Raw genomic sequence first — 105,875 nt, 5'->3', positions numbered from 1 at the left:
GTCCATACAATGCAAGTGAATAGGGTCGAAATCTTTGAAGCTCTAAAAAGCACACAAAGGCAGCATACAAGTTACCCATATGATTCCAGTGGTTAAATCCATGTCTTCTAAAGCAATCTAATGAATCGTGTGAGAGAACAGACCAAAATATAACTACTTTTTCATCTTGACATTGCAATCTCTAGGCACGATCATGATTTCAAAGTCAGTTAAACTTCCTAGCGCTTGACACATACGCAGATGGCGCTAGGAAGTGTAATCGGGCTTGAATTAATGATTGCCAACAAGACTGCAGATGTCAAGATTCATAGTAAAAATGTTGTTACATTTTGGCCTGTTTACACCCAAAAAATATTAGATCACTTTAGAAGACATGGATTAAACCACTGGAGTCATATGGATAACTTTTATGCTGCCTTTATGTGCTTTTTGGAGCTTCAAAGTTTTTGACCCCTTTCAGTTGCATTGTATGGACTTACAAAGCTGAGATATTCTTCTAAAACTCTTCACTTGTGTTCTGCAGAAGAAAGTAAGCCATTGATATCTGGGATGGCATGAGGGTGAGTAAATGATGAGAATTTATTTTTTGGTGAACTATCCCTTTAATGGAAAAGCTCATTCCTGACACTGATGCATAGCATCCTGTCATGGCACTTGAATAACCCCAAACCTCATTCTTTGTCTCCCCACATGTAGCATTGGGTGCTGCATATGGGACAGCCAAGAGTGGCACAGGCATTGCCGCCATGTCGGTGATGCGGCCAGAGCTGATCATGAAGTCTATCATTCCTGTGGTCATGGCGGGTATCATCGCCATCTACGGCCTGGTGGTGGCTGTTCTCATTGCCAACAACATCTCTGAAAAAGTCTCACTCTACAAGTGAGTCATGCACATCAACTCTGTCTGTTTTTGTCTATTTTTTTGCATTTAAAATTTAGGCCCTTGTTGCATTTTCCTAGTTGTAAGTCACTCTAAGCTTCGTTAGAAACAAAAATAGCACATATTTTAGTCATCCTTCATTTAAAAATTAACATTTTATTGATGCCCTAGTTGTGTTATTATGATTAAATGGTTAGTTCTGACAATGAGATCACATCATATGAGCCATTCAGATTTAACAATGTGTTCCAATGTCTCTTTCTCTCTCTCTCTCTCTTTAGGAGTTTCTTGCACCTTGGTGCCGGGCTGAGTGTTGGTCTGAGTGGTCTAGCAGCTGGCTTTGCCATCGGTATTGTGGGTGATGCAGGAGTCCGGGGAACAGCCCAGCAGCCTCGCTTATTTGTGGGGATGATCCTCATCCTGATTTTTGCTGAGGTTCTGGGGCTCTACGGGCTTATTGTCGCTCTGATCCTCTCCACCAAAGGTTAATTGTTGCTGGTATCCTCTCTACATATGAACAACCATCAACCACACACACACAAGCACCAACACAAACATCTTACTAATGAAATGATGAGAAACTATAAGAGAGGAATATATGCGAGCATGCGTGTACTGTTGTGAGTGTGCTGTTTGCAAATGAATGTGTGATTGAATTCTCCTCTCTATGTATAGTAGCCTGATATGCGTTCCCCCTGTAAATGCGCTGTTTAGCTATTGCTCTTGTCCTGTGTGCGTGTTCAGATAGATGCCCTCCTAAGCCACACCTGTTTGTCATCTTTTATTTCGTCATAATTTTATTCTTGTTTGGAGAAAAAAATAAAATGTTTGATTTTTTTTTTTTTTTTTTTTTTTTTCTCACTTGTGGGACCATTAAAATTCAGACACTGATGTTGAGGACCTAAATGTAAAAAAAGATGGATTATTGCTGTTTGTATGTTTTTTTTTTTTCTTTTTTTTTTTTTGCTGATTATTTATGAAGATTTTGAAATGTTCATTAAACAGTTAAAATGGATCAAAGTCTTTATTGAAATCCTGATTATATAAATACAATATGTGAGTGTGTGTATAAGAATATATATATATATATATATATGTATATGTATGTGTGTGTATATATATATATATATATATATATATATATATATATATATATATATATATATACATACATCTGTATAGGTAGTTGAATTGCACTGTGGGAAATTTGTGGAGACTGTTGTCTTAATCAAGGTATTGATGTGCAAGTTTACTAAGTGTGGGTGTGAAAAGAATGTATACACACGTATGTTTGTGTGTGTGTGTGTATTTTAGCTCTTAACGTAACATTCTTCAGACGTGTAGCGTTTTAACTAGTTACTACTGTTTCTGGTTCCATTATTGGGTAAACACCAGCGCAGCTTATACAGTTTCCAAATAAATCTTCCTCAACCTAGTTTCAGTTTCTCTTTCCTTCAAACATAGGCACACAGGATGAGCAAGATGATGCTAATACACCGCAGGTTTTTATAGCAAAGCAGTACGTGTACATAGAAATTTCAAGATTTTAATTCATCAAAATATTATATGATATTATAGCTTAAGTACTCACTACACTTTGTTCCTTGGTTTGTCACTTATTCTGTCATATAACTTAGATTGCACAAATTGCAACCTATTATGAATTCCAGGTATGACCATTAATTTGGCACTAGTGTGCAAATCACATTTCACAAATCACGTATTTCATGTATAGTAATGAAAAATACATAGTTTAGAATGCTTTCACATCATGCAGAGTCAGGGCAACAAGACACTATGATATATTGCTGCAAGAGGGATTATTTCACAGGTTACCATCTGGTTGTCATAATTACTGCATTGCAGCCTCATTCACTCTCACTACCTCCTCCATGCTGCAATCACTCAAATAGTAGCGAGGGGGCGCTATAAGAGTTACAATACAATACCACTTCATCTCTGAGAGACAATTTAGTTTTGGGCACACAGAATGGATTAGTTTAAAACAGAATCAAACAGGTCAATAAGTATAATGTATCGGCCACCATATTTTTTTTTTTTTTTTTTATGTGCATATTACAAAAACAAAGAATACTAAGCACTGCATTGAAGAAATACAGAGTGAGAGAGAGGGGAAAAATATAGATATCATACGTTTAAAATAAATAAGTTGTATAAGAATTCAAATGAAAATAAATGATAAAAACTCAGTCAGAAAGAAACACAATTATTATGCCTTTTTTTTTTTTTTTTTTTTTTAAACCAAGAAGACAAACTACAAACATCCAATAAAAGTTTAGGCATACAACTATAAATCTCCACCATTGACCAGCCCCAACTAGTAGGTGGCGATATGCACGAATAATGAGAATCGCCAAAAAACAAAAGAAGAAGCATTTGAAAGTGAAAGTGTATATTTACAGTAAAAAGGACTTAAATGTTGATCTGTTTTTTTTTTTACCCACACCTATCATATCGCTTCTGACGTGTGGAGTCGTGTGGATTACTTTTATGCAGCCTTTATGTACTTTTTGGACCTTCAGAGTTCTGGCCACCATTCACTTGCATTGTATGGACCTACAGAGCTGAAATATTCTTCTAAAAATCTTCGTTTGTGTTCTGCAGAAGAAAGAAAGCCATACATATCTGGAATGGCATGAGGGTGAGTAAATGAAGAGATCATTTTCATTTTTGGGTGAACTATCCCTTTAAATCAGTGCACATAACTTTTTGACAGTGCTTTCACAGAATCGGACTTTATGTACTACATAGGTTAATTAATGACAATGGAACACCTGCCTTTATAGTTTATCTACTAGTACTGTCGCTACACTTGCTAGAATAAGAAAGCGTGAACGTCAGAAAGGGGTTTAGCGTTCAATCTTGGCACGAACTTGACATGTAAGTGACATCTGTTTAGTCCTGTATTTATGCACGCTTGAAAATAAACCGCGCCCACTTGATTGAACTGGAGAGGCGGGGCTTGATAAAGCATTGTTTACGTCTGTCGTGAAAGAAGTAGGTCACAGTAAAATGTGACAGTTAGCTCTAGATCCGATTGCTTTCACAAATACATAGTTCACTGTGTCATACTAGCATCTTCAGGTATAAGAGACACCCACGATCTATAGGGCACCTCTGAAAGACTGGTAAGTGTGCTTTTGCCTCTAAAAAAATAACTGTCGTAGTGAATGCAGCAGGAAGGATGTAGCTCCTGCTAAATCCACGAGCCTCCGTTAGCGCCAAGATTAGATTGTGGCAGAGCCTGTTGCACTTTTATAATTATTTTCATATTGGCGTGGTATACTATTTAAATCCAAATAGTAATATGTAGTATTAAGGTAATTGCAAGTGATTTATGCTCGCATAAATTAATAAGCGTTCATCTCTACAGGCATTCAAGATGCCTGGCCAAAGTCTTTCGCCTGGCTCGTTGGCCACTCTCTGCGAGGCCTAACAAGAGAACATGTTGTGTTTAGGAGCTGTATCGATATGTCAGCTAGTTCTCAAATGACTGGTTGTGGGAACTGAAATAACTGACGCGCGAATGCAAACGTCGTATTTACAGTTAATCAAGGTTGTGGCTCAACTAAGCGTGTTGCCATTCAATGTTTACTCATCTCGCGCGTGAAATTCTGACGTGAATGTTCAGCTTCACTCCTCGCGACAACAAAACACATAAAACAATCCACGTTTGTGATATAGCTTAAGACAAAGTCGCGAAAATCATGAAATAATTATGCAGTTGTTGATGAGTTCTGATAAATGAATGTACTGGTACACTATATACGCACAATCTCATCCTTAAACGTTGTTTTATGCTGATTATTGGGAGAACTGTGAATGATTACAAACCAGTGCATAACAAAGTCATCATTTGTTAGTTATCTTTAAAATAGACATTTAAAAATGAGCGTGCCTTTTACCATATGTGTATTTGACCGATTTGAAATAAGCTCTACTAGGGCTGTTTGTTCTCTCTGTTTGGCATACAACACAAACAATCAATTGTTCTCTCTCTGTGATTGACAGGTGAGGAGGCCCCTGGTTGGCATGTCGAGGCGGAGCAGAAACAGTAGAGCATGGAGGTACGTGTGGAGTGGAATCCGACGGGATGCAGATGCAAGAGCTTTAGTGCTTGCTTCCGAAAGTGAGGACTGGAGTTATGATCGGCAGCAGGTGGGTGTGAAGGAGATGCAGAGCACAGAGCTTATCTGATGTGAAAAGACCTTTAGATATTGCAGATGTTATTCTAAATTAGATGTCATCAGTATGAGAGTGATAAAATGACATCATAATAGCATCCCATTTTTTTCCATTCCATACATCATTTCTTGTAAGTGATGGCAAGCATAATTCCATAAAGTCAGGTCAAGATCAGAAACTATGCATTGATCCTGATGTAAATGACTATAGATCCTGCTTTACATATCTTAGACCTATATTTATTCTGTGTGTGTGTACATGTATGCAGGGGTGCCATCACGTGTCGAAGTAGTATTACCAAATTTTCACGGCAAGGCAGATAGCACTAAAATAAGTGGTCTACCTGCTATAAACCTGCAATAAAAGCATGTGTTTTTTTTCTTTTCAATTTTGTGTGAATTTATGTAAGCATATTATCACTGAATACTTGTATACATGTATATTTTTATGAATGTACTGTCTGTTACTTAAATGTCTTACTTTACATATGCATGTTATCAGGGCCACCTGCAGGATTTCATCTGTGGGTACGCAGAGAAACCTGACCAAGTACAGAAGTGTACCTTTATTTTCTAGGGTGGTCCGGGGGAATGCACCCCAGTGATAATTTTTTTGCAAAAACAACACTAAAGCGTTCAATTCTGGTGACTTTGAGAGAAGCATTGATATCTTCTTCATGTGTATGTGTATTGACATTCATGTAACTATTTGCTACAAAGCATTTCTAAAATACTCGTTCACGTGATACAACACTAGTTGAAGTTTCTCAAAGTTACCTCTCAAAAATTAACCTTTTGTTTCAAATGATTGTAGATAAATATCCACTTCATCCAGCACTTTGTTTGTTCACTGTGTTCCTCATTTTCTCAAAATTGTTTTGCTGCGTGAGAAACAATCTCACCTAAATCTCACAGGGTGATACTTTTCTCAATTCTTGCCTCCGATGGCACTTTTCTTAAGTCACTTGTTTCTCAGCAAGACATAATGCCATCATGTGCTGACTTACATTTATATTATTGTGCTTGGCAGATACCTTAACAAAAAATTAAACAGATAGTTAAAAAGATAGTTCACCCAAAAATGTAATTTCTGTCATTATAACTCAACCCCATTTTGTTCCCAAGATGAATTTGTCTCGTCTGTGGAACTTAAAGATGTTAGACAGAATGTCAGTCTAAGTCACCATTCAGTTTTACTGCATCCTTTTTTCCATACAATGAAAGTGAACACTGAGAATAACATTCCGCCTAACATCTCCTTTTGAGTGCCACAGAATTAAAAAAGTAATGGGTTTGCGAAAATGTGAAGTGATGACAGAATCTTCATTTTGGGTGAACTATCCCTTCAACAGTCAGTGCTCACAAGTTTAAAGTAGATCAATGATGTTGACTGAAAGATAATAATATATATATTAAAGATGTATAATACAATTATATTTAGAATATTATGCATATACTGTATTTTACAAGTATTAACATTATAGTATTTATGTTATTATTATGTATACTATTACCAGTACATATGGCCTACTTATATTATTAAACTTGACTTATTCACAAAGGCAGAGAAAATACCTGTATAGCCTATGTCAGATGATGGAGATGAGGGACGTAACAGGTGCATCCTGTAGGGTGATGAATTCTGTTTTAAGCGTTTCTCTTCACTCTTGAGTAGTTCTTGTAGTATTGCATACAAAGCATTTTTTGCTGTTTCTGCCTTTCTTATCAAAGGTGCTGTTTTATGAGCGAGCAGCACGATGTGATGAGACAAAACTAGATCGTCCAATGTTGCGCGATTGCACTGTATAAACAGGAGCGATTATTTTATCACGTCGCTTGCTTGCAGAGATGTGGTATAACACCATTTCATGTAAAATTAGTAGGCTTATATAGGTTTAATGCCTAAGTTCAGCAAATGTGCACTCACTCTAAACTTGACAAGCTTCCAATGAGCTGCGGAATGCTGCACGAGAGAGAGAGGGACTCGGAAAGGCGCCGCTTTACCAGAGCTTAAAATGCAGGTTAATGAAGCTGTACGAAGAGAGAAAAGTAGTATTCCTGGCAATAATTAAAATAAAAGTAGTATTGCCATGGTAATACTGTCGACGGCGGCTATGCATGTATGTACAGTGGCAAGAAAAATTATGTGAAACCTTTGGAATTAGCTGGTTTTCTGCATTAATTGGCAGCAACAACCTCAACCAAGCATTTCCGGTAGCTGTGAATTAGATCTGCACAACGTTCAGAAGGAATTTTGGACCATTCTTCCATACAGAACTGCTTCAGCTCAGTACTAAATCATCTCCATTTATAGACAATTTGTCTAAGCTCTTCGAGATAACTTTTACCAGCTTTATGCAAAGCAACAATTCTTGAACGTAGGTCTTCTGAGATCTCTTTTTGTTGCGAGGCATGGTCCACGTCAGTAGATGCTTCTTGTGAATATCAAGCTCAAAATGTGTGAGTGCTTTTTATAAGTCAAAGTATCTCTCTAACCCACACCTCCAATCTCCTTTCATTTATTGGATGCCAGATTTGCCAACTCCTGAGTCTAATTAGCTTTTGTTAACGTTATTAGCCTTGGGATTCTCATACTTTTTCCAACCTACACTGTGAATGTTTGAATGATGTACTCAAAATGTACAAGAACAATACAATAATTTGTGTGTTATTAGTTCAAACAGCTTGTGTTTGTTCATTATTGTAACTTAGATGAAGGACAAACCAGATTTTAAGACACATTTATACATAAATGCAGGTAATTCCAAAGGGTTCACATACTTTTTCTTGACACTGTATGTGTCCTGCAGTACAGTGACTCTGATTCCGAAGCGGAGTACCCAGCCCTTGTGCCGGCAGTTCCGAGTGCCGTGCCCGTTATAGGAGAGTCATACTGCAGCTGTGACTCACAGATGGAGCTCAGCTGTAACCCACGGCTCCGAGGTTATACACACTTACGAGACTGCCACTGTGGAGAAGATGACCAAGGTAGTACCACAGGATATATTAAGTTATATAAGATTTTTTTTTTTAAGCTTGAGTTTGATTATTGTGATAAAATGTGACCACGTTATTGGTTGTTTACATGTTTGTCAGATTTTGACTGGGTGTGGGACGAGGGCAGCCGGTCTTCTGCAACACTGTTAAGCTGTGAGAACAGAAAAGTGAGCTTCCATTCGGAATATAGCTGTGGAACAGCAGCCATTCGTGGCTCTAAAGAACTCACGGAGGGACAACATTTCTGGGAGATTAAAATGACTTCCCCAGTCTACGGCACAGACATGGTGAGACATGTTATATGTGTGGGTCCGTGTGCATGTTTTGCCTTGGTCAGCCTGATCTCAATAAAATTAGGTGACTGTGGCATAATTTTTGAGAAAGGATATCACATGGTTCATTGCACATATTGCGACAGTTCAGAGCTGAAATATCCACAGTGGCGCTAAAAGCAAGTAAAATTTTCTTCCAAAGAGAAGAGGTTTTGAAGGTTAATGCTTGATTGAGTTTTAATTCAAGAAAACCTAAACCTAACCGATAGTGTCATAAAAGCAAATGTGAGATAAAAAATGCAATTGCTGAAGCAACCAAGTCATTGTGTGGTGCTTCTATGATTCTTTTGCCTTATGTGTCGACTAACATGCTCTTTGGGATTTGTACCCCAGTCCTTTGCATTGCAACTGCAACACTCTATCAGTTGAGCTACTGTGCAATTTGATCATGCCCGCACAAGCTTGTAAATGCAGTTGGTTATATAATGCAAACGTTCAAATGTATTGCTTTACAAGTCATGCATTATAGTAAGTGTTTTAATGTCATGAGATAGCAATGTTTTATGGAACAGGGTGTTTACTGATAATCTGCCGTTTTACACGTGATTTGTGTGAAAGTGAATAAATGTCATTGTTGTTGTTTAGCACCTCTAGTGTTTATTTAACTAGGAAACCGCTGAAATATGTAAAGTGAGCCAAGTAAAAATCATTTTGCAGAAATGTTGGTATGATAATGTGATTATGAGACCAGGTTGGCCTTGGTAGAGATATTCAGAATGTTGTTGTTGTTGTTGTTGGTGTTGTTGGTGTGTGTGTGTGAATTGGAAACAGTCTTCTAGTTTTGTGCATCTAAGCAGCATAAATGATTCAGCATACCAGTGCATAACTGTCAGCATATAGCTAAATATAACTTGCTGAATCGAGTGAATTCTCCAAGATTTGAGGTAGACTATGTCGGGTAGTTTGACTCTTTGAAAATGTGTATGTGATATTGTTTTTTTGTTTGTTTTTTTAAAGTTGACTGGTGAAATTCTTTGTGTGTGTGTGTGTGCGTGTATTTATGTAGATGGTAGGTATTGGCACATCAGATGTAAATCTGGACAAATATAGACACACGTTCTGCAGCCTGCTGGGTAAAGATGAAGACAGCTGGGGTCTGTCATATACAGGTAAAACAAGTTCAGTTCATAGACACATACTTAAGTTCACAAACACCCATACCTTGCAAAGTGCCCAAGGATTCTTTTGTAAGTTATGGTTATGTTTTGTCAGGTCTGTTGCATCATAATGGTGATAAAGTGAGCTTTTCATCACGTTTCGGCCAGGGTTCCATTATTGGTGTTCACTTGGACACTTGGCATGGAACGCTCACCTTCTATAAGAATCGCAAGTGCATTGGTAAGAGTTACACTGACATGTGTCAAACTCCTTTCAACTGCAAGCTTTTCATGCTTGTGTTTGTAAAAAGAATGTTTTTAAGACCTCTGACAACACAAAATGTAAGCGCTGTTTTATTAACCAAAAAATGTTTTTTTTCAGGTCAAACACTACTGAATATAAGTTGGATAGTAGTTGTTTTCAAACCATATCATACACTTTTCATCGTACATTTTTTTCCCCCATGGTCTACTTGTAATGCTAGTCATAATTTATTATCATGATAATTTCCACCCTCTCTAATTTGGGCTGTTTTTTTTCTTGCTGCCTTTAAAGGAATGTTCCAGGTTCAATACAAGTGAAGCTCAGTCGACAGCATTTGTGGCATAATGTTGATTACCACAAAAATATTTTGACTTGTCCCTCCTTTTCTTTAAAAAAAGCAAAAATCTGGGTTCCAGTGAGGCACTTACAATGGAAGTGAATGGGGCCAATCTGTAAACATTCAAATACTCGCTGTTCAAAAGTTTAGTCACAAGACGCAAACAATATGTGTGTTAACATGATTTTAGTGTGATAAAATCACTTACTAACCTTTTCTGTGTAAAGTTATAGCCAATTTGACAACTTTTTTGCCATGACGAAGTCAACAAACCCTAAAACAACTATAAAAATGACGATATAAACCATTTTTTTTTAAAAAAATTATTTTTTAAGAAAGGAGGGACAAGTCAAAAAACATTTTTGTGCAGTCACCATTATGCCATACATTTTGTCGATTGAGCTTAACTTGTATTGAACCTGGAATATTCCTTTAACGCTTCTACATAAACTGCCTTTTTTTATTTATTTTTTTATTTGGAATGCCCAATTCCCAATGCGCTCTAAGTCCTCGTGGTGGCGTAGTGACTCGCCTCAATCCGGGTGGCGGAGGACGAATCTCAGTTGCCTCCGCGTCTGAGACCGTTAATCCACGTATCTTATCACTTACCTTATACTCGCTGAGCTACCCAGGTCCCCAATTATTGACCAAATTAAAACCATCGGCATATCGGTCATAAGCATAAAAACACTGATATGAACAACTGATGTTTTATTCATAATTAATTATATGAATTTAGTGCGTTTTATCATGTTTTTTTTTCAATCATTTTTCTGTATGTTATATAAAGAAATACCTACCAAAATAAATAAAATCTGAAAAAGCATGTCGAAAATACATAATATAAATTTTATGTTCTATCAAAATATGTAAAATTTGAGTTCTATTGTTTAGAACGGCAAAAATAGAAATGTTTTAGAATTTTTCACCACATAAATCATATTTTTTGTATCTTGTATTTATCTTTCATTGTAGCTCTCCTTAATCTCTTGTTCAACAGATCCAATCCATGTTCAGTGCCAATTATTTATTGTTAGAACAATAAAACAACTTTTGGACTTTTTTTGTTAAAATCGATATCAGCAAACAAATTAAGGTAACACTTTACAATGAGGTTCCATTTGTTAACATTAGTTAACAACATTAGTTAACATGAACTAACAATGAACAATACTTTTACAGCATTTATTAATCTTGGTAAGTGTTAATTTAATAACATTCAAAACATTTTTAAAATCAAATGTTGTGTTTATCATTTATTAGTTTCACTATGAACTAATGTGAACTAACCATAAACAGTTGTATGTTTATTAAATAACATTAACAAAGATTAATAAATGCTGTAAAAAAATATATAGTGTTCATTGTTAGTTCATGATACCTAATGCATTAACTAATGTTAACAAATGGAACCTTATTGTAAAAGTATTAGTGCAACCCTACTCATGTTAATTCTCTTGTTAGTTCATCTGGTGTTTAGAAATAATAGTATCTATCCCACTTCCTTTTATTACTTCTTTGTGACTGGGTGTGCCAAGTTTCTGAACACCAAATAGGTGCCATTGTTGTGAAGTGTAGATGGTTATCTGTTAATGTATTTGCGTTATCAGAAACGCATGGATTTCAGAATGAGCTGAATTTACAGCTTTAATGAATGGTCTGTTTGGTGGAATAAGTTTTCATTTATGAAAGTTACAGTAGGTTTAATAGTAAAATTAACTTTGTTTTATTTCCAATGATCAAGGAAAATAAAATTTATTATGATATGACCCCTTAAAACACACGTTTGATAACATGTAATATTTGTGGATGTGTGTTTTGTAGGTGTTGCAGCTGCAGAGATGAAGAATAAGCGTGTTTTTCCAATGGCATGTTCCACTGCTGCCAAGAGCAGTATGAAGGTGATTCGCTCCGTCTCTGCCCCCACCTCTCTACAGTACCTTTGTTGCTCTCGCCTCCGTAAGCTGCTCCCCTCTGGAGTTGATGCACTTCGAGTTCTGCCCCTCCCACCTGGCCTCAGACACCTTCTGCACACTAAACTGGGATGGGTGCTGAGCCTAAATCACACGCATCCACATGCACACTCGAACGCGCACACCTCACCAGGGCCCTCCTCGGGTAGTGACTCCGAGGGCTGCTCATCAGACCCAGAAGCCTGCCAGCGGAAACGTTGCCGCTGGACCTGAGGCTATGTCTGTGCCTCATCCATCACCCTATTGTTATGAAACCATTAAAATGTCTCCACAAACAAAAAGAATCCATTCATTAACACTGGACATGTGCCGTCTCGTACAAAGGTGGACGATAGTGTTTGATGACTAACTTTGAAATGCATTGAAGGTTATTCGAGTCAGTTTAACTAGTTGTATTGCTGGTAAGTATTCATTCTTCACTGTTCAAAAGATAGTTTGTCCTTTCAGGTTCAGATTGAGATGTACTGTATAGCAGTATTCAAAGTCAGTTTTTATTCTGTTGTGATGCTCCCAATACACTATGGAATGAAGTTCATCAGCTCTTAAAAAAAAAAAAATGCATCTTGTGAACTTGTTTTCATGTGGGAAACAAAAACATGTTACCATTTAAAATGCAGGCAAACCGATACTGTGTACTTGCAACAAAAAAAAAAAAGACTCATTCACACACAAACAATCACATAATTTTTAGTGAACTGTAAAATGCTCGTTGTGTTCTCCCATCACCTGGGGCAGAAAAAGTTACTTGATCATAGGAAGTGACACAGTGTAACTCATGTCATTCTCTAGTACAGGCCAGTTAAACATCTCGGCACGTGCCATGGTCTGTTCTCTCTTTATGTTTGAGTCTATGTGTCAATCATTTTGTTCTTATTCTATCAAACAACTTGAAGTTACCAACAGACAGTAAGTAAATTGATAACCGTGACATCATAATGAATATTGTCTATAAAAATGTTTTTTATACCATGAAATCTTTAGGAATTTTTTTTTCTCTCTAGGAAATACTTTGGGGCCCTAGTCATTGCTAAAATATGTGTGTTCGTGTAGTATGTATATTTGAAAAGTATTTCCAGATAAATTTCCGTGAAAAAACTATGATGCAGTTATCAAACTGACTGATCTGAACTGAAGTGGAGGTTAAATCAGTTTTCAATCTGTGCAACATCTCTACATGAGGTTCAAATTGAATTCATATGGGGTTTTTATTGCAGGTTTTGTAATTCATTGTAAAGAACACAAATCATGTTTTTGTTATGCATAAAAGCACTTTCTGGCTTATTGTATGTATAGAAATGTATACAGGTCCCGTATACTGTGCTCAACGCAAATTGTATGTCATAAGCGCTTGCATTCGCTCTTTCTCTCTTGAATCATAAAAAATGAGGAAAATTATATATGCATTGAAAAAGAGGTTGGTTGTGCTTTTGCCTTTTCTTTCTGAGATCTTAATAAAGGTTTCCACGAGTCAGTTGAAATGTTGCTCTTACTACAAATAATTTGAAGTACAAGGTCCAATTAAAGGAATATTCTGGGTTCAATACGAGTTAAGTTCAGTCGACAGCATTTGTGGCATAATATTGATTACCACAAAAATGAATATTGACTCGTCCCTCCTTTTCTTTAAAAAAAAAAACAAAACAAAAGGGGTGGGTTTAAAATCTGGGTTCCGGTTAGGCACGTACAATGGAAGTGAATGGGGTCAAAACGCAAACATTAAAATACTGTTCAAAAGTTTAGATGCAAACAATATTTGTGTTAACATGATTTTAGTGTTAAATACAATTGCTTGCTAACCTTTTCTGTGTAAATTTATAGCCAATTTTACTTCATTGCCATGATGATGTAATGTCAACAAACCCTCAAATTATGATTTAAACAACTTTACAGCTCAAATAATACATCAGTTTTAACATAAGAAATGATGTAAGTGCTTTTATAAAATTATAAGCTTCACACCGTCTTTAAACCCTCCAAAAATTGGCCCCATTCACTTCCATTGTAAGTGTCTCAATTTAACCTCCATTTTTGCTTTTTTTTTTTTTTTTAAGAAAAGGAGGGACGAGACGAAATTATTTTTTTTGTGGTAATCAAAATTATGCCACAAATGCTGTCGATTGAGCTTGACTTGTATTGAACCCAGAATATTCCTTTAAACCACGTCTTTCGGATGATGCATTTTTGACAAAATGTGGCATAATGAACAAATCAACAGTAAAGTTGGAAGCTGTGGTCAGATACTGAAGATCACTTCAGTGAACGACATCTGAGATATTCCTTAAAAGTGAAGGTATTAATAATCGATACGAAACAAGAGTACCAAATCCTCATATCCGTAAGGTTATACCGCACAGGTACAATAGTTTGTCCTTCTAAGCGGAAGTGATGACACTCATCTGTGTTAATGCGCACGAGATCCGATTTACCTGACGGACTGTCGCAGGCGTGACGTACTTGTGGAGGTAAAGTCAAACAGATTGGTAAGAAATTACAGTTATTGACAGAAAACGGGTTGAGATGTGGTTACATCATTTATTTTAGTAATGCATTACTGTTCATTTGGCTTTAGCTGTGGTGTAAAAACAAAAATTACACGTCATAATATATCGTTTTGTAACACGTGAGACATATATGCACAAATCTACGCAGCTGATCATTTGTATTTAGTGATTGTTCAACAAACTTGTCCTGACGACGCCTTTGTCATCAGAGGTCAATGTAGTCAACAACAACTGTACTGAATATCTGTTGTCTACTAACAATGAACAGGCTTTGCAAGAACTTAAAGCAAATTAGCATTATTAACTAGTTCCATTAATGATTCTCAGTTTTGGCTGGAAAAGTTAATTTGTGTTGATAAAACTAACTGGGCTGTTTCATCTCTGGGACAGTTAGGTTCTGTTGCGAAGTAGACATTTATCAAAAAGGGGATTGGTATTAAATGTATAAAGACTTAAAGGGGTCATGACAAGCCTTTTTTATTATTATTTTTAAATGTTACTTAAAGGTGCACTCAGTAATTTTTTCCACATTAAAAAAGTTTAACTCATGCATTGTAATTGTGAAACTTGTGTATAAAATCATTAGCACTCTCAAAATGTGACGAAGACTCCAGTTATATCAGTAACCTTATAAAAGCTGTTTTATTCTACATGGAGAGGGTCCACACATGGGGGCCGCCATGAGAGAATCACATGACCAGCTGAATACTACTCGCTTAATCTCAGTAACCGTCCTGTTATTTGACACTTTCACTCATTGATTAAAGTAATCATGGCTGACTGTGAATACTAAATTTCTACAATGGCATCTGAAACTGAAAACTATTGATTTTTTTAATGATGCTGCATCCAAGCTACTACGTGTCAGTGTACCTTTAAGGTTCACTTATAATATTAGTAAAGTTTTTTGCACAAAAAAACACTCATATATTTGTAAAACATGATCTTTTTCCACCCTCATTCTGACCCTCTGTCAGAAACGCTCGGTTTTGGTGCTGTTTCTCCTTTAAGACTTGACAGTAAACGGCCACCGTTATGATTGGTTCTCTGCTCTCGATTGACCTGGGGCACATTCAATCTCAATATGGTGTGCACCGTTTTGCTACGGTTTCCGGGCTGAAAGACATGTTTCCTCGAAATGGTGTGAAACTGGCTTTGAGGTACGTTTTCTCTCATTTGGTGGGTGTGTCAGAGGTGTTACCCAATCAGCAGTGACGTGTATATAAACCCCGCCGTATTAAAAAGGCAGTGCGCACAATGGATACAACTAAAGTCCTTTACAAATGTGTCCATGGCAGCTTGGTGTATGCAGCAATTGAAGACATTAGAAGAAATGTTTGCCTTGTCATCCTGAAATGCGAGGCAAATGTTGGATCACCATAATTAGGAACCACAGTTTCCACATATCCCTTCACTCGATTGGGATGTCCTCTGCTATTCTGGACGGCAAGGGAAGTGAATGTAACATTGAGCGTATTTTGTAGTATAAAACACGTATTTAAACTGATTTCATCAGGCTCCGAAAATTCTTCGAAAATAACGCAAAGAATGGGTAACATCAGCTGCCATAGTTCGACGCTTGCTTAACACAACAGGGTGTTCAACGCACCACCGTTTCAGTTTAAATAAACGTTTTGCTACGTTTTGTCGGGGCTAAACGTGCCCCTGCTCTCTTCTTGCCATCTCACTGCTCACTGCTCACTGCTACTGGGCAGGCTAGGAAGGTGATTAAAGTTAAAGTAGGCATTGATGTGTTGTTGTAGTGGTGGTCAGATCCAAATGTCTACCACAGTGTGAGAACGAGTAAAGAGTGAGTCGTTTTGGCAGCTTGGTTTCAACAAATGCTCTTTTTGTAGTGAGGAGGAAGTTTTGAGTTCTGAAACTTACAGTATGTTTTAACAGTACAATGACCTTTTATATGTCAAAAGATCAAGGAAAATGTGATTCCTCATGTCATGACCCCTTTAATTGCAAATAGATGCAAACACTGTTGTTTGGCGATATTAATTATTACTGTTATATACACATTTATATAATAACACATGGTTCTTTGTTTATGGTACTTTCAACATGCATCCTTTATTTGTTGTTTTCAGTGCAGGATAAGAATTATTATTATTTTTTTTTTCAGTTTACCCAGGGGTCAACCGTAAGTTTACTGGCCCCACAAAAAAATGATAAATTAAATGTATTTTTACATGTGCCAATAAAAACAAAATCGTTACGTAAAAATATTATAATTTGCAGTTATAGGTGGAAATTATACAGCTAAAAAGGTAATTCCACGACTACCTTGATAGCACAGACCCAGACGTCTATTTGATGTGTGTGTGTTTACATCTGGAAGATGCATTTTTTAGATTGTTTGCTCATCTGCAATACGTCTATGTGCAGGTGGGGGTGTGGCTGACGTTCATCCGGAGAGAGGGAGAGAGCGGTAAGTTCACACCTGAGCGCACTCTTGATGATTAACAGCTGTGTCTCATTGCAGAAATGCTGGGGAGAGCTATAAAGTGGGAGAGAACACCAGAGGAGGAGAGTCGGACCTGAGTGTGTGTGTGTTGTGCTGAAAAGCTAAACTTGTGTGTTTAGACTGAAAAGTCACATTAATAAAAGATTTACATAGATTGTTCACCCGGTTCCAGCTTCCTCCTTTCCACCCAACAACGAACCTTGTTACACTGGAGCCAAAACCGGGATTTTTGGAGGAAGTGCACGCCGATATGGAGTCCTCGCCGTTGGCCAGAGTCATCCAGTCCCTTCCACGAGATTCTCCAGGCTCAAGCAAAGGGCCGGCAGGCAATCTGGAGCTTACTACGCCAGGTGAAGACCCCGGACACAGCCACCACCGTGCCTCCGGTCGCCCTCATGAAAATGGGGGCAGAAGATGAACCGGAGGCCTTTCTGGACTTGTTTGAAAAAACTGCAGAGATCTGGAAGTGGCCGCATGCACAGTGTGCAGCAAGGCTCCTTCCAATGTTGTCCGGGGAAGCTCAACTTGCGGCCTAACATCTGCTGGCGGCTAATCTCCTGGTGTATGATGACCTCAAGAAGACCATTTTGCAGCGGGTTGGCCGCAGCCCAGAACAACACCGGCAACAGTTTCGCTCACTGAAGCTTGACGAGCATTGCCGCCCGTTTGCATTCGCTCAACAACTTCGTGATGCCTGTCGGAAATGGCTGTTGGCTGAGGACCGCGACGCAGAGGAAGTCGTCGTTCTAGTGGTGCTGGAGCAATTCATCCATCATCTACAGAAAGGAACGGTGGAGTGGGTCCAGTGCCACTGCCCCGCGTCACTGGTAGAGGCCATCCAACTGGCTAAGGACCATATATCGGTGTACTGAAGGGAAGAAGATCCTGCACACTCTCTCTCTCACTCCCCGTCTCACTCTGTCCCTTTTTCCCTTCCTACCCCTTCCTTTCACCCTATTCCCGCACCCCAAAACAATAACTCTCTCCTCCGAAGCCCACAGTGATTGGTCCAGCATGGTCGCTTTAGTCCCTAAGAGGGATGGGTCAGTACGGTTCTGTGTGGATTAAAGGAAAGTCAATGCGGTGTCTAAATTTGACGCGTACCCAATGCCTCGTATTGATGAGATGCTCGATCAGTTGGGCACAGCTCGCTTTTACTCGACACTGGATTTGACAAAGGGTTATTGGCAGGTCCCCTTAACGCCGATGTCCCGTAAAAAAAACGGCCTTCTCCACACCATTTGGCTTACACCAGTTCGTGACACTACCGTTTAGTTTGTTTGGGGCCCCGGCTATGTTTCAGCGCCTTATGGACCGAGTCCTCAGACCACACTGCTTACGCTGCTGCATCTGGATAACATCATTATATACAGTAACGATTGGCAGTGGCACATGCAGCATCTGAGGGCTGTTCTGAGGTCGCTGCGACAAGCGGGACTCACGGCAAGCCCCAAGAAGTGCGCAATTGGACGGGTGGAGGTACGGTATCTGGGGTTCCACTTGGGTCATGAGCAGGTGCCATCCCCAAATTGATAAGACAGCGAACTGCCCAAGACCAAAAAGGAGGTGAGACTGTTCCTGAGGCTGGCTGGCTGGCTACTATAGAAGGGTTGTGTCTAATTATTCAGATGTCACCAGCCCGCCGACTGATCTCACTAGAATGGGAGCTCCAGACCCGGTCCAGTGGACAGAGCAGGATCAACAGGCGTTTACACAGGTGAAAGCTGCACTGTGCGGCGGGCCGCTTTTACATGAACCTAATTTCTCTCTCCCATTTGTTTTACAGACGGATGCTTCGGACAGGGGACTGGGGGCAGTGCTCTCGCAGGTGGTGGAGGAGGAGGAGCGGCCGGTGCTGTACATTCTTCGCAAGCTATCGCTGAGAGAGACTAAGTACAGCACCATTGAAAAGGAATGTCTGGCCATCAAATGGGCCGTTCTCACCCTCCGGGTAAGTGGGGGACAGGCCGGATGGCTCCCTGGCCTGAGTCAGGCGGTGGGGGTATGTGGAGGCGTGGTTGAGCTTTGTCTGGAGAGAGAGAGAGTGGTAAGGGTTCACACCTGAGTACACTCTTGATGATTAACAGCTGTGTCTCATTGCAGAAATGCTGGGGAGAGCTATAAAGACGGAGAGTCCGACCTGAGTGTGTGTGTTGTGCTGAAAAGCCAAACTTGTGTTTAGACTGAAAAGTCACATTAATAAAAGATTGACGTAGGTTGTTCACCAGGTCCCAGCTTCTCTCCGTTCAACAAAGAACCTTGTTACAGTCTATAAGATTCTGATTTCAAAAGGACATTCAGCAGATGTCTTTGAGACGTTTATAATTTAGAATGTATATAAATTTGCTCTTTTTAAGATGTTTATCAGATGTTAATTGGAATGTGATGCTTTCCAGATGAAACGCTCTTAAAAAGACATCTCAGACATGTACGTTTTCTTTCTAGGTATACAGTATATTTCATGCATGAAAACAATGTTATATGATGCAAAACATTAATGATTGGTTTGTAATTTTCTACCCATCCTTACTGATGCTTCTAAGACTATCACAAGTTCTAGCAATTTTGACTAAACTTTACTTTGCTGACAAGTTTAAATCTGCAAAATTAGCATCAACTGTTTTCAACACCCTGGCCCATTCTCAGTGTTGAGCCATGATTTGCATAGTTGCATAATTTTCTTCTTTTGTTAAAACCTCTTCTTGTTTTCGTCATCTGTCATTCAGGCAACATGGTAAAAAAAAAAGCGTCTGAGGCTCATAGCCGAGATGGCACGGAAGATCCGGGCCTACCGGGAGCTGAAGAATCGGCCACAGGATTCTCAATGCTGTGTGTTGGATTATGACAAAATGACACGGCTCTTCAGTGGTAAAATGCTGCCAGTGTTGGTTTGGCAAGATGTTTAGAGAGAGACACGGCTCTTTACATGCAAGTCATGGCTGGATGAGCATACAGAGCCATGCTATTGGAAAATATCAAAAGTAAAGGTGGATTATACAGCAGAAGTAAGTTCTATGTGTGTGTATGTTTTTGTCTTTTGCATCATGATGATTGTCATTTACTCTATAACAAAATAATAATTTGTGCAAATGTTTATATATGAGTCTATGTGCAAGCTCAGACTCTGATATTTTCTCCTTTAGAACATGGACCATGGGAAAGCATAGGGCGTTCTTACATTTAGAGGTAAGGCTAATTTTTTAAATTGTACTACGGATACTGATCTCTAGTGGAGGAACTGTGACAGTGCTATTATTAATCATGCATACATTCATGGAAAATTTAGTTCAGATTTGAATGACTAAAAAAACTTGTACGAATGTTCAGGACCTAGTATTTTACAATGGTTCAGATCTGTTATTTGCAGTCACATCTGAGTGACAACATTCTGCCGTTTCTGTTTTAAATAAATTCTACTTGTAAATTTTCTAAATAAACATGTATAGATGTGTCTTTAGGTAAAGAGGAGACCACAGAATGTGAGGTGGATAAGGTGATGTACCATGACTGGCGTCTGGTGCCCAAACATGAGGAAGAGGTCTTTAAACGCTGTGAACACGTCCCTGAGCCCTCTGTCCGTTATACAAGATACCCGCCCCTCCTGCGCGCTGTGATCCTGTCCCAGCAAGAAAGCAGTAGGTTTTGGACGTGAGCACTATTCCAGAGCCCTCTCTTCCATTGAAACGGGATGTGCTGCTCAGTAATGAGTACTTCAGGAGTTAGGAAGAGAAGAAGAAAAAGGAGGGTATACCTGTCTGATCTCCTGTTCCTTGTTTATTAGGCACTACTCGCAGTAAGCACTGGTTTGTATTTAATGGCATTTTTGTGAGAACAAAATATTGTCTAGTTTGCATCCATTTTCCTGGAATTTTGTGGCTAATGAGGGGGAGATGATCTCATTTGAGGTTCCTGTATTGCATATGGACAGGTGACCAAACCCAAAAGGATAACTCTCTGTGGAAAGACTGTATTCATATTTTTATGTTTTCCTTTTGTCAAGAGACAAAATATCTGTGTAATATTATTTACATTGTATGAGTTAAATGTAAAATGATGTTATTTGCATTATGTGCAACAGTTGAATATCTAAGAATTAAAAATAATGGGTGAACTGAATTTGGTCTAATATTGTTATTTAACAGAAGTCCACAATCAGTTGTAGAGTTTTTATTAAAAATGGATCTTAAACTTCTTAAATAGGTTTTTAGTTTTTTTTTTAATAAGTACTCCCCCCCCCCCTTTTTTTTATTATAAATTATTGAAATGGGGAAATCTCACAAAATCTGCCCAAGAACATAACAATGCCTTATATCACCCCAAAATCAAAAGAAAAAAATATTTTGTGTAAAGTAAATGAGAGGACTATTTTAGGACTATTAATTTAATTGAATTTTATATAATGTATTTAGTTATTTTTGCAGTGAGACATTATTTTCACGACAATTAACCCCCCAATTCCCATTTGAAAAAATATTTTTGATTTAAATAACTCAATACTATCAAGTATTTATACATCATTATTGTTGTAGTGCCTTTAATTTATGCAGTAAGTTTATATATATAAAAAAATATGGTTCTAAAAATTAGCGCAATATTTCATGCAAAATACTTTTTTTTATATATATTTGGGGGAGGGGTGGGGGGAGAAGAAATGTTTCCTTAAGATTCATACAAAAAATAATTTTTAGTAGTGCGCACATGCATTTTCCTAAGTGTGTACCACACGCACGCGCATGTCACCAAGCGACACTCATCGCGAGCACGCTTCCAGAACCCTTTTATAGGGAGCCTACAACGCGAGGCTGTTCTTTTTGAATGGATGTCTATGGAGGAGATGCTTCCCGACGCTGAATAAACTGCTTTTGTGAGGGAACAGCTCATCACCTAATGAATTGACCGCCTGTCCACTAATCTTCTACTTTTGGAGTGAACTATGTATGAGAAGCTACGGACAATTTTGTGACAGGTATATGTCAGTATACGGCTCTCCACACTGGTTTGTATGGTATCCGCAAATTGTGACTTACTGTCGTAACACGCTAGTTTACTGTTACGCTCTCTCTTATGTTAAAAACGCGGAAGTTGTTATAAAGGTATAGACGACCTCTGGCGCTTCTCCTACCTGTCTCTCCCGAAAACTCTTGAGACAGTTCGGGCGTCTTGCTGTTCGAAGATGATAATATTTTTCTTAACGATATTTGCTAACGTTTTCAAGACCGGTAAGTAGCGCCGTAAACGTATTTGTAGTCGTTTTTGCTAATTCACATTAAAGAGATTGAATGTCTCAAACATTCCAGCGGCTGTTTGCCAGGCTGAATATCCAGACCTTGTATGAGTCACTGCGCTAGGCATGGACGCAGGTAATGCCCTTGTTTTTTCGATGATACTGCATTAGGGCTAAAGAATACGAAGTAAAAACAACTTGTATCAATTTAAGCATTTCGGTTACCACCTAGAAATGTGCCTTTTTGGGTCCTAGTCGACTAATGACTATGTTTACGAAACGGCATTTGTGGTTATTCCCAACCCCAGAGATTTATCATTTAAAATGAGTGAACACATTGCATTTTTTGCAACATTGTAGTCTTGATCCTATTAATAGTGCAGTTTGCGGTCCTGCGATTGGCTCTTGAACGTTTGCCTGCGCCATGCTTAACTGTGATTGGCCAGTTGGTGTACTGTACTGCGCGAGACGGCTACACTCAAAATGGGTTCTAAACGATCACTGTCCGACCAAATAGAACACACGGATTTGGCGGCAAAACAAGCGCGGATTATTGGATCTGGTATGCAGAAGAACATCAGCTCTTTCGAGCAAACCTCAGCTCATTTACATGGACACTATGGCGAAGGGACCTCGAGCAGACAGAGATTAAAGCAATATTATATAGAATTACATGATTTATGGGGAAATTATAATTAGAATACAAAATAATATATTTTAAATGCTAGGCATTCGTTCTCATTCGGCGTCGGTTATTTTTGTAACCTAAACAGATGATCTGTGGCGTATGGTTAGAGCTTAGGTGTTAATAGGATATGAAAAGGGCATTTCCTTTATCTTTTATTAGGATTTATTAGTTTATGATTCTGCAATTTGTAAAAGGTTATACATAAATTATACTATATATTTGTAGTGATATTACTGTATAATTTCATATAACATTTTAGTACATACACACGCTAACTTGTAACAGTTAGATCCGTGTATTTTGCTTATTAATTAATGTGTGCCAGACTACTGCTATAAACAAACACGTAACGCGCATGTTCGGGATAGTTCACCCAAAATAGAAAATTCTCTCATAATTTACTCACCCTAATGCCATCCCAGATGTGTATGACTTTCTTTCTTCTGAACGCAAACGAAGATTTTTAGAAGAATATTTCAGCTCTGTAGGTCCATACAATGCAAGTAAATGGGTACCAAAATTGTGAATGTACAAAAAAGTATATAAATGCAGCATAAAAGTATTCCATAAGACTCCAGTGGTTATATCTATATCTTCAGAAGTGACTTGATAGGTGTGGGTGTGAACAGATCAATATTTAAGTCCTTTTTTACTATAAATTCTCCTCCCTGCCTAGTAGGTGGCATTATGAACGAAGAATGTGAATCGGCAAAAATAAAAGATTGTGAAAGTGGATCGTAAAAAAGGACTTAAATATTGATCTGTTTCTCACCCACACCTATTATATATCGCTTCTGAATATATGGATTTAACCACTGGAGTCTTATGGATTACTTTTATGCTGCCTTTATGTGCTTTTTGGACATTCAAAGTTCTGGCCACCATTCACTTGCATTGTATGGACCTACAGAGCTGAAATATTCTTCTAAAAATCTTTGTGTTCTGCAGAAGAAAGTAATACACATCTGGGATGTCTAGAGGGTGAGTAAACGATGAAATAATTGTATTTCTTTGGTGAACTATCCCTTTAAGAGAAAAGGGTGGTGGTTCTGTATGTTTATGCCAGGATGGACCGGTGTGAACGAGCGCACGTTCATTGTAGTGAAGCCAGACGGTGTTCAGCGCAGACTGGTGGGCGAGATCATCCGCCGCTTTGAACGCAAGGGCTTCAAACTGGTCGCCATGAAGTTTCTGCAGGTGAGAGCATTGAAAACAGCTATGTGTATTCCCACTGAATAAGCCTTTCACTGAGGGAATGACAAATATTTACACAGAATATGTCAGATGGCTAGAAAGATACCTCTCCTTAAGTCCCAAGTAGAGAAAGTACACAATTCGATAAAAACATTGGGAATAATATTATTATTATTATTATTATTATCTTATTTTTTTTGGTGATTTTATGCATGTTTGTTTACACAGTTTTATTTATTTGTGTGTAGGCATCTGAGGAGCAGCTCAGACAGCACTACTGGGATCTGAGGGAGAAACCTTTCTACAATGGCTTGGTCAAATACATGAGCTCCGGACCCATTGTCGCTATGGTATGGGACACTCGTTGACAGCGTTTTCTCCATTTTGGCCCACAGATTGCCAGATTTCTGCATTTATGCTGATGTGATGTTAACAGCTTAAGGCTTGTAGCTGTATGCCATGCAGTCCAATACTTGTGTGTGTGCCTTTGCACGTTTTACTAGGTATGGCAGGGGCTGGATGTGGTGAAGACCTCCAGAAAGATGCTTGGAGAGACAAACCCAGCAGACTCTCTCCCAGGGACTATCAGAGGAGACTACTGCATGGAAGTGGGCAGGTTGGTGTGTGTAGCAGATATTGTAAAAACTACATTTAAAGTGATGTTTGATAAAATACAGGTAAGGGGTGATATACAGTCAGCCTGTCACTATTGCAAAATAAACCCTGACAGGGCGATCGGGACACTAATGCAAAGCTGAGCTAACAAATTAATCAATAAATTGACATGAAATACTGATTGGAGTTCAAATGAGTTGATTATGTTAGAAGAGACAGCGAAGTGTTGTGAGAGACATGAAACTAGCACAGTGTTGTAAATTGGCTGTAAGGGACAATGGTCAAAATTACAGTTTAGTGGTCATTATACCAACGAATTTAATGGCAATTGACCAAACAAAATTAAGCATTCCAAAAAGTTGTGTAATATATAAACTCAGTGAAAAAAGAAACGTCCTCTCACTTTCAACTGCTTTTATTTTCAGCAAATTTTACATGTGTAAATATTTGTATGAACATAAAAAGATTCAACAACTAAGACATAAACTGAACAAGTTTCACAGACGTGTGACTAACAGAAATTGAATAATGTGTCCCTGAACAAAGGGGGTGGGGGGGGTTAAAATCAAAAGTAACAGTCAGTATCTGGTGTGACTACCAGCTGCATTAAGTACTGCAGTGCATCTCCTCCTCATGGAGTGCACCAGATTTGCCAGTTCTTGCTGTGAGATGTTACCCCACTTTTCCACCAAGGCACTTGCAGATTCCCAGACATTTCTGGGGGGAATGGCCCTAGCCCTCACCCTCTGATACAACAGATCCCAGACGTGCTCAATGGGATTGAGATCCGGGCTCTTCGCTGGCCATGGCAGAACACTGACATTCCTGTCTTGCAGGAAATCATACACAGAACGAGCAGTATGGCTGGTGGCATTGTCACGCTGGAGTGTCATGTCAGGATGAGCCTGCAGGAAGGGTACATGAGGGAGGAGGATGTCTTCCCTGTAACGCACAGCATTGAGATTGCCTGCAATGACAACAAGCTCAGTCCGATGATGCTGTGACACACCGCCCCAGACCATGACGGACCTCCACCTCCAAAACGATCCCGCTCCAGACAGAGTTCAGGCCTTGGTGTAACGCTCATTCCTTCGACGATAAACGCGAGTCCGACCATCACCTTTGGTGAGACAAAACCACGACTCGTCAGTGAAGAGCACTTTTTGCCAGTCCTGTCTGGTCCAGCGAAGGTGGGTTTGTGCCCATAGGCGACGTTGTTGCTGGTGATGTCTGGTAAGGACCTGCCTTACAAAAGGCCTACAAGCCCTCAGTTCAGCCTCTCTCAGCCTATTGCGGATAGTCTGAGCACTGATGGAGGGATTGTGTATTCCTGGTGTAACTCGGGCAGTTGTTGTTGCCATCCTGTACCTGTCCCGCAGGTGTGATATTCGGATGTACCGATCCCGTGCAGGTGTTGTTACACGTAGTCTGCCACTGCGAGGACGATCAGCTGTCCTTCCTGTCTCCCTGTAGCGCTGTCTTACAGCACGTACATTGCAATGTATTGTCCTGGCCACATCTGCGGTCCTAATGCCTCCATGCAGCATGCCTAAGGCACGTTCACGCAGATGAGCAGGGACCCTGGGCATCTTTCTTTTGGTGTTTTTCAGAGTCAGTAGAAAGGTCTGTTTAGTGTCCTAAGTTTTTATAACTGTGACCTTAATTGCCTACCGTCTGTAAGCTGTTAGTGTCTTAATGACCGTTCCACAGGTGCATGTTCATGAATTGTTTATGGTTCATTGAACAAGCATGAAAAACATTGTTTAAACCCTTTACAATAAAGATCTGTAAAGTTATTTGGATTTTTACAAAATTCTCTTTAAAATACAGTGTCCTGAAAAAGGGACGTTTCTTTTTTTTGCTGAGTTTATAACAAGAAACATCAGTTGTGTATGTTCCACTGAAGAAATGGTTCACATTGGTTATTGCACATTGCTTATGTAGGGATGTGAGCTTGAAACTTGTTGTGTTGGGATACATTTTATCCATTAAAGTGACAGTTTAATGTTGATTGTTTTTTGTTGGTATTAACATGAACACATGTAGAAGTAAACCGATATATCAGTTTTGCGATTAATCAGTGCTGATAGTTGCACTTTAAGAACTATCAGTTATCTGTCAAAATCTATGCCGATATTCGCAATAGTTTTTAATTCCTTTGTGTTCTTCTGGGGCCGCGCTGGAGGATTCTACAGTTAGAACGACTTGGTTCTACAGTATAAGAGTGGCCTCTAGAGGTGAAATAAAAACAATCACGTAGCGATAAATATATTTTGTTGGTTTGATTAGATAAATAAAGTGTTCTAAATTAAAGCGAGAGCATGCAAACAAAAATGCAACCATGGAAACATACATTGATTGTCTCCAACTTCATATCTTGTGAATAATAATAAACATTATTCCTCATTAAACCTCATCTGTTGAAATACACTACTGGTCAAAAGTTTTGAAACACTTATTCTTTCTTATTTTTTTTTTCTTCACATTTTAGAATAATAGTAAAGTCATCAAAACTATGGAATAACATAAATGGAACTATGAGAATTATGTTGTGACTAAACAAAATCCAAAATAAACTGTGTTATATTTTAGCATCTTCAAAGTAGTCACCCTTTGCCTAGAATTTGCATACATATACTCTTGACATTTTCTCAACCAACTTCTTGAGGTATCACTCTGGAATGCTATTTGAACAGTACTGAAGGAGTTCCCATCTATGTTGGGCACTTATTGGCTGCTTTTCTTTATTATTTGGTCCAAGTCATCAATTTAAAAAAAAAAAAAAAAATTTTAATTACATTTTAGTTTTATAATGAAATAAATTAATATGGTGGCACAATTATATTTTTGTCTACAAAACTAATTTCAAACATTTAATCATACACCTTCAGATCAAAAGATTTTTAAGATCATGGGAAACATTTCGGTCAAGTTTTTCAAAAGTTTTGACCGGTAGTGTGTGTGTTTGAGTAAAATAAAATTTTTTGTTTTATTCTATAAAGTACTGACAACATTTCTCCCAAATTCCAAATAAAAATATTGTCATTTAGAGCATTTATTTGCAGAAAATGACCACTGGTCAAAATAAAAAAGATGCCGTGTTTTCAGACCTTGAATAATGCAAAGAAAACAAGTTCATATTAATTTTTAAACAACACAATACTAATGTTTTATCATAGGAAGAGTTCAGAAATCAATATTTGGTGGAATAACCCTGATTTTCAATCACAGCTTTCATGTGTCTTTGCACGCTTTCCATAAGTCTTTCACATTGCTGTTGGGTGACTTTATGCCTCTCCTGGTGCAAAGATTCAAGCAGGAATTCAACAAACACTGGAATAGAATGGCTACCATACATGTAGAGATGCTGATTTAAGAAACATTTGTGGTCGCTTATTTATTTCCAGAGCTGTGTGTGTGTGTGTGTGTGTGTGTGTGTGTGTGTGTGTGTGTGTGTATATATATATATATATATGTATATGTGCATGTGCATGTATGTGATTTTCCAAAGTTTGAGTCTACTTGTGAAAATGTTTTGCATTTTTCTAATTTTAATCGTTTATTTTTAATTACAAATGATATTATCAGCATAACAGTTTAAGTGAAATTTTTTTTGCAAAAACCCAGTGATTATGATATAATCATGATCCTGCATGTGAATTTTCAAAAAGAAAGAAAATCTGTCCTTTTGTACAAAACGAGTTAAAGTTAATGTCACAGATTTGCTTATTTGATTAGCCTACTGATCACGAAATTGTGTGGAATCTTAAATATTTCTTATATGATGTCATACATTTTACTAAATCACACAGAGCTGGGTAATCACTAGCACGCAAGCAACAGCGAGAGAGGAGCTGGCTATTTCATTTAAGTTTTTCACACCTGCATTCAAATCTACATCTTGATGTAATCCTTCCTCACGATCAGACAGTGTGTTTTCATCAGTTGAATGGGAGACTAAACACTATTAAAGTGTGACGAGACTCGCGCTGCGCGTGGAAGCCATTCGCGCATAACAAGCTGATCAACTATTTAGCCCTTTTCGGTGAATCGCACCTGCAAAATCCTAAAACTTTATTTCGGTTATAGGTTTAATTTATATTTTGAATAGATCCAGGTTTTTGAACCACACGATGTGGGTTCATGTTTTCTCTTTTAATCGTTTAATGTATTTTTTACTGTGACTATGGTTTAAGGAGGGTGAACCTGTATGCTGGGTTGGAAATCTCAAGGATTAATAGTGGTGTTTTCCTTAATACATCACGTGTTGTTCTGAAAGCAAAATGAAACACGGAATGTAGGCGGTCATCCGCTCAGAATCAACGCGGGCGCGTTTTACCCAAAGTGAAGCGCGAATGGCTTGCATGCACTGCACGAGTCAGTTGAGTATATTTTTGTTTAGCCTCCCATTCAGCTGATGAAAACACGCTGCGTGATTTTGAGGATTACATCAAGATGCAAACTGAAATGCAGGTGCGGAATTTATATAATTAAAAATCTACTCTCATCTGTCCTCACTGGCCGTTGCTGGCGTGCCAGTGAATACCCCTCCATAAGTTGTCAACCCCTGCTCTAAACACTTGTTCAACTGTTGTTTTTCTTGCTGTGCAGGAATGTTATCCATGGCAGTGATTCATTTGAAAGTGCGCAGAGAGAGATCTTGCTGTGGTTCCAGCAAAATGAATTGTTCTGCTGGGATGAGTGCAGTCAGCACTGGATCTACACTTGAAAGCCATTTTATGCACACATTTTTAAACTCATTGTAACATGCAGGTTTTGTGGCTGAACATAACTCTGGCAGTATGATACATGCTCCTGTAAACTCTGCTCTGCTACAAGAGACCAAAAATAATTCACAGCTTCGTCAGTATAAGCTAGCCATTCTTGACTTATGTTGACAAGGAAATGGATTCCCTAAAATCTAGTTATTGGTCAAGCTATCTTGAGGGGGGTGAAAATATATTTAATCTCTACAGATATTCATGTACTCTAGTTTGGATAGGTAAATCATGCCCTTATGGGATCTTAAATGCACTACTTTAAATTTCTTAATATTTTACTTGTTTACATACACTTGAAATACATTGTTTAAATTTTTTACATCAAACCTTTGAATAGGGCATGTTTCTGGTCATCATGATGCACTATGGAACAGATACATTTCTTTATCATCACTCAAAAGAAAAGCAATAATAAATGAAAAATGGCCAGTGTGCTATGAAAAACTGACTTGAATATCATATGTTTTGTCTTACTCTGGTTGGAACTCGAACAAATGGCACCTTACATTACAAATAAATATTTTCTAAAACTTTTCCATGTTTTCAAGGATTATGTAATTTTAAGTGTTTACTTACTAACTATGGAGTGTAAGACAGAGAATTCTTCAGCACATAAGCATGTTTATTACTTAATCTTTAACCACACAGAGAACACAGAGTGATGATTTACAAACAAGGTGACTGGGCGGGATGTCCGTCTGTCAAACCTGCAGCCAATAAAAGGCCTCAACCTCATGCATTATCCCAAGGGGAGGTTGCCTGGTCCAATCAGCACACATCTCACTGAGATTGAAAAATGACAAGCTGCAATTGGTTAAAGTGATTTTGTTCTTGAATCCATTTATCTTAATGTTTTTTTCCTTTATGTATTTACTTAAAGTATGAGTTAAAATGGCATTGAAACACTCCTTTGGGTAGTGCTAGATTATCAAAACAAATTCTGACCATTTTATTTATCATCTCACTTATTCACTTTTTTTTCCTTTGCTTTCTTCAGTGCATACTGTACTCTAGTATTTACATAATTCTTACGTTCTGTGTCTACATGTCTAGTCAGGACAAACAAGTCGTTTTTGTCAAAATTGTAAAGTTCAACCAGCTGCTTCTCTCTGAAACCCTACACAATGAGTTCCTGTCACCATTCAGTGAGCTGTGTGCTGAGGAACATAAAGGTAAGGGTCTTCAGGTATTTGGAAAAAAAACTGGGTAGTTCTTTCAGGATCGTAGTTGGTTACTGGTTTTAGTTGTTTACATGTATTTCATCTGAAATTGCCATTCAATCATAAGATGCAGGTGGTTTGTGTCTTTTTGTAGGAAGGGGAAAGTTACAAGGTGAAATGAAGGATCGTATAGGTTGTTATTTAGGATTGGAAAATACAGGTTAAGGGGTCAATATAGGACTTTTAAAGGGGTAATTACAAGGCCGTAGTAGTTACATAGCTTAGGTACAGATTTTGGGGCATAGTTACAGAAAGAGATAAGGTTTCATACTCTGTCTTTTGGGGCGGAGTTATAGGGCGGTAAAGGGCAAGCGGGAGGTGTTTGTATGTCACTCCAGTTCATAAGACACCTGCCACACAATGATATGACTCTTCTCTGCTTTAGACAATGCTGGCTTCATCTGAGGGGCTTCAACATCTACTTCTGTCTCATCATCCTCGCCATCACCTGAGAAAGAGAGAAAATGAGTAAATGAATGGAAGACCAGTTAAGATGTATAAGAGAGAAATGTGAGTGCTTCTCACCAATTCGGAAGTCGATATAACCCTCTCCTCCACTCAGCACCAGCACATTCTGAAGACTCTGTGCCTCTGTGTCTGCTGGGACGGCAGAGGACCCCTGCGACTCTGATGGGCTGTCCAGCACACTACCATTCAGGGTGGCCAACACATTTCCTGAAAGAAGATGAGATATTTGGAGTTAACAGAACTGGATGTGAAATCTTTTTAATTATTATTCTTTTATTTTTTTTCCAATGTTCACTTGTAATGTTAGTAAATTTCTTGGCACCAAAACAAAGTTTGCTTTTAAAAGGTATAGTTCACCCAAAAATGAAAATTATTTATAATTTACTCACCCTCATGCCATCCCAGATGTGTATGACTGACATTCTTCTGCAGAACACAAAGACTTTTAGAAGAATATTTCAGCTCTGTAGGTCCATAAAATGCAAGTGAATGGTGACCAGAATGGTGACCAAAACTCACATAAAGGAAGAATAAAAGTAATCCATACAACTCCAGTGATTAAATCCATATCTTCAGAAGCAATATGATAGGTGTGGGTGAGAAACAGATCAATATCAAAATGTGAAAGTGGAGATTTACAGTAAAAAAACTTTAAATATTGATCTGTTTCTCACCGACACCTATCATATTGCTTCTGAAGATATATATTTAACCACTTGAGTTATATGGATTATGTTTATATTGCCTTTATATGAGTTTTGGAGCTTCAAAGGTCTGGTCACCATTCACTTGCAATTTATGGACCTACAGATCTGAGATATTCTTCTAAAAATCTTCGTTTGTGTTCTGCAGAAGAAAGTCATACAGGTTTAAATAACATGATGGTGAGTAGTTTGATTTTCTTCCCTTTTCTCCCCAATTTGGTGTGCCCAATTACCAATGCCCTCTAAGTCCTTGTGGTGGCATCATGACTCACCTCAATCCAGGTGGCGGAGGACGAATCTCAGTTGCCTCCATGTCTGAGACCGTCAATCTGCGCATCTCATCACATGGCTTGTTGAGTGCGTTACCACAGAGACGAAGCGCGTGCATGCACAACTCACCACGTGCCCCACTGAGAGCGAACCACATTATAGCGACCATGAGGAGGTTACCCCATGTGACTCTACCCTCCCTAGCAACCGGACCAATTTGGTTGCTTAAGAGACCTGGCTGGAGTTACTCAGCACACCCTGGATTCGAACTCGTGACTCCAGGGTTGGTAGTCAGTGTCAATACACGCTGAGCTACCCAGGCCCCCCAATTATTATTATTATTATTATTATTATTATTACTACTACTATTACAGTGAATATTACATTTTACTATACAGTTGTAATATATTTCTGTCACAATTTCAGGAATCTAGCTTTTATTATGAATCGTGCTTTTATTATGACATGTGTTTTTTGCCAGAAGCTTCACTTGTCCGGATAAACGCGACATGGCCCAGTGTGATCACTGAAGACTTTTAAGTCACGTTTGAAATCTCATCTCTTTACACTGGTCTTAGTGTCTGACAAATGAAATGTAGGACACAGTTTTGGAGTGTTTGTACTACTGGTGTTTGTGTATGTGGTCATTTTGAAATGTTATGTTTTAAATTGTATTACTTTGAAGCACTTTGGTCAACTCTGTTGTTTCAAATGTGATATAAATAAAGTTTAGTTGTAATTAAAGCGCAAATGCTGTGATTTAATTATATAAATAAATAGTCAACATGTAATACGCACTTTACAGTGGGCTGGGGCTCTGCTTTGTCATCTGATACAACCGGAATGATTCTCAATGTCAGTGGAGTTTCCATGTTTCCACATATAAAACCTCATAATTAACCATAGATATTATTATATGGTTACTATTACTAAAACCAAGTTACCATATGGATACTACAGTAATGCTGTAGTAAAACCATGGTTAATTGTATAAAAACCTTTGTTACTGCCAAAAAGGGGGAAAAAAAACATGGTTACTACAGTCGTGGTTACTAGTCATGGTTAATACAATATTATTACCGTAAATCCATGGAAAGTTTTCATAAGGATATAATTTATTGATGAGGATTAAAGATCATTATCAATGTTTTAACAACTCTGAATTTAAATAAGCCTGTATAAATGGTCACACAAGCCCATTATAATACATGTCACGTCTAGGTTTGTCATTACTTAGTGTGAATAACTCCAGATGCTGTTTTTCTGTCATTACCTCAGGAAAGCACTGCTCCCTCTTTGAACGAGCACTGTGACGGAAAGGGTGAGCACTGTCTGTGACTGCTAGTGTATTTTAGCATTTCTGCGCGTCAAGATGAGTGGAAGAAAAAATAGTTCCGGTGCCATGCAACAATTCACTCATATAATTCTTTGATCCGCCCATCCCTAACCTTTAACACTTGCGGACTGTCATCATGTCAACAACCGCGTCTCCCGCTGAAAGAGTTTAAATGCGCTCCTCCCGCTGGGCCCCATGGGAGTTGTAGGCCCCTGGGCTTCAGCCCTAATAAGCCTGTGCTTTAATGCGCCCCTGACTACTGGTACTGCAGAAACACTGGCATCGTTACATCTTTTTAAAATTTTAGTATTGACCTGGTACCAAAGTACCGGTATTTTTTGACAACAATAATGGTGAGTAATATTATGTAGAAATTTCATTTTTGGGTGAACTATCCTTTTAAGCCTTCTATGTAAAGTGTAAACACTCCTCGAACGTGAAATGCACTTGCTTGCCAGCTGCAGGTTTGCTGTCGGGTCTAATATGGGCTATAATATACTTTTGAAAGTTATTGTACTATCACAGTACAATGAACTCTTTTATCTCAAAAGAACAAGGACAGTTTAACTTCTCATGATATTACCCCTTTAAAAACTAAAAATTTGAGAACTCAAAATGAACACTAACCTGGCACTGACACAAAGAACTTGACTGCATCTCGATGTCCATGGAAACAGAGCTGAGCCTGAGCCATGGAGCAGTATGGTATGAAGCTACTCTTTTCGGAGTTACTGTCATCCGCATACACATGGATCACGCCCCCTGACGACGTGGGTGACACCTTATTGGCTGCAAACATATGGAAAACACCAATCAGACAATTCAGTGACCAATCACAGAAACTTACAGGGACTGCCCGTGCTTAATGAAGGTACACATGTGCCAGGTGCTGCAAAAGAAAAACAAATATGATTTTCACAGCATGCAAGACATATTACAACCCCACCACAGCTATTCATACAGATACAACACAAAAACATAATGGCATTTATGACCAAAACACTTAAAATAAACAATGAAGACAGTAATGCTGAACTAGGTTAATAACGTCTGTAGACAAACTTTGATGTTGGCTTTACAAAGCCTGGCCTAAAAGTTCAAAATTTTTAAAAGCTTGGGGTTTGAAGGTTTAGCAGACCTTACAGTAAGATCTTTGTCAAGCCAACAAGAAGAGATAATTCAAGTTCAACCATGACAAAACTATGCTAAAACCACTGAAAAAAAAAAATGTTTAGTGAATGATGGCATAAATTAACAGAAATGAAACAAGAAAATGTATTACATGTATACCCAAAATAAACGTGACGTGACATAAAAGTTACAGTTGTAACGCTCTAAACTTACCCCTCAGTCCGAGGAGCTGACCTCGATGAAGCACTACGGCTACAGGAAGGAGGAACATGGTAGGACAAGAGAGCATGAGACAAAGCGAAAGAGGGTAACATTACAACAAACAATAAGAAATAGAGAAGTAAAGCAAGAGATGAGAAAAGGGGGGCACACAGGTTGTTGGGAAGTTAAAAGAGTTATGGAAGGTTGCAGTTGCCGAAAGGTTTATGATCTGGAGGGATCGCAGGGGCAGTTCTAGGGTCAGTCTCGATCCATCTTTTGATGTAATACTGGAATGTGATACAATTTAAAATAGATTTTGATATTTTACATCTGTCAGGAGTCACTGTATTAAGTAAATCTTTCCATGTTACTGGAGCTAATACTAAAAAGGTTCCATCAGCTTCAATTATCTGCCTCAGACACACCCAACATTTATGACATTGTGCCTTGAAAAAAAGAGTTTTGCAAGAACCGAAAATGGCTTGGTACATGTCTTAAAGGGATAGTTAATTAAAAAATTTAAATTCTGTCATTGTTTACTCACCATCTTGTTGTTCTAAACTCCTATGACTCTTCCACATTACAAAAAAAAGGAGATGTTAGATGGTATGTTAGTCACAGTCACCGTTCAATTTCATTGCATCTTTTTTCCATATAATGAAAATGAATGGTGACTGAGACTGTCAATCTGCTTAACATGTAAGAAAGTCATTCAGGATTTGAACAACAAGAGATTTAGTAAATGACAGAATTTTTGTTTTTGGGTGAACTATCCCATTAAAGTTTGCCAACAAATCTGTACATTCTTGTTTCCTTTTTTTTATTCTTGTCAGAGTTATGTCTCTGAAATACTTTGAAATAGTTCTCTGGAAAGAGGGAAATTCCACAGTGAAGTTCCTTCTAATTTCTTTGGTGTCGTCAGCTGAATGGAAAGCACCATAATTTAACCGAGCTTCCACTTTAATAGAAAATATTAATGAATATTTTAGAGTAAAATGTTAATGTTTTGGTTGACCAATGGAAAGGGAAATGGTTTGGATGGTTAAACACTTTACATTGTTTACTTCTAGGTGTGTGTGCAGGGTGTGTTAGGTGTGTGTGCATACAACACTCCCCTAAAGACTTACTTTCAGTCAGAGGAATAGAGATGATGACACCATTTCCAGTTCCCACCCACAACCGGTTTCCTCCAATCAGTAGGGCTGTTATCCTGACAAAAGAGAACCCCAGCTTTCCTGTACCTGTCAATCACAAACAAGACAACAGATAGGTAAAACTTTTACATTTTTACAAAATAGGCAATATGCAGCCAATAATCAACGAATAAAGTAATTAACAACTTATTTACATCTTTCAAACAAAAAAATAATAATTTTATTTTAGTGTATTGATTTGGTTTATTTTGATTTGCTTTTTAGGATCTAATGTTTGCAGTACCGGTGTTTTTAGCAGTCATTTTCTTACCAAAGCAACTTAAAATAAAATGCATTAATCTCATTAAGAATAACATTGAAAATGGAAAAAGAATAATGGTTGAAAACACACAACAATTGCCAAGCTAGTCTTAGTCACTTGGCCAAGAAAGCTAGTCACTACTAAACTAACACCTAACTAGGCCACTAGTCTACACTTGGATGAGTCCCTAGTGTTATTGTTACTGTCATACCTAGCATCTTGCTGACGTACGGCTCAATGTCCACATCTTGTAGATGTTGGTGTGTGAGCGCGTGGTACAAGCGGAGCGTGGAATCCAAACGAATTGAAACCCAGACGCCATCACCAATCCACGCCAGCTGCCTCACCTGGCTCTCCTTGCGTGGGTGAGCATCAAATGATTTCTATATGACGCAGAGGGAGAAACACAGAGACAAAATGAAGTCTCAAGAGCAAAAGAAAGACTTACATAATGAGATTTGCTGAGGGAAGACAGAAAAGAGAGAAATCAGGCCAAAGAATGGTAGAATGAAATAAACAACTGTCATCTTAATATAATGGTTATAATGAGGAAATAAACAAATATTAGTCTGACCTGGGATAACACTTGTTATAATGGTCAGTGTGAGTCTCACCTCAATCTGCATGCTCTTAGGCTGGATGACATGGATCTTGTTCTTGTTACCACACCACACTTTATCATGCACCACAGCCATACATCGAATGGAGTGGTGGGGTCGACCCAGATCCATTAGATGATAGTTTGATAGGTCCCATTGTCCATCTGTGAGTAGATTTCACACACAAACACAGAGAGCAACAAATAAATAAAAAGTGTGATTCCATTAGTGTCATCCTATCCTAATAATATTTACACACAAGACCTCAATAAATTACAGTTCGTTTGTAATGAGTTAAAAATTATTGAGATGAGGCAAACCTTCAGCTCTATGAAAGATTGCAAGAGTGCCATCAGCTAATGCAACCAAAACCCTCCCTTTCACGTGCCTGAAAGAGACAGAGATGAACATGAGGGTTTGTAAAGCTGCTCTGACACACTGTGCATTGTGAAAAGCACAATGCAAATTTTATGAATTGAAGATATATTATTACAGTCCTTTCCATACTGTATAACACCTGCTATTTTTAATTAGTCATAACATTTTACATATCATTCTGATTCTACTTACACCAAACTCAGTACAGAGTCTTTGAGTTTGATGGAATGGAGGCATTTCTTCCAGTTTGACACTGCAGAATGGACATAAAGCCTGTGGAGAAAGTATACAGGCACATTTTTTGCATGTGTGTGAGAGCTCGGTGTCACTGTAATGGTGTCAGGGAAATATGACTTTACAATGGGATGTGATAATGGAATGTTTTCTGTACTGATAAGTGAAATGGGGGGGGGGGGGGTAGCTATGATGCCTACCAGCCATTCTGGGCTCCCAGCCACATGGTGGGAGCAGCACTTGTTCCTGAACTGTTGTTTCCTGCCTCCTCTGAGTCTGTTGGCGCTGATATCACTTGCTCCTTGGGTACACCTGCCTCACTGATGTTTCACAATTGCACACATCAAAACAGAATAAACCATTTAAAGGTGAATTGTGTCATTTTTTTTTTATGTTAAAATACTTTCTTCTATCCCAGTTTAAAGTGGATAGATGGAAATTATTGGGCAGCATTATTTGGGGAACACAAGGGAATTTATTAGACTTACACCTAATAGGAAAACTGGTGTTTTCTATTTGTTCAAACACAGACTAAGTGAATTAAACAAACTGTTGTAGCCATTTTATGAAAGTAGAAATTACGTGGGTTGTGTTGAACTTTCTTGTAATGTTTTTTTTTTTTAAATTCAATTATTATTATTAGGTTTACATTTATAATTGTCTTTATGATCATAATTTTTATTGGTAAATTTCCACCTGTAATTGACAGATATTTACTTCACAGCAAATTGGGCTGCAGTAAATGTTTCGATTTGGGGAGGTCATTATGTACATTTTATTTCCCCACTTTGTTATTTAAATTGGTTTTTTTGAAGTGTAATTTGAATTTAGCAATATATTTGCATTACGTTTTCTGTGTTTCAACAAATTAATTTCCACAAACTGACCTGAAAGGCAGACACACAAACAATAGTTGAATAAAACTGCTAGTCAAGGAAGTCTTTTCATTTTATAAAGTACAGTCAAAAATGGAACCTTTTTTGGCGACATCATCTAATACAGGTTTCTTGAAAGGAAAACAAGCATAATCACCTTCTCCGAGGTTAAAGTTTTGTGGAATGAAAAAAACTAACTGACCAGCTAAAAACACGTTCCGACTGCGAGACATGAGGGGAAAGCGAAGAATGCGAAGCCAGTTCTGCTTGGTGCAGGTTTTAATAATATTTTGAATGGGGTTTTTGTGTAATATTTTTAATCCTATTTATTTTTATTACTTATTGTGTCAGGAAGGTCATATGTTTACATAATGGGCTCGGCAGTGGGGGTAGGGGGGGTTGACGATGTAATTGCATATCGCAATTTTTTTTAAAATAAAAATATTGTGAAAATATTTCTTGCATATCACACAGCCCTAGTTCTGAGTTTTTTTTGTGTGTTGCTATGCTATCGCTAGGGTGTTCTGGGTGATTGCTAGAGCATTGCATACTGGCTCAAGCCAAAAGACTCCACACCTAGGTCTCTAAGATACACTATATGGCCAAAAGTTTGTGGACACCCCCTTCTAATTAATGAATTTGGTTACTCCATTAAATCCAGTAAAGAAAAATCTTAATGTTTCTTTATGTAATGGCTTGGGCTTTGTGTGCTTCCAAATTTGTGGCAACTGTTTGGGGATAGCCCTTTTCTGTTCCAGCATGACAATGTCCCTGTGAACAAAGTGAGGTCCATAAAGAAATGGTTTACTGTGTCTGGTGTGGAAGAAATTGACTGGCCTGCACAAAGCCCAGACCTGAACCCCACTGATCACTTTTGGGGTGAACTGGAACAGAAACTGTAAGTCAGGCCCCATCGACCAACATCAGTTCCTGACCTCACTGATAGCCTTGTGTCTGAATGAGAGCAAATCCCTGCAGCCATGTTACTACATACAGTATAGTGGAAAGCCTTCCCAAAAGAGTGGAAGCTGTTATTACTGATGCCTAAGGTTTTGAAATCAAATGTTCATCAAGCACATATAGTGTCCACAAACTTTTGGCCATATAGTGTATTTTGGTTCCTAGCTATTACTTGAGTTCTTACTTCACAATGGGATGTGTAAGTAAGTCCATTAGTATTTTTTTGCCCATTTTATCATCCAGCATTTGAAAAAAATATTTTGTAGATCTGTACACTTACAGAAGTAAGGTTTGTTTTGGAATGCTGAGTAATTCTAATATGTACATCATGCATGATTTACTGAGGGCCAATTAAATAGCCATCAGGGGTCGGAAACTTTTTAGACATGGAGTGTCAAAAAGTAAATGGCTGTGCTGTGTTTTCATCAGTTGAATGGGAGACTAAAAACTATTAAAGTATGACGAGACTCGTGCGGTGCGTGCAAGCCATTCGCACATCACAAGCTGATCAACTATTTAGCCCTTTTCGGTGAATCGCACCTGCAAAATCCTAAAACTTTATTTCCAGGTTTAATTTATATTTTGAATAGACTCAGGTTTTTGAACCACACGATGTGGGTTTATGCTTTCTCTTTTAATCATTTAATGTCATTTTTAGTGTGACTATGGTTTAAGGAGGGTGAACCTGTATGCTAGGTTGGAAACCTCAAGGATTAATAGTGGTGTTTTCCTTATTACATCACGTGTTGTTCTGAAAGCAGAAGGAAACAAATAAAACACGGAATGTAGGCTGCCATCAGTGCAGCCTGACCGAAGCAGAGCAGGCGCGTTTACTCGCACGATTAACTGAAAGTGAAGCGCTGCTGGCTCGTGATGCGCGAATGATTTGCACGCGTATACTGCAGTCTCATCACGTTTTAACTTTTTGTTTAGCCTCCCATTCAGCTCATGAAAACATGCTGCGTTATCATGAGGAAGGTTTACATTAAGATGTAAATTGGAATGCAGGTGCAGAATAAAACAGTCTACTCTCTCGCCGTTGCTGGCGTGACAGTGATTACCCCTCTCAGCATTGGCACGTGTGCCATAGGTTGCCAACCCCTGGTCTACATAATTGGAAAATTTAGGTCAAAACATTTCTAAAACAACACATTCACAAACTCAAGAGAAATTTAAACACGAATGCAACTACAACCACTAACCCCTCGCATGATGACTTGAAGGCAGGTGAGTGGCCTCATTTTTCAACCAATGAAAAACAGTTGTTAATAAACCAGTATCAAACAAATTATTTAAGTAATACAGGAACTCAACAATGTATTTACACCGATTTTCTGTGGTTTTATATGAAGGTGTATGCGTGAGGTACCTATGTGTGTTGTCTGTAAAGACATGTTCAGTAAAAGATCTGAGGGCACTGTCTGCGTTTTCACTTTGCTCCACATCCTCTGACACCTCAGTGGCTTCTGTCGCTTCTTCAGCAGACTGCGAAACTGCCAAGCTTCTACAAACTGGAGCTGTAGGAGCTATACACAGACAGACACATAAAACCATGACCAATCCAATCAGTTTCAAATATAGTAGCATTATTTATCATGCAATGAAAGATTACTAGAACAAAGAGTGCAGTGAATGTGTATCCTCAATGATTCCTACTCATCTTCACAGTTGATTCTGGGATTTTCAAAAACACACACACTTCTGCACAGATCGGTTTGCTAACCATGACTTCGGTCCTGCACAGGTGTATCAGTGCGGGAGGAACAGTTGCTGCGTACTACACTGCAGTTGGTGGCGCAACCCACAATTGTGATCCCTGCCAACATGCCCTCCACTCCACCCTTCTCCTCTGAAGCTCCATCACCACTCTGCTGCTCCAGAAAGATCTCACCTGCTGGGTAATCACTCTCACTGGCCGCTACATAAACACAGACAAACATGCACTGTTAATGCAATTGATAATTATGCAACATTTATATGTCTGCAACAGTGGAATTTTCTGTATAGGCTTGTGTTTATATGGAATGAACAAGGTACCAGTTACAGGAATCCTCCATCAGAAAATTATATTTAAAACCCACTGCATCTGTGGCAACGTTCATCACTGTTAATTGTTGCTGATTAATTCATAATTATATTATATATATTTACTGTTTACTGTATATTCAGGTCCAGTGGAAACTCCTTTTTACCAAAGCCACTTCATATACTGTTATACTGACCCAGGCCTGGTTCTATTAGAGCACCCTCAATTGCAGACCAGGGCAAATTTATCCTGAACATTTTTTTTATTAGATGTGACCCCCCCAATCAGAGATGTATACTTGCACAAATTGGAAATATTCTGCCAACCGTTACATTTAATTTGTACAATCTGGCAACCATGCATGCGAGTGCGTGCATATAATTTATTTTACTATTAAAACCGACACCTGATGTGGAGTGTTAAATTGAATAATAAATAACCAATGCATTGATATATAGCAAATAGATGGTGAAATAAACAGTTATTAATTATACCCCGCCTTTATTCAGTTTTTCTAACACCTGATAGAAAAGTATTATTTGTAGAGAAAAACTTCAGGCAATTGCAGAATAGTCCCATAAGTCACATACTGTATACACTGTATACATAAATTGTGCATTATGCATTAGAATGAGTGAACTACTATTTCTGGGCTTAAAAGATGCAAGAACTGTGCAGAACTTTTTATCTTCTATCTCCCATGTTCTACTTAAAGGCTGATGTGTCCCCTGTGCTAAAATAAATGCACACCCCTGCTCAGTTGAATAGGCTATGTAAGCCTGTATATTGGCAAAGCAGATTTCCTTGAATCCCAGCGAACACACAAAATCCCTGTATCCAAACGTAATAAACATATGTACTAATTTGCTGGCGAAGCATTTTGCTGTAATTTTCAACGACATATCATGCACATAAAAAACGAAGCAATACATGTTTGTACATTTAAAAATCTTTTCTTTACATTGATTTAGTAGCATTTTAACTATTTCATCTATAAAAGAAATGTGTAATACGATACGTCTCCACTTTATACAGAGCACCCCCACAATTTTCAGAAGCACCCTCAGTGATTTTGATCTGGAACCGGGCCTGTACTGACCTGGAACGCTGGAGATGCAGAGCACATGGGCATTGCATACGTTAAACTGGTCGACCAGTGAGCAGGGCTGGTTTGCATCAATGATGACCACTTTACTGGCTGAATGAGTGCTGGTCAAAATCCAAACGCGGCTGCTCATGGAGTCGGTCTCATGCAGCTCCTTAGGCTGGAAGAGGGGGACATATTAATGTTGGGATGCAATTTAAACATACTGTATAATCATTAGGGATGTAAAAACAAAAATCAATATATCGATTATTGATCAGCATGTTATTTTATTGATATATTTTTGAGGCATCGACATATAAAAATTACGTTTGCAGTGTGTGCGTAGCTTCATAGAAAATAATTGTTTCGAATTTTAGAACGCGCCATATGTCTGCCAGATGCATCCGGTGCACGACCCCTTTTATTTACCCTGCTGCTCCCACTTTACCAAAGTGTTGAGAAAATGTGTTTGAAAAGACAAAAACTATTGTGCAACGAGCAGCCCTATTTATATCTGAAAAGAATCCCGATATATATCAATAATCATCTGGACATTTTTCAATTCAAATTTTCACTCAAATTGTTATGCTGATAATATAATGTGTAATTAAGAAAAACTGTATTAATTTAGAAAACATTTAAAATACAAGCTTTTCAAGTACAAATTACAAATACAGTGGTGTAAGACATCATTACCCTTTAAAGTTATCTGAGGGTTGCACTGTTCAGTAAGTACAAGGCTTAACAGTGGCAAAAGCTGTTGTCTCTGGGAAAGCATCTGTGGCTCTAAGACGAGTAATGTCTCTACAAGGACTCATTGTTGTGAATTTGGAGGAAATAGCAACATATGCAAATCTTCAATACTAGAGATGAATACATTCATCAAACTGCTTGAAATGGCTTCACAGTCTAGTTGTGTGCATATAATGTACATCTTTCTGTTTACTGTTTATGTATGAACAATTTGAACATTTAAACATTTCCTCAAAAAAATGTTGGTATTTGTTTTACTCTGTATTTGTGTTGTTATTATTATAGCTGATTACCTTCTTTTTCTCTGGAGAACTCTGCTCACTCTTGTTGTCTCTGCCTTCATTCTCCACAGTCAACGGATCAGAGCCATTGGACGGCTTTATACCTGCAGTCTCCTGATTGGCTGTGTTCCAGCCAGTCAGATCCACACCAGCTGCACACCACAGCTATGCAAAAAGCAAAATTCATAACCTTAAAAAAATCTAAACCAGTAAGTCATGTGTTACTCAAGTTGTGTTCATCTGTTACCTTCCTGTTGGGGTCATTCTCCACCAGAGGGCGGCAGTATACTGGTACAGGGACATTTTTCATGCGATTATCCTCTTTCTCATTGGCCTGTGAGGACACAGTATAGCAGTCATTTTCAGAAAGCCATTGTAAATAAGATCATTGCCATCCACAACAAGCAGAAAGAAGCCAAACTTGGAGGCCCCATCATGCCCTTTCCTTGATCCAGCAGACAGATAGACAGAGAAAGGGGGAAAACAAGAACAGCAAACCAGAGCAGCAGATCAAAGTCTGTTAGAGGGTTAAAAGGCAGATGCATGCGCAATGAAGGGAGTTAATCTGATGGAGGGAGTGATGGATCCTAATTCAAGTGTTTCTATGCTGAAGGCAGGTTTGATATGGACCAGGCATGTAATGTTTCCCTACTGAAAAGACCAGCTTACACCAGCATGAATTTCCATGCTGGTTAGTGCTGGTCTGGGATTGGTCTATCTGGTGGACCAACAAAATTAAGCCGATAAAGCTGGTCAACCAGCATGGTCTTTCTGGTGAAGTTGGTTGAACAAGATATTCTTCTTGCTGGCTAAAGGGTAGTAAACCCAAAAATTACAATTCTCTCATCATTTACTCACCCTCATACCATCTCATACGTGTATGACTTTCTTTCTTCTGCAGAACACAAACAAAGATTTTAGAAGAATATGTCAGCTCTGTAGGTCCATTCAATGCAAGTGAATGGTAGCCAGAAATCTGAAGGACCAAAAAGCAGGCAGCATAAAAGTAATCCACATGTCTCCAGTGGTCCATATCTTCAGAAGTGATATGATAGGTGTGGGTAAAAAAAAAACATTTCACTATAAATCTCCAGCTTTACTTTCACTTCCACATTCTTCTTCTTTTGTTCTTTGGCAATTCGCATTCTTTTTGCATATCAACACCTACTGGTTGGGGCTGGTCAAAGGTGGAGATTTACAGTAAAAAAAAGGACTTTAATATTGATTGGTTTCTTACTGACACCTATCATATTGCTTCTGAAGATATGGATTTAACCACTGGAGTCTTATGGATTACTTTTATGTGCTTTTGGAGCTTTAAAGTTCTCACCATCATTCACTTGCATTGTAAGGACCTACAGAGCTGAAATATTTTGTGTTCTGCAGAAGAAAGAAAGTCATACACATCTGTGATGACATGAGAACGAGTAAATAATGAGAGAATTTAAAAAAGAAGCCTGGTAGGGAGATCAGCATCCAAAAGACAACATTTGCAAATATTAATCAAGATTATAATGCAGCTGATAACAGCATTATTTTTCTGATCATTTGAATTTATTTATTCTATCTAAGACTGTGGTGCCTGCAAATAATTAAATGTTGCCATGTGAATCTATAAAAATCTTAACATGCCAATTCACAAAATGAATTTCAGACATTTGGATTTGTGATTTTTTCACAAAGTCTGGAATACTATAATTTATTTATAACCATTGAACTGTAAATTGAAGTGTTTACATGTCAGGTTGTTTAGAAAAAATACAGGCATCTAAATTATGATGTCTGGCAAAGGTATCACACTGTACATTCTAACTAAAGCCCGGTGCACACTGTATGATTTTGGCCGCGATTCTGCCGTCTCAGACAAATTTCAGGAATCCTAAAGGATTTCTGTTGTCATAGGGCAAAATCGGCAGTCTTACATCATTCAGTGTGACATGTTCACCGATGGCCGATTAATAGACTTTGCGATGATCTTTAGCCTCCGAAAAGTTCTGGCAGTGTCAGAAATGTAGCATCACAGCCGTGTAGTGTGACTGCTATTACGATGGCCAGATGAGATAGTCCTTTCCTCTCTCGCACCCCAATTCACTTGGAAAGAAACATGCTCTGCGTCTGCACCATAGCAACATTTGTGCCCAGTTATCACTACTCAAGCTCTATCAAAGTTTTTTCTTCTTTTCTTTTTTATATCAAAAGTTTTAATAAATAAATAAGCAGACAATACTTGGAGAAAAGTGTAACACTTCAGCAGTATGAAAGAATTATTCCTTGAATTCAATAAATACAGAGTTTACAAAACGAAAATAAATAAATGATTGCAATTTCTTAACACGTTTTTTCCTTTACATTTATCATGCATTTTCTTTACAACTTTATTTTAATTACTATTTTACTTTTAATAAATGTACTTTAAACATCTGTAAACTTCTTTAGTTAAAGGTACTGTATGTAAGATTGACAACAAGCATTTGAAATGGGTACTGCAGTCCAAATTCAAAATATTGGAGAGTTGTCTGCCCCGCCCCAGACTCGAAGCTCATGCGGGTTGCCAGAATAAGGACACGCAACAGGAATGAGCGAAACTGAAACTGTTAAGCGACGAGTTTTACACTGTAAGTTGATCAGCTAATGTATATGTTTGCAATGTTTTTATTGTTTGCAAATTATAAACCAGCTCGTGTGGATTTTTTCGTGATCCAGTTCGTTTGCTGGCTTCCATGGCTGCAGCAAGCAGTGTTGTTTGCCTGCAAACTTGTTCAAATCTGGCAACCCGGTGGTGTCGAAATACTATTGGTGAGTGGACAGTGGGAGGGATCACACAGGCCAAAACATAAACAGAAATTCCGTCCGGAATGGAAACTTCAAAGTAGAATATACTTGCTGTAGCATTGTTATCGGAGAAGCCAGTATTTTAACTTAGCATGTTTCCTAATTCTCTAATGACATATTATGGTCATTTTATGATTTAGTACAGTAAAAATATTACATATAGCACCTTTTAGATTCACATCACTCCAATTTTATAAAAATAAAAAGTTTAAGTAATTTATATTGGTATTTATGGGACATTTTAATCCAAATCAGCAGATACAATTGGATATAATTATAGAAATCTATGTCATGTTTGTGCATTATCCATAGGGAATTTGCAAGCGTGATATATTATTAGCCTATATGACTTCTCGAAATTTTGCATGGCCGATAGGTTACTAATCTACCCACCTTTTTTGTTTTCCCATATGTGAACGGAGAAGTTTGTGTCACGTTCACTGATCGGGACTATTGGAACCACAGTCGGCTACGATGTGTATCGTACAGTCTGACATAAAGTAATGTCGCACAGTGTGCCATGGCGATATCAATGTGTTCATATTGTACAGCCTGATAAGCAACAATCTTAAATTACTAAAAATCCTACAGCGTATAGCGGGCTTAACAGTGAATGTGTAAAATACACTAAATACTAAATTCCTCTTTTTGTGTCAACTTGGTGGTGCTAGCAACACATACAGTGGCAAGAAAAAGTATGTCAACCCTTTGGAATTAGCTGGTTTTCTTTATTAATTGGTCATAAAATGTGATGTCTGGTGTGAACGGCTCTCTAGAGGTCATTCCACAGCATATCTATTGGGTTAAGGTCTGGGGTCTGACTGGGCCTCTCCAAAAGGTGAATTTTCTTTTTTTAAGCCATTCTGTAGTAGATTTACTTCGATGTTTAGGGTCATTGTCCTGCTGCATCACCCAACTTCTACTGAGCTTCAGCTGGTGCACAGCCACCCTGACATTATCCTGTAGGATATCTTGATAAACTTGGGAATTCATTTTTCCTTGATGATGGCAAGCAGTCCAGGCCCTGAAGCAGCAAAGCAGCCCCAAATCATGATGTTTCCTCCACCATACTTAAACATTAGGATGATGTTTTCGTGTTGGTATGCGGTGCCTTTTTTACACCATACATAGTGTTATGTGTTCTTCCCAAACAATTCATCCTTAGTTTCATCAGTCCACAAAACATTTTTCCAGTAGCGTTGTGGAGTGTCAAGGTGTTCTTTGGCAAACTTTAGGCGCGCAGCAATGTTTTTGTTGGAGAGCAGCGGCTTCATTCGTGATTTCATGGACACCATGCCTGTTTAATGTTTTCCGTATAAAAGACTCATGAACAGATATGTTAACCAGTTCCAATGATTCCTTCAAATCTTTAGCTGTCACTCTAGGGTTCTTTTTTACCTCACTGAGCATTCTGCGGTGTGCCCTTTAAAGTACTAAATCATCTCCATTTATAGACAATTTGTCTAACTGTGGACGGATGAATATCTAAGCTCTTCAACATAACTTTGTAACCCTTTCAAGCTTTATGAAAGCATCAATAATTGATCGTAGGTCTTCTGAAATCTTTTTTGCAAAGCATGGTCCACGTCAGCAGATGCCTCTTGTGAATAGCAAACTCAAAATGTATGAGTGCTTTTTACATGTTAAAGTAGCTCTAACCCACACCTCCCATCTCGTTTCATTAACTGGATGCCAGGTTTGCCAACTCCTGAATCTAATTAGCTTTTGTCAAAGTTTTTAGCCAAGGGGGTTCACTTACTTTTTCACAGTACTGTGAATGTTTAATGGGATGTGTTCAATAAAGACAGGAACGATTATAATTGTTTGCGTGTTGTTAGCTTAAGCACATTGTTTGTCTATACTTGTGACTATAATGAATATGAGATCACATTTTATGACCAATTAATGCACATACTTTCACATACTTTTTCTTGCCAGTGTAGTTAGCATGAATGCTACTGTAACATTCTGCTTTGTGCTTGTTAATTCAGAAGCATGATCACAGCTTCAATTGTTATCATTTCTGAACATACTTTCAACTTAGCAAAGACATTTTCTTCTATATCAGTTTTCTGCTGCATCTATGCAATGATTTGCTGACTGAGCCTGAGTCGGGTTAGGGCCAGGATTTAAAGGGACAGGGTGGGAGGGGTGCATGCTGGTCCTCTGCTGCTCAGACTTGCCTGTGTCCTCTTTGCTGTGGCATCTTGAGTGCTGTCCGCCTGGGAGCCATTCTGTGGGAGATCACAGTTAGAGCCACGCCGACACTGTCACCACGGCATCCCTTATTAACACACTGTCACCATGGCTACACTAACACACACTGTCTTCCCCCAGAAACCAGCAAAACATGGACCACTTAACTATTCCCATGTAAAAAAAAATCTGAAAAAACAATTCCAGAATAACCAGTGTGCCACTGCCAAACAATGGCAGCTACAATCAAACAGTTTAGGCAAGGATTTTACTTTTGTAATAGGCACATTTACCAAGATTCAAATGTTTGCTATTGCACTGGGATTATGATAGCATATGACAGTCTTAAACATCTCAGCAAAAACATATCCTCAACAAACCATTTTATTTCATCATCCAACATGAATCAAAGGACCATATCCTTTTTTCAGAGGATCTAAACTAAGACACACCCTTTCTTATATGTATGTATGGAGAACATCTTGCATATTCGTTTTGCCATTTCTTCCTTTCTTCCTTTAGGAGGCTTTTTTACTTCTCTTGCGGTAGGCATCCCATCCAGTCTGTTCGTTGGGATGGGCCGATCGATCCTTAAATATTGATACTTCCAATTTCAAAACTGAATTTCTTTATCATGTAAATATATTGATAATATATGATTGTTTTTTAAAAAAAACTTTTTTATCATGAAAATTCATGCATATTTATAAACTTTGAGTGAAAATAGTAAATTGTGTTAGCAAACTTATCCAGGATATTAACTTTGTGTGACATTTATTGTGAGTTTGCTACGAACAGATGTCTAATCATTTGCAGTTTAGTTACTGTTAATATGGACAGCTTTAAAATATAATATTAAGAGGCCATAAGTACCCATTTTAACCTCAGATATTACACAGAATCTTTCCTTTAATATAAGTATCACTATAAGTACTTGTGATATTGGCTTTGGAAGTAATTGCTATTGTAACAAAAAGAAAATAAGAACCCCATATACTGTATGTATTTTAGTCTGGAGATGTATTGCTGGCAGAGGTCAGGGGTTTGGGGTCAACATAAGGGCAGATACCTGTTTGAATCGGGGTGGGACACTCCAGCCGCAGGTCTGCATTGGGCCATCCTTCCTGCGCATGTGCTCACGCACCTGCCGGTATTGTTCTCGACGCTGCTCTCTGCGAGTACAGAGTGCTGAATCACTGAGGAGAGATGCAACACCGTTACTGGGCAGTCTACAGGACAGAGAAAGAGAGAGGGAACAGTCAGCGAAAGAGCGCGACAACCAGCCAGCCAGCCGAGGCCAAAAAGAAATGCCACAGACATAAAAGACAGACAGACTGAATGATGTTAAATGTGAAGTGTTATATTTCACATATTTTTTGAAGCAAGAAAAGCCCATATTATCTGTAATATCTGTGTTTTCGTGAACTAGTGTTTTTAAGATGTTCTGATTATTAAAATGTAATGAAATCATAAAATATCTGTATTTACTCATTTGGCAGACACACATTCAAGGTACACATTAATCAGTTCCAAAATACTATACAAAACTGTCCCCAAAAGTGAGCTAAATCTCCCTTTGGCGACATATGGGACAATAAAGCAAATACTGCAAAAAGTTATTTTTTATGGGTAGTAATAATTAGTAGAGCTGTCAATCCACTAAAATTTGTAATCAAATTAATTACATTAATTATATAAAAATAATTATAATAAGGGATTTTATAAGGACGCGTCTATATACACATGCATCAGTCAGATGCTTTTGGAGTGTCTCACTTTGGTAGTGTTGTGTAATAAACATTCCGGGTTTTTTTAGTACGTCAAGTTCAATTTAGTTTTAAATTTAGAAAAACATCTTCAACATTCTTAGAAAAACATTTTCAAATCTTGAGAACCCTGCATTCTAAATTGCGCTCTGTCCAGGTGTGATATATCTGCTGCACGTTTCCTGTTCAGGTAGAGTTACGCTTATTGCCCCCTGCTGACAGAAATTCGTAAAAACATTAAGGTGAACGTTCCATATTATGGTCCAGGGGCATAATTATTTGAGTTAATTTTTTGAACACGTTAGTTTTAATATAATTAAACGCACTGAATTAACGCGTTAAATGGACAGCCTAATAATTAGCTTTATATACAAACAATAGACGTCTGTGGTATTTCACCATTTAAAAAAAACTAAATAAAAACTAAATAAATCTGTGATTGTGTGTATGTGTCTTTGTGTGAGTGTACAACAGCTAACAGTCAAATGCAGCATTAGCACACAGCATTTAGAGGGAGTCGCTTGCCCAAGCCGAGAAAAGAGAGAGAATACATGTGGGAAAATAGAGAGGAACAAACATGGATGTGAGGACATATGGGACATAGAGACAGAAAAGTATGAGTGTGCTTCTTCTCACTCATCAGGCAGGAACTCCAGTATGCAGTTGGAGGTGGAAATCTGGCACATGGTTTGAGAGCGTCTCTGGTTGTAGCCAGCAGGAGATGGAGACTTATAGTGGATGTTAACACTGGTGTAAGGCCGTTTCACTGGAGGAGGGCTTGCAGATGAACTGAAAAGACGTGCAAAGCTGGAGAAAGAAAAAGGGGTTTGAAAAATATTAGTAGATAAAGAAACAAGGGGGGAAGTAAGCAATAAAGATAATATAAACTGATAATGTAGTTATCCATTGTACTTAGCCAATTTTCTAATATCAGTACCAACGTAATTAAGACATATCAACAGTGTGTCAATATCTTTTCTTTCATACTGATTTAATATTTTAAACAATGCTGTATGGTCAAAATGTCAAAACCTCCTGCTGTAATACTCACAACTGCCAGATAATAGATTTCTTCTTCTCTGGTAGTGGTGGGCTCTCCCGAGAAGCTCTGTGGAATTGAAATGGACAAAGAGAAGATGAAAGTCTGTGATGACAAATTACTGCCAAATAACATCAGCCAAATAACAAAAGACAATGCATCTGTTTGCAATTCCGCAATTAATTAAGAAGGTAAATTCTAAGACTATAGTCATTTATCTTACAGTTAATACAAAATCTTTTTGTTTAAACATTAAATAACTAATATTGGCATTATATTCATGCTGTTTAGCGAGAGGGGAACTGGCCCCCACACAGTGAGCCTGGATTCCCCCAAGGTTTTTCCTCCATTAACCAACATCTTATGAGTTTTGTGTTCCTTGCCACAGTCGCCTTAGCTTGCTCACTGGGGGTCTAAATATAAATATAATTATTTTCTATTATTTATTTTAAGGCGCAATTTACAATCATGTTTTTTTTTAAACCTCAATATTATGACTCTAAGACATTACTATATTACTGCTTTTTCTGTGAAAGCGTAATTTTCTGTAAAGCTGCTTTGAAATAATATGTTGTGAAAAGCGCTATACCAATAAAAATGACTTGACTTGAATATGGTGAAATTTTGGACTATGTTGACAATAAGGGGTGTTTGTCATTTGCTGTGACAATTATTTGATTAGATTATGATTCTTTACATAAATCTGAATCTGAACCAAATCAGACAGTTATAGATGTACACAGGACAGACTCAATGATGGCTGAGTGGAACTGAGTCAGCAGCGCCTGTGGCAGGTTGAACTTCCTCAGCTGGTGAAGAAAGTACAACCTCTGCTGAGCCTTCTTCACAATGGAGTCTATGTGGGTGTCCCACTTCAGGTCCTGAGAGATGGTAGAGCCCAGGGGCTGGATTCATAAAACGTTCTTAAGAAGAAATTTCTTCTTAACTACCATTTTCTTCTTAATTTGTAACTTAAGAAAAAAGTTACGGATATTTTGTATTCCAAATAAACTTCTTAAGAAAGCTGTTATCTTTTTTCTTAAGATTGTTCTTAAGAACACCCATCCACATCCCTATCGGAGTTGGGCACAGCAGAGACAGCCTCCACCACCTTTTCCCATTTACCCGCCTCATATTTTCCACATGATATTATTATCAAGCTTCCTAAGGAGAATTTTTTCCTTGCAGTAATTTCCTCAACAAGAACATCCAGCTCTTGTCTACTGAAGTTTTTGTTTCTTTTCTTTTCCTCCATGTCAAATTAAAAGTTATCAAATGGTTAGCAGCAAGTCAATTCTCCAATGACGGTTAATGTTGTTAAACTAACACATCTCACGCACTTTAAATAAAATTAAAAAAATGATTGTGAGGTGCTTGCTACTTTACAGCAAGTAAAGACGCTGACTACCACCGCTGGAGTCAGGAGTTCGAATCTAGGACGTGCTGAGTGATTCCAGCCAGGTCTCCTAAGCAACTAAATTGGCCCGGTTGCTAGGGAGAGTAGTCACATGGGGTAACCTCCTTGTGGTTGCTATAATGTGGTTTGCGCTCGGTGGGGCATGTGGTGAGTTGTGAATGGATGCCGCAGAGAATAGCGTGAAGCCTCCACACGTGTCTCCGAGGTAACGTGCTCAACCAGCCACGTGATAAGATGCAGGGATTGACGGTCTCAGAAACGGAGGCAACTGAGATTCGTCCTCCGCCACCCGGATTGAGTCACTACGCCACCACGAGGACTTAGAGCGCATTGGGAATTGGGCATTCCAAATTGGGGAGAAAATCCAAAAAGAAAAGAAAAAAAGAAAAGAATTGCACTTAGCAACATTTTTACGAACTTGTTATCATTTATCCTAAGAACTTTCTTAATTTTTTTCTTAAGAACATTTTCGTGAATCTGGCCCCAGGAACCTGAATGACCCCACTGTTGCCACAGTGCTGTTCAGGATGGGGGGGGGGGGTTCTCCTGAGGTCCACTATCATCTCCACTGTTTTAAGCATGTTCAGCTCAAGGTTGTTGTGACCGCACTAGACAGCCAGCTGTTCAACCTCCCATCTGTATGCAGACTTGTCACAGCCACAGATGAACAGATGAGGCCAATGACCATGATGTCATCTGCAAACTTCAGGAGCTTGACAGAGGGGTCCTTTGCAATGCAGTCATTCGTGTAAAGGGAAAGGAGCAGTGGAGAGAGAATGCATCCATGAGGAGCACAAGTGCTAATAGTAAAGGTCCCGGATGCGATTTTTCCCAGTCTCACTAGCTGCTGCCTATCTGTCAGAAAGCTTTTGATCCACTGACAGATTGTGGTTGGCACGGAGAGCTGGGTCAGTTTGGTTGAGAGAAGATCTGGCATGATGGTATTGAAGGCTGAACTGAAGTCCACAAATAGGATCCTTGCAAAAGTCCCAGGTCTGTCGAGGTGTTGCAGGATATAATGCAGTCCTATGTTGACAGCATCATCCACAGACCTGTTTGCTCGGTAAGCAAACTGAAGGGGGTCTAGCAGGGGTCCAGTGATATCCTTCAGGTAGGCCAAAACCAGTCTCTCAAATAACTTCATGACCACAGATGTGAGCTCAACAGGTCTGTAATCATTAAGTCCTGTGATTTTGGCTTTTTTGGGGACTGGAATGATGGTGGAGTATTTGAAGCAGCAGGGAACTTCACACTGCTCCAATGATCTACTGAAGATCTGTGTGAAGATGGGGGCCAGTTGGTCAGCACAGACTTTCAGACAGGCAGGTGAGACACCGTCTGGGCCTGAAGCTTTCCTAGTCTTTTGTTTCTGGAAGACCAGGCACACATCCTCCTCAAAGACCATAAGTGCAGGTTGAGTAGCAAGAGGGGGGTTCCAGGAGGTGTTGGTGTGTGTGTGAAGATCAGAGCGGGGGAGGGGTGTGAGACTGGGCTTTTCAAACCTGCAGTAAAACACATTCAGTTCATCAGCCATTTGTTGATTCTCTACAGAGCGAGGGGGAGGTAATGCTTTTCAGGTCTTTCCACACAGATGCAGGATCGTTGGCTGAAAACAGTTTTTTTTTTCAGCTATTCAGAGTAGCTCCTTTTAGCCACTCTGATTTCTTTAGTCAGTGTGTTTCTGGCATGGTTGTACAAGATTTTATCCCCACTTCTGTAAGCATCCTCTTTGACATGACGAAGCTGTCTGAGTTTTCCTGTAAACCATGGTTTATCGTTATTGAATGATAAAAATGTCCAAGTAGGGATGCACATATCCTCATAGATGATGTCACAGTATCTGTGAGCTCGTCCAGGTCTGTGGCTGCAGCTTCAAAAACACTCCAATCTGTGCAGTCAAAGCTGTGGTCAAGATTAATTTAATTCCATTATTTAGGTACGATTCATAATCAGAGTTCCCACATCCTTTGACAAATCGATTTCTATTACTTGTCCATGACAGTCGTTCGTTATTACGGGATAAGGATTTTTTTATCAAGAGATTGCACTCACAAAGAACAATTTCTTGCAGTTTAAATATTTTAAAGTTAAGCGTAACTAGAAAACATTTACATTCATTACTTTTCCAGGCCTAGAAGTAAAAAAAATAAAAAAACACAAGTGTAACTGGGGGAAAAATTTAAAGCATCCACTCTAAGGGGATCTGGATTTGATGGATTTTTACAACTGAAAATAGGTCAAAATAGTTTTTTGGATGCATTGAATTTCAATGTTTGAATGAATGTTTAATACCCCTATTGACCAGATATGTAGTCATTTAGATGTGTGGCTGTTTATGAATGCTTGTATGCAACCATGTGTATGTGTGAAAAAGAGATCATAAGTATGTGGATATGATTAGGTTTGGACGTGATTATGTTTTCATGTTAGTAGCAGCATCTACCTCACCTGATCATCTCAGTCCAACGCACAGCTTCCTGAAGCTCCATCAGTCTCTCCTTGTACTGGTTCCGCTCCATCAGTACACGTGCCATCTCTACACGTGTGAACCGTCGCCTCTGCGTCATGGCAACATCATCCTGCAGTGGAGATGAGTACTGCACCATAGAGCCACACAGAACAGACCAGCACCACAAAACACAGCAGCGGTGGAGCAGACGTTAGTGCATTACACAGCATGAAATAAGAGGCTATTGAAGCATTGTGATAAGAAGATTTAAGCTTTATTGTCCATAACATTTTAAATTGAAAATTGTTAGAGCACAACACAGCAAGAATTGCAGATGTTATTGGCAATTGTATTTTTCCATGTCAAACCACTGACTGCAAATTTGCACATTGAATATTATATCATACCACTATCGGACTTTTAAAAGTTATAAATGATATTAATGTTATTAATGATATCTAAAAAAGCAGCAAGTGGATGTAGTGGGGTTATTTGAGACATTAAATGTTAAATTCACTTAACAGTTACACTACTTTAATGCATTGTATTTCAGTGCAAATGGCACAAACATGCCTCCTTTCTATGTAAATTAGGCTTTCACAGAATGCGCCTTATTCACAAAAGTCAGCATTATTTGCCTTGTTTGATTAATGTCACACAATTACTGCCCCTGAAAAGAGTTTTAAAGAGATGTTTGAGTAAATTTTTTAGTGATCATGTTTGCAGTCATTCTTTAAATGTTTATTAAATGATGGAGAAGAGTATAATAATTGGGCATATTTGCAGTTGTGGCATAAAGTGGAGCACATTTTTGTCATTTTAAAGAGCTGACTCAGGTGTGTGGATCACAGTGTTAGAGTGATGTTGTACAGTCCCAGTAAAGTATTTCAGATTGCTGTAATCTACTGCATCCTTCACAAACTAGCATTCAAAACCAGCTGGCAAGATGACGGATTAGACTGTGCAAATTGCGTTCAGCAAAATTTTTTTGGACGTGTTTGTGCTGTTATCTGGTTTGATTATTTACTTTAGTGAATCGGGTGCTAAAAGAATTGCAAACAGTGTGTACAAATAAACAACGCTATCAGCGGGTGCAATTACATTTTTGTGAATTTTCCCCTAAGTGTAGAGCTGGGAGATATGGCCAAAAATATGATATTTTTTGTCATATTGTTCGATATCGATATTTATTGCTATATACATTTCATACCATTAATGGGGAAGGAAATTCATTCCACATGTTTGGTAGACCTCAAGAATGAGTGTAAACATAACTTGTTTGTTTACAAGTAAAGTCCACAGAGTAAACTACCATTTAATTTGAAGTTCAGTTTAAGATTTAATCCTACATAAGGTGTGTGACCTCTTTTCGACACAACTTTATCGTCATCAGCAGACATTTGACTCTCCTCATGGTCATTCATTTTAAAGTTTCCGACAACGTGTTTCTTCCTGGTTTTGGCCCAGTACGTGTCAGCTGTGTAACCAGCACATTATGTAATTTTTGTAGCCTAAAATTCTTCACGTCCACTGAAAGACTTTTTTTTGCCTATGTCAAAAAATTAGTAGATGTGATCATAAAAAAAAAATGTTTAACTAAATAGTACATAAATAAACAGCAATGGTGTTTATGTCAGAGTTGCAGTTGTGTTCAGTCGATAGCTGTATTGCATTGTCAGTGCTGTCTTGTTTGGTACACAATGAATTTGTATTATCCGGATAGCTTGCTAGCTAGTCAGCAGCTACCTTGCCAAACTGGTTTAAATTAAATCAGGGCTAGGTAGCCGCAAGCCAGGGTTGGGAGGGTTACATTTAAAATGTATTCCACTACATGATGTAAAATGTAATTTGTAATGCATTCCATTAGATTACTCAAGGTCAGTAACGTATTCTAAATACTTTGAATTACTTCTTCAGCACTGGCAGATTTTCTTCACTAGTTTTGACAATAAACAAGTTAATAACAAGTGAAAAAAACATCTGCCAGTACAGTAAAACAAAATACACTTACATTAAAAATAAATTTTCTGATATTCTGATCAAATATATATATGGTTGAACATGGATTTTCATGATAAAAAAAATGTGATCGTGTCTGGTAACATGTGCATGTAAAAGGGGTAGAAATTGCATTTTAGCTTAGCATAAAGCGAAATGTTCACATGACAATTTACACAACTATTTCTGCTGCTCCAAACTTACTTCAAAACCCTACAGAGTGTACATATATTTTTCCTCAAGCTTTTAAACGGTGTAAAAGCACCCTCTGTCTGTTCGCATGAATATAACACATAAGAAAGTGTTTCACCGCTGTTCAAACGTTCCTCAGAACGCATCATTTATATGGATACATTTTTTCCAACTGAAAAGACAAAATATTAAATGAAACAACTGACAATAAAATGCAAAGTAATCTCTTCAGTTATTAAAATAAATTTTGATTGTAACTGTATTCTGATTACCAACGATTTAAATTGTAACTGTAGTGAAACACGGTTACTAATATTTTGTATTTTAAATACGTAATCCCGTTACACGTATTCCGTTACTCCCCAACTCTGCTGCTAGCCAGCTAATACTTCCTAACCGCCTGATTTCATGACTGTGATTCAGTTAGATATTTGTGTGTATAATTTTGCTGAACTACTTATATTTTTAGCAAAACACACTTGATTGTCTAGATGTAGAACATAGCCTAAATATTGAAAATTACTCGAAAGTTTATCATCGATATCAAAGTTTTTTTTAAATAAATATCGTGATAGTTTTATCATGTAGCCCTACCATAGTGTTTGAAATGTGAATAAAATATTGTACTTACGTCCTCTCCACCCTCATCTTTAGAGTCCTGAGATGCTCCTAATGCTTCAGCTCTCAACCTTTAATTAAAGAGAAATACAGACTCAAAGTGGAGTACTGTCACAGAAATTACTTATTGACATACGTATTATAGACATATTGCAGATGAGCAAACAAACGTCTTCCAGATGTAAACACACACATCAATTAGATGTCTGGGGGATATAAGTGTTCTATCAGGGGTTAGTGAATCATTGGTGATTACAAATATTCTTGTAGCTAAGCACCCATTTTACATGTGTCTCTAAATTCATAGGAAACAAATACAAGCACATAATTGCTAGTGTTTAAAGTTACAGACACAGGTTGTACCTCTTTAGTTCTTCCTCTAGTTCTTTAACTCTCTGGTCCACTTTGATCTTGGACTGTTTCACTGTCTCCAGCTCTTCCCGAAGAACTTCCTGTTCGCTCGATAGCTCATCCACCTTTGCAATTAAGTCATTCTTTACAATGTTCAGGGCATTCCTATACATGGCAGATCACTCCATCAATACATGCAGAGGCATACTGTATATACTGTACAGGTGCAAATACACAGAGATGCATACTTGTACACACATTTAAACAAGCACTCTCTATGTCTTACTTGGTCTCCAGTAGCTGTTTGTTCTCTGTTAGTAGATTTTCCACCTCTTTCCCCATTCCTGTGGGATACACACTATTAGATCACAGACTAACATGAACTGTTTTCAAGTCTCATGTGATCATACAAAGGGGAAGTTCCATTGATTGTTCAAAATTACACAACAATCACAAAGAAATGTTACACATTTTTACTTCAGTAATCGATTTTTCAGTGGAATCATCCCAGTCCATGATAGCAACATTATGTAATTACTTATTGAGGGTTTGTGTAAGGGAACTCTAAGGAGCACAGTCTAACTTTGTCAGTGGATTTGTAAACATTTACATTGACTCAAGACTTTAATGAAGAAAAGAAATAATATATAATTATGAGCATTAAAGCATCTGAAGCACAGCACTGAGCAGCCTTAGTTAATAGGGTTAGAACAGCAGAAGCACAGGAGAACATCTCCCCAAAGCTTAACTACACATAAGGAAATTACATCACAGTAAATTGTCACAATTTTCTGTTGAAAGCTACATGAGGGAAAAACAAGGCCATGAACCTTACCAAAGAAATCATCCCGGACTGAAATAGAGAGTCGAGGAGGAAACAGAGGGATGGAGAGATGCAAGATAGTGGAGATGTATGAAAAACAGGAGAGGAGGAATAAGGTTTAAATGTTAAGACAGAAGGGAATATTAAAAGAGAGAGATAATGGTGGAGTCAATAGAGATTGAGAGAAGAAGAGAGAAAAACAGATGGACAGGCACATGTTAGATACAGGAGATAAAGAAACTTTAATCACACACACATACACACTCATTTGCTAAAACACTAACTCTCTTATAAAGTAAAACTATCAAAAACATATCCTCAACTCTCACTATTACGTTATATATAGTAATTAATTCTAGTAATTATAATTTTTTTAATTAGACCTATATCAGCATTTAAATGGTACATTTAAAACAAATGTGGCCACTAATAAATAAAATAGCTACTAGCATTTTGTAAATGTTTCCATTAATAACTTCTTTTTGTTTTTATTTTACTTTGTATGTGTTTTAGTGTTATTTCCAAGTGTTCCCTGTTTCGTTCTGATGCAGCAGATCATTAATGCTATGTATTATTATAATTTAATACAGTGGTCTTTAAAATAACGTGACTAATTCTGTTTTCTAAACTGTGCTACATTCATCTGTCAGTTTTAAATTTTAAAGGTCATGAAGAGTATGGAGCAAAAAAAGAATGAGAAATAAAAAAAAATACCAACCAATCAGTGATCAGATACACACCTGAGAATTCCCCTAGGGGCGTGGCCGAGAGAAGCACACACAGGAAGGAAGCACAGAGAAGGGTCAAGGTTCAGTGAGTGAGATGGCCAATCAAAAGAAAGATCCACCTTCACACTGAGATAAACAAATCAACAGAAGCTCTACCTTGATAATGAAACAAAAAAATTAGAAAAACTAGAAATATTAAAATTAAACAACTCAAATAAATAGGACAACAAATAAATAAAACAATTTCACTTGATTAGACCAAAATGTGTGGAGATACAGCAATGAAGCATGCAAAAGTCCTTGCTTTGGGAATATATCCTGCAGTGTGGGTACCCTGGCAAAGAGCATGCTTGCTCAAAGTGCAAAGATCAAAAGCCATACAGCCCCTAAGCCACCATACACTTAGGTATGATGCTTAAATGTAAAAAAAAGTCAATGAAAAATCATGAGTAGGTTACATATGAAACATGGTAACCCCTGCATTTCTAAGAAACTGTCCATAAAAGGCTGCATCATTTACTCACCCAAACTTGTATGAACCAAAACTGTGGAAAATAAATGAAGATTTTAGGCAGATATTAGGGACTAACAAACTCAGTCACTTCTAGGCCCTTTCCCACTGCAGGGACTAAAGCCTGTTTTAGGTACTTTTCCCCAGGACTAGAACTTTTCGTCATTTTCGCACCTGAGGAACTATAGTTCCTCATAGCCATTTTAAGTGACATTTTTATCTCCTACTCTGGGGTAGGTACTTTAGGGGGCGCAGAGGGACTGTGGGAGGTGCTGAAGCCTATGATTGGTCAAAAACCTATGATGCACGCAGCAATGAGAGATGCGAGGAGTCAGCAGCCCCCATTTGTAAACAAACTTGTAGCTGCTAGCCTGCTACTCGAGAATTGCACTAATTTTACATTACCCTTAATGGAAATGACATAAAACCAACAAAGTATCCAAAGAGTATCGCCTGTTTCACATACGTGTCTGTGTGAGTGTTTGTGTATGTTTGAGCAAAGCTGCTGCATGATTTCATCGGGAGGCACGATTTGAGTTTTCATCGCATCTGTACTGTTTGTGTACTGTTTGTTTGTATTCTAAGACTATCCAGAAAATAAAGTGATTACTACATCAAATTTTTCCTGGGATGATGAATATAAATAATCCTGTTTATCGAGAATGGGTAATTGAACTCTATTCTACACTAAACCGTCATGAACTCTAGTTTACATGAAGGAAGTATTGCATGCCTGTTACTGTGTGGTTAACTTGCTTCAAGATGTCTTTTTTAAGTCAATGAGTGAGTATTTCAGTACAGTAATTGATGTTGAGTCATAAAAGCTTTTTTTGTAAAAGATTGTGTTGATAAATAGGTTTATAGAGCATTTTCAACATATTTAAACTGTAACCTGAAGACAAAGGCTGCGTCTGAACTGGAAAATGCTGCCTTCGGAGGATGAATAATGAGGTAGGATGAAATAAGGTGCTTTTTAAACTGTTCAGAGACCAGTTTCCTTAAGAGTTCAATTCATCCAATAACACTGTCGTTTAAACCATTTACTGTTTAAGCAGCTGCCTACATTTTTATCAATACAGCCAAAGTTTGGCTGTGTACGTCCTCCATCGGTGTTGTTGATTTTGTTGTTGTTGTTGCAATGGAATCGCACAGGCAAAAACATCAGAAGAAAAATGTTGGATACTAGATGACATCACTATAGGGGTTACTTTTGTGAGTACGAATGCAAGGGTGGAAAAGTCCCATTCGTCTTAAGAGTTCTCATCTAGAATTAGTTAGTAAGGGTAAATTACCAGAACTGTAGGTGGGAATGGGGCTATTCACTTTCATTGCATCTTTTTTCCATACAATGAAAGTAAATGTTGACCAAGGCTTTCAGTCCAACAAATTCTGCCTAACATCACATTTGTGTTCCATGGAGGAAAGAAAGAGTTTGAAAAAACATGAGGGTGAGTAACTGATGGCAACATTTTCATTTTGGGGGGAACTATTCCTTTAATGTCAGAGATAAAATGTTCAATAAAAAGTTATGATTCGAACTGTGCCTAAGGCTTACCGAGAAGTTCTGCTCCTGCGTCCACATCTCCAATTATGTCAGATTTGGCGTCTTTGATCTCGTGGTACAGAGAGTCTGTGTTGATGCCGAACGCCTCATTCACAATGCCCTGAGAAGGACTTCAAAGAGCAACGATTTTTCTGTTATTATTTGTGTCCCTTATTTCACTTATTGCTTGAATGATGCTGAATCCACTTTATACTGCACTACTCAAAACAGTTTTTTCTAGAAAGTATTTTTTAATATCTTAGGGTGAATTCAAATAAATTCGGTCACTTTTCCACACTGAGACAACACTGAGGCAATTTACCTAAATTCACTCTATTTAATGTAAGACAACATTAATTTGAATTTGATGGCCCTTTTGTAATGATTGTGCAATATAAAATTAGAATAAAGAAAGTTTTTATATAGTTTATTGTTTGTGTTCTGTGTGTATTGAGTGTTTGAGAGGATCGTATGATGTGTATCTGTCTACCTGTTTCCTCCCCCGTAAATTCGAGGGTCCAAGCACATGTCCAGCTCTGGTGTTGAGTCTATAATTTCCTGAAACTCTGACCACTCATCACTACTTCCCATACCTACACACACACATACACACACACACACACACGTGCACACACACAAACCCATACATTGTTTTGTCCAAATTTATATGACGAATATGACATTTTTTAAATGTCATCTGAAAATATGTTGGATTTTACTGACGTTGGAATTTACATGTTTTTCAAAACATGAAATGTTAGCACATACTTGTTTCTTTATATGGAATGCGATTGTCTGCTTTTTCCTGACAGGGTTTCCAGAGTATTTTTTTATTCCTTTTATTCAATTGAATGACAGTTTCTATTTACTCTCTTTCTCTCACCAATGCTGACATTCCTGGTTTCCTGAGAGACCTGGACCTCCATGTTTCTGCTAAGACGTTTTGCATTCTTGCGGCCCCGCCCCCGGGACATGTCAAACTCTCCCACAGACACCAGCCCATCGTTTAGAGGGGTAACTGTTGCCGAGGGAACAGACGAAGTGGGAGTGTTCGATTTGCTGCCTGTGCTGCTGGGCGTGGCTGCAACAGAGTCTGAATCTGAACCATCCTCCTTAAAACAGAGAGATTAAAATATCACACACAAACATATCTTAATAAATGTGTTTTTGCATTCATACACATTTCCACAATCAGTAATACATCATCTTCAAAACCAGTACAGTTGGTAATGTTCTACAACTCTGTGGAAGCGGGGGCGTGGCCGAGTGCTGGTTTGTGAATGGAGAGCGAGGCCGGGAGAAATGAATGGTAAGGACTCGCACCTGTGTATAATTTCCCTAACAGCTGTTCTGTGTTTCAGTGAGCGGCGTTGGGGAGATAAAAGGGGAGACGAGAAGTCCGGAGGGGAGAGAGAGCCGAGTTTGATCCTTTTTCTGCGTGCGTCCGTTTGTTCGCTGAAATGCGAAAATCTTTGTTAATAAAACTGAGTTATTTGGACTGAGAATGCCGTCTCCCGCTTCCTTATTCCCTGAAGAGTTAAAGAACTTGTTACAATCCCCATTTCCAAAAAAGTTGGGACAGTATGGAAAATGCTAATAAAAACAAAAAGGAGTGATTTGTAAATGATATTCACCCTTTGCTATATTGAAAGCACTACAACTACACATTATGATGTTTTTCCTTGAGAATTTCATTGTTCTTTTGTTTGTTTTTTTAATGTACAGTAATTTCAAATCAGATGATTGCAACACACTCCAAACAAAAGTTGAGACGGGCAATTTAAGACTAATAACAACTTGACGAGTTGAAATAAGGCAATGTGAAACAGATGTTAAACAGATGAGGCAATCGTGTCATAGTATATAAGGAGCCTCCAAAAACAGCCTAGTCCTTCAAGAGCATGGATCCTTCGAGACTTGTCAATTTGCCAACAGATGCTTCAGCAAATAATCCAGCACTTTGAGAACAATATTCCCCAAAGACAAATTGGAAGGATGTTGGGCATTTCACCCTCTACATTGCACAATATAGTTAAAAGATTCAAGGAATATGGTAAAATCTTGGTGCGTAAAGGGCAAGACGAAAACCACTTCTGAATGCGCATGGTCTCTGATCACCAGACATCACTGTCTTAAAAAAACGGCATTCATCTGTAATGGATATCATGAACATGGGCTTAGGATAACTTCAGTAAACCTTTGTTAGTCTATACCACTCGCCACTGCATCAACAGATGCAAGTTAAGACTTTACTATGCAAAGCAGAAGCCCTACATCAACACTGTCCAGAAGCACTGCCGACTTCTCTGGGCTCAGTCTCATCTTAGATGGAAAGTAGAACAGTGGAACTGTTTTTTGATCTGAAGAGTCCACATTTCAAAAAGTTTTTGAAAAACAAAGCCATCATGTTATCTGGGCCAAAGAGGAAAAGGGCCAACCAAGCTGTTATCAGCGTCAGGTCCAAAAGCCAGTGTCTGTATGGGTCAGGGGTGTGTCAGTGCCCATGGCATGGGTAACTCACACAACTGTGAGAACACCATGAATGCAGACAGATATGTACAAATTTTGGAGCAACATATTCAACCATCCAGATGCTGTCTGTACAGGGATGTCCCTGCATTTTCCAGCAGGACAACTTCAAACCAAATACTGCCCATATTTCAAGTGCATGGCTGTGTAAGCAGAGAATGCGGGTGCTAGACTGGCCTGCCTGCAGTCCTGACCTGTCTCCAATTGAGAATGTGTGGCGCATTATGAAGCACACCATATGGCAACAAAGACCCCGTACAATTGTGCAGGTTAAGACCTACATAATGGATGAATGGGGGAAAATTCCACTTTCTAAACATAACAAACTTGTGTCTTCAGTGCCCAAATGCTTAATAAGTGTTATTAGAAGAAATGGTGATGTTTCACAGTGGTAAACACTGTGACAAACTTACAATAACTGCTGTCACTCACTGCAGGTTTACACTGTTTGAGACCTGCATTTCAACACAAGCTCAATGACGCTCCGCACAAAGTTCTGCACTCTCGCTAATGCTTTCATTAAAAACAAAGCTAAAAACAAAGTCTAATCAGCATAATAATCAATTATTTACACCGCGTCTATGCCTTGATTAGAACGAGATCATTTTAGTTTTGTTGTGTTGCTCATTTGCAGTGTATTTAACATCTACGTTCAAAGCAAGCAGTGCAATATGCAATGAATCCAAAATAATTCCAAAGTGCTTTTCGCTCTTGTTCTACAGCTTCTTTTCAAGTGTCGTGATGTTTCTTCAGTATTAATTTTGGTGTGCCACCGCAAACAGAGCTAGAACATAAAGCAAACATCTGGGCATTCAGATGGTTTAAAACTTGCGCATTAGGATCAGTTGTCTTTACTGATAGGACGGAGGACTAATTTAAGCGGCTCTGATTGGCCATTGACATTTCATTGCTCATCGGACATTAGCGATTGGTTAGAATACTCAACCGCTGCAAAAAAAAAAAAAAAAAAAAAACACGCTGTAAATAGAAACCATTGACGCAACAGGAGCAGACTTAAATTGAACACTGCAATCATCAGTTTTCACTATTACATAATCGTGGCAGCCCTAGCAAAGGGTGAATATAATTTACAAATCACTCCTTTTTATTTTTATTAGCATTTTTCATACTGTCCCAACTTTTTTGGAATTGGGGTTGTAATTCTTTTCAACAAAACAAATACCTACATTTATACAAGTATGTATAAATATATAACATATTAAACAATATTAATTATATATATATATATATATATATATATATATATATATATATATATATATATATATATTTATAAAATATTTTATATTAAAAATATATATTTATAAATATTTAATGTAAAATTACACTTACAATACATATTATTAATTATTTACACTTTTTCGCAAGTCATGTTCAGAACAAAAAGATCTTCTCAGAAAAATTCTAACACATAAATGTCTACATTTACAAAGGGTAAAGTGCAGTTTCACTCTATCCTTCCATTATGAATATTTTAAATTTGAGACAAAAAACTCCAAGAAACTGAAATGACAACATAAAAGCTCCATAGACAAAAACCTTTGTCAAACAGAATGCAACTCAAACTGCCTTTGACATACTCCTGTGTCTTGAGGCACTTGGAAAAACAGAAGTGAAGAATAACATTTCTTCTCTTCCTCTAAAGAACAGATGTTTGTTGTTACATGTATACAGCTGACAGATGCTTCATGTAGGTTTGATGTCATTAAATGTATTAAATAAGCTTGTTTAGAACATATCTGTTCTTCTCAGATGGCTAAAATAAGACAACAAAATGTTTGATCGTTGAATCCATTAAAGAATGTTTCAGAACAAAGCCAAGAATGAACGCCCAAACCAAAATCATGGAGCCTTGTAGCCCTGCTTGGTGTCCATCAAACATCCACCCATTGCACAGACTTTGACACATGCAGGCATAAGGGGGAGTGGCTGAAAGAATGGTAATTATCATGACTCGTCCCCTGGTACTTATGGGGACGGAGTCATATCTGTCACACCTGGTAGCCAGAGCCATAGACAGGTCTGTTGAGATCGCTAGAATGCCAGACGTCTGACAAAACTATTCTAGCCCCCCCAGGACCCCCACGTACCATGCCATCTCCACCAGGAAACAAGCTTAGTGATGGGGGTCGGTCTGTTTTACTGCAAGGAGGGTGAGAGAGTGGAAGAGAGAGAGAGAAGGTTAATATTTCCCACATTAAACTAACCCAACACTGGCACACCAAAATGGACACTCAATCTTGTGGACAGGGTGAATATACACAAAGACACAAACCAACAGAGGAGAAAGAGGTATAGGTTTCTCAATCTCTGACTCTAAGACTGCTAAATTGGGCAGGGTTTTTGCGTGGAGGGGCAGATAAAATTCAGAATATTTTGTAATAGAATTAAAATGAGAAAAATGGGTTGGGGGACTGCCAGAGATTCTGGGGAATTTTTACCTTTTCCTCCAGGTGTGTCGTTGACTTCAGAAACACACACAGCGGCACAAGCACAGATAGAAAGAGACAAAAAGAAAGTGAACACACACATCCACACGTACACATAACAGTCACACTATACCTACAGAGAACATACAGTATTCATTTGTGTTCAAAAGATTGCATACCCTGGCAGAAATTGTGAAATTTTGGCATTGATTTGTATGTGACTGATCATGCAATAAAAACTGTCATTTATTTAAGGATAGTGATCATATGAAGCCATTTATTATCACATAGATATTTGGCTCCTTTTTAAATCATAATGATAACAGAAATCACCCAAATGGCCCTGATCAAAAGTTTACATACCCTTGAATGTTTGGCCTTGTTACAGACACACAGGTTAAAATGGCAATTAAAGTTTAGTTTCCCACACCTGTGGCTTTTTAAATTGCAATTAGTGTCTGTGTATAAATAGTCAATGAGTTTGTTAGCTCTCATGTTGATGAACTGAGCAGAATAGATACTGAGCCATGGGGAGCAGAAAAGAACTGTTAAAAGACCTGTGTAACAAGGTAATGGAACTTTATAAAGATGGAAAAGGATATAAAAAGATATCCAAAGCCTTGAAAATGCCAGTCAGTACTGTTCAATCACTTATTAAGAAGTGGATCTCTTGATCTCTTGATACCAAGCCAAGGTCAGGTAGACCAAGAAAGATTTCAGCCACAACTGCCAGAAGAATTGTTCGGGATTCAAAGAAAAACCCACAGGTGACCTCAGGAGAAATACAGGTTGCTCTGGAAAAAGATGGTGTGGTTGTTTCAAGGAGCACAATACGACGATACTTGAACAAAAATGAGTTACAATATGCCCGACAACACCTTGACACACCTCACAGCTTCTGGCACACTGTAATTTGGAGTGACGAGACCAAAATAGAGCTTTATGGTCACAACTATAAGCGCTATGTTTGGAGAGGGGTCAACAAGGCCTATAGTGAAAAGAATACCATCCCCACTGTGAAACATGGTGGTGGCTCACTGATGTTTTGGGGGTGTGTGTGCTCTAAAGGCAGGGGGAATCTTGTGAAAATTGATGGCAAGGTGAATGCAGCATGTTTTCAGAAAATACTGCATATAATTGCATTCTTCTGCACAAAAGCTGCACATGGTACGCTCTTGGACTTTCCAGCACGACAATGACCCTAAGCACAAGGCCAAGTTGACTCTCCAGTGGTTACAGCAGAAAAAGGTGAAGGTTCTGGAGTGGCCATCACAGTCTCCTGACCTTAATATCATCAAGCCACTCTGGAGAGATCTCAAATGTGTGGTTCATGCAAAACGACCAAAGACTTTGCATGACCTGGAGGCATTTTGCCAAGACAAATGGGCAGCTATACCACCTGCAAGAATTTGGGGCCTCATAGACAACTATTACAAAAGACTGCACACTGTCATTGATGCTAAAGGGGACAATACACACTATTAAGAACTAAGGGTATGCAGACTATTGAACAGGGGTAATTTCATTTTTTAATTTGTTGCCATGTTTTGTTTTATGATTGTGCCATTCTGTTATAACCTACATTTGAATATGAATCCCATAAGAAAATAAAGAAATGTGTTTTGCCTTCTCACTCATGTTTTCTTTAAAAATGGTACATATATTACCAATTCTCCAAGGGTATGCAAACTTTTGAGCACAACTGTATCTATAAACTGTGTTAAAAATGACTGACAAACAGATGGAATTCTTGTCATTAGCTCATGCTGGTAGTGAAAACATGATAAAATTGCAAAGAACGAATTGATCAAGCACAATAATAATGATGAGGGAATGTGTTTCAAAGGTTATAACTTTAACTAGATTTTAAATTTGTATAAATCATATTGGTAACACTTCACAATAAGGTTGCATTTGTTAACATTAGTTAACTTCATTAGTTAACATGAACTAACAATGCACTTTTACAGCATTTGTTAATCTTGGTTAATGTTAGTTTTAATATATACTAATACAATGAACAACTGCATTTGCACTCATTAACATTAAGAATAATAAATGTTGTAAAAATATTGTTGATTTTTAGTTCATAATACCTACTACATTTACTAAAGTTAACAAACAGAACCTTATTGTAAAGTGTTACCATCATATTTAACAGTGAAATATTATTTCACAAACCAATTTCTAACATTCTGTGGGTAAATAAAAACTCAGTTGCACTGCTATCTCATTCAGCTCAGATAGTGAATTACAAGTTTAAACTCCTATTAGCTCCAATTCAATCCATAAGATGTATTTAAGAGCTATTCAAAAGCTATTTAAACTGCACTGCCTGTCCTTATTTGATAAATGAATAATGTAATGTTTACATCATATTTTGAAGGCTTTTTTTCATTTGAGAGTCAATTAAAAAAAATTCTATGGTGACTGACAGCATCTGAAGCATACTTAACTAGTTTAACTAGCACTGAACCTCGAATATTCCTTTAAGTATATTTATGAAATGTGTATACACATTAAAATCTACTGACTTTCTATTGAAATGAAAATGGAATGGAATATGTGCAGTTATGTGTAAAACTGGGTGTGAGTCTAAGCCAGACACAACGCTAGCTCTGACTAAGTAAGAAATGACAAACTGTCACTGAGCATCATCACCCAGTGCCTAGCAACTGCATCTCCAAGACAACTGTTCCAATAATGAGCCATTTTGTATCATCTACAGCCCAATACAAGTATCAGAACAGTAAATAAGAGAATACTAGTCAGGGATGCACCGATATGAACTTTTTTGGCTGATACAGATTTTAACAAAAACCTATTAGCCGATACCGATATTTTGCCAATTACTTTATTTTGTCATCAGATCACTGTTTTGCTCAGAAATTATGTTTTAAAAGAGGTACAAAAGCTTTTTATTGTTCTAAAAATAAATAATTTCCATTGAACATGGATTGGATCTGTTGAACACATGACAGGCCAAAATTTTTAAGATAGCAACAAAGGAAGATAAAAAAAAATATTGAAAAATAATTAAATATCAAAGCATGATGATTGATGTTTTGTACTTCAACTCTGTTTTTGCGGTTCAAAACAACAAAATGCACATTTTACATGTTTGTACTGTATATAGTACAAATTGAAAGTGAATTGCAGGCAGGAAAAATGCAGGAAAGAGGAAAATCATAATACAATTCATTTAAAATGTGATAAAACATCTCACTATTGTACATGTCTCATCTAATAATTATGGTCTTCCACTGTAGAATTTATCCATTTAGCATCACAGCATGAAAAGAGTTGAAAACATTGTCACTAAGACAGTTCAGGAAAATCACTGCTCCTTTTTATACTCAGTAATAATGCCACTCAAAACATGTGAAGCATACACAAAGGCCAATGCTGATTGAATGAACTTTCAACACATGTACACACACCTGTTAGCACAATAATGCTATGAAACTCATTGCGCATCGTTTCTTGTTGTCTATCGTAGCCGGACCGTAACGGTGGATAATATAAGTAATCGCCGCTCTTGACTTCTTGCCAATAAAATGAAAAGAGCAAACAAACAAATTATTCAAACAGATGTTCATAAGTCAATCCTTCTGTTGGCAGCCGATGGAAGCATCTAGGACTGGAGTGCTTTGCGAGTGGTTTCTGATCATAACATTGCTGTTTTCGATAAAACTTCAGTTTTGCTTGATTATTAGGTTAACCATTAACTGCACACATTGTCCGGGGAATTTTAAAGACATCTTACAACATTTAAAAAGCAAGAATCTAACCGCATGACATGAAAGCATGCAGAGAACGGCTACACACAAAACGGCAACCAATCGCACTTCCTTTAGCCAACCGGAAATTTTGCCCACCTAGTGAAAGACAGTCGCTGAGAATATTGTGGATAGACCTTTTCACAGTTGTGTCTAGAAGGGATCCCTCTTTCGTCAATCTCGTGAGATTCGACAATTCTACAGATTATACATGGTGTTTGAAGTCACACAGCAATGATGAGCGCTAGTAAAAGATTATTTTAAATTGTCTGTTTTGATAAATAGTCATTCTTGATGATCAATTCAAGCTCTAAAATAAATATTTCACATAATAAATTGTCAGTAATGAGATACTTTAAGTCAGTGGAGAAGTACATCAATATCAGCGCCAGTAGTAGGAATCTGACTGAGTGGTCTAATGATAATTTGTTTTAATACTGAGTGTAAGTTTATAACATTATGCTTTGTGTTATATTATCCTAGAATTAGTTTAAAAAAATGAATTACCACAACTGAAAGGGGGTTTCAATTACAGCTGCTGAGAGAATGACAGTAAATTTGGCATCTTCTCCCATCTGACTGCCTTAACCCACCGCTCTCTATTATTTGCATCTTCTGGAAAGTCAGTCAAACGTAATAGTGGACTTTTTCTTTTGCTCTTGGAGCAAATGCGTAAGTGAAAATAATAATTGCTGTGGTCTCCCATTCACCGCTGTTGAAGTTTACCCTGCAATCCTTTACTTCCACGTTCCAAAACCCGGAGTGTGAAAAAGGTCTATTTTTAAACTTTCAGGGTTTAGTAATCGTGCAAGACCATATTGTGATTTCAATCTTAACTCAATCAATCTTTTTCAATCCATTAGCCTCAATGGATACCATACCAGTGTCTAAGAAGTCAATGTTTGCTGGTTTCAAAGCATTTTGGATGATTTTAACTTATCATGTATAAGTAAGTGCTGCTTTCACAACTGTCATGTATGTAACGACGGTTTTTAAATAAACTGTCGTTTTTTCATATCAGCATTTTCATGCTTAAAACCAATTTGCAGATGGTTTTAATTTGGTCAATAATTGGCCAATAAATATCGGCGGCCGATACATCAGTGCATCCCTAGTTCTTATAAAGTTAATATTAGCACTTAAAATGTTTCAGTGAATCTGGGTTATTTAATTCACAACTGAAATTTTTCAAGATTCACTGAATTTTAGGGGGAATTTTTCAACTTGTTACCCATAAAACAATATTTCACAACATGAAAGTAACATGCAAAATTTTAGGAAAACATAAATCCCACATGCACATTCCATCATTCACATGTACACAAGGGCTTGGAATGGCCATATTGTGGTAATTATAAACACACACATCTGACAAGTTACTCACGTTCGTCCGCAGCCTTTGGATTCTGACTGGTTGCTGCCTGCCTGTTGCATCTTGGAGCGTTCAATGTGTTCCACATAAGTCTGTATCATCTAGAGAAAATGACAATATAATGTAATCCCAGACTGACTCGATGTTTAGTGGGGGACTCTGTGGGGGGCATGCCATCTGTTGCAGGGCTCCCTGTTCTTCTATTCTATTCACAAAAGGAGTCTAAAATTTATATTTCCTATTGACACACTAAAGTTGAAGATATAAGTAACCATCTTAAGACAAAATGTTTTTGTGAAACACACACACACACACACACACACATATATATATATATATATATATATATGCAGTATATAATAGAGGTAATATATATATATTTACATATTTACAGTATATATTTAGTTTTTTACTCCTTTTTCTCCTTGGTAAACAACTACACTAACTTTTGAAAACATCTGATTAGGGAAAAGACTGTTGATTGTAATAGGAACGATACCAGAACTGTGTAAAAATTAATATAAATCTTTTTCACACAAATATTGAAATGGTTTAAGTTTATTTAATTATTTCTTTAGATTACCATAGTTTTAAAACTGTATATATTATATATATTCAAATGTACAATATTTGTTTGCTGGATTTTCATATTTTAAGATTGAAAGTCTGGCTCTGGGACAAGGGTAAAACTGTCAAATCTACACATTTAAGGCATTTGAAAATCAGCTAAAATAAATCATGAAGGCATGGAATAACATTTCCAAGACAGTTTTGATCTTTACATAAAAAGTAAAAGTTGAAATTTGTTAGTTTTTTAGTTAAGAACCAACCCCTGGGACATAAAAGTGCCTTAAATTATAGATACACCCATATATGTTGACATGTCTAAGACTTCGTTAATATGCGTTTTGAATGTGTTTTGGGAGTTTCACTAACCTCTGTATGGCGCTGGTGAAGGGCATTATATTCTTTCTTCATGTCTGATTCTCGCTCTTCCAGACGAGAAACTATAATAGAGGTAAAACACATACTCTATGTGTATTCATATATGTATTCATAAAGCAAGGCACTCAAAAGTCTACTTGTCTGAGCTTGTGTAAAAACATCAGTGGACTCACTCTGGTCAGCATAGTTCTTGGTCTTCAGCTCCAGCTGTTTTGATTGTAACTCTAAAGTCTCAACCATGGACTGCAGCTCCTTCTTCTCTGCCTCCAAAGCATCTTCAAATTCAATGAATTTCTGTTAACACAAACACATTCACACAAGGTCAGATCTCTTATCTTGCAGACTGAATAAGGTGACAGCAGGAATGAAAGAAGTGGTCATTTGTTCTTGTGGCAATGGCAATGTTTAATATTATTAGAATAATATGTGCAGTCATCATATTCTATGTATGGATGGATGGATTTATGGATGGATGGATGGATATATAGCTCTGTGTACTGTGTGTGTGTTCTCCGATGTACAATATAACACTGCAGTGTGAGTGTGTATATTTATAACTGTGCTGACTCTCAGTGCTCTGTAACCTATAGCCACATCATGAAGCAGAAAAGTACGAGATGTTTGGAGAAGGGATTGTTCTTTGAATACAATACATTCACATTCAGAAACACACACACACACACACACACACACACAATCACACACACACACAATCACACACACTCCAAGTGGCGAGTATGGTGACTTTGAGCTGCAAGGATTTAAGTGGAACACAATAGGCTCTTTCTGCAGTGCGGCCCAGCCACAGACAGCCTCCTGGAATTCAGTAATCTCAACACTGCAAACCCAGCAGCCAAAAACACTCTAACACATGTAAACTTTAAATCACTCTTCATTTAAAACATTGCAATGGACTGATTATGTCATTCCAATGAGTGTTTTGATTTATAGAGTCATTTACAGAGAACTGTACATACCCCAAAGCAGCAGCAAATCCATTAAGACATTATGTTTTTCATAATGTAATTATGACAAAAAAAAATACCAAAATGCCAGAGTTCTTACCATACCTCATCATAACAGTGGCTATCTAATAAGTGAAAAGAGCCAGTCCAACCAATTGCTCTGTTCCAACCAATAGAATCCCTGATTCAATTCTAATTTTGTGATTAAATGTTATAATCAACAGTCAATAAAGTGTATAATTTTTGCACCAGTTTCCACTTTTGAAATTGCAAAAATAATGATGGTTTTCAAACAGGTTTCCCGAATACTCCCACTGTCTGCCATTGGCTGATACTACAAACAGGTAGTCCAGCCCCAAATTTACGCCATTGGTTGAGCCAATCAGTACACTTACAAGTGCAGTTATAATGGAGCTACAGAGGGTTTTTGCATAACGCAACAGTCAGTGTACATTTTTATACAGTTTTTTGTTTTAGTCTTTCGACGAAAATTTCTTTTAAAATAATTCAAAATTTCATCATGTCATATTCATTAATTTTAGTCAGTTTTAGTCAACAAAAATATATTTTAGTTGATGATGAAGGGCAAAATGGGCAAAAAGTGTGTCAAACTGTAACTGACCAAACGTTAATGAAATTTTCAAACATTCAGAAAAACAATTATAAACATTTTCTAATTTAAACATGTATATCAAACATTTAAATATACTGTCCTAGTTGTGAAAAACCTGAGCTCCTGAAATAATAATAAATAGAAGTATTAGCTACTTTTTACAAGTTAGCCAACAGTATTCTGAATTCTTCATGCTTTAGAGACTTATTAATTTTTCCGTGAAAGGAATATAGAGTGCAACAGTCTGGTTCTGGAAGTAGGAATCCCATTCATTTATCCCATCGACTAATTGATTTTCGGTGATAACTTATAAAACCTTTAAAGACAGACCTATCGTGAGCTACAAGGTTGTTCATCGATGGTATATGCTCCCACTGAAGCCATCCGTCTGCGTTATTTAAATTTAATTGTTTAAAAATTGTATTTGATAGCGGAATTACTGGTGAACAACTACACTACCCATGGCAGGGCTCCAGACTATGACTAAAATGGTCGCAAATGCGACCAAAAATAATTGATTGCGACAATACTTTAAAATCTAGTCGCCACTGGCGACAGTCGGGTTGTGTGCGTTCATATGCGGTTTCATCAGATATCATCTTGTGAGTTATTGAATATATTTTTAGACTGCGCACAACCAGTATTCACTAGTTCTGTTTCTGATGAGATCGCTGCACCAGACGCAACATCAAACCCAGTGCAAGAGAGTCATGAACAAATGACTCTTTAGAACCAGATCTTTTTCATGAATCACCAGAAAACAACTGAGGGTTTGAACTCAGGGGCCGGTTGCACCACCTGTGCATAAGTTACAACTTAGTCTAGTTGTGCCGTAAATGGGCACTAAGTCACAATTTACGCACTACTAAATATTTGAGCGTTGCACCATTAAACTTAGGTAGGACGTAACCCTACGTATAAACTAAATATTTACGGCAGCATTCGACCAGGAGTAAAGGTTGGAATAAAAAAGCTAAAAAATCAATGAGATCATGTTTTGCGTGACAGGCTTCAATCCTTTCGACATACAGTATGATGTTGAGATTTACACTCGTTTACATTTACGAGAGAGAAAAAAATTACTTTAAGCGCTCTTCAGCATGAAACCGTTCTAATGGTGCAGTTTTCAGGGTGCGTCATCCAGTGTCAAGTTTCAACACATTCAAAATATATATAGGATATTAAAATGAATAAATGTCTGTTTTTCCAGCCTGTTGTATTAATATTTATTTATCACCCCTTATTTATTTTAGATACAGTTCCTATATATTGTTATTTACACAGGGCAAATATACTATAAAGTCTACTTTTATTATGTATCATATTTTAATGGTGATATAATTTATTACAGCTTACAGTTACGTGAGCATCAATCGTAACAAGATCAAACTGAAATTCACAGCTTTTTAACACTTCTATCCACAAATGTGAAGGCTGTTTATTGGATACATATTATGCAACTATGCATTACTTTACAGAGAGCTTACGATGTACTAGTTAACTCTTGCCTTAAGAACAGGTGGTGCAACCAAAATAAGCACTGACTTAGTTACAAACTAACTAATAGTTACTAAGCCCTTAGTGTGAACTTTACATCCCAACTTAAGTGAGACCTTACGCACAGCTGGTGCAACTCTACCCAGGAGCTCAAGTTAGCAGTTTGAATCAGAGTCACTTTCTCAGCGAATCATCCTTCAGTGAACTCACATCTGGGAGTGCAGACATTTCAAAATAAGAGTCCCATGTGTATTTCGGGCTTCTTTATAATTAAAAGTCCCGTATTGTGAACCACTTTTTTATTGATTGGGATTGGAGTAGCACAATAAACTGCACCTGGGATTTCATTCAGTTTGCACTCTTGTAGTCTCTGTGCCTGGGGCCATCCAGTAACAGTAAAGAAAGACTAAGGCAATATTTTAAAACAATTAAAAAAAAAATATATATATATATATATATATATATATATATATATATATATATATATATATATATATATATATATATAGTTGTCCTCAAAAGTTTGCATACCCTTGGAGAACTGGTAATATATGTACCATTTTTAAAGAAAACATGAGTGAGCAGGCAAAACACATTTCTTTCATTTCTTATGGGATTCATATTCAAATGTAGGTTATAACAGAATGGCACAATCATAAAACAAAACATGGCAACAAAGAAAAAAATGAAATGACCCCTATTCAAAAGTCTGCATACCCTTAGTTCTTAATAGTGTGTATTGCCCCCTTTAGCATCAATGACAGCGTGCAGTCTTTTGTAATAGTTGTCTATTAGGCCCCAAATACTTGCAGGTGGTATAGCTGCCCATTCATCTTGGCAAAATGCCTCCAGGTCATGCAAAGTCTTTGGTCGTCTTGCATGAACCGCACGTTTGAGATCTCCCCAGAGTGGCTCGATGATATTGAGGTCAGGAGACTGTGATGGCCACTCCAGAACCTTCACCTTTTTCTGCTCTAACCACTGGAGGGTCAACTTGGCCTTGTGCTTAAAGTCATTGTCATGCTGGAAAGTCCAAGAGCGCCCCATGCGCAGCTTTCGTGCAGAAGAATGCAAATTGTCTGCCAGTATTTTATGATAACATGCTGCATTCACCTTGCCATCAATTTTCACAAGATTTCCCGTGCCTTTAGAGCTCACACACCCCCAAAACATCAGTGAGTCACCAACATGCTTCACAGTGGGGATGGTATTCTTTTCACTATAGGCCTTGTTGACCCCTCTCCAAACATAGCGCTTATGGTTGTGACCATAAAGCTATATTTTGGTCTCGTCACTCCAAATTACAGTGTGCCAGAAGCTGTGAGGGATGTGAAGGTGTTGTCGGGCATATTGTAACCGGACTTTTTTGTGGCATTGGCGCAGTAAAGGCTTCTTTCTGGCAACTCGACCATGCAGCTCATTTTTGTTCAAGTATTGTCATATTGTGCTCCTTGAAACAACCACACTGTCTTTTCCAGAGCAGCCTGTATTTCTCCTGAGGATACCTGTGGGTTTTTCTTTGTATCCCGAACAATTCTTCTGGCAGTTGTGGCTGAAATTTTTCTTGGTCTACCTGACCTTGGCTTGGTATCAAAAGATCCCCGAATTTTCCACTTCTTAATAAGTAATTGAACAGTACTGACTGGCATTTTCAAGGCTTTTGATATCTTTTTATATCCTTTTCCATCTTTATAAAGTTCCATTACCTTGTTACACAGGTCTTTTGACAGTTCTTTTCTGCTCCCCATGGCTCAGTATCTAGCCTGCTAGGTGCATCCACATGAGAGCTAACAAACTCATTGACTATTTATACACAGACACTAATTGCAATTTAAAAAGCCACAGGTGTGGGAAATTAACCTTTAATTGCCATTTTAACCTGTGTGTGTCACCTTGTGTGTCTGTAACAAGGCCAAACATTCAAGGGTATGTAAACTTTTGATCAGGGCCATTTGGGTGATTTCTGTTATCATTATGATTTAAAAAGGAGCCAAACAACTATGTGATAATAAATGGCTTCATATGATCACTATCTTTAATAAAAGACAGTTTCTTAGCATGATCAGTCATATTTTCAAAATCAATGCCAAAATTTCACAATTTCTGCCAGGGTATGCAAACTTTTGAGTACAACTGTATATATATATATATATATATATATATATATATATATATATATATATATATATATATATACTGGATTATTGGATTAGATGAATCCATATCTAATATCTTCTTCTATATATAGATTCTCTAGATGCTTATTCTTCTGTTTATTTCTTGCACTGTTAATGTCTTGCAGTGTCATTTTTTCTCGTAATTTTTTCATCAACAGTATGCTTTAATAAATAGTTTAATTATCGCCATGATGCCCTTCGTCAACTAATGTTTTCGTCAGTGGTTTTGTTGATGAGATTAACACTGGCTATAGTCTTAGTCTGTCTATCCAAGTATACATAACACAATACATAATTGAATATTTTAAGCAAGGTTGTCAGCTATTAAATACGCATTGTTTGTCACTTCTGTCTTTCGAAGCATGCGTCAAACACTGAGGCAAGTTATGGTCTAATTTAACTGTATTCATGCTAGATGAAGCCGAGCTAAAATCCCATTATCTAGGTCTGTTAGTCTGACTTTGCAAAAATTGGACTGATTTCATTTCGACTAAAGCGTCTTAGGCCGAATGAAATCAAACTTTTAAAATGCATGTAAAGGTTTTGTTATGCTGGGCAGGTACTCAAAGGCAGGATCCTCAGAAAAAACCATAGCAATTTCAGGTGAAGCAAACTACTAATGGCTGACATGTGGTTGTCTCTGCATATTAAGCTGGGATAGGAAGATGTATTTTGACAGAAAAATATTACACACATCACCTTTAAATCATATGTGACAAGTTGGACCTAACCAAAGTGCACCTGTCGTGCCACCATGCATGCATAAATCTTATGCCTCATGCATGTCATAAAAGATCTAGGGTATATTTATTATGCTGTTGTACTGTTTTCAGTCATCCTAAAGGCATACTATGGCTAAAATTCCTTTTGTTTGCATTTAGGGCCTTCAAGATCCATTTTAAGTGAGGACTGATACATTTTGTATTATATCAAGTCGTTTTATATACAGTATGTCTGTTATAATATAGTGAGGTCTGAATGAGAGGAAGCAAGAGTGAAATGGAGAGGTTTGATGTCTTCACTGTGTCCATTATAGTCTACTGCCATAATCCCTCAGGACATGAAATTGGAGAATGCTGTTTACTCCCTCTCTCCATCCCTTAAAGTCTCTCTCCCTCACTCTGTGCTCTCTGTCTGTCTCATAATATAAGATTCAGGTTACAGCATCACCCAGCCTCCTTCTATGAGAAAATTGATTACCCATAATCACCCACCCTGCCCATCCTCCTCCCACGTTCTTCTACGGTACCCCAAACATTAGGATACATGCAGACCCATCTTCAGCGTGAAATCACAAAAATTATGTAGAATTGTGAAATTGTCTGTTTCACATTTTTTGTGTTGTGCTAACATGAAATGTCTCAAATTAAAACCTAACATATAACACAGATTTTTTTTATAAAATAGCTATTTTAAACCATTACTTATTTCTTTCAACAGTAGAAACAAGCCTGTAGACACGCAAAATTCCCTCACATTCCCCTTGGACTTTTGAGTTACATTAAAGAGTTTAGTCTGTAATGTACATTGTTTACAGTATTAGCATGTTATTTCCTATAATGATTTATACAAATTTTAAGTATATGCCTAAATACTTGTAGCTTGGAATAAACAAAACATGAGAAAAAAGGTTACTTGCAACACTTTGCTTACTTGCAACTTGTAAATTCTGTTTCTTTAGAATATTATATATATATATACGAGGCCTTAGGCCGAGTTTCGTAAGTAATCACAGCAGTGCTGATTTAGGGCCACATAGCATGATTGCGAGTGTGATACTGCTTATATACGACAGTTCACTGAACAAGTACATTTTAAAAAATTAGGAAAAACTGAGTACGGTCATAAAAACGCATTTGTGCATGGGACTACTTTCTTACGCAACGGATCAGAATCTGACGTTGCTGGTTCAAACCAAATGATGCGTCCAAGCCTCTGTTAGTAATTTAAAAATATCACTTTAGAACTAGTGTCACGGCTTGGGCTGTTTCTAACAAGTTATTGGATAAACAAGGATGTGTGTGTGTGTGTGTGTGTGTGAGTGAGAGAGAGAGAAAGAGAGAGAGAGAGACGGAGCGTGTGTGTTTACCTATTGCCACACCCAAGCAGAGATGCTGTCAGCTTTGTGAAGATCAGCTTTATCAGTGGAAAAGTAACCGGCTAAGCGGGGGTATTTCTCCCTATTTCGTGGTAGCCGCTGCGCAAGAGTCATTCACTATAGAAACTGCAGTCCACCATTTTAAACAGCACGTCCTCTCCAATGTGGAAAGTCTGGTAAAAGGTAAGTGCCTTGAATTTGTGTAATTAATCAGTCTGTTGTGTCTCTCAGTTGTGATGAGCCTTAATGCTGAAGTTGTTAAAGCTGTGTAAAGCTATTTCCTAGCTTAAGTAGTGTAGTAGTAATACGAGCGATCACGGAGTGCTGTTGAATATAAACAGTGAGTGACGCTGACTCACTTCACATCACCAAATGGCTCATATTACACACAAAAATGTTCTTTTGCCACCACCTGCTGGCTAAAATATGTAATGTCACAAAATTAAATGTTAAGAGACAGATGGCTCTTAACACATCTGCACTGCTCTTACACTTTAGTTTAGAACGGCACGAACACAAGCAGAGTGATACACACAGTGAAGCAACCGAGTGCTGATGGTGTGAGACCATCAGTACTCATGGAATGTCTCTCGTCCAATCAGATTGACTAATATATATATATATATATATATATATATATATATATATATATATATATATATATAAACTCAGCATAAAAGAAACGTCCTCTCACTTTCAACTGCTTTTATTTTCAGCAAACTTTACATGTGTAAATATTTGTATGAACATAAAAAGATTCAACAACTAAGACATAAACTGAACATGTTTCACAGACATGTGACTAACAGAAATGGAATAATGTGTCCCTGAACAAAGGGGGGGGGGGGTCAATATCAAAAGTAACAGTCAGTATCTGGTGTGGCCACCAGCTGCATTAAGTACTGCAGTGCATCTCCTCCTCATGGACTGCACCAGATTTGCCAGTTCTTGCTGTGAGATGTTACCCCACTCTTCCACCAAGGCACTTAAAAGTTCCTGGACATTTCTTGGGGGAACGGCCCTTGCCCTCACCCTCCGATCCAACAGGTCCCAGACATGCTCAATGGGATTGAGATCCGGGCTCTTCGCTGGCCATGGCAGAACACTGACATTCCTGTCTTGCAGGAAATCATGCACAGAACGAGCAGTATGGCTGGTGGAATTGTGATGCTGAAGGGTCATGTCAGGATGAGCCCACAGGAAGGGTACCACATGAGGGAGGAGGATGTCTTCCTGTAACACACAGCGTTGAGATTGCCTGCAATGACAACAAGCTCAGTCCGATGGTGCTGTGACACCACCCCAGACCATGATGGACCCTCCACCTCCAAATTGATCCTGCTCCAGGATACAGGCCTCGGTGTAATGCTCATTCCTTCGATGATAAACATGAGTCCTACCATCACCCCTGGTGAGACAAAACTGTGATTCATCAGTGAAGAGCATTTTTTGCCAGTCCTGTCTGGTCCAGCGAAGGTGGGTTTGTGTCCATAAGTGACATTGTCGCCGATGATGTCTGGTAAAGACCTGCCTTATGACAGGCCTACAAGCCCTCAGTCCAGCCTCTCTCAGCCTATTGTGGAGAGTCTGAGCATTGATGGAGGGATTGTGCATTCCTGGTGTAACTCAGGTAGTTGTTGTTGCCATCCTGTACCTGTTCCACAGTTTCGGATGTACCGATCCTATGCAGGTGTTGTTACACGTGGTCTGCCACTGCGAGGACGATCAGCTGTCCTTCCTGTCTCCCTGTAGCGCTGTCTTAGGCGTCTCACAGTATGTACATTGCAATTAATTGCCCTGGCCACATTTGCAGTCCTCATGCCTCCATGCAGCATGCCTAAGGCACGTTCACGCAGATGAGCAGGGACCCTGGGCATCTTTCTTTTGGTGTTTTTCAGAGTCAGTAGAAAAGTCTCTTTAGTGTCCTAAGTTTTTATAACTGTGACCTTAATTGCCTAAGCTGTTAACGTCTTAATGACATAGGTGCATGTTCATTAATTGTTTATGGTTCATTGAACAAGCATGGAAAACATTGTTTAAACCCTTTACAATAAAGATCTGTAAAGTTATTTGGATTTTTACAAAATTATCTTAAAATACAGTGTCCTGAAAAAGGGACATTTCTTTTTTGCTGAGTTTATATGGTAGAGGTCGACCGATAGCGGATTTTGCCGAAACGATAACTAAGGTGGAAAAGGCAGATAACCGATTAATCAGACGATAGATTTTAAATGATATTAAAAAAAATCTCAGTCTTTCCTTACAATAACAGGCACAGACATAGAGGCTCCTACAAGAGTCCAAAATGAATAAAATCCCAGATTAATTAATTTTATTGTTCAACCAAAATCCCAAAAATAACCAGAAAAAAATGAAGATTTGGTTCATAATGTGGGACGATAAAATGTAAAAAAGCCCAAAACACACAAGGGGTTCTTATTTTGAAATGATGGAGACTTTACTCCGTTAAAATGCACTATCATTAAATATTTACCAAATTAAGATATTTATAGCCTATATATTCACCAGTTGAAGAGTTTGTATGTATATATATATATATATATATATATATATATATATATATATATATATATATATATATATATATATATTTCACTAGATGAGATTTAATGAGGAATAAGGTTTACTATTATTCACAAGATATGAAGTTGGAGACACAATGTATGTGCTGATAGGGCACATTTCCATATAGTCACATTTTTCTTTGTATGCTCTTGCTTCAATTTAGATTACTTGATTATCAAATCAAAACAGCGCCGGCCACAGAGGATCACGGACGAGGAAAAAAAATATATATATATATATATATATATATATATATATATATATATATATATATATCGGCAACTAGTTCCACAAAGCAACTATTGGCACATATTAAGTGGTCAAACCGATATATCAGTCTACCTCTAATATATAGAGGTAGAAACTAATTTTAAACAAAAATTCAACTGTATAGTATAATATAACAAATCAGCTGACACTGACCTGTCTCCTCAAAAACACAGACTTTTATGGGCCAAAGCTTTCCATCACTTTCTCTCAGCACTAACACAAACAATACCAAACCAACAGACACATGTGCGGATCATGGCAGCTAATCCCAGCATTCATTTATGGCCAGCAAATACTTTGGCCGGCTTTCATACTGAAATTCCAGGAGGAAAAAGAAGTAATCAAGAGAGGTAGGCTATGAGGAGCATCTCTGCAGTTACAATGACTAACAATAAACCTGAAAGAGCCTCTATTTTCTATTTCCTGTATCCAGTTGAAATAAACAAAACATACTGCACTCTGTCTCTTCAAGTTAACTTTGCTTGGTTTTTAAAATGGTTTTCACTCTTTCCATTTAAAATTAATACACTAAATTTGTACAATTACAACAGTAACTTACACCTAAAGAGGAAACACACTAACCTTTTGATTGCAGTCTACTTATGTACAACTGTTTGAACTCTTATACAATGCTAAACACAACAAGAATCACAGTAGCGTTCTGAAAATGCAGTTGATGATGTAGTTACAATGTTTGGAGAATATTTTGGCAATACCAGCATGCAGTGATTTGTGAAAGGTCTTAAACAGTGATAGACTGATAGGCCAGTCTGATTAATCTGTCGATATTTGGCCATTTTGAGATTATTTTGAGATAGCATGCCCGATTGGCTGATTAATATTAGTGGTGATTTCGCATCGCTTTTAAAATCTAGCAATGGATTTGTCAATGGATAGAGTTAGTGTATTGACTCTCTCTGTATTCCGATACTTTTTAGTCAATTTTGGGTACATTTTGTACAAAATCAACATTCATTTAATTTCAGATTTTAATTTGGTGTCAAATCTGCTGTACACATGATTTGTTATCATTAAATTTTATTACCTATATATCTGCATTATACTGACCCTATCGATCTGCCCCAGCCATTAAAAAAACCTGTATTGGTCAACCACTAGTCTTAAAGGGTATCTATTAGCTGCTGCCTGTTCATTGCTGTTCATAGTGCCTGTTAGATACCAAATGTGGCCAAAGAGGTTTCTCCAGCCTGAATCGGGCAGTGGGGGTATGTGACGAAGAGGAGGGCATGGCTGGGCCGCGAGGATGCATGTCCTGCACTGAGTTGCCCAATCAGCAGGAGAGAGATAAAGGAGGAGCCGGGGATGCCAGAGAGAGAGAAAGAGAGAGACACAGAGCTGTGTGTGTTTGTCAACATCTGTTGTTATGTTTCAGTTCAGCGTTTGTGTTGATTAAAGTCTTGTTAATTGTTCATCCGGCTCCCGCTTCCTCCTTTCCCGAACCTTGCTACATACTCATATACAAGCAGGTATGAGAGAATCTTTTTAGGAGACTTACTCTGTCCCACCATGCACAGGCAGAACAACATGCCATTTTAATTATTGGAAGTTCACATAGGGGTTTCTAAATGTATTAGAGTGCACATTACAGGACTGAATTAATTTCAAGCCTATTTTATAAAAACATGACTATATTGAGTAAAGTTTCTTAAGTGGATGTCCTGCACTGAAAACTCTACTAAATTGACTCTTCTCATTTGGTTGAGTAAACTTGTTCCCTCAAGTGAATTGAGTAATAACATCTCCAAAACGTGTGTAATTAAGTTAACTTAACTTGGTGATCATATAGAATGAACTTAACTATATTTAAGTTAAGGTGCAAGTAGACTTAACTCAGATTTGCTTTTGAAATATTGTTGTTTCTACTTCATTTTAATTGAATGGACTCAATTTTAGGTCATACAATAACACAGCATAAATAAAGAAGATTATAACTGATTTTAGGTCTATAGTTAAATAAACTTATTTCTCCACAGAAATGCATAGACTCCTGTACCTTAGTTGCACATGCACAATGGCAACTGATATAATGTTAACAAGGTCCAACTTGACCAAAAGGGAACACATATCACCCTAATGGTGACAGCACATGAAACAACTATTTGCAACAAAACAACATACATAATACTACAAAAGAGCTAAAACCTCTACGAATTCTAAATAACAACTATTTAAATGCCCCCATATGCTCCCTTTGACCAAAGAAACATAATTAAATAATTCAAGCGCAAGATATTATGGGTATTCCCCATAGCCTCAGTCTTGTACTCAATAATTTGAGTTATTAACACTTAAAGGAATAGTTCACCCAAAAACGAAAATTCTCTCATCATTTACTCTCCCTCATACCATCCCAGATGTGTATGACTTTCTTTCTTCTGCAGAACACAAAAGAAGATTTTTAGATGAATATTTCAGCTCTGTAGGTCCATACAATGCAAGTGAATGGTGACCAGAACCTTTCCCTATTAAAAATCTCAATTTTTATTTTAACTTTCCCATTCTTCTCCTTTTGTTTTTGGCGATTCACATTTTTTGTGCATATCGCCAACTTCTGGGCAGGGAGCAGAATTTATAATAAAAAAGGACTTAAATATTGATCTAAAGATATAGATTTAACCGCTGGATTCATATGGATTAATTTTATGCTGCCTTTATGTGTGTTTTGGAGCTTCAAAGTTCTGGTCACAATTCACTTGCATTGTATAGACCAAAAGATCTTTATTTGTGTTCTGTAGAAGAAAGAAAGTCATACACATCAGGGATGGCATGAGGGTGAGAAAATGACGAGAGAATTTTCATTTTTGGGTGAACTACCCCTTTAAAATATTTAGTCTACGAATTTTTAAGAAAAATAAGTTAGATGAACATAGATATTTGACAGCAGACTGGCACAATCATGGCATTCACAAAGACCAGTCATGACTGTTTACAAAATGAGATGACGTAATTCAAAGCAATAAGGTAGCGTTTCATGCTGATGTTTGTAGAGAGATTAGAGAGCCAGTGTAAATGTTTACAGGACTCTTGTTAAACGTTTACAGAACCCAGTTACGTTTAAATAGTGTAATAAAACTCTCCTGGTTGAATAGGACAGATATAAAAAGGATGATAAGATGAGGGGTTGGGAGATGCAGTTATAATAATATTATTATTATCATCATATGACCAAATAGACAAACAGAGCAGCGGGCCAGCGGCGATCTCACCTCCTCTGCCTGTTTGCGCAGCGATTTCTCCCGTTCATACTGTGTGATGAGCTGCTCGTTGTCCTCCTTGAGAAGTTCCAGTTCCACCTCGTGCTCCTGGTTCTCCGTCAGCACCGAGTCGAGGTTCTCCAGAACGTTCACCACCAGCGGCATCAGCTCCTTCACCACCTCCTCATCGTAGCTCTCGATGAGGCGCTCGAACTCCCGGTAAATGCTGCTGGCCAGGCCCGACACCCGCTCTGACATGACAGAAACGGCCCCATAATCGTCCTGATACACCACCTCGTCCAGCTCCATCATCTTGGCGGCGCTTGATCGAAGCTCGTTATTTGAAAAAGGCTAAATGAGTATGCGGTGACACGACTCGCGGTGTTTTCTCACCCAAAGGCAAAGGTTTCCATGAATTAATGAGAATGTCATCAGGTGTACATGGTGCTACTTCACTCTATGGCCCGATGCCACCAGCATCAGCCGGATTTGGGGTTGAAAAACCGTTGAAATTTGATTCAATGTTTTCAACACACACAGAGCGCTCGCGAGGGGACGAGCCCTCTTCCCCGCCCGTGCTCGTGCGCCACAGTGTCGGCAACACAAACAGACGCGCCTCGCTGCGACTCGATTATTCCCCGCTGAATCAGTTGACGGGAAATGCTGATCTCGGTTCCGTTGGTCTCATCGCTGCGTTCGAGCGGAATCCGTTACATCACATCACGCCCAACGATGCACCTGCCTCTCAACAGCCGCAGCCCGCGAGCCCAGCCTTTACTGAAAAAACAACGAAGAAAAGGGAAAATAAATAAATAAATAAATATGGAAATAAATAGCTACCGTACGCTTTGCCAATGGGCGATCGCTGTCATTGAAAATCGGCTATTACTTTTTGAGCATTATGGCAGATTGATCATTTTTGGCGTTGAATACAATCCGTTGGTTGACAGGGCGGTGGGAGTTCGTGATGCTGTTTCCGTTGCTGCTTGAGCGGGTGGTGACTCGCGCAGGCTGATGGAGGGGCCAGCTGACGTCACTGCACGTCTCATCGCGCTGTCCTCCTCCTCTCTCAAGGCCTACATATAGGCGACTTCATATGAAATCGAAGAACGAACGGGTGTGACGTCATTTAGAACAAATTGTACATGGTTCAAATAGACAACATGGTCATAGCAATATTTACATATGATTTTGACTGTTTATTTTAATAGATATAAAAAAAAAATCTAAAAGGTGTGCATTATTGCTGACACCTTGATGAACAGTGGAGTTGGTTGTATGACTATAAGTCATTCTCTTTAAATGCTATTGAGCTTCAAATTATGGTATATTTTGTTTATGAGGCTATACAGTAGGGATAGCCTATACATAGCAATGTTTATTCGACAGTTTATTTTAATAAATATGAAAAATACAAAAATAAAAAAGTTTGCATTATTGCTGACACCTAGGCTAGCTGAACACTTTGGAGTTAGTTTCGTGACTGTAGGTGATATGCTTCAAATGGTATTGGAGTTAGAAATGTGTACACCAATGTCGTATGTAACTTTAGAGACGGTCCCTAAATTTGCGACTATTTCTGAAAAACGAACGTCCAACGTCAAGCCAACTTTATGGCACTCAACGGGGTTCGATACGAGCACCAGTAACGACAGGAATTATGCGTTTAGCGCATCTTAAAGTTTTATCTAAGGTCCTGAACATCCCTTTTAACCACTGTTTTCATTATTTAGCCTATTCCGTTGTCTTCTAAACAATATCTAATTAATGTATGAATACTTAATTAAATGAGGTATCAATAATGTTTTTACAATAGCTAATTTAAATTCGAGCTTTCAATAGGCTACTGTATAAACAGAAAGCGAGGAGAAATCAGGGGCACCCAGGGAATCACACTTTACTCTTTTCCAATTGAAGATAATCAGAGGAAATTTTTCAGAGCCGACTGCAAAAGTTCTAGCCAAAACCCAACATAATATATACAGTATAACCCCCACGCGTCTCGAATAGGGATTGCACATGACGCACTTACAAGAATATTCCTGGTTCAATGTATGGGGGCCAATCCTAAAACGTTAAAATACCCACTGTTTTAAAAGTATAGTCACAAGACCTAAACCACATGCATGTTAATATGATTTTAGTGTGATCAAATGGCTTACTAACCTTTTCTTTCTAAAGTTATATCCAACTTTATAACTTGTTACCATGACGTTATAACGATGTAAACCCTAAAACGAGAGTAAAAGCGTTTTGAACAACTTTACAGCTCAAATAATAAACAAGTTTTGCCAAAAATTTAATTTAAGTGATTTTATAAAATTATATGCTTCAAATTTTTGCCTTTATTTCCTCCTAATATTGGCCCCATTCACTTCCATTGTAAGTGCCTCAATATAAACTCGCTTTTTGCTTTTAAAAAAAAAGAGGGACGAGTCAAAATAATTTTTTTGTGGTAATAAACATTAGGGTACAACGGGGCTAAAGGCCCCGCAGTGTAATAGGCACTTTTGATTTTCACTTTCACATCTGAAAGTGAAAATGGAGATTTACAGTAAAGAAGGACTTAACTATTTTTCTGTTTCTCACCCACACCTTTCATATCGCTTCTGAAGATATAGATTTAACCACTGGAGTCATATGGATTACTTTTATGTTTCCTTTATGTGCTTTTTGGACCTTCAAAGTTCGGGTCACCATTCACTTGCATTGTAAGGACCAATAGAGCTGAAATATTCTTCTAAAATATTCATTTGTGTTCAGCAAAAGAAAGAAAGTCATACACATCTGGGATGGCATGAGAGTGAGTATATGATGAGAGAATTTTAATTTTTGGGTGAACTACCCCTTTAACACCTGCTTGTCTCTATATACTGCAAAATACTCCTGATCCATGAGATCATTGTGTGTGGTGTCTAAAGTTTGATTTTGAGGTAATTTGATGTAATATTTATTCATTTTTAAAATGTTGCAAATGTAATGAGAATATCTGAAATTATCACATTTATTTTTGGACAAAATACTTATTTTCAGTTTTGTTCAAGGTGATTCAAAGTTTTTTTAATAACTTATAAGACCAATAAGTGAAAGGATAGTTTTTGGGGTAAAAAGCCTACCTGTTGTAGGGGCTAAAGGTCCCTATAAAGCACATTGTTTTTATTAAATGAGGTGAATAGATTTATGAAAAATGTTCAAAGTGAGCTTACATTGACTGATCCAATCACAATGGAGATTAATTTGTTTATAGAATACTTGATGTTATGAAATGCCAAATGTGATTGAAATGAATAGAAAATGGTTAACCCTTTTCTGAAGTGGTTATTTTGAATGATTTTATTTTTTTTTTTATCCTTATTTGTTAATCAAAATACATCTTGCTGTATTTGCCCAAGCTGACCAATTTTGCCTTATAACTATTGTCCCTATAACTACCCTTGGGGCTTTTTACCCCAAATGTGTGATAAAATGCTCCCTCGTCATCTTTAAAAAAAACAACAAAAAAACAAACATTTTTTTTCTATAATAAGAAATACATTTTTTCAAACTTAATGACCAGAAAAATAAGCACATTTTCTTTAAGGGGTGCCTTCAGCCCCATTATACTATACGCCTCAAATGTGGTCGACTGAGTTTAACTTGTATTAAACCTGGAATATTCCTTTAAATTAAACCTGCATAACCGACATTTGAACAAAAACACAAAACTGCACATTTTCAGTTACATTCCTGCCTTTTTTGACAAACCCATTAGACTTCGATATTCTGAAATAGTGTATTGAAACCCACATGGACCTTAAATATTTCTACACTTTGTTCAAACCCTATACAATACTGCCCTGACTCAGTAAACTATAAAATTGACTGTTCAAGTGCATACAAATAAGTTAATACTTGTTAAATGAAGATATGGGTTAGTTTATTTTGAGCAACATCATAAAACATTATTTTATTGTCATGAAAAAAAAAAAATCAGCAATACAAAACAGCATACAAATAAACAACACAGAGGTTTACTGTAAGACATTATCTCAGCCAGTCACATTGCCAAGCAATGTCTAAAGTATTTCAAGCAGGGATGGCACTAATATGTTAAAAATGCTCACTCTCATAGACGTGCCACATATGGCCAAATGCCATTTTAATTTATAACAAACATGCTGCTAATTGCTACAGGGAAGAAAGGTCAAATTCGAAAGCACGGCACAGCAACACTTTTCAAGTACTCAGAAAAACCTCTGATGCTCAAGGTTTTTCTGAGTTTAAGGCTCACTAGTTACATTTGTATGCATGTTGCCGATGCATTTGTTTTGATTATCTGACCTGTATGAATTTTATATGGACAGAACATTTCAATATTGTGATGTGTTATGTTAATAATATTTGATTGTACACATTACTATCCACAGTCACGTGTGTGTTCACTTTGGCATTGGCGATTATCAGTTGTGCATTTTTTGGTTTGGCATCTGAGCTATTGCTTTTATGCCTGGCTTTGTGTCTTACTAAGCAGATGCAAGAGAGAGGGAGATTTGGATGAGGAATAAAATGAGAAATAAAGTCACCATATTGCACAAAAGTAAATCTATCATTTCCATGTCCATCAGAACACATTCACTGAGTTTCAAAAGGTACATTTGATCTAAGGTACATGCTTTTACTGAAGAGCTTTCTTTAGCAACAGACAGTGATTCATTCCAGTTGAACATTGCATAGGCTCTGCTGAATTTCATTGTAAGGCAAACTTATACATTATCAAATTCAGAGAACATACTCTTATAAAGAAGTCAATGCAAACCATTTGAATGAAAAAAAAAACAACATTTTGTGTGTGACATTAACAGTGATTCGAATTAAATGAAAAGGACAAAGGAGAAGTGAGGAATGAACATGAAAGTGCAAAAGCAAACAAGGAATGAGAGCGAAGAAAAAAAACATGCAGAGAATAATGGAGGAAAAAGTATATAAAGAAAGAAGTTTTAGTACAAAGCAGAAGTAGTAGAGACACAAAAGACAGATGGGAAAGAGACAATGAAAGAAAGGGCTAATAGAAAACAACACTGGACTTTCCACCAGGTGGGTTAATCACTTTGTTGTGGGAGCGAGGGCGTGCTCCGAGGCGAGGCTCATGGTCCTTTTCTGGTGGTTGCATTGTGGCTGGCACAGAATTCTCATTAACTGTTGGTACAGGCAGCTCTTTTTCAGGTGTGGGTTGAGGAGAAACTCCCTCTACTTTCACCTTCTCAACTGCAGTCTCCAGTTTAGCCACTGGTGCTGCAAGGAGAGAGAAATAGAGGGAAAGGGAACCATTTGTCAAAGATTAAGAAAATATTGATGTGAAATAAACTGGGGTGTGTGAAGGACAGTAATGTGATGGACTAATGGTTGTAATCACAGGGGTTCTTTACCTGGTGGATCCGGTGTAGCAGGTACACCCACACTTAAGTTGTCCTACAGGGAAAAGAAAGGTGTTAGGGAGCTGAATTCTGTAATTGTTCTCCAGCATTTTGTGGGAATCACTATAGACCAGCAACCTTTTTGACATGAAGTGCCATTTGTAATTTTCTTCATTAAGAACTGTGCTGAATTACAGTTCTATTTTCATTAGAAATTATATTATCAGCATAACAGTGTGAGTGAAAAAGATTAATTGAACAATTAACATGAATTCCAGAGTTTCTTCATAGTTTGTTATGTCATCCTTCAGCTTTAATGAGCATGAGCACTCGAGCTAGCATGCTCTAAAACCGATGATCATGTTATTCAGCATGATTTGAGAATATTCCGATTGTCTTGTATGCTTCTATAGAAGCAAGAAAATCTGACATTTTGTATAAAGTTTCCAGTTTATTTCCTGGTTTGAGATTTGGAATCAGACTCCAACTTTGTATTTTGGCTTCGCTATATGCAACGCATAATTCCCCTCCCCCTTTTTCTCCTCAATTTGGAATGCCCAATTCCCAATGCACTCCAAGTCCTCGTGGTGGCGTAGTGACTCTCAATCCGGGTGGCAGAGGACGAATCTCAGTTGCCTCCGCATCTGAGACCGTCAATACACGCATCTTATCACGTGGCTTGTTGAGCGCATTACCGCGGAGACATAGCGCATGTGGAGGCTTCACGCCATTCTCCGCGGCATCCACACACAACTCACCATGCACCACACCCAGAGCGAGAACCACACATTATGGTGACCACGAGGAGATTACCCCATGTGACTCTACCCTGCCTAGCAACCAGGCCAATTTGGTTTCTTAGGAGACCTGGCTGGAGTCACTCAGCACGCCCTGGATTCTAACTCATGACTCCAGGGGTGGTAGTCAGCGTCTTTACTCGCTGAGCTACCCAGTCCCCCCTTACTCAACACATAATTTAAATTAATTTAAACCGACAGATCTCAGAAGACTGTCAGTAAAGGGTAAAATTTTCCGATATATGGAGTCATGTGACAAAACAACATGCCGCCGATTACTGCGGAGTTTGTCTTTGGGAGAAATGCCACCCCCCCAAAAAACTACATCTAGTGTGTACTTTAGCACATTTTTTTCCTTAGAAATCCTACATTTACTGTGCATTATCAAATCGAGAAACAATGGTTCATCCAAAAGCAGAAATATTTTGCTGTTAGAGGCTTTATATGGAGTTAGGGTGAAAATAAGGTGCATTTCGAACTGTTCTGAGACCAGTGCAGACAGACCACACAGTGGTGGTCAAGTCATTCACTAAATAGGGAGCAAGGGAGCATCCTATAGCTTTCTATGCAGCTAAGTGCATTCACTCCTAAAATTCGACCAAAAGTTCAGTTTCAGGCAGCAGATGTTTGGACCACTCAACATGTTTGGCATAGATTGAGAATTTATAATGTATAATTTTATTATAACATGGTTGGCACTTGGCAGTGATTGGATGATGCTGGTCATTACTTTTAATCAAAATTATTATGCTAATTTCTAAATGTAATGTCTGTAACATCTCAAAAACATAAATAACCAACGCTCCTGGAAACAATCTATTTGAGAAAAAAAAAAAAAGCACAAATGGTTTCCATGCGCTGCGCTTGTCTGTTGTTAAAAGAATGTTCCAGGTTCAATACAAGTTAAGCTCAATCAACAGCATTTGTGGCATAATATAGAATATCACAAAAATGTATTTCGACTCGTTCCTCCTTTTCTTTAAAAATCTTAGCGTCTCGATATACTTCCAGAAAATGTATTCGTTCAGAAGCAAAAAGTTCTAAACAGCCGAGCAACCATATACTGTTTGCGAACAGTCAGACATGCGCCACACCGCTGTGGGAGGCCTTAAGAGGAGCATTTAATTATTAGGATGCTACATGTACAACCTAAACTAATGTGACATTAAAATGTGTTATCAATGACCTCATGTCTCATTCTATGAGTAGAATTCACACGAGATCAGTAAAAGAAACTGTTTTAACCACTCAATGATGATTTAAAGCAGAGATTTAGCAGAGATGGGCCACTTCTATTAAAATTAATGGGTGAAATTGGAACGCTCAACCAAGGAGCTCCGAGCGCCCAACGGTCAATGGATATAGAAGTCCCACCATACAGGTAAAAGAGCCAATCACCTTTTAGATACAGACATCACCTGTCAATCAACTCAACGCGCATGCGCATTAGCTATATAAGCCGAGAAAATTGCGCTTTTTAGCGTAATCTGAGGTAAAGCAGCACAATTTATGATACCAGTGTTGTCAGATTTTACTGCTGATTTGAAATATGTTCTTTGATCGCAATCTTGACCAACTGTTTTGGAGATTTCGGTGTTCCCCCATTCAAGTAGATAGTAGCTGCACTGGCATGACTGGAAATAGCCTCTCGAGAGCATTCCAAAGATGGCCAACAGTAGACTGACTTGCTAGAAAGACTAAGTCATATATATGCAGTAGAAAATGTTTAATTTGTCTTGTTTATATTTTGAATTCAAGATGATAATGTGCTAACACAATGCCATAATGTACGCCGGTTACACTCTGTTATTGTAATTTATGACGACACTGATACTGCTGCAAAGATCAGTGTATAAAAGTGTTAATGTGCAGAAAAAGACAAAAGAATGATGATAAGAGAAGCATATCTTACTTTGGGCAGATATGGGAATGGCTTTCACTGCAGATGGCACATGAGTGAATGGGCACTTGAGAGTATTTGAGTAGATTTGATTCCTTTTGTAGACTAATTACAAAAATTTCTGTACATTTCTCTACATGAACGATCGTACAGATATAGGTAAATTTGCACCAGCTAGCTAATAAATCTACATGTCGGTGTGTTCTTGTTGACTGATTTTGACTGAATGAACAATGTTTTAGCTGTCTGCGTTGAGGTAGGTAGAGCTCCAGATCACACCTACCGATGACGTGGACCAATGGCAGTAAGGTGTTTAGCAGCCGGTTAGAAGTTTTCCTAAAAGTTTGCCCAGGCCAATTTTTGAACATTAAAATACTCACCGTTTCAAAACTATAGCCACAAGACAAAGGATGAGTGTAAAAATTATTTCAGTGTGATAAAATCACTTAATAACCTTAGTTATAACCTAAATTTATAGCCAATTTTATGATGTAATGTCAACAAACCCTAAAACGACTGTAAAAATTACAATTTAAACTTCATAGCTCAAATAATACACAAATTTTAAAAGAATTAATGCAAGTGCTTTTACAAAATTATAAGCTTCACATTTCTGCGTTTAAACCCTCCAAAAATTGGCCACATTCACTTCTATTTTAAGTGCCTCACTGAAACCCAGATTTTTGCTTTGTTTAAAGAAAAGGAGGGCCGAGTCAAAAGATGTTTTGTGGTAAGCAACATTATGCCACAAATGCTGTCGATTGAGCTTAACTTGTATTGAACCTGGAACTTTCCTTTAACTAGCGCAGTTTTGTCACACTTACAGTGTTTAGATTTCCATTCAGCTAATAACTAAAACACGCTGTTCGTTTATGACGAAGGATTCAACAACGGTAAATTGGCATGGCACATGCAGGTGCTTCATTTGAATAAAATACATACTCCTCTCTCTCGCTTTTGATCGCGTGCCAGTGATTAACCCTCCACGTGCAAATGCTGGCACACTTGCCCTAAGTTGCCGACACCTGCTATAGACACGATTGTGTTTCTGTTGAGTCAAATTAGCAGTGTTGGTACACTTGGTAAGAAGTCTACCTTTGGTTTGTTGGGATGGCTTTTAAAAGTAGGTCGGGTTGACTCTGCACTCCCAAAGATGTTACTGGATGCTCCACCAGGCGGCACTGGCTTGTTTTGAGTCGGAGAAGCCTCTTGCCCCCCAAATATCCCACTGCTCTTCCCTCCTGACACAAAAATAGACAAGATAAATTACAGCTTGTTGAGATGCACTGATGCTACTCTGCATTGAGCCAACATCAACCCTAGAAAATAGATGCATCAGAATTTATTTACTGGAGAATAAAATATATATATATATATATAAAAAATAAAAAATAAAAACTTTAATTACAACAATGACCAAAGTTTTGCTGCTTTTTGTTATAACCACAAATACAATTTGGTGAGCCTTGACCTTAAAGGGATAGTTGACCAAAAAATGTAACCAATAATTCTATCATTTACTCACCCTTGTGTTGCTCAAAACCTGTATGACTTTCTTTCCTCTGTGAAGCAGAGGAGATTTTAAACAGAATGCAAGTCTCAGTCACCATTCACTTTCATTGTATCTTTTTTCCATTCGATTAAAAAGTGAATGATGACTGAGGCTTACATTCTGTCTAACATCTTCGGTCCTACAGAGGAAAGAAAGTTATACGTGTTTAGAACATGACATCATCTTCATTTTTGGACGAAATATCTCTTCTACTCACTGTGTGAAAAGAACATGTCAACCAGCCCAAACAATACTTCAGAACGGTCAAAAAGACATTTCGAGATAAACCAGACCTGATTGCAGGGTACTTTCTAAAAAATAAAAGCGGTGCGTAATGCTTTTTCAAGTATATAAATGATAGCAGTACAAATAATTTTTGTAGTAATGGGTGTGTAGTGTTTATATTTTCCAATTTTAAAGGAACAGCACCAGTGAAAGGTACCGTTTAAACATCTATAAATAAAGTTAGTGCACAAATGCAGCTTAAATCTGGAAATTCCTCTGGGAATAAACTGAATGAAACCAGCTCTTTTAATTGTGAGCAGTCATGTAGATTTATATTTGTACAACACATATTGCTGAGCAAAATAACATTATACTATTACTTGTGACAAAGCTCCTATTGTTTTTATCAGTGTGACATTACCTTACAACATAATTCTATTTCTTCAGCCTTTCAATGGACTCACACAGAGTTATAAGAATATTCTGGGTTCAATACAAGTTAAGCTCAATCAACAGCATTTGTGGCATAACATTGATTACCACAACAAATTATTGACTCGTCCCTCTTTTTCTTTTAAACAAAGCAAAAATCAAGCTTACAGTGAGACAGTTACAATGGAAGTAAATGGGGCCAATTTTGGAGGGTTTAAAGGCAGAGATGTGAAGCTTATAATTTTACAAAAGCACTTACATTAATTCTTCTGTTAAAACTCATGTATTATTTGAGCTATAAAGTTGTCGCTTTAGGGTTTGTTAACATTACATCGTCATGGCAATGACGACGTAAATTGGCTATAACTTTACAAAGAACCACATCGTCCATCAGCTGTTAAATCTAAACTCAAAGGTTACAAGTTGTTTTGAGTGTTATCTGCATGAATATGAAGTTGATAAAAATAAATTATTATTAAGAGGTTGTACGTTAAATCAGCATATTAAAGGAATAGTTCACCCAAAATGAAAATTTGCTGAATTTCCTCACCCTCAGGCCATCCAAGATGTGTGCTCATGAGAGGGATGACGCAAGTTCGTTGGTAAGGTCACGCATCACATGGAGGAGTCAGTAAGCGCGTCATTGTTTACGTGATTTTATTTTTATATTATTTTGAACTGTTTTTGACTGTTATTGTTTGTGAATGGCACAAATTTCTCTTGTAAATAATGACATGCTTCCTGACTCCTCCTCCACGTGACCTTACCAACGAGCTTACATCATCCCTCTCATGAGCGCACGTCACAGAGATGTATGGAAGCGAACATTTGTAGTTAAAAAGTATACAAGTATTGTTGTTTCTAAAAATAATCAATCGTTTGCATTCAGAAGAACTTTATTTGTTGACTGGAGTTGTGTGGATTATTTTGATGCACCCTAAATATGCTTTTTGGACCATCAAAAAATGGAGGACATTCACTTGCATTGATTAGAGGAGGAGGCCTGAAATGAAATCCTTAAAGTCTTAAATTCTGTTTTGATGAAGAAAGAAACTCAGATACATCTTGCATGGCCTGAGGGTGAGTAAATTATCAGCAAATTTTCATTTTTGGGTGAACTATTCCTTTAAAAAGGAATGATCTACAAATGTGTGGCCATAAATTGCAAAAATGCAAAAAAGTAAATCTTTGAATTGTACTTGGTGAAACGCAGGATGTGAAGGAGTGGAGAAACCCATGTTCCGCTCCATGTGACTTCTAACCATGTCAAACACACACTCATGTCGGTTGTGATGTGTAATCATTCCATTGAAACCATGATGGTACAGCTCAGATTTCAAAGCATTTCACAATTCCACCTGTGAGTGACTGCTGCAAGTCTTCATCTTGAAAATACTGTCCACAGAAGAAAGTGCTTCCTCATTTAATAACCAAGTTATCTCCATCGCATTTAATTGCCTAAACCTACCGAGATTGTACAATGTTCAGCATCTTTTGGACATTCATGGAAACACAAATCCAGACATTTTCTTTTAGAATTTGTGCAACAAGGAACACTGTAGTTGCACTGGTTATTACTGTTCTTCCCGATCGCCGCCATAGTTTACCCAACAATGACGACTTCCGCTTCGCAAACGCAGAATGTGAAGGGTCCATTAAGTGATTTTATCACACTGAAATCATGCCAACACGCATATTGTTTATGTCTTGTGGCTATAGTTATGTAACAGTGAGTATTTATTTTTTTGTGATTAACACATTTTATTGATTCATCTATTAAACAAGAAAAGCAAAACATATACAATATTCAATATTTTACCCCACAATCCCCAACCCAAAACCACACCCCAGTGGTCACATAATTATAGACACACAAAAATATAAAATCACACACATCCACTACACCTCTCTCTCCACTGTCCCTCCCCAAGAGCCCTCCAAAAAAGCCAGATATTTACCCCATTTCCCCACAAACAAGTCCAAATTCTCCAGTCTTCTGGATGATCCCTCTTCAAAAGCTGCCACACTGCCAATCTCTGAACACCACTCCAATGGGGCCGACTTCCAACCCCTTAAAATTCTCCATATTAATGACCACCCCATCACCTAAAATACAGAGTCTGGGGCAAAATACAATTTGAGTGCCCAAAAACTCACACAAAACTCTGAATCTTCAAAAAAATTCTTGGATCTTAACACATCCCCAAAAGACATGGGTTGTGTCTCCATCTTCTGATTGACATCGCCAGCAGGTGGGTGTGTCTTTAAGACAAAGCCTATACAAATCTAGAGGGGGTCCAATAGACTATGTAAAATCTTGAATTGCATAAGGCACACCCGTGCATCTCTAGATGCAGACTTGATGTTATTTAGAATCCTAGCCCACACTCCCTCCTCCAATACCAAGTTTAAATCTTTCTCCCATAATCTCTTGAGAAGTTGAAGTTCCATCTCCCAGACTCTGAATTAGCAGGGTGTAAAACACTAATGTCTCATGACCTTTTCCAAAAGCAGTAATCATCACTCCCAGAGTATCTGCCGCTTCAGGGGGGTGTAAACTACTTCCAAAAACAGTACAGAGCAGGTGGCACAGCTGTAAATACTTATAGAATTGAGATCTGGGAATCCCAAAATGTTGAACCAAATTTTCAAAGGATCTCAACACAATACTCTCATATAGGTCACCGAGTGTAGTAACCCCCCTCCTGATCCACTCTGACCAGCAAAAAGGGGACTTGTCAATACATAATTTGGGGTCAGCCATATGCTCGAGGCAACATTTAAATAAATGTCTGAATTAAACACTCTGGACACTTGTCCACACCGAGTGCAAATGCGAGACAACAGGGTGTAACTTAACTTCTCCGGTTAGATTGATAGAAAGCTTTGCGATGGCAAAATAGGGGCAACAATGTCCTGTTCAATACAAAACCAGGAAAGGGCTCTCTCAGGTGGAAGACAAAATCTTGGTTAGGCCTAGCCCACCTTTGTCAATCAGCCTATGTAATCTGGGACGTTTACCATTCCAAATGAAGGACTTCGCTATGCTATCAAATTGCTTGAAATAAGAGAGGGGGACATTTACAGGGAGAGACTGTAACAGGTAGATAAATTTTGGAATACAATTCATTTTAATAACATTAACCTTCCTAATCATCGATAAATGTAATGAAGCCCACATCGCTCGAAAACCTTTTTATTAAGGGGTCAAAATTAACTAAATCAGACAAATTTGCTGGGAATAAAATGCCAAATACTTAATGCCCTGTTTGGGCCACTGAAAGGCACCCGGCTGAAAAGCCATTACTTGGCAGTACGCTGTCAGAGCCAGTGCTTCGGATTTAGACCAATTGACTCTGTATCCTGAGAACTTGGAAAAGGAATTAATAATTCTGTAGAGGCAAGGCATTGATCTAGTGGGATCGGAGACGAATAATAAAATATCATCAGCATAAAGCAAAAGCTTACGCGCCATACCTCCCGCCATCACCCCTGGAAAAACATCTTCACTATTTATTGCGGCTGCTAATGGTTCCAGGGCAAGACAGAACAATAATGGGGAAAGAGGGCAACCCTGCCGGGTACCCCTATCCAGAGTAAAATAATCTGAAATTAATCCATTTGTTTATAGACACCCGGTAGCAGCAGTACAAAGTAATTTAATCCATCCAATAAAAGTATTCCCGAACCCATATATTTCCAAAATCTTAAAAATATAATCCCATTCTACCATATCATACGCCTTTTCGGTGTCAAGTGAGATGGCAGCGACCGGAGTCTGATCATTTGCCACTGACCACATGATACTGATGAAACACCTAATGTTATCAGAAGAGCTACGACCCTGAATAAACCCCACCTGATCTATATGTATAAGAGATGTCATAACTTTACTCAATCGGTTAGCCAGAATTTGACAATATTTAAACGTCTAACTGGATCAGGGAAATTGGACAGTAACTCTTACACTCGCTTGGATCTTTAAGTATCAGACTGATCCGGGATTGTCATGGTTGGTGGAAGCTTTCCCTTCTTTTTATGGGGTACCCCAACCCATTCACATTCCATGTGGAGAGAGAAAACCCACTCATATTAACATTTAACATTGACATATTAGAAAAAACTGATTGTGTGTCAAAAACAAGATTATAAAGACCACAATCCAACATTAGTGTAACAATCAAACCCCAAACTTCCCCCCGAACCAAACATACAGAAAAAAGAAAAACATGCGCATTAACCCCGCGCACGACACTGCCAACTGGCGTCAATCCCTCTAAACTCAAACAGTCCATGTACACCTACGGGAGCACGTGACAACTTTCCCGTCGGATTGCTCAAGTCTGGTGCTTCTATACAAATTTTGTAAGACAGAATTACATAACAGAAGAAAATCTATAACACAAACTCCAGCCAATAGGCAGAATAAACACAAAGAACGTGTAGATTCATCCACATACTGTCCTGAAGGTGTGTTCCTCCCCAAAACAAGCTCCAGCCTCTAGCGGAACCAACACACACACACACACACACACACACACACTAAATAAAATACATAATAAAAATAAATAAATAAATAAATAAACTGTTCAGTTTCCTCGGGCAGTCAAATGAATGTTCAGTGAGCTGGCTGTTTCATAAGTGCAGCAGATGACCTAATCCTTCCAATGTCCTGCAAAAAAATATTCCACAAAACAAACTCCATCCAATAGGAGGCATAAGTACAAAGAACAAGCAGATTCATCCACAACTGTCCCGAAGGAGTGTTATTCCACAAAACAAACTCCAACCGCTAGGTTGAACCAGCACAAAAAGATAAAGGCAACGCCCAGTTTCCTCGGACAGTCAAGTGAATGTTCAGCAAGTCAGGTCCACTTGGCTGCAAAGCGAGTGCCACACAATGACTTACTCATTCCCTTAACTTTATAAAAGGACAATACTTGTTGGGGACAAGTAAATACTTTGCAGCCATCCTTAACATCTATTCTCAATCTGGCCGGGAATTTCATTGTAAAAGTGACCCTCCATCGACGCAAAAGTTTCTTGCATTCCTTGAATCAATCACGTTTCTCTCATTGAATATGTTGTGGTTCTTCCAAGAAATTCTTCCTTTACTCCTCGCGTAACACAAGATCTTTATGATCTCAGAAATTTGGCCAGAATTGATCGGGGCCTGTCTCCCTCAGCGGATCTCCAAGCCGGGACTCTGTGAGCTCACTCGATTTCCAGCTTATGGCCTGTTATGTAGAGCAGACTCAGGAAGAGCCCATCTAGGAATTTCACCATATCTTGGCCTTCTTCATTCTCAGGAATTCTAACAATTCGGACGTTGTTTCGCCGATTACGATTCTCAATGTCTTACAACTTTTCCCAGACGCACTGCAAATCTATCTTGGTTGCTAGTGGATTAGCAGCTAATTCCCTCTCCAATGACTCCAGATAATCGGTCCGTTTCTCTACATCCCCCACTCTTATAACCAACTCAGCAAATTTCGCTTCCATGGAAGTGATCGATCTACGTATTACAGCAAGATTCTCCAAGTCCGCTACGTCCTTCGTCAGCATCACCGACATGCTGGACAGTTGACGCTGAATTTCACCCACGCACCATCCAAACTGAGTCCCTGGTCTGCAGCCCTGTCTGGGGTATCAGCTTGAGCACGTAAGTGTCTTTTAATGTCTCCAGAGCCCGAGGATTTTGAATTCTTTGACATATTGTCTTCAAAGAACAGTTATGAAACAGAGTGCATCCAATCTCACCGGTTTATGACACAAAAAGAATGAAAAACTAGCAAAGTGCGCAGAGCTCGCCATTCACACGTCTGACCCTTGCATGGCGCCAAGCGACTCCCAAAAGTGAGTATTGTAAAGTTTACGGATTGGCCCAATTCGCTTCCATTGTAAGTGCCTCACTGTCACCTTGATTTTTGTGTTTTTTAAAGAAAAGGGGGTATGAGTCAATTTATTTTTGCGGTAATCAATATTATTCCATAAATACTGTCAATTGAGCTTAACTTGTATTGAGTCCGGAATATTCCTTTAACTGACTGGCTAATTTGTCAGTGTAAACACTCTTCACTAACTAGGTAGAGCAGAGGCTTTGATGTTGCTTTTCATGACAAGATAACGAATGCAAAGTGAGCCTACTGTCCCAGCAGAGGGAGGGAATGTGTCTGTATGAAAGAGAACGCTTCTGAACAAATCCAATGAATAAACTCCTCTTCCACATAAAACCAAGTGAAAGTGTGGTATTGCAAAGGGTCCCAGACAGATTTGAGGACAAGAAAATAGTGTCTGCAGAAAAACCCTTACAAATGTTCTCACCTGGGGGATTGGAGCGTTTGAAACTACCCTGAGGCTCTTCTGCAGGGGCAAAAATAGAGGAGGACATCTTGTTTGGCCGTCTAGACGCAGAAGTGTCTTCCTCATAACTGCCGAATAAATTGCTGGACCCTCCACCTGGAGGTCTTAGTACCCTACAGACAGATAGGTGAAGAAGCTCACAAAACTATTACAATCTTGGGTTAAATAGAAAATGCAAATGCTTGGTAACTATTCCAATTGTCCTTTGACGCTTTATTTAGTTATAATACCTTACAATGATTAAAAGAAAACAACATTCTGTGACCGAAAAACTTCACGTGCAATTGCACAACAGCGCCACTCGCAAAGTTTAGGCGGTCGAGCTTTTCTGGGCCACCAAGTCAGAGCTAAAACAACGTTACGATGTTAAATTGGAATAATTCGTGCTCTTTTTTTTCAGGAAACCCAAGACACTGCACAAATCCTAACACTGCGGCATAACCTCGTTTCCGACCAACAATACTTTAAGGAAATGCGGTATTTCAGGTTAGCATTGTGAAGAAATGAATGTTTATTACAGGAATTATTTCTATTAGCAAATATACCTTTGATTAAACGTAGAACGCGACTATATAGCTGCTTGAACTTTCTCATTGAACCTCGGCACATATGCTGCTAAAAGCTAACAATTAATTATAGGTCAGTATACACAAATATTTTTTGTAGCATCATATTTTGACGAATGTTTGTATCTAACGACGCAGCTGCCGCGAACAATTGAACCCATCTTGTCTAGCACAGGCTTGTTTAGCTAATCTGAGTTAGCTTTTAGCTCTTGGACATGCTAAAGTTCCTGTTTCACCTATTTGAAGAGTTACGATTCCACATGCAGATAAACAGATGTGGGTGACAACGGCAAACCATCTAAAAACAATAGGTTGCTCCAAACAAACTGTCAGCAAACTGCGCATACCTTGAACTTGGTTTAGAATTATCAAGTCCCTGAAACATATTTGTTGAAGTCATGGTTGCTTGTTTCAGTCTGTGACGATGTGACCCAATCCCTTCCACAACAGCCCCTACAACTGTTCTGCTACAAACACTTAACTGGAAGTCTATGCAAAAAAAGTAGTAAAGTTCGACCAACCACGCCCAGAAAGGCTTGTGCAGCTAATACGCATTTAAACCGAGATGGGCCACTTCTATTAAAACGAATAGGAGAAATTGGAACGCCCAACGGTCAACGGATATAGAATAGAAGTCCCTCCTTACAGGTAAAAGAGCCAATCACCTTCTAGATACAGACACCGCCTTTCAATCAACTCTAGAACGCGCATGCGCATTAGCTGTACACAGGGATAGGAGGGTTACTTTTGAAATGTATTCCACTACAGATTACAGAGTACATGCTGTAAAATGTCATTTGTAATGTATTCCGTTAGATTACTCAAGGTCAGTAACATATTCTAAATACTTTGGATTACTTCTTCAGCACTGGTAGATTTTTTTAATTTGTTTTGACTATAAAAACTCTGCCAGTACAGTAAGACAAAATACACGTTAAAAATACATTCTCTGAAAATCCTAAATATCTTATGCAGTGTTGTTTCTAAAACAAGATCAATCAAATTGATCTTGTTTTAAGGATTTTTAGATATGTTTACAGGAAAACAATACAAAAATTATTATCAAGAATAAGATTTTTGCCCTAATATCAAAGGTCTTACTAGAAAAAGAAATTATGATCCAACATGAATTTTCTTGATAAAAAAATATGATCGTGTCTGGTAACATGCATGTAAAATGGCTAGAAATAGCATTTTAGCTTAGCATAAAGCTGACAATTTACACAAGGTTTATTTCTATTTTTTGTGCTCCAAACTTACTTCAAATTTCTCTGTCTGCTCGTATGAATGTAACACATCATAAGAAAGTGTTTCACCACTGTTCAAATGCACTTTGGATCACATCATTTATAAATATAAATTTTTCCATCTGAAAGGACTAAATATTAAATGAAACAAATGACAATAAAATGCAAAGTAATCTCTTCAGTAATCAAAATACTTTTTGAATGTAACTGTATTCTAAATACCAATGATTTAAATTGTAACTGTAGTGGAATACAGTTACTTATATTTTGTATTTTAAATACGTATTCCCGTTAATTGTATTTCGTTACCTCCCAATCCTGCTATACAAGCTGGGAAAATTCATTTTTTTGCGTAATCTGAGGTAAAGAAGCACAATTTATGATACCAGTGTTGTCAGATATTACTGCTAATTTGAAATATGTTCTTTGGTCGCAGTCTTGACCATCCGTTTTGGAGATTTCGATCTTCCCCCATTCAAGTAGATAGGAGCTGCATTTGATTCCTTCTTGTTTACATAGAAAAATAGCTGCCCAGGAGCTTTCGAAAGGAGTGGACTGACTTGCTACCTGCAAATAGCATTATGGGGATGGCCTTTATTGAAATCAATCTTAGTAAAGCTGAATTCTGTTGGCTACAAAGGTCTTTATGTCAGAGAGCATGTATGGACTCAGATGTTGGTTAGCTGACAGGAAGTCATACGTCCCCTTCTTTCGACACCTCAAAGATAAAATATAGAATAAAATAAAAATATATAACTATACAGTGTTAAGGTATATACAATATAAACATACAAATTCACATGATTTTTTTAGTGCCTAACAAAACCTGGTCTGCAATTTAACCTAGAGCACAGGATTGGAAAAGACCCTTGGGTCAATCAAGGCAAATAAAAGGATGTAA

General features: G+C 37.9%; 5 protein-coding genes and 1 pseudogene across 11 annotated transcripts in view; 4 read left to right on the top strand and 2 right to left on the bottom strand.

The window, feature by feature from the left end:
• The window catches only part of LOC127451940 (V-type proton ATPase 16 kDa proteolipid subunit c-like), a 3,957-nt gene extending 1,642 nt beyond the window's left edge, over window positions 1-2,315 (top strand). Inside the window, exons 2-3 of the mRNA XM_051717023.1 lie at window positions 697-880; window positions 1,162-2,315. Coding sequence (XP_051572983.1) covers window positions 697-880; window positions 1,162-1,369 — 392 coding nt within the window. The 3' untranslated portion in view covers window positions 1,370-2,315. The remainder of the gene's footprint in view (window positions 1-696; window positions 881-1,161) is intronic.
• Window positions 2,316-3,867: 1,552 nt separating this feature from the next.
• Window positions 3,868-13,557, top strand: LOC127451898 (SPRY domain-containing SOCS box protein 3-like). The gene is made up of 7 exons (XM_051716934.1): window positions 3,868-4,029; window positions 4,913-5,059; window positions 7,896-8,073; window positions 8,182-8,369; window positions 9,421-9,523; window positions 9,627-9,752; window positions 11,938-13,557. Exons 2-7 carry the CDS (start codon window positions 4,934-4,936, stop codon window positions 12,297-12,299), a joined length of 1,083 nt encoding a protein of 360 aa, XP_051572894.1. The 5' UTR covers window positions 3,868-4,029; window positions 4,913-4,933; the 3' UTR covers window positions 12,300-13,557.
• Window positions 13,558-17,534: 3,977 nt separating this feature from the next.
• Window positions 17,535-21,161, top strand: LOC127451513 (28S ribosomal protein S34, mitochondrial-like; annotated as a pseudogene).
• Window positions 21,162-22,109: 948 nt separating this feature from the next.
• Window positions 22,110-30,697, top strand: LOC127451383 (nucleoside diphosphate kinase 3-like). 3 transcript variants are annotated; one of them, XM_051716055.1, is made up of 6 exons: window positions 22,137-22,279; window positions 22,358-22,420; window positions 24,039-24,169; window positions 24,415-24,516; window positions 24,670-24,782; window positions 29,393-30,697. In XM_051716055.1, exons 2-6 carry the CDS (start codon window positions 22,411-22,413, stop codon window positions 29,508-29,510), a joined length of 474 nt encoding a protein of 157 aa, XP_051572015.1. In that variant the 5' UTR covers window positions 22,137-22,279; window positions 22,358-22,410; the 3' UTR covers window positions 29,511-30,697. The 3 variants fall into 3 exon arrangements, with proteins under 3 accessions (XP_051572014.1, XP_051572015.1, XP_051572012.1); XM_051716054.1 differs by lacking the exon at window positions 22,358-22,420 and having other exon boundaries at window positions 22,110-22,279; XM_051716052.1 differs by lacking the exons at window positions 22,137-22,279; window positions 22,358-22,420 and adding an exon at window positions 22,435-22,846.
• LOC127451382 (C-Jun-amino-terminal kinase-interacting protein 3-like) lies at window positions 30,164-87,499 on the bottom strand. Of its 5 annotated transcripts, XM_051716047.1 has the most exons (35): window positions 87,389-87,484; window positions 86,512-87,276; window positions 73,252-73,372; window positions 73,070-73,140; window positions 72,146-72,234; window positions 66,995-67,018; window positions 66,644-66,695; window positions 62,887-63,115; window positions 62,494-62,596; window positions 62,016-62,134; window positions 59,962-59,973; window positions 59,234-59,251; window positions 58,685-58,742; window positions 58,411-58,563; window positions 58,061-58,118; window positions 55,239-55,387; window positions 51,386-51,442; window positions 50,971-51,141; window positions 49,638-49,797; window positions 48,556-48,606; window positions 43,788-43,874; window positions 43,553-43,705; window positions 42,519-42,684; window positions 41,117-41,311; window positions 40,763-40,919; window positions 37,759-37,878; window positions 37,517-37,597; window positions 37,267-37,334; window positions 36,962-37,110; window positions 36,559-36,730; window positions 36,020-36,133; window positions 34,905-34,943; window positions 34,188-34,349; window positions 31,308-31,457; window positions 30,164-31,230 (listed from the first exon to the last, which is right to left on the bottom strand). In XM_051716047.1, the coding sequence occupies exons 2-35, from the start codon at window positions 86,809-86,811 to the stop codon at window positions 31,112-31,114; spliced, it is 3,927 nt and encodes a 1,308-aa protein (XP_051572007.1). In that variant the 5' UTR covers window positions 86,812-87,276; window positions 87,389-87,484; the 3' UTR covers window positions 30,164-31,111. The 5 variants fall into 5 exon arrangements, with proteins under 5 accessions (XP_051572007.1, XP_051572009.1, XP_051572008.1 ...); XM_051716049.1 differs by having other exon boundaries at window positions 49,638-49,764; window positions 86,512-87,498; XM_051716048.1 differs by lacking the exons at window positions 59,234-59,251; window positions 59,962-59,973 and having other exon boundaries at window positions 86,512-87,498.
• Window positions 87,500-90,398: 2,899 nt separating this feature from the next.
• On the bottom strand, window positions 90,399-104,339 carry LOC127451389 (jupiter microtubule associated homolog 2-like). Its single transcript, XM_051716063.1, has 5 exons — window positions 104,075-104,339; window positions 103,123-103,274; window positions 95,685-95,830; window positions 91,905-91,947; window positions 90,399-91,770 (listed from the first exon to the last, which is right to left on the bottom strand). Exons 1-5 carry the CDS (start codon window positions 104,125-104,127, stop codon window positions 91,541-91,543), a joined length of 624 nt encoding a protein of 207 aa, XP_051572023.1. The 5' UTR covers window positions 104,128-104,339; the 3' UTR covers window positions 90,399-91,540.
• Window positions 104,340-105,875: the final 1,536 nt, after the last annotated feature.

The sequence above is a fragment of the Myxocyprinus asiaticus genome, chromosome 14 (assembly GCF_019703515.2).
Source record: "Myxocyprinus asiaticus isolate MX2 ecotype Aquarium Trade chromosome 14, UBuf_Myxa_2, whole genome shotgun sequence".
Lineage (NCBI taxonomy): Eukaryota > Metazoa > Chordata > Actinopteri > Cypriniformes > Catostomidae > Myxocyprinus > Myxocyprinus asiaticus.
This window is presented reverse-complemented; position numbering and strand designations above follow the sequence as displayed.

What these genes read in the sequence shown, in the direction of transcription:
- LOC127451898 (XM_051716934.1), top strand. Translation starts at nt 4,934, where the DNA reads ATGTCGAGGCGGAGCAGAAACAGTAGAGCATGGAGGTACGTGTGGAGT. An exon ending in CTGTGGAGAAGATGACCAAG is followed by an intron (nt 8,074 to 8,181) that starts GTAGTACCACAG and finishes CATGTTTGTCAG; the next exon opens with ATTTTGACTGGGTGTGGGAC. An exon ending in TAAGAATCGCAAGTGCATTG is followed by an intron (nt 9,753 to 11,937) that starts GTAAGAGTTACA and finishes TGTGTTTTGTAG; the next exon opens with GTGTTGCAGCTGCAGAGATG.
- LOC127451383 (XM_051716052.1), top strand. Translation starts at nt 22,768, where the DNA reads ATGGGTTCTAAACGATCACTGTCCGACCAAATAGAACACACGGATTTG. An exon ending in AGCGCGGATTATTGGATCTG is followed by an intron (nt 22,847 to 24,038) that starts GTATGCAGAAGA and finishes TGTTTATGCCAG; the next exon opens with GATGGACCGGTGTGAACGAG. An exon ending in CCGGACCCATTGTCGCTATG is followed by an intron (nt 24,517 to 24,669) that starts GTATGGGACACT and finishes ACGTTTTACTAG; the next exon opens with GTATGGCAGGGGCTGGATGT.
- LOC127451382 (XM_051716047.1), bottom strand. Translation starts at nt 86,811, where the DNA reads ATGATGGAGCTGGACGAGGTGGTGTATCAGGACGATTATGGGGCCGTT. An exon ending in TTCCTGGTGGAGATGGCATG is followed by an intron (nt 63,116 to 66,643) that starts GTACGTGGGGGT and finishes CTCTGTTTTAAG; the next exon opens with GAGGATGGTTCAGATTCAGA. An exon ending in TTATATCGACTTCCGAATTG is followed by an intron (nt 31,231 to 31,307) that starts GTGAGAAGCACT and finishes TCTCTTTCTCAG; the next exon opens with GTGATGGCGAGGATGATGAG.
- LOC127451389 (XM_051716063.1), bottom strand. Translation starts at nt 104,127, where the DNA reads ATGACTTCAACAAATATGTTTCAGGGACTTGATAATTCTAAACCAAGT. An exon ending in CAAACGCTCCAATCCCCCAG is followed by an intron (nt 95,831 to 103,122) that starts GTGAGAACATTT and finishes TTTTTGTGTCAG; the next exon opens with GAGGGAAGAGCAGTGGGATA. An exon ending in TGCTACACCGGATCCACCAG is followed by an intron (nt 91,771 to 91,904) that starts GTAAAGAACCCC and finishes CTCTCCTTGCAG; the next exon opens with CACCAGTGGCTAAACTGGAG.